General features: G+C 35.9%; 27 protein-coding genes, 1 long non-coding RNA gene and 2 pseudogenes across 30 annotated transcripts in view; 15 read left to right on the forward strand and 15 right to left on the reverse strand.

The window, feature by feature from the left end:
- The first annotated feature begins 2067 nt into the window (after positions 1–2067).
- On the forward strand, positions 2068–9172 carry LOC108857380 (subtilisin-like protease SBT5.3). Its single transcript, XM_018631366.2, has 10 exons — positions 2068–2233; positions 2336–2451; positions 2533–2630; positions 2867–3031; positions 4147–4255; positions 6962–7496; positions 7577–7674; positions 7784–8029; positions 8107–8435; positions 8593–9172. Exons 1-10 carry the CDS (start codon positions 2144–2146, stop codon positions 9129–9131), a joined length of 2325 nt encoding a protein of 774 aa, XP_018486868.1. The 5' UTR covers positions 2068–2143; the 3' UTR covers positions 9132–9172.
- Positions 9173–11047: 1875 nt separating this feature from the next.
- LOC108839093 (protein DETOXIFICATION 1) lies at positions 11048–13533 on the forward strand. The gene is given in 7 exon segments (XM_057011095.1): positions 11048–11323; positions 11407–11719; positions 11722–11950; positions 12502–12588; positions 12660–12716; positions 12825–13269; positions 13369–13533. Coding segments are annotated over 7 exon segments (1428 nt in total). The 5' UTR covers positions 11048–11077; the 3' UTR covers positions 13420–13533.
- Positions 13534–13964: 431 nt separating this feature from the next.
- LOC108856261 (60S ribosomal protein L5-1) lies at positions 13965–15922 on the forward strand. Its single transcript, XM_056986792.1, has 7 exons — positions 13965–14059; positions 14414–14483; positions 14569–14787; positions 14878–14957; positions 15040–15156; positions 15249–15553; positions 15640–15922. Exons 1-7 carry the CDS (start codon positions 14057–14059, stop codon positions 15752–15754), a joined length of 909 nt encoding a protein of 302 aa, XP_056842772.1. The 5' UTR covers positions 13965–14056; the 3' UTR covers positions 15755–15922.
- A 580-nt stretch (positions 15923–16502) lies between these two features.
- LOC108859965 (uncharacterized) lies at positions 16503–18494 on the reverse strand. Its single transcript, XM_018633866.2, has 10 exons — positions 18470–18494; positions 18135–18240; positions 17949–18057; positions 17779–17860; positions 17609–17694; positions 17411–17514; positions 17183–17313; positions 17000–17093; positions 16859–16914; positions 16503–16789 (listed from the first exon to the last, which is right to left on the reverse strand). Exons 2-10 carry the CDS (start codon positions 18177–18179, stop codon positions 16684–16686), a joined length of 813 nt encoding a protein of 270 aa, XP_018489368.1. The 5' UTR covers positions 18180–18240; positions 18470–18494; the 3' UTR covers positions 16503–16683.
- Positions 18495–22038: 3544 nt separating this feature from the next.
- LOC130494979 (uncharacterized mitochondrial protein AtMg00810-like) lies at positions 22039–22710 on the reverse strand. The gene has a single exon (XM_056985866.1). The coding sequence runs from the start codon at positions 22708–22710 to the stop codon at positions 22039–22041; it is 672 nt and encodes a 223-aa protein (XP_056841846.1).
- An 8848-nt stretch (positions 22711–31558) lies between these two features.
- LOC108862020 (formin-like protein 1) lies at positions 31559–35548 on the forward strand. Its single transcript, XM_018636029.2, has 4 exons — positions 31559–33811; positions 33898–34103; positions 34227–34471; positions 34567–35548. The coding sequence occupies exons 1-4, from the start codon at positions 31830–31832 to the stop codon at positions 35380–35382; spliced, it is 3249 nt and encodes a 1082-aa protein (XP_018491531.2). The 5' UTR covers positions 31559–31829; the 3' UTR covers positions 35383–35548.
- Positions 35549–35726: 178 nt separating this feature from the next.
- Positions 35727–37087, forward strand: LOC108856467 (rhodanese-like domain-containing protein 4A, chloroplastic). Its single transcript, XM_018630271.2, has 4 exons — positions 35727–36399; positions 36493–36595; positions 36698–36830; positions 36918–37087. Exons 1-3 carry the CDS (start codon positions 35801–35803, stop codon positions 36800–36802), a joined length of 807 nt encoding a protein of 268 aa, XP_018485773.1. The 5' UTR covers positions 35727–35800; the 3' UTR covers positions 36803–36830; positions 36918–37087.
- Positions 37088–37275: 188 nt separating this feature from the next.
- Positions 37276–39522, reverse strand: LOC108856465 (uncharacterized). Its single transcript, XM_018630270.2, has 9 exons — positions 39266–39522; positions 38868–38934; positions 38706–38788; positions 38475–38577; positions 38219–38375; positions 38000–38128; positions 37829–37915; positions 37672–37716; positions 37276–37575 (listed from the first exon to the last, which is right to left on the reverse strand). Exons 1-9 carry the CDS (start codon positions 39360–39362, stop codon positions 37426–37428), a joined length of 918 nt encoding a protein of 305 aa, XP_018485772.1. The 5' UTR covers positions 39363–39522; the 3' UTR covers positions 37276–37425.
- Positions 39523–41892: 2370 nt separating this feature from the next.
- Positions 41893–44335, reverse strand: LOC108860297 (protein NRT1/ PTR FAMILY 4.1). Its single transcript, XM_018634195.2, has 4 exons — positions 44166–44335; positions 43865–44082; positions 43290–43798; positions 41893–42827 (listed from the first exon to the last, which is right to left on the reverse strand). Exons 1-4 carry the CDS (start codon positions 44260–44262, stop codon positions 42101–42103), a joined length of 1551 nt encoding a protein of 516 aa, XP_018489697.1. The 5' UTR covers positions 44263–44335; the 3' UTR covers positions 41893–42100.
- A 2177-nt stretch (positions 44336–46512) lies between these two features.
- LOC108863275 (uncharacterized) lies at positions 46513–47917 on the reverse strand. Its single transcript, XM_018637650.2, has one exon. It carries the CDS (start codon positions 47576–47578, stop codon positions 46718–46720), a length of 861 nt encoding a protein of 286 aa, XP_018493152.1. The 5' UTR covers positions 47579–47917; the 3' UTR covers positions 46513–46717.
- A 134-nt stretch (positions 47918–48051) lies between these two features.
- Positions 48052–51082, reverse strand: LOC108863274 (peptidyl-prolyl cis-trans isomerase FKBP62). The gene is made up of 13 exons (XM_018637649.2): positions 50818–51082; positions 50642–50728; positions 50223–50483; positions 50061–50135; positions 49890–49970; positions 49601–49795; positions 49424–49516; positions 49160–49335; positions 48956–49078; positions 48725–48871; positions 48506–48633; positions 48316–48412; positions 48052–48228 (listed from the first exon to the last, which is right to left on the reverse strand). Exons 1-13 carry the CDS (start codon positions 51002–51004, stop codon positions 48223–48225), a joined length of 1656 nt encoding a protein of 551 aa, XP_018493151.1. The 5' UTR covers positions 51005–51082; the 3' UTR covers positions 48052–48222.
- Positions 51083–52738: 1656 nt separating this feature from the next.
- LOC130512481 (uncharacterized) lies at positions 52739–60828 on the forward strand. Its single transcript, XR_008946022.1, has 6 exons — positions 52739–52875; positions 53000–53114; positions 53186–53768; positions 56057–56134; positions 57472–57535; positions 60651–60828. It is a non-coding gene; the product is annotated as an uncharacterized LOC130512481 (long non-coding RNA).
- A 346-nt stretch (positions 60829–61174) lies between these two features.
- LOC108857218 (peptidyl-prolyl cis-trans isomerase FKBP15-1) lies at positions 61175–62728 on the reverse strand. Its single transcript, XM_018631170.2, has 6 exons — positions 62557–62728; positions 62320–62369; positions 62179–62241; positions 61890–61980; positions 61700–61804; positions 61175–61443 (listed from the first exon to the last, which is right to left on the reverse strand). The coding sequence occupies exons 1-6, from the start codon at positions 62621–62623 to the stop codon at positions 61358–61360; spliced, it is 462 nt and encodes a 153-aa protein (XP_018486672.1). The 5' UTR covers positions 62624–62728; the 3' UTR covers positions 61175–61357.
- Positions 62729–65064: 2336 nt separating this feature from the next.
- Positions 65065–66431, reverse strand: LOC130512346 (vacuolar iron transporter homolog 2.1). Its single transcript, XM_057010224.1, has 2 exons — positions 66021–66431; positions 65065–65546 (listed from the first exon to the last, which is right to left on the reverse strand). The coding sequence occupies exons 1-2, from the start codon at positions 66375–66377 to the stop codon at positions 65244–65246; spliced, it is 660 nt and encodes a 219-aa protein (XP_056866204.1). The 5' UTR covers positions 66378–66431; the 3' UTR covers positions 65065–65243.
- Positions 66432–76495: 10064 nt separating this feature from the next.
- Positions 76496–78921, forward strand: LOC130512364 (dimethylnonatriene synthase). Its single transcript, XM_057010274.1, has 3 exons — positions 76496–77443; positions 78061–78280; positions 78380–78921. The coding sequence occupies exons 1-3, from the start codon at positions 76523–76525 to the stop codon at positions 78781–78783; spliced, it is 1545 nt and encodes a 514-aa protein (XP_056866254.1). The 5' UTR covers positions 76496–76522; the 3' UTR covers positions 78784–78921.
- Positions 78922–80775: 1854 nt separating this feature from the next.
- On the forward strand, positions 80776–82855 carry LOC108860711 (uncharacterized). Its single transcript, XM_018634564.2, has 6 exons — positions 80776–81079; positions 81224–81423; positions 81552–81692; positions 81926–82006; positions 82106–82233; positions 82338–82855. The coding sequence occupies exons 1-6, from the start codon at positions 80851–80853 to the stop codon at positions 82375–82377; spliced, it is 819 nt and encodes a 272-aa protein (XP_018490066.1). The 5' UTR covers positions 80776–80850; the 3' UTR covers positions 82378–82855.
- Positions 82716–84776, reverse strand: LOC130495047 (galacturonosyltransferase 8-like). Its single transcript, XM_056986007.1, has 3 exons — positions 84542–84776; positions 83230–84474; positions 82716–83146 (listed from the first exon to the last, which is right to left on the reverse strand). The coding sequence occupies exons 1-3, from the start codon at positions 84692–84694 to the stop codon at positions 82871–82873; spliced, it is 1674 nt and encodes a 557-aa protein (XP_056841987.1). The 5' UTR covers positions 84695–84776; the 3' UTR covers positions 82716–82870.
- A 488-nt stretch (positions 84777–85264) lies between these two features.
- LOC108862650 (oleoyl-acyl carrier protein thioesterase 1, chloroplastic) lies at positions 85265–87434 on the forward strand. Of its 2 annotated transcripts, XR_008934300.1 has the most exons (8): positions 85265–85619; positions 85710–85843; positions 85922–86035; positions 86155–86250; positions 86361–86451; positions 86529–86597; positions 86673–86965; positions 87052–87434. XR_008934300.1 is itself a non-coding variant. In XM_018636855.2 (7 exons), exons 1-7 carry the CDS (start codon positions 85284–85286, stop codon positions 86907–86909), a joined length of 1077 nt encoding a protein of 358 aa, XP_018492357.2. In that variant the 5' UTR covers positions 85265–85283; the 3' UTR covers positions 86910–87043. The 2 variants fall into 2 exon arrangements, 1 of the variants encoding a protein (XP_018492357.2); XM_018636855.2 differs by lacking the exon at positions 87052–87434 and having other exon boundaries at positions 86673–87043.
- On the forward strand, positions 87231–91406 carry LOC108858832 (oleoyl-acyl carrier protein thioesterase 1, chloroplastic-like; annotated as a pseudogene).
- Positions 91407–97154: 5748 nt separating this feature from the next.
- LOC130495193 (receptor-like protein 35) lies at positions 97155–100440 on the forward strand. The gene has a single exon (XM_056986491.1). It carries the CDS (start codon positions 97391–97393, stop codon positions 100085–100087), a length of 2697 nt encoding a protein of 898 aa, XP_056842471.1. The 5' UTR covers positions 97155–97390; the 3' UTR covers positions 100088–100440.
- A 454-nt stretch (positions 100441–100894) lies between these two features.
- Positions 100895–103131, reverse strand: LOC108863433 (uncharacterized). The gene has a single exon (XM_018637855.2). The coding sequence runs from the start codon at positions 102858–102860 to the stop codon at positions 101064–101066; it is 1797 nt and encodes a 598-aa protein (XP_018493357.1). The 5' UTR covers positions 102861–103131; the 3' UTR covers positions 100895–101063.
- A 1691-nt stretch (positions 103132–104822) lies between these two features.
- Positions 104823–107143, forward strand: LOC108862606 (receptor-like protein 11). The gene has a single exon (XM_018636793.2). The coding sequence runs from the start codon at positions 104837–104839 to the stop codon at positions 107012–107014; it is 2178 nt and encodes a 725-aa protein (XP_018492295.1). The 5' UTR covers positions 104823–104836; the 3' UTR covers positions 107015–107143.
- A 631-nt stretch (positions 107144–107774) lies between these two features.
- LOC130512931 (RPM1-interacting protein 4-like) lies at positions 107775–109310 on the reverse strand. The gene is made up of 4 exons (XM_057011434.1): positions 109144–109310; positions 108515–108916; positions 108143–108331; positions 107775–108045 (listed from the first exon to the last, which is right to left on the reverse strand). The coding sequence occupies exons 1-4, from the start codon at positions 109147–109149 to the stop codon at positions 108016–108018; spliced, it is 627 nt and encodes a 208-aa protein (XP_056867414.1). The 5' UTR covers positions 109150–109310; the 3' UTR covers positions 107775–108015.
- Positions 109311–110490: 1180 nt separating this feature from the next.
- On the forward strand, positions 110491–113875 carry LOC130512930 (beta-glucosidase 3-like; annotated as a pseudogene).
- LOC108858833 (putative pentatricopeptide repeat-containing protein At3g25060, mitochondrial) lies at positions 113822–115792 on the reverse strand (the record flags this gene model as incomplete). Its single annotated transcript, XM_018632700.2, has 1 exon — positions 113822–115792. A coding segment is annotated over one exon (1941 nt), but the record flags the coding sequence as incomplete, so codon positions are not given.
- A 2065-nt stretch (positions 115793–117857) lies between these two features.
- LOC108860856 (uncharacterized) lies at positions 117858–118398 on the forward strand. The gene has a single exon (XM_018634707.2). It carries the CDS (start codon positions 117932–117934, stop codon positions 118136–118138), a length of 207 nt encoding a protein of 68 aa, XP_018490209.1. The 5' UTR covers positions 117858–117931; the 3' UTR covers positions 118139–118398.
- A 667-nt stretch (positions 118399–119065) lies between these two features.
- LOC108856760 (ER lumen protein-retaining receptor B) lies at positions 119066–120845 on the reverse strand. Its single transcript, XM_018630640.2, has 6 exons — positions 120704–120845; positions 120220–120485; positions 120010–120125; positions 119837–119910; positions 119481–119544; positions 119066–119385 (listed from the first exon to the last, which is right to left on the reverse strand). The coding sequence occupies exons 1-6, from the start codon at positions 120792–120794 to the stop codon at positions 119349–119351; spliced, it is 648 nt and encodes a 215-aa protein (XP_018486142.1). The 5' UTR covers positions 120795–120845; the 3' UTR covers positions 119066–119348.
- Positions 120846–121388: 543 nt separating this feature from the next.
- Positions 121389–131348, forward strand: LOC108862019 (chromatin modification-related protein EAF1 B). 2 transcript variants are annotated; one of them, XM_018636028.2, is made up of 22 exons: positions 121389–121530; positions 121834–122017; positions 122111–122165; positions 122248–122345; positions 122442–123756; positions 123864–123983; positions 124189–124386; positions 124766–124954; positions 125048–125128; positions 125230–125287; positions 125360–125874; positions 125974–126027; positions 126347–126392; positions 126651–126844; positions 126914–126967; positions 127045–127125; positions 127288–127425; positions 127512–127628; positions 128069–128169; positions 128253–128459; positions 128577–128937; positions 129194–131348. In XM_018636028.2, the coding sequence occupies exons 2-22, from the start codon at positions 121929–121931 to the stop codon at positions 130691–130693; spliced, it is 5571 nt and encodes a 1856-aa protein (XP_018491530.1). In that variant the 5' UTR covers positions 121389–121530; positions 121834–121928; the 3' UTR covers positions 130694–131348. The 2 variants fall into 2 exon arrangements, with proteins under 2 accessions (XP_018491530.1, XP_056841942.1); XM_056985962.1 differs by having other exon boundaries at positions 121840–122017.
- Positions 131349–131605: 257 nt separating this feature from the next.
- On the reverse strand, positions 131606–133031 carry LOC108856647 (60S ribosomal protein L13a-2). The gene is made up of 4 exons (XM_018630496.2): positions 132695–133031; positions 132246–132362; positions 132057–132144; positions 131606–131905 (listed from the first exon to the last, which is right to left on the reverse strand). Exons 1-4 carry the CDS (start codon positions 132964–132966, stop codon positions 131762–131764), a joined length of 621 nt encoding a protein of 206 aa, XP_018485998.1. The 5' UTR covers positions 132967–133031; the 3' UTR covers positions 131606–131761.
- A 1763-nt stretch (positions 133032–134794) lies between these two features.
- LOC108857673 (cyclin-dependent kinase inhibitor 5) overlaps positions 134795–135888 on the reverse strand; it is a 1099-nt gene continuing 5 nt past the window's right edge. The window contains 4 exon segments of the mRNA XM_018631684.2: positions 134795–135099; positions 135181–135306; positions 135399–135735; positions 135738–135888. The exon segment at positions 135738–135888 is cut by the window's right edge and continues 5 nt beyond it. Of these exon segments, the coding sequence (XP_018487186.2) occupies positions 135027–135099; positions 135181–135306; positions 135399–135735; positions 135738–135807 (606 nt within the window). The 5' untranslated portion in view covers positions 135808–135888 and the 3' untranslated portion in view covers positions 134795–135026.

The raw sequence follows: 135888 nt of genomic DNA on the forward strand, positions 1-135888 counted from the left end.
TGGAAAAGAAAAAATATGATATGCACTTGCTATCAAACACACGTCATTGCCTCACTGGATATACATACATCTGATTTATGGCAAAACTTTTAAATTTATTACTAATCCCATTTCTCTAAAAACCTAGTGAAAACTTAACTTGTATACTCAAGACAAAAAAAAAACGTTTTATACAACAAAAAACGTTTTCTTATTTTTCTATATTCTGCGTAGATTATTAGCAATACATTCTTGAATCTCACGGATACGGGATACCAATTAACTTCAGAGGATGTTCCAAGAGCTCATCCCTTATTCCAACATGTATATCTTCTTGTTCCATCCAACATCTCATTTTATGTTTCGACAGCTCTGAGGGATTCTATATGGTTTTGCACTCTTCTTCTTTTTTGCCACCTTGTATATCTTCATTTTATGTTCCAACATGCTTTCACACTTTTTAGAAGATATATTTCAAGGTGAAGTTAAAGATTTTCAAATGTACATTGGAATATAATTAGAATGATTAAAAATTAGGAAATAGTTTATTTCCCAGCGTATAAGATGATTTAGTCAAATTTTATCATTATTGAGTAATTTTTTTTGTTAATGTTTTAACTCTTTCACCTCAAAATTTTTAAGTAATGTGTTGTTATTATTCTAACTCTTTCATCTATAATATCGGTTTAACATATTTGTACATTTCGAAACATCCAAAATCACATATATTTTTAAAAATGGAGAGATTATGTTTAAAGGCAATGTGCTTAATGGAAATGTAATTAACTAAACAATAATTCGGCTAAAAACTCTCAACTAAAAAAATTAATGTAATACCCCAATTGTTTGTTAATGTTTTAACCTCTCATTCTATATATCACAAAAGTTTATAAGAATATTAGTAAATGAATTTTACATTCTGAAATATAAAATGATATATGGTTTAAAATTTGTTAGAAAAATACTCAATATGGATCCAAATCCAAAATTCTTCTTTAAAATAAACTTTTTTGTTGCAAGTAAGCTCAAATAAGTAGTAAATGTTGGCTTAAAACTTAAACATATGTTAATCTTGATTTCCCAAATACATTATTTTTTATTAATAATGATCATTTATTTTTAATAAAATTGTAAACTGAGAGATTGCAAAATTAACGAATAACTATTTAAGAAAATTTTACATTAGTTTAAGTTGATAAATTCCAAATAATCTTTATTTAAAAGTATTTTTATTCGTTTGTTTTAAATAAGTAAACATATCATTTTGTAGAGAGAGATACGTATATTTTTTTTAATATTTCAAAATGTACAATTTTGATCTAACGATATTGTATTGTAAAGGTCAAAACATTAACATATAGTTATTTGAATACTTTTTATTGTACTTTTAGTTGAATGATATTCCCTGATATTTATCGGTTGATATTTTCTTTTACTAACTCCCCCCGCCTAAAAAAGTTTGTAATTTGATGTCGTTGTGCTACCTCACTACTTAATTATGCTATTTCTCAAAGGTATCAATCTGTTAATCTAATTACAATTTTGCTTATGGCAAAGATATTTATTTTTGAATACTTTACATCCTTGGAATATAGAGAAAACAATGCATGATTTGACTAGGACCAACCAGTCGGTAAGAAAAATAATAATATTTATCAGTTTTTGCAGCCGAATATAGCATCATTGGAGACTCCATTATTGTGACGCAATGTGACCACTTGAGCATCTTATCATTTTTACTCCAAACCACCTTACTTTTCCAAGCTTTCCTCTTTCTTCAATAAATTAATGCTGCAAATCAATTCCTAAAACAAAAATATAAAACTGGGAAAAATTAACAAAGAATATAGCAATAGTTTACATAGAAAGCCGTATGTTGGTATGTCGTCGAAAATATTTCGTAATCACTTGTTTCAAGAATCAAGATTATATTATTTATGTAGGGCTTTTAGAAGTGAAAAGCATATCGGTCTTATTAAAATGTTAAGTTCTAAAAAACGGTATATTACATTATTAATTTTCATATAAAGCTGATAATATATTAATAAAGTAATTGGACTTCTCTCCGGAATAACATTATAAAGAAGTAACTCACGGCAGGAGCAAAACAAAGAGGTCTAACAAATATACAGAGTAGAGTACCAACAAGAAGAAGAATAGAAGAATGAAGCGTACAAATATCTTATCGTTTCTTCCCTTTATAATTCTTCTTCTTCCACACTTGGGTTCGAAACAAATCCTTGCATCTGAAGATGTACATTCATTACTCCTTTACCATAACCAATATTTCATTTCGCATTCAAAACTCTTCTCTATTAATCATGCTTTTTAATGTTTGATGTGTGTGTGATTTCAGGCGTCCTCATATGTGGTGTACTTTGGAAGTCACTCCCATGTCGGAGAGATAACACCAGATGCTATGGATCGTGTCAGGGAAACACATTACGACTTTCTTGGTTCCTTCATTGGAAGGTCTTTTGAAAAACCCACTATTTTGTTACCATGTTCATCCTCCATTTAATTGACGTGAGTCTTGATTTTTATGGAAAGCAGCCGTGAGAGTGCCACAGACGCCATTTTCTACTCATACACAAAGCACATCAACGGCTTTGCCGCTCATCTCGACCACGACCTCGCATCAGCAATCTCCAGTAAGTATACAAATTACTCTTTCGGAGGTCCCTCACAATATTAAATGTTTGTGTATAGTTTGTATGCTTTTTTATCTTTTGGTAATGTTTCCCTAAACAACGGTCATAAATATCAAAAGTCATAACGTCATTTGCCTATTATCTGTATTTTACCTGAATATACATTACGCGTATGTGCGTGTTTTTATATTTATGATTGAGAGTGACTCCACTACTTTTGTCATGATTTTTTCAAGAACACCCGGAAGTTGTGTCTGTATTTCCAAACAAAGCCTTGAAGCTTCACACGACTCGATCATGGGACTTCATGGGTTTGGAACACAACTCGTACGTTCCTTCCTCTTCCATTTGGAGAAAGGCCAGATTCGGAGAAGATTCCATCATTGCGAATCTCGATACAGGTTTTATATTCCCCTTATAAAAATAATTTTATTTGTCTTAAATCTATTGGTCAACCTTTGCAACTTTGGGAGCTTTGAGATCGGTCTTAGGGAAGATACACACCTTCCTTTAAAATTAAGAATTACACAATTTCAACATGGATTTGACTTGCGTTACAAGAAATATATTATATATATACTGTGTGTATTTACTCATTAGCTGGTGGTCAAGATCTCTAGATGTCAGCAAGAATCAATCCGCAATTTATATTTCACGCATGTGCGCATGTGCATATTCATTAATAGCATATTCTCTTCTCTCAACAAGAATTTTAGCGTCTCTTATCTCTAATATTCTTTATAACTGTATCATATAGTTTGACTTGAATAATACACAACCAAGATTAACCTTATGATTATTTACCAAACTCTAATACATACTTGTTCCATTAATAGTTAGAGATTGGTGAATAGTTCCTCGTACAGGTAACGTGTGTTTGGCATCATGCAATTGTCTTTAACAGAAAGTCGATGCATTTGCTCCCTGTAACTTCATAAGTTCATAGTAGTATAATTTTTTCAAAAGCGTAGTCTAAATATAGTAACTATGAGTTTTCAAATACAGTATATTTCTTGTAGAAGATGAACAGACTTTTAAAACGTGGTGAGCTAGTTAGAGATTTAGAAGAAAAAACGTATTCAGTTGCAGGCTTGCAGCTAGATGATGTCAAGAATTATGTAAAAAAATCACTTTCTATTGGCTTAGCTTAACAGTTACTTATTGTTTGTTTTGAAAAAATAAATTATTTCACAGAATATGAACTAGAAAAATAATGTAAAATGCTGGGATTTAGGAGGAAAAGAGGTTGGTAAAGTTGGGATATGCATATATCAGAACTAGAACCTTTCATACCATTGAATATTTTATAACCGTTTTAAAAGTTAATGTAAGCTACTTTTTATTGTAAAGAAAGTGATACTATCTAAAACGATTGGTTGTGTGATTATCAGACACCGCAAGGAATTATATATTTTTATTCCACTTATAAATAAAAGCTTGGAATCTATAAAAAAAATACTAAGTTACAATTGATTTTAAAACTGATACTTTTGAAATTATTGTGTTTGTAAAAAAGGTGTGTGGCCGGAATCTAAGAGCTTTAGGGATGAAGGCTTGGGACCAATTCCTTCAAGATGGAAGGGAATATGTCAAAACCAGAAAGATGCCACTTTCCATTGCAACAGGTTTCTTTCTCTCTTCTATCTCATATGTTTATCCTTCCAAATTGGTATTTTATCATTTTCACGTTAAGTAACTATATCATTACGATACAACAAAATATGATCTCCCTATTCAAAACATCACTGAGTTGACTACGGCTAGAAATAATATACCTCCTTTTGGGAACTTTTGATGCGTTGCTGTATATTCTTGTGTCACTCGCTTTGCCGACTGTTGTAGAATCTTCCTTTTTTTTTATCTATACACTTGTTCTTAACTTTCTTATACACCTTTTTCTATCTATTTTTATGGGCGAACGATAAACATGCATGGAATCCCAAAAAGAACAAAAATTACTTAGTATCGTTTCTTTTTTAAAGTTTGAAGAGTATCTATGTTATCTTTCACTGATTAACCATAAATAATGTATAGAAAGACACAATTCCAGTTAGTAAAAAAAAATAGACACAATTCCAATGATTGTTTTAGAAAGACCAAGTACATCCAAAGAATTCCAAAGCGTAATTAAACACCCCATTAAATAAAGGGAAAATTGCCAAAAGATAACAAAAATAAGGATATTGTCCTTTTGGTATAAATTTTTTTTTATCCAATTTTTTTTCTTTTCACCCTTTGTATTTCTGAAAACTAATGAAATAAATACTTTTGTGAATCAAAAAAATATTAAAAATATAAAAAATTAATAAAACAACCATATACACAAGCTGATATTTTTTCTTTTTTCAAAAAGTTGATAAATAAAAATTTGAAAATACGTTCTAGTAAAGGTAGAATGTGTCTTCTACGAAAAACGGTATAGTAGAAAACAATTTCTAAAATAAACACGTTCATCTACTTCTTTTAGAACGTACATTCTACTATTTACTAAATCTCTAAATAAGTGGAATGCGCATTCTACTAATCGTAAAGCTATCTACTTTCCGTCCGAATGCATCTTCTACTTTTATTAAATATTCTAAATTTCGGAGAATGTATTTTCTATAATGTACTCTTATGTCTACTAAAAGTAGAAAGTGTGTTCAGGATTTTTGTCAATCTTCTAAACTTTTAGAAGGCGACTTCTACGGATAAGAGTACCTGATTTTTGCGAAATTAATGAAAGTTTCTGTTAAAGAAATATTCTAAAAATATTTTAACTTCCTAAAACGTGTTATTTTCGATTTTACTTGTCACAATTTTTTTAAAAAAATGATTCTCCCTTGTCTTCTTCATTAATCTATGGTTTTTCCATAGTTTTTTCTTTTGATTTTTTCACAAACTCTTGTTCTATATGATACATATCTATACAACATGTGGTGTTTTGAAATTAGGTGCAATTTTTTGTAAAGTTTTATTTTATTTTTATAAAGTTTACAAATTTTAGTTTTATTAAAAGTTTTATTAAAGACATTTTTAAAAGTTTTATTTTTATTACAAAGTTCGATAAAATTAAAAAGGTTACAAACGTTTTTTAACTTTTTATAAAAATAAAACTTTGTAAAATGTTTTTTATAAAGTTAGTTTAAAGTTTTTATTAAAAAAATTTTGTAAAGATTTATTTTTATTTTTATAAATTTTAAAAATTATTTAATTAAAGTTTTATTAAAAACGTTTTAAACATTTTATAAAAATAAAACTTTGTAAATTTTTTAATAATTTATTTAACGTTTTCATTAAAACATTTTGTAAATTATTTTTTATTTTTACAAAGTTATTTTTCTTAAAAAAATATTTTTATTTTCCCTTTTTAAAACCTTTTTAAATTTTTTTTAAAAATTATTTTAGTTTTAATGTGTTTAATAAAAAATTTAAACAAACTTTATAAATTTGTAAACTTTATAAAGATAAAAATATAAACTTTACAAAAAAATTTTAATAAAAAGTTTAAACAAACTTTACAAAAATACATTTTAAATTTTTAAATTTTTTTATATTTATTAAAAATTTTGATAAAATTTAAAAGTTTACAAACATTTTAAACATTTATAAAAAATAAAACTTTGTAAACTGTTTTTATTAGGTTGATTTAACGTTTTTTATTAAAAAAGTTTTGTAATTTATTTTTCTTTTTATTAAGTTTTACAAAGTTTATTTTTATTAAAATATTTTAAAAGTTTTTATTTTTATTTTCCCTTTTTAAACGTTTTTAATTTTTTTTTAATAACTAATATGTTTAATTAGATTAATCAAGAGTTAATTTTGGGATTATGAAAAAAATTATACTAAATGGACAACTAAATAATGGTTTTATACTATAGAAACAATCATGCTGAATTTTTATTCCGTTTCGGCAATTTTTCCTTAAACAAACCACACTGAATTGCAAACAGTTTTTTTGTTGTTGTAATAATTTGGATGAAATGAATAAACAATAAATCAAAGAAATTCTGGTTTCAGATATTTCGCTTGAAAATCCTTTAGCAAAAAAAAAAAATAAATAAATAAATAAATCAAAGAAAATTTACATTTATATGTTTTAGTTAACTTACCTTTTTATATAATCGGTAACCGTTTATTATTAATGAAATTTTTATAATGCATGTTGTAGCCTATTAATTCACCAAGATACACATGTTTAGAAATTAGGGAAAAACTAATCGACTATTATTGTTGTATAATTGCCTATAGAAACCATTTTTTTCTTAAAGTACTGTACTGTAATTGCTTATAGAAAATATTGGATTTTTTTTTAACTAACATGTTCAACTGAATAAAATTGTGCATGAAAGGAAGCTGATCGGAGCAAGGTACTTCCACAAGGGTTATGCAGCAGCTGTGGGACCTCTCAACTCCTCCTTCGACTCTCCACGTGATCTCGACGGCCATGGCTCCCACACTCTCTCCACCGCCGGAGGAGCTTTCGTCCCCGGCGCCAACGTCTTCGGCCAAGGCAACGGCACGGCCAAAGGTGGCTCTCCACGTGCCAGAGTCGCCGCCTACAAAGTCTGCTGGCCACCGGTCAAAGGCAACGAGTGCTACGACGCCGACGTGCTCGCAGCTTTCGACGCCGCCATCCACGACGGTGCAGACGTCATCTCTGTCTCGCTTGGCGGCGAACCATCCTCGTTTTTCAAAGACAGCGTAGCGATCGGTTCGTTTCACGCCGCGAAGAAGGGGATCGTTGTCGTCTGCTCAGCCGGGAACTCCGGACCGGCGGATAGTACGGTTTCGAACGTTGCGCCGTGGCTGATCACCGTTGGAGCTAGCACCATGGATCGCGAGTTTGCTAGTAATCTCATTCTTGGTAACGGAAAGCATTACAAGGTTAGATTAAGTTCTTGATTCATTTTCTTGAAATTTTAGCTTGAATATTTGACATTAATATCATTTCTTGGTTGATTTAGGGACAAAGCTTGGCACCATCATCTATGCCACATGCTAAGTTCTACCCAATAATTGCAGCTTCGGATGCAAAAGCTAAGAACGTTACAGCTTTTGATGCGTGAGTTTTTTTTTTCAGACAAGCTAATGTTGTTTACTCATTCCAGATATTTTTTATTATTTAAATGAATTATGACCATTTATTGACTTTGTGTCATCTCTTTGTGCAGACAATTGTGTAAACTTGGATCGCTTGACCCGCAAAAAGCAAAGGGGAAGATATTAGTGTGTCTTAGAGGAATCAACGGGAGAGTGGAAAAAGGACGAGCCGTGGCTTTAGCTGGTGGTGTAGGAATGGTTCTCGAGAACAGTAATGCCACTGGTAATGATCTAACCGCTGATCCGCATGTCCTCCCTGCCACACAGATCAGTTTCAAGGACAGCCTTTCTCTGTCAAGATATATCAGCCAAACCAAGTAAGAGGATTCTTCAGTCCTGACTTGTCTTAAATAATAAAAGAAACAATAATTGTATAACTGTTTATGTTATGTAGGAAGCCTATTGCCCACATTACTCCTTCAAGAACAGTTTTGGGAACAAAACCAGCACCCGTAATGGCTGCCTTCTCGTCTAAAGGTCCTAGCTCGGTGGCTCCTGAGCTTCTGAAGCCGGATATTACTGCGCCTGGTGTGAGTGTGATCGCCGCCTACACTGGAGCAGTATCTCCAACAAACGAGAAGTTTGATCCTCGACGTCTTCTGTTCAATGCTGTTTCAGGAACCTCCATGTCTTGTCCTCACGTCTCTGGCATTGCCGGTCTTCTCAAAACCCGTTATCCTTCTTGGAGCCCTGCAGCCATCCGCTCTGCCATCATGACCACTGGTAAGAAAGTATTTTGAAAACATTTAACTAATTATTATTTTTTCTTCCATGGCCATGTTTTGTGTTCTTGTTCTTGGGGTGGAAGTAGAATTTGTTTTTTTTAAAGCTTTTGGTTTACCTGTTTATTGTTTTACTTATTATATGTTTGGTTTTGTAGCAACAACAATGGATGACATTCCCGGACCCATACAAAACTCAACCTACATGAAGGCAACACCTTTTAGTTTCGGGGCAGGACACGTCCGACCAAACCTAGCTGTGAATCCTGGTCTGGTTTATGATTCAGGCATCAAGGACTACCTCAACTTTTTATGCTCCCTTGGATACAATGCATCTCAAATCTCTGTATTCTCCGGGAAAAGCTTTATTTGTTCAAGCCGTAAAACCAGTCTTTACAACCTTAACTACCCTTCCATAACAGTTTTAAACTTGTCATCCAGCAAAGTCACCGTGTCGAGAACTGTTAAAAACGTTGGACGGCCTTCGACCTATACCGTCCGGGTGAATAACCCAGAGGGTGTTTATGTTGTGGTGAAGCCGACGAGCTTAAATTTCACCAAGGTTGGAGAGCAACAGACGTTTAAAGTGACCATTGTGAAGCGTAAGGGGAAAGTGGCTAAGGGTTATGTCTTTGGAGATTTGGTTTGGTCAGACAAGAAGCATCACGTGAGGAGTCCCATTGTGGTGAAGCTCTGACTTTTTACCAGATAAAATCTAAAGGTTGTATGTCTACAAAAGGGAATAACATGATTTTTAGTGCCACTGATGTTGTTTGTTTCATGAAATTTAGTTACTTGTGTTTGAATTCTAAGGCTTAGAAAAAGAATGGTGTAATTGTGATTTATCATCATCATTCTTCAGCAGTGTAATGTTGTGCTGATCATCAGAATAATAATGTTGCTTCAACTAATTTATCAAAAAAAAACTGTTCTAACTGTTAGTGCATTTAAGTTTTAACGGATTTTTTTTTGATATTAAAAAGAAAAACTGAGATGTATTTTGACAAGGTGGTAGAGAACAAACCAAACATAGACTGCATAAGATCCTCCCAAAGAGGGGGGAGATAGTCAAAAATCCAAACAAAAGACTTAAACCATAAGAACAGGTTGAAGAAAAGATATAAATAGATACCGGCCGACAACCTAAAACAAAATCTTTTGAAGACAAGAGAGCCCGGAAATCAGTACAAAATGGTTTGAAACAGTACAAATGGTTTATATGAATGTTTCAAAACACTGTCAATCGCTATTACCAGCAAAATCTATATTCGCAGATGGTAATATGAAACCAGTCAGACTTTTATTGCTAACATTTATTTAAGCTATTTACCAAATGTACCATTTGAGTTTTGTAGTATTCTTCAAAAGAAATTATAGAAATTTTGAACATAGTATGAGTTATTTAGCTCAATAACAGTAGATAACATCAAAAACTAAGAAAACGATCAAAAACACCAATTAAAAGATAAAATGACTAAACTACTATAAACTAAAACTTTTATCCCAACTCATCTTATAAATATCAAACTTCAAATCCTAATCAGTAAATCCAAATATAAGTACAAATATATTTTTTCTTTAAAATGATGCTTTTCTTTTTTTTTGTGTGCTAACTTTTGAATAATATTTTTCGTTGTGCTATTGTAGAGATTTCTCTCTCATAAATTAAAACTTTTGGAATATGTAAATTTAAATTCGACAATAGTGGATACAAGATTGAATGTTCAAACTGCCTTGTGATGCAAACTAAGCATAATGACTTTTCAATTGGTAATTCGTCTTGATGTAAATAATAGAATATATAAATGAACGGTGCTCGCTGAAGATAACATATCATTCATTCATCTTATGTCATATATTGGATATTCCGACCACTAGTAGTCATGCTATCAAACAAGTCAAAACGAATATTGCTACACTATCTGTTTCGGCAGCACGTTCGTGACTGTCCACTTGTTTAGCAACTTAGTCGTTGACAAGAAACGTGATCCCCAAGTTATAATATCTTTAACAAAAAATAAGAGAAATTCTTTTTATTTATGCTTATTGTTGGATGAATTTTCGCCAATTATTACCCATGAAATCATCTACTATCAAAATATTTAAACAGCTCAATAAATATTGGGCTAATAGGAGATATAGGCTCCCAAAACTGATGAACTTATAGGAGTTATATGTATAGCAGTATAGCCTCTCAGAACTGATAAACTAAATGGAGTAGAAATCAATATTAGTAATTGCTGATTAACAAAATACCTTGTCGTATAACTCTGGATGCATCTCATGATTCCATGACATTTTAATTGGTTATTTAACTTAATATAGTGTTTAAGCCATATATTTCTTCATTATAGTGATTAGTGTGTATATATATATATTTTAAGCCATACATTTCTTCCTCATTATAGTATATTTTAGTTTCTCCTTATTATATATCATGATATGAAAGTTCACAGCAATTTCCTCTCGGAAAATTTTAAGTGTTCTTTTAACTCAACCAGTCATGTAAATTCAATAATAATAAGCCATGTTTTACAGAAAGAAAAGTCTTCATTGACATTGACATATTGGTTCCTTCTGTCTATAAAGATTCAATTTTATCTTGAAACCAAAGGCAAAGACTTCAACACCTCTAAGACGACAATGGAAGAGCCATTTCTTCCGAGAGACGAGGAGCTAGTCCCCGGTAAAACGACATGGCAAAGAGGTCAGCTCACCGTCGAACTGAAGAAAACAAGCCTCTTAGCCGCTCCTATGGCCATAGTAACCTTTGCTGAATACTTATTGCCTGTCATCTCAGTCATGGTCGCCGGCCACAACGGCGAGCTTCAGCTCTCCGGCGTCGCTCTTGCCACCTCCTTCACAAATGTCTCCGGTTTCAGTATTTTGGTAATAACTCTGCCAAGACTCTCTCTCTCCTCTTTAATTCAAGAATCTAATTGATTCTCAACCCTTGAAAACGTTTTGTGCAGTATGGTTTAGTGGGTGCTTTGGAAACTCTTTGTGGCCAAGCTTTTGGAGCCAAACGTTACGAAATAATCGGAACCTACACATACTCTGCAATCGCCTCTAACATCCCGATCTGTCTCCTCATATCAATTCTCTGGATTTACATCGAAAAGCTTTTGGTCTCCCTCGGACAAGACCCGGACATCTCTAGAGTTGCTGGCTCCTACGCCTTTTGGCTAATACCGGGTTTGTTCGGACAAGCTATTGTTATACCACTCACTAGGTATCTTCAGACACAAGGGTTGGTTATCCCTCTGCTCTATACTGCCGTAGCCACCCTTTGTTCCATATCCCAGTTTGCTGGACTATGGTTTCTGTGTTTGGTCTGGGAAGCAACGGAGCTGCTATGGCTATTAGTGTGTCTTTCTGGTTTTATGCATTGATACTCGCATGCTATGTGAGATTCTCCACCTCTTGCGAGAAGACTCGCGGCTTAGTATCTGGTGACTTTGTGTCTTGCGTCAAACAATTCTTCCAATATGGAATCCCATCAGCAGCAATGGTTTGGTACGTCATTCTTAAGTTCCTTGCTGGTCAGGTTACACAAAATTTTCGATATTTTTATCCAAAAAAAGTTTTTGTTGTAAGAATAGCATACAAAAATGACCAAAATAGCATTTATAATAAAAAATATATATATATATATATATATATATATATATATATATATATATATATATATTCCTGGAGTTAATTGGTTTAAATTAGGTTTAGATTATAGAAGTGGATTAGAGTTTACGGATTTGTGGTATAATTTCTAAATATTTATATTAATTAATGTATTATTCATTAAAAGTAACTTAGTTTTTTAGTATTTAAGAAATGCTGTTTTAATCATTTTTTTTATTGTGTGCTATTTTGTGATATATATATTTTTTGATCATTTACCCTATTTTGATCATTTACCCTATTTTTACGATAAACATGGAAAGGAACACCGTTTTTTCTTCTTCATTCAGACAACTATTATCATTGGACCAGTGCTGCCAGTACTGTGCTTGTTATATACACTATGGCTTCCTCTCATCCCGCTTGCATTATTTTTTGTCTTTTTATAGCCTAGAATGGTGGCTATTTGAGTTAATCGTACTCTGCTCAGGTCTTCTCCCTAATCCAAAACTTGAGACCTCTGTTCTTTCGATATGGTAAGTATTGTACTTTTTCTTCTTACTTTTTCTCTTTACTAGAGTGTATTAATATTTTTATTTTATCTCAGTTTTACAGTAGCAGCTTTGCACTATGTAATTCCAGGTGGAGTGGCCGCGGCTGTGAGGTATGATTTAAACCCTCAGACCAAATCTTCTCTCCTTTTTTTTGTTCAACTAAAACCAGATCTTCTCTGAAATTCCTTTTCTCAACATTTGTGATTGGTTTCTTGCAGCACACGTGTGTCTAACAATTTGGGAGCTGGGAATCATCAAGTTGCTAGGCTATCAGTATTATCAGGGCTTTGTCTCTGGCTTGTAGAGTCAATTCTCTTCACGACACTTCTCTTCACCTGCAAGAATATCGTAGGCTACATGTTTAGCAACAGCAAAGAAGTTGTGGACTATGTGGCTGACCTAGCTCCTTTGCCCTGTCTTTCTTTCATCCTTGATGGCTTTACTGCAATTCTAAATGGTGTTGCTAGGGGAAGTGGTTGGCAAAAAATTGGAGCTTGGAACAATGTGGTGGCTTATTATCTCATAGGAGCTCCGGTTGGAGCTTACTTAGCTTTCTATCGTCACTTTAACGGAAAAGGATTGTGGTCCGGTGTTGTGGTTGGATCCGCTGTGCAAGCCATTATACTTTCTATCATCATAAGTTCAATTAATTGGAAGGAACAGGTTAGTACTTGGAATAGAAGATTAGCCATTTCAGCTTGTTACACTTACATATTCTATTTTGTTTTTTTAATGCTTTGAATTGGACTCTATGATTTGCAGGCTGAGAAAGCTAGGAAGAGAATAGTATCAACTGAGAAGGGGTTGTCATAAACGAAGGGTGTTTCTTAGTTACTCCATTTTGTTTTCTTAACTTTTGATATAGAAATGTAATAGTTTATAGTTATATGATCAAACAAATGAATAAAAAACCTCATTGGTTCCAAAGTGTCTATTATTCATATTGGTAATAATATTATGAATATTGGTAACAGTAATTAGTAATGTCACTCTCAAAATATGAAGGTTATTATCTAGCACATATTTACATCACATAGATAAAATATCAGAAGTCAATACAGATAAACTCCTTTTTGCGTACTATATTTTTTTCAAAAGAAATTATAAAAATCATTTCAGTAAAATATTTTAAATTATTGCTTCTTGTAAACTATCACATGTCCAAGCTAAATCAGCTTATATCATAGTGAGAGAAACCCTCACTGATTACAAAAGACCTCTCAGAATAAGAAATTGGAAAGACAAAAGCCCAAAATATAAAGCATAATGGGCCTCTGTAGAGGATTAACCGATCCAGACCGTTAGAATATTTATCAATCCACATAAATCATGGCCCAAGAAGGAGTCGCCTAGGGTTTTTCATTATAAGACCTCCTCGCAGTTAGGTTATACCGCCTCTTGTCTTCTCGTCACTCATCTCACACCTAAAAGCTTCCCTCAGCTTCAAACAATGGTAAGCCCTAGCTTTCATCTATCTCTGTGTTCTTATTCCGCCATGGTTTCCTTCTTCATTTTCTCTCGTTATCTCTCACTAAACATTCGGATTCTCTTTTTCATTTTATATAGAAATCTCCTGCATTACGTCTTCATCGCTTTATTAGCTTTTTCATATATTTTTCTGAGCTTTAGTAGCGAAGTCAATGGTTGTATGCTTCATAGGTTTTGCTCTTAGCTTATAAAGGATCTACCTTTCTGATGTAACTTATGAAAAATTTCACATAGATCTTTGTTGGCGTGTTAGATCTTAGGGTTTAACTAGGGTTTGATATGATGGACTAATGAAATAAAGATGTTTCTCTGTTGTTAGGTGTTTGTGAAGCCATCCAAGTCGAACGCCTACTTCAAGAGGTACCAAGTCAAGTTCAGGAGAAGGAGAGGTATTGTTATTCTTCATTTACGTTCCTGTTGATTTATACTGTCGGTTTTCAGACCGTTCTGATGGTTTTGTTCATTTTTGTGCAGCTGGTAAGACTGACTACAGGGCGAGGATCCGTCTCATCAACCAGGACAAGAACAAGTACAACACTCCCAAATACCGTTTTGTTGTCAGGTTCACCAACAAGGACATAGTCGCACAGATTGTGTCCGCAAGCATTGCCGGTGACATTGTCAAGGCCTCTGCTTACGCGCATGAGTTGCCTCAGTATGGTCTCTCTGTTGGTCTTACCAACTACGCTGCTGGTACTCTCAACAGCCCCCTATGCTGTACTTTAGTTCTCTGGTTATGTCTTTGTATTTTGCTAAAGTTTACCCTTTTTTGGTTAAAACCAGCTTACTGTACTGGGCTTCTTTTGGCTCGCCGTGTTCTGAAGATGTTGGAGATGGATGCAGAGTACGAGGGAAACCTTGAGGTATGTTGTGACTTTGTTTTATGTTATCTGATTTGAGCTTTTATCTGCGGCCATATCTCTAATCGTATAAAATTATGTACAGGCTACCGGGGAGGACTTCTCCGTTGAGCCAACTGAGTCAAGGAGACCTTTCCGTGCTCTTCTTGATGTTGGTCTCATCAGGACCACAACAGGAAACCGTGTCTTCGGTGCACTCAAGGTAATATAAACAACTCTTGTAATAATCCCTAGTCATTGTTATTTATCTGTTGTATTGTGTGTTTGATGAGTCCGTCTATGGTTTTACTGTAGGGAGCCTTGGACGGAGGACTTGATATCCCCCACAGTGACAAGAGATTCGCTGGTTTCAGCAAGGAGAACAAGAACCTCGATGCTGAGATCCACAGGAACTACATCTATGGTGGTCACGTCTCCAACTACATGAAGATGTTGAACGAGGACGAGCCAGAGAAGTTTCAGACTCACTTCAGTCAGTACTTGAAGAAGGGAGTTGATGCCGAGAAGATGGAGGAGTTGTACAAGAAGGTTCATGCTGCCATCCGTGCTGACCCCAACCCTAAGAAGACTGTGAAACCTGCTCCCAAGGCACACAAGAGGTGATCTTTTCATTCTTTGTTAAGAAATACTATTGGCTCGTTTTGGTGGATGGGTGTCTGATTGTGTGGTTTTGAATGATGAACAGGTACAACTTGAAGAAGTTGACCTATGAGGAGAGGAAGAACAAGTTGATCGAGAGAGTCAAGGCATTGAACGGAGCGGCTGGAGGTGATGATGATGATGAGGACGACGAAGAGTAAAGCACTGGAAAGTTCAGCGTCTCCTGATGATGTCTCTTGTAGGAGCTTTTACTTTTTTTGCAAGACTTGAGCATTAAACTTTTGTTTTCACTTTTTAATTTCGTTTGAGGATTTTGAGTATGAGGATGCTATTTTCTTTGAAGAAGTTAAATCTTTTTGACATTTTCATTAATTTGCAGTTTATAATCTTATGCCTACTTTAATCTTGTGCCTACCTTTGATCTTCACTTCTCAATCATCATAAAAGTCTGATATAGCTCTTATTTGCAAAATGATAACCATCTTAAATAGCTCATTCTATATTCAGATGATAAAATAGAATAATTTAGTAATAGAATTGGTTCACCACAAACTTTATAATACAATTGATTACTCTAATATTATAAAAGTGAAAATAATGTAATACACATTGGAGGGTCTCTAACAGGTCATTATTAAACAACACACTCTATTGTTATAAAATCTTGAATTTGCAATCGTCTTTAACTCGAGTTTTAGCATCAGTTTCTGAAATATAAAAAGGTAAAAGAGTAATGAACAAACACATAATGTCACTACTGACTGACTACCCATTACTCTTCCTTCACAAAGAAGTTAACTTCCAAATAGCTCATTCTATATTTAAGATGAGAGAAAATAGAATAATTTAGTAATAGAATTGGTTCACTACAAACTTTATAATATTATTGAACTCTAATATTATAAAAGTGAAAATAATGTAATACCCATTGGAGGGTCTCTAACAGGTCATTATTAATCAACACACTCTATTGTTATAAAATCTTGAATTTGCAATTGTCTTTATAGTTTTAGCATCAGTTTCTGAAATATAGAAAGTTAAAAGAGAAATGAACAAACACATAATGTCACTACTGACTGACTACCCCATTACTCTTCCTTCACAAAGAAGTTAACTTCCAAATTTCCTTCTAGAGCTCTAGTTGACCCATGTCTTCATCAAGTTCTTTGATCTTGACCTCTGCGTCTTCACCAAACTGAATGCACTTGTCGATTTCAGAGAGAACATATTTTATGCTGTCCACAAGAATTTTTTCAGCAACATCTTCATTTTCAAACTAAAAACTAAAAATGGAAAGTGCTTACCTCCTTTCTTTCCTCAGATCAAGCGGCGTGAATCTCACCATGCTGTACTGTTCCACCTTCAAAACAAACACATCCAAATCAGGGTTCCCATGATCCAACATTCAAACTCAGTTTCACCAACGTATAAGAACAAACCATTACCAATTCAATCAAGGCTTTGTTCAGTTTTGCATATTGAGGAGCCATCCTTTGGTTTAACCCAGCCAGCATGGTGCGAGGCTCCGGATCCAAAAACCTATATATGTTAAAATAACACAAGCAAATGAAATGTTATAAACTACAGGAAGAAGAAAACAAAGAAGAAGAGAGAAAGCAAAGACTCACTCATCAATGTTGCTTTTGTCCTGTAAGAGATCCATCTTAGAGAGGATGTTAACATGAGGCAGTTCAAGCTGGATCATTGCAGAAAGAGAAACCATACATCCGCTGATAAACTTGGTTACATCTGTTACAAACTGGTCCAAAGATATATTCTCTTCTATGTCAAAAAAACAGTGAATGGGTTTCTACTAAAAAACTCCATAATCCAAAAAGGTAAGGGGAAGAAAAAACCTGTGAGTCAAGCAAATACACAGCACAGACATTGAAGCTATTCTTCTTCAAATGCTCCACAAAGTTTTTGAGCACAGGTACATGTGTGAAAATCTCTATCTGGCCTATAATAACCACAACAAAAACAGTTAAAACAACAATCATGAATCAAAAGATGTAGAGAGAAACTCTTTTAAGAGCTATAAGAGAGAGAGAGACCTGGACAGTCAAAGACTAAGTAGTCATCGTCTGTGAAGTTCTCCAATTCTTCATCCAACCAATTATAAAGACTGTCCTCAAGGTGCCTATGAACTAAGGTTAAGGTTTCTTCCAGTTCACAGAACACAAAACCCAAAATAACAGAGTGCTAAAAGGCCTATAAAGGATACTCCATACAACGGATGAGAGCAGCATTGGGACCACATTTGAGCTCCTCCATAATAACATCAACGGAAACAAGCTCTCGGATATCTGCATCCAGACAAGAAGATCATTTAAAAAAAAAAAAAAAGACAGACACTACTGAACACTGAAGAAGTAGAGATTCTCAATTTCTCACCCATTGCCACAGGATAGTTAAAGACTTCTGCAGCAGGATCCAAGTTAACTATGTGCATTGTTCGTCTCATAGTTTCACAGTGTTGGTGTAAAGATGAGCAATAAGTTGACTGCTCCACAAAAAAAAAAACATTAATTCAACCTGCATTCTTGTCACTCTTAAATTATTATAAAAAAAAAAACTAACCTTTCCGCTGCCTGCTGGGCCGATAACAAGCTGTGCATAACGCATTGTAGCAACCTCTCTCTGTCTCACACAAACTCAGATGGAGAATTGATTGGTAAGCAAGCTCCTAATGCAATATGTGACAACTTTATTAGACAAATATAAAAAATATAATCCAACTCCTTTTGGTATCTGATTCTAAAGTGAAATCGTTTTGTATTTACAAAACAAGGGTTAGAATTTAGTTTGCATGGACCCCTAAACAGAGAGCCAGAGTCTAGTAGAGAGTAATAAAGTTGCAAACTTTGAGATCAGAAACGAGATTGCAAAGGGAAAAGATCAAAGCAACTCTTTACCTCTTTCGGCTCGTCGGGTTTTTCTTCTAACGTGGTTCAGAAAATTGAAGAAAGGAACAGAGCTTTATGGGAAGTTTGTGTGTTATTGGGCCTTTTATCTTAAGAAATAAAGTTTTGGGCCAAGTTTATGTTTTATTGGGCCTTTTTCTCTTTTTTTTTCTGTAAACTATTTTTTCATTTTTCAACAAGCTGAATTTTTTTAACTCTTCAGTTTTAATATATAGTAGAATTTTTGGCATTTCTATATAAAATAATATCAAAGCAGTGGTCAACTGGTCATACAACTTGGTATTCAGTTAGAGATAGTGGTTAGTGGCGATTGAGAAGCGATTGCCTTCTTCTCTCAGTTGCTTATGAATAAATGGAATAGTGTTTATGTGTTTTTTGATCTTCACTCTAGTTGAGAAGTTTTTGAGTTTTACTTATGGTAGATTGAAATCGTTCTTTCAGTTTGATGTTACAATCCTGGGCATGTCTTGGCCATGATCGACAATAAAACAACCAATTCAACTGGGTTGAATCCACAATCATCGTGATTGTGTGATGACTTATTTTAACGGATATGTTATGAATTCAAGGTTCACCAACTAGTCAAAAACAAGAAACAAAAACAAGGTTCACCAAATCACCTTGAATTTGACATGCATAAAAGGACTTCGAGATTGAAGAAAATTATATTCGATGTAACAATATTTTGTGTTCTAACATGAATCATATATATAGATCACAATGATACAGTAAAGAGATTTTGTGTTTACAATGCAACTAAGATTTTAAAAAAATCACAATAAAATAAACAATGACTTATTTCATTTGATCTTTTTCTCATCATTTTAATTATGTCATTTGTTTTCCGATCATTGTGATGTATTTGTATAAAATATTTATGATATAGTTACTAAATTTAAGTTGGTAAAAGAATATCAAAGCATGGGCCATTTTCTATGAATTTATTATTGGTTTTGGGTTATTCCACTCTTGTCCTGTCCATTCAGGTTGGTATTGGTAATAGACGAAAGAATTTATCAAAAAATAATAAGAACGAGAAGGTCTCCATTTACGGTATCAAACTGTCGGTATAAAAAGAACGACTTGTAGCATAGATGAACAAGTGCAGCAGGCTACGTGGTATATAAAGACGAGAAGAATTTTTCTAAATTTTTTCTATAGTCGATCATGCAAAACTTAGCTCTATATATACATCCATCGCCTTGGATTCTCTGTACTTGTACTAGAGTCCTTGTTATCGTGGAGATGGAACACTTCCCATGATAGTCTGTCTAATTGACCGGGTGAGGCGAATCAAGACACCCTATTATTGATGTCTTATTTTAGATCGGTTATTCCCTATGGATGCTTGTCGTAGAATGATCCAGCCAACTCAGTCTGAAAATCCAACACTGAGAACACTGGTCTAAGACTTGCCTATCTAGACCCTGGCAATCTTGCAATGAGTTATGTTTATTGCGGATTAGACGAATATCAAAGTGCTCAGAGTTCTTAATAACAAAGTTATTTTGTATATTCCTAAAATTTATAGTAAGAAGATCCGGATTTAGTGAATAATAATAATAATAATAATAATTAATAATAATAATAATAATAATAATAATAATAATAGTGCATATCCGACTAAAACATACAAATTTACTCAAAAAATTATTTATGACCTTTACACGTCCGCCGCTGCTTACAAGATAAAGGAAATGAGCAACCTACTAGTATTACTTAAATCAATCGTTCATTTTTTAAAACTTAAAACTTATGATGTTTTCAGTAATTAATCGTTCTTTATATTACAAGAAAAATTGAAACATAATTACATATGTAATTTCTTAAGAACATACACCATAATGAATAGGATATGATATGATTACAACAATTTCATCATTAGTCCAATCCCTAAAAATATCAAGCATAATAAAGAAGTTACTCTTTGAGATAATTTAGTGCCAAAAGAATGGTATCATTTAAACTACTCTATCAATGCCTCAGGCCAATGACTAAACGTTAGAAAATCTCTCGTAGGAAATTTTCGAGGCTTCATTGACTCTTCTACAGCAGTGGTATACTAACTCCCATGCTGATGCTGCAGAAACCTATTAACTTGAGACGGTTCTCGACAGCTCAGTTGATGAACACTAAATTAGAGTCCTAACTAGTGTAAAATATGGACTCTGACTAGACGATATGATGGGTTGGTACACGACAGATCGTTGAACAACGGAATAGAAAAAGGAATTTGCAGAGTGAAATCAAGTCATGCGATTTCATGCTGGGTTTAAATTTGTCAAGTCAATGAAAATTCGAAAAGAAATTAATTTAAATCACCACTAGTAATATCATAGTCATATATCTCATATTTTAATATAGTATATATCAGAAGTTCAGTGGAATCTCGAGCTTCGAGGCTTGTTCTTTGTTTGCAAGCGCAATTTACAAAACATAAATAAATAGAAAAACTAAACTGCCTACACAATTATTGTTCGATAATACGACCAATGCACACACTCATATGCTTTTAGTAGTGCACAACATATTTTTTTGTTAACTGCAATTATATACTAATCGAATTATTATCACAAAGGGAAGTTCGTCCCTCTTGCATTGCTGAATTCATCAAATGTGGTAACTACAGGTGGCCACATGTTAATATACTCTCATTTTAACTCCAATTGTATAGTGATAGAGCCACTTGGTCAGTTGGTCTTATGTTTGTTAATCATTACTATAATAAGAAAATGTCATCATTATGTTTATGGCATATGCTTTAGAAACCTTCCCGTTGTTTATTTTGTTGTTTTCTTCTAATAACTACTTTAATACTGATATTCATTCAGATTTCAGTGTAGATACTTCTACACTTTAGCTGTTTTGTTTTGATAACACGCTTACTAGTAATATACATCCACCATCTCTTATGTAATAATATAGACAAGAGATGTCTTGAAGGAGAAAACTCTGTTTATTATCTCAACTTAGCTATTACAAAGCGCAGCCAAAGGTTTATATAGACAAGGTGTTGAAACCCTAAAGACACACTGTTACACAATTTTAGTGACAGCTCACGGCTCGCGATCCAAGGACTCCAAAGCTGTTGTGCAGCTGTATTTGGTCTCTCTGCTTTGCCGTACTTTGACTGCATAAGAGAGAGCCGTTGCAGGAAGACGACAGAGCTCGAGTTTTGTCTTGGTTCGTCACTTGGGCTTGGGCCTTCAATATCAAAGCTTCCTGGTCGCCTTTGGGCCTTGCATCCTCAATACACCCCCTCAAACTTGGCGAGGGAGGAGGCTTAACGCCAAGTTTGAAACGAAGATCAGAGAACGATCGTTGAAGTAGTGGCTTTGTAAAGATATCGGCTATCTGAGCAGAAGCATGAACTTGTTTGACAGTCAGAGCACCAAGTGCAACTCTCTCGCGAACGTAGTGAAAGTCTGTATCAAAGCTCTTCGTTCTGTTATGTAAAGCCGGATTTTCAGTAAGATAGCAAGCAGAGAGATTGTCGCAGTAGAGTTCCGGTGTTACAGGCTGAGAGAGCCCCATCTCTCCGAGAAGAAGAGTAATCCACTTCAGCTCTTCAGCAGCATATGACATAGTACGATACTCCGTTTCAGTAGATGAGCGAGATACAGTCGGATGTCTCTTGGCGGACCAGGAGATGATATTACGACCAAGGAAGGTACAAAAACCACCGGTTGAACGTCTAGTGTCTTTGCAGCCTGCCCAGTCGCTGTCGCTATATGCTCGAAGAGTAAGATCGGTGTTACCACAATGGTTGATCCCAAGAGAAAGCGTTCCTTCAAATAACGCAGAATACGTTTGAGGTTCATGAAGTCAGCCTGAGATGGAGCATGCATCTTTTGACAAACAAAGTTCACCGCGTACTGAATGTCTGGACGGGTGAGAGTCATGTACTGCAGTTTACCAGCCAAACTGCGGAAGTAAGAAGGATCAGAGAAGTTGACATCTTGGCCAAGGACTTTATCTGGTCGCAGAGGCAGAGAAGTAGCGATGGGACTGCAGTCTTGCATTCCAGCTGTTACCAAGAGGTCTGTAGCGTATTTTTCTTGACAGAGAAAAACTCCATTGTCGTGGAAATGAGCCTGCAGTCCAAGGAAATACTGCAGAGACCCCATATCCTTCATTCGAAAGACTTCACTGAGTTGAGCAAGCAAAAGATCAATTAACTGAGGGTTACTACCTGTGAGTAGCATATCGTCGACATAAAGAAGCAAGTACATTGTGTCCTTGCCATTTTAGATAGACGAAAAGAGAGGGATCTCGAGTAGTACACTTGAAGCCAAACTCCAACAGAAAGGAACTGAACTTGTCAAACCATGCTCGCGGAGCCTGTTTAAGGCCATAGATGGCTTTGCCCCATGCGGAATTGTTTATATGAGGTCGTCTTTCAGCACGTGTAAATGGAGTGATCGAACATGATCTAAAATTTTAGAAGAGTCCATAATTTTGTTTTTTAGAAATAATTACAAATTTAAAATCATATATTTTCTAAAAAAAAATTCAATAATTATATTTTGAATTTAATTTCGGTATGTATAACCAATTTTCATATTTCGAGTCACGAACAGTTAGCTTGTGTAATACAATTGCATTGCTAATTTAACCACATTGTAATGATTTAATGGTTTTTACTGATTGAAGAGTTGTCATCGATTCTTTTCTAATGCGACATTGTTATTTCTATATATATATATATATATATTATATATATATATATATATATATATATATATATAGCAATGCTAATATAAGTCAATTTTTAACGGTCACTTGAATGTCCAAAAAGAAAGTTAATTTCTCTACACTTCACATTCGAAATTAGTATATACCTTTTTATAAATTGAAATATCCTTTAAGTTAAAGAAAAACACTACTAAATTAAGTGAAAACTAAGAATGAACAAGAAGAGATAGAATTGACTCTGAATAATGCGACTTTACTGAATGAGTTTTACAGAGGAGATTACAGAGCATTATATACAAAACCGTAAAAGCCCTAGGAACACTCTAGATCCTTAGAGCTGTCTTATCTCTAACAGCCTGTAAAGCAGTCAAACTTCAATGGATAAGAACAGCTCAAATCGGTTTTGTTGTGGCAAGTTGTAAACATCCGTACATCTTTGGACTTGAGCTCTGTTTCCAGTCGATGACCGTTGGGGAAGAGACTTGTCTTGAGAGAGAGTCTTCGACTTGGGCTCTGATATGCTTGTTGCGAGGTGGGCCTCTTGTGACACTCGGCCCAGTAGCTTTGTATCTCTATCATTCCCCCTCAAACTTGAGGTGGGAGGAGTCCCAACGCCAAGTTTGTCACGCAATTCCATGAAGGCACGGCGAGGTAAAGACTTGGTAAAGATGTCAGCAATCTGGAGCGTAGCTGGAATGTGCTTAGTCTCAATCAGCCCCAACGCTACTTGTTCTCTGATGTAGTGGAAATCCGTGTCAAAGTGCTTAGAGCGCTTATGCATTGCAGGATTAGCACTAAGATAGACTGCAGACAGGTTGTCGCAGAGTAACATCGTAGCATGAGGCTGACTGATACCAAGATCACGCAGGAGGAAAGAGATCCAAGCTATCTCTTGAGCAGTTGCACCTAAGGCCCTATACTCGGCCTCCGTTGAAGATCTTGAAACAGTCGGCTGCCGTTTTGCTGACCAGGAGAGCAGGTTAGGACCGAGCAGTGTACAGAAGCCAGTTGTGGACCTTCTGGTCTCCTTACAGCCGGCCCAGTCGCTATCACAGTAGGCGGAGAGTTGCAGAGTCGTCAGCTTGTTGACGTGTAGTCCAAGGTACTGAGTTCCTTTGATGTATCGTAGTATTCTCTTCAAGAAACCAAAGTCAGCATCCGTTGGTGCGTGCATTCGCTGGCAACAAAGTTAACTGCATACTGTATATCGGGGCGAGTGATTGTCAGATACTGCAGTTTGCCCGCGATGCTTCTAAAGTATGTAGGTTCTGCAAACAGAGGAGAGTTATCAAACTCAGGGCGAAGCGGAAGAGGAGTTGCAACCGGATTACAGTCTGACATTGCGGTTTGCTGAAGAATATCCTTGACATAAGCAGCCTGATGAAGAAACATACCTCCATCATGTTCAATGATTTCAATTCCCAGAAAGTACTTGGGTTTGCCAAGATTCTTCATCGGAAAACGATTGCTCAACGAGTCAATGAGAGCTTTAATGAGAGACTCATCACTACCAGTCAAAAGAATATCATCTACATAGAGGAGGAGCACAAGTGTCTTCTTGTCACGATGATACGTAAAGAGAGAGGGATCAGACTTGCTGCAGGTGAAGCCGAAGTCAATCAGAAACTCACTGAAGGTATCAAACCAAGCTCGAGGAGCTTGCTTGAGGCCATACAAGGCTTTGGTGAGTTTGCAGACTAGATGAGGCCTGTTTGGATCCTCAAACCCTGGAGGCTGATACATGTAGACCGGCTCCTTTAAGTCGCCATGAAGAAACGCACTCGATACATCTAGTTGTTGGATGGTCCAGTTCTTTGCTGCAGCAACGTTGAGAACAATGCGAATTGTAGCTGTGCGCACACAACTGGACTAAACGTCTCGAGATAGTCCAAGCCTTCTTCCTGCTTATAGCCCTTCGTGACCAGTCTAGCCTTTAGTTCTTTCACTTTACCATCAGGACCAAACTTGATAGTGAAAACCCATCTGCTGCTCAAGATGTTCATATCCGAAGTTGCAGGAACCAGACTCCATGTATCCAACATATGAATGTTGGTCATTTCCTTGCACACTGCTGCATTCCAACCCGGGTGAGCCATGGCTTCCTTAATGTTCTTTGGAATCTCAGGAACAAACTTCGAAGTGAGCATTGCATATCTCGTGTTAGGCTTTTGGATGCCTGATTTGGCTCTTGTGCGCATAGGATGCGCATTTTCTGCAACTACCTGAGGCACAACCACAGCAGGCTCATGTTCTTGTGCATCATCGTTGACAAGGGGAGGGGTTGGAGGAGGGATAACTGCAGGGGGAGGTGCTGGAGGACTTGCAGGAAGGGGTAGGAATCGAACACATCTATCATCAGTCTGTTCCAGTGGTGGTAACGTAGCTTGTTGCCAAGCTTTGAGCAGAGTAGTGTCATAGCGTGGGACCAGAGATTTGTAGTTTTCCTTGAAAGGAAACAAGGCTTCATCAAAAACGACATGTCTGGATAAGTATACCCTTCCAGTTGGAGGATACAAACATCGATAGCCCTTGTAATGTGGGCTGTAACCTAAGAAGACACACTGCAGTGACTTAGGTTCCATCTTGTGATCAGCAACCGGTCTTAGGTATGGATAACAGGCAGCACCAAAGACACGAAGATGAGAGTAGTCCGGTTTCGTCTTCAGTAGCTTCTCAACTGGCGAAATCTCCTTCTTGGTCAGACTAGGAAGCAAATTGGTGATGTAGGAAGCTGTATAGAAAGCTTCTACCCAATGATGCAGAGGTAAGTGGCTATGAAACATCATAGACATTCCAAGCTCCGTTAGATGTCTGTGCTTCCGTTCTGAGATACCATTTTGCTCAGGAGTATACGGACAAGAGACGCGGTGATGAATGCCATGGAGATGAAGATGATCCTTAAACTTGTTACTCATAAACTCACCACCACCATCAGATTGAAACATTTTAATTTTCTTGTTGAGTTGATTTTCTACTAACTTCTGAAACCCAATGAATACTGACAAGAATTCATCTTTATATTTCAAAGGGTAGAACCAAGTAAAACGGGAGTACTCATCCACAAAGACTACATAATAACGGAAACCCTGTTTTGATGCAACAGGGGAGGGTCCCCAAAGATCACTATGGATGCATTCTAAAGTTTCTGAAACAGAAGAACTAGAAGTAGAAAACTGAAGACGACTACTCTTTCCCATTTGGCAAGGCTCACAAATGGAAGAAGTGTTGCTCTTATTGACTTGTATCTCCTTGCAGGCTTGAAGATGCTGAAGAACTCTGAGGTTTGAGTGCCCAAGACGTTGATGCCAAACTGCTTCCGAAGCTGCAACATGACGCGTTGAGTAGAAAGCTGCAAACTCATCACTCTTCAGCACATATAGTCCTTTATTTCGAGGACCCTTCGCCACCACCCTCTGAGTTTTGAGGTCAATCACATACACATGGTTAAGATCAAAGAAGACCCCACACGGAAAGTCCTCACACAACTTTGAGACAGAAAGCAGAGATTTTTTAATCTGGGGGCAAACAAGCACTTCATTTAGAGGGATTGTACCTGAAGGAGAGGTGATGTTTGTAGCTCCAACATGCGTAATGGGCAGATAGGCACCATCACCAACCATTACTGCATCAGCTCCTTGATAGGGATGAGACGTTTGCAGGTTCTGAGCGTTTGAGGTGATGTGTGCCGTAGCTCCAGAGTCAGGGTACCAGTCTCTACCATGTTCATCAGTGTACTTCATGGCATTGAACGCTTCAGCACTCTGGTACGCATTGTCAAAGCGGTTGTAGCACTTCAACGCTGTGTGACCCATACGCCCACAAATCTGACACTTTGGCCGTTCACCAGTGGTATTGGTTGGAGTTTGGTGTTGAGTAAAGCCTCTCCCACGAGTCGAGTAGCCTCCACGTCCTCTGTAATAGCCTCCACGTCCTCTTCCTCGGTGCTGCGGGTTGTAGCTTGGAGCCTCGGGACGCACACCAGGCGAGGGTTGGGACTGTTGCGTATTGAAAGCAAGGTGAGGGGAGACAGTGGAGGTATCATCATAGGACTGGAGCTTAGAGGCAAAGCCTTGAACATCAGAGACCACATCAGTGAAAGAGGGTTGTGGAAACTTGGTGAGAGAGCTTTGGATGACAGTGGTGATAGGATCGAACTCTCTACCAAGCCATTGAGGAAGCCGAATATCTTCATAGACTCTTCGATTGGCTTTCCAATGGAGCTGAGAGCGTCGCAGAGTGACTTGAACTCTCGATAGTAAACCTCCAACGACTTGCCTTTATTTGTAAGCAGTTGAAGGTTCCTACGAAGAGTAAACTCACGGGACAAAGAACTCTTGTTGAAGTTCTCAGCAAGACTCAACCAGATATCACGAGACGTGGTGAGATTGTGAACGTACCCAAGCACCTCTTCGGAGAGAGTGCCAAACAGCCAAGATCTGACCAGTTGGTCAGTGCAGAACCAGGACTCATACAGGGGATTCGGCGTGTCGACGTTGACACCATCTCTGACCTCCGTGACAGTTGGAGCAGGAGCCGTAACACCACCATTGACGAAGCCGATAAGCTTTTGACTAGATAAGAGAGACTCGAATTGCGTCTTCCAGAGTAAGTAGTTCCTATCGTTGAGCTTGAGGGTAACCGAGCTCAAGATGTGAACTTTACTTGGAAACGGGTAAGGATCTGCCATCAGGGACCTGTTAAGGTATTAATGGCTCTGATACCATAAGAATGAACAAGAAGAGATAGAATTGACTCTGAATAATGCGACTTTACTGAATGAGTTTTACAGAGGAGATTACAGAGCATTATATACAAAACCGTAAAAGCCCTAGGAACACTCTAGATCCTTAGAGCTGTCTTATCTCTAACAGCCTGTAAAGCAGTCAAACTTCAATGGATAAGAACAGCTCAAATCGGTTTTGTTGTGGCAAGTTGTGAACATCCGTACATCTTTGGACTTGAGCTCTGTTTCCAGTCGATGACCGTTGGGGAAGAGACTTGTCTTGAGAGAGAGTCTTCGACTTGGGCTCTGATATGCTTGTTGCGAGGTGGGCCTCTTGTGACACTCGGCCCAGTAGCTTTGTATCTCTATCAAAAACAAGGATCGTACAGGTACAAAGATATGTATAAAATCGATGTGCATGCTTCTTGAATTTGTATCATAATAATAAATTCACATATATGATCGATGTGTCAAAAATACAGGTGTGTTTATTCTTGATCCTAATAATTTCGCATCATTGCATTTTGCAACTAAAAGAGGAAAAGGAAAGCTTAATGAACTTTTAAACGTTTTCAAAAGGCAACGTTACTAATTTTCTATACACCCACATCTTTATTGTGAAAAGCTTCCACTGATTCAACTTTTCTTTTTATCTTTTGTCTGTGGCAATGGAGCTGAATCATTAATTTTGAGTGTGTGGATGCGGTTATGATTTTAGTGACCAGAGCAGACCATACACTTATATGCGAATCTAGTTTCGTAATTTTCACTACAATAATAATTGTAAACAACTGTACTCGTTTCCCAGGCACTAACCGCAACGACCAACAATAACAACGGATGACAACGATCAGTGACTAAGTGCAACGATCAGCGATAGGCAAATGACTGTTCAATTATTAAGGATTAAAATTTGTAAACTCAAATTTTCACATTTTAAACGAACTAAGAGTAGTCGCAAAAAACTCTATCATTGCGCAGAAGTGAACAAAATCGTAACGTTGCTAGAACATGCTAGGTTTGATTCACTAAAATCTAAAGCTACACTAACTATTAAATGAATAAGGTTTTAGGTCACATGCCGCTGCCTCCAGTGACCACAAAACATCATTATAATATGTATAGAATGTAGATTGTTGGGTGTTTTAGGCATTGAGTGAATTTTTTTTTTTTTATATTTTGCTTTGTCTTCTATCTTTTTGACTCATCTTTTCCTTAAAAAAAATTAATGATATATTTATTTTAACACTTTAATAGCAAAATAGTATTATATAAACTTAAATATGGAAGTATTAGTTATGTATTGTACATATATTCGACTAAGTATAAATGTATTTGTAACAAGGTTCCCAAGAAAATTATAACATATAAGATACGTCAGATCACAAACCATTATGCGTAACGATACAATAGAAAATGAACCGTTTACTACAGTTTTAATAGTTTTCAACAAAAATACAAATAATGTTGGCAAATAGGCGAAAATGTATATAGAGAGAGATATAATATCTTTTACATTGTGCCAAGTAAAAAAAAAAAATCTTTTACAGGGAGAAACTGACTCTTTTAAGATTCTTTGTTAAAAAGCGTGTTTCCTAGATTTATTAAACAAACTCTAACTTGACTAAGATTTTCTTGATAGGCTAATAGTGAATGCTTACCCTCAAATGATGATTATAACTTCAAAAATTTGTTACACTTTTGGCAAGCTTAGATCTAAACCAAACTTGCCAGTTTGTGAAACTCTTATAACAGCATCCACAAGGGAGAGTTCTACCCTTGGGGTATGTATTTTGAGATCACCAAGGATAAATTCCCAACTGATTAAGCTATAAGGTTCTCTATTAGTTCAAAGAAGAAAGCATCCATCTTAAATACTTACAATTCTCCAAATATAACCATTTTCCTTTTTAAGTGAATTTTACCAATACCCTTAAACACCTATGTGATACAATGTTCTTTGACAAGCATATAACAGTTATCTCGACGGATTCTTGTTTGAACTTTAAACCCAACCCTCTTTGAGTTGATCATTGGCCAAAAAACTTCACAACTTCTAATTGCAATAACCTAATTAGCTTTGTAGTAGATAGAGCTAGTTACTAACTTATTACATTTTCTGAAGGCTACATTTCCCCTTCATTGTGTCATCTATACACAGAGTTTATCTTATTTAATTTGATGCATCTCATTAGTTGCAATAGCTTAAATGTCCACGTTATTATTCCGGCTGCTCTATATACCATATTTGGTGGAACAGGAATAATAAACTTTGGAAAATTCAGTCAAAGCTTCATACATTCCAAAATGATCGTTTAAATCGCGAGGAATAGACTGATCACAATAATCGGAATTTGAGACTATTTGTAAGCGAGTCCACATGAATCTGTAATTTTGTCGATAAAAAAAATAAAGACTACTTGTAAGCAGACCAGAGAATCTAGTTGGTGGTATGAATATACAACCTATAGCAAAGGAATTATTAAAGTACAATCAGCCGCATTCAAAGTAAATTTCGAAATTTTAAGTACTAGCCTTCATTTGATTTTTTAATTTCATATTTACATTAGATGTTATACTTTTTTAGAAATGAATACAGTTTTACCATACAAAGAGTCTTGAACCGATTGATGCGCCTGATGAAATGTGATCGGTTTGTTCCTGGCTTCCTGCCAAGCATGGTGCCTACGTTGCTGTTAGAGTCTAGCAACAAATGATCATATACTCTATTATACTTACTAGTTTCTTTGGTTGCATATTGTGTCGTGGTTTCGTTTGGCGAACAATGAATGTTTCTTTCCTTGAAATCTAACAGTTATTAATAATTAATAGTTGTTTTACTAATAGTTGCAACTCTAACAACTTGTCTAATCAGTTATGTTTACATTACTAAATTATTAGAAACAAATCAAATCACAAATTCGTGGTAGTCAACATTTTAAGAACTTATCAGTTTAATTAGGAAAAATAATGTGGAAAAGTATCTGTAAATAATGAATGCCTTAAAATAATCTGTAAATATATTCAGTGGAATTGACGTTGGTGGCTGAAAGTCATATATTGTACTTGTACATTGGTTACGGGTGTTATAATCTTTAATCCAACATTTGGTATACAGAGCATCTGAGGGAAGCATGAACCGACCATTTAGAGAAGTGTCGGTAAAAGAAAAAAAAAACAATTCGCACAACACACCCACTTCCTCGAACAGTAATACAACATCACTTTATATTTCAATTCATAAGAGCATTATTAATGAGTTTTCATCGGTTTTTCATAATTAAATGAAGAAAACCAATAAATAGAAAAAGAAAAAAGAAACGATTTTCAAATGAAAAGCTTAAAAATGAGAAATTCCTTTTGACATGTATCATTAATGCTTCATTATAGTTAAAATCTAGTCTTTGTAACATATAACGATGCCGTAAGAAATACATAAATTTACAAACATTTTAGAATAAAATAACAAATCAACTTGCATTGCAGTGTGCTCTGTGCAGTGTGTACGCTTACGCGGTAGAAAACCAACGCTATTACAAAGTCCACGTCTTGTACACGTGTCAGAATATAACTAGTCATGGTCAGAGAAAACAGGTCCTACTACGTGTAAGGGAATCATTAACCACTCTCCTTACATCAGCTCTTTTGGCCTCCCTGCTCTTTCCTCTCTTCACACTCTCTCACCATAAGTAAAAAGAAAAAAAAACACACGAACCCAAAAAAAAGAGAGTGAAAATCCTAAGTAAGAAGAAGATCGTTCGTCCATTACCCAGCAGAATCTTAGCTGGATCCACCACTCTCCAAAAAAACTCTCTAATCTTTTCTTGAGAAAATCCTGAAGAAGAAAATAAACATAAAGACAGTGAAAGAGAAAGAGAGAGAGTCCCTACAGTAGTATCAGATCTAGTTCACTGAAAAAAGAAGAAGAACACAATGCTCTTCTTATTGTTCTTCTACTCTCTCTTCTCATCTTCGCTCGCCGACCGCCGAGTCCTCCACGAGCCCTTCTTCCCAGTAGATTCTCCACCACAGTCACCTCCTCAATCTCCTCCGCCGCCGCTACCTAAGCTTCCTTTCTCTTCCACCACTCCTCCAGACGCCACCTCACCTCCTTTCTTCCCTACATACCCTTCACCTCCTCCGCCTCCTTCTCCAGCATCCTTCGCAACCTTCCCCGCCAACATCTCCTCTCTCATCGTCCCTCACGCCACCAAATCGCCGCCTAACTCCAAAAAGCTCCTCATCGTCGCAATCTCCGCCGTTACCTCCGCCGCTTTAGTCGCCGCCCTAATCGCCTTGCTCTATTGGCGACGCAGAACAAGAAGTAGCAGCCAGGAGAGCAACGCGCCCGATGATAGCAAGACGTGGACGACCGACAGCAGCCGCAGAGTCTATCCGCCTCCTCCTTCATCAGCAGCTCCTTCAGCACGTCGCAATGCTGAAGGTAGAGTTAGTAAGCAGAGGACAACGACGACGAGGAGCTCAGCCAACACTAGCTCGGAGTTTCTCTACTTGGGAACGATGGTGAATCCGAGAGGAGTCGAGGATCATCAATCCGAGAGTAGGAGTAACCGTAGCAATAACGGCTCGAGCTCGAGGAAGCTCGAATCTCCAGATCTGCAGCCTCTTCCTCCTCTCATGAAACGAAGCTTCCGCCTGAATCCAGAGGTTGGATCGATAGGAGAGGAAGAGGAGGAAGAGTTTTACTCTCCCCGAGGCTCAGCGAGCGGGCGGGTCGGATCCGAGTCCAGGAGAGTTTTCGCGGCGGTTACGAATCAAAACGCTAGTAGATCTGTGAACAACGACACTATCTCCTGCTCATCATCGAGCTCAGGCTCACCGGGGAGATCCACCTTCATCAGCATTTCTCCCTCGATGAGCCCGAAGAGATCCGAACCTAAAGAAACCGTGATCTCCGCACCGGAGCCGCCACCGAAGACTTCTCCCGGAAGCTCCGAATCATCCCCGGCGAAGATAACCGATTTTCGATTGGTTAGGTCTCCGTCGCTGTCACTAGCTTCTTTATCGCCGAGACTCTGCCCGGCAAAAATCGCCGACGGAGGAGGCGGATTAGGTCAAATCTCGAGATCTCCGACGGTTACATCTCTCACGACTACTTCACCAGAAAGAGAGAACAACAAAAAAGAAGAAAACACTCTCCAGAATCTCAACGACGAAGACGACTCTCCTCGAAGCTCTTCACGATCATCATCCGCTTCAACGTCGCCAGAGAGACGACCTAACGATACTCCAGAAGCTTACTTGCGATCACCGACGCACTCTTCCGCTTCCACATCACCGTATCGATGCTTCCAGAAGTCTCCGGAGGTGTTACCGGCGTTCATGAGCAATCTCCGGCAAGGATTGCAGTCTCAGCTACTCTCTTCTCCGGGACAAGGCTTCCTCAGCGAGTTAGACGCGTTACGTGATGAGAAAGCTTCTCACAAGTCGCCGGAGAAAGCTTCTCACAGTCCACAGTCTGCCTCGTCATCATCTCTGTCATCATCTCCAGATAGAGACTTCAGCCACAGCTTAGATGTATCTCCACGAATCTCCAACATTTCATCTCAGATTCTACAGCCTCCTGTTGCGTCTGCAGCAACTGTAGGAGGTTCGCGAGTGCCACCACCGCCTCCGCCGCCTCCTCCATCGTTTCCAACATGGGCACGCCGGAATAATACTAAGGCCCGACCACCTCCTCTCACTCCGCCTTCGAATCCTTTTGTGATCCCATCCGAAAACCTTCCCAAGAAGACTTCAGCAGAAGAGACTCAAAAAGATACGTTTAGTGATGCCAATGATGAGCCTGCAGAGGAAACTCCTAAACCGAAGCTAAAGGCGTTACATTGGGATAAAGTCAGAGCAAGTTCCGACCGTGAGATGGTCTGGGATCAGCTTCGATCAAGCTCTTTCAAGTGAGTTAATGTCATAGTTTCTTTAGTACAGTATGTTTTTTTTTTTTTTGAGAATATGGTTGTTGAAATGATTGGTGTGGTTGCAGATTAGATGAAGAGATGATTGAAACATTGTTTGTGGCAAAGTCGTTAGACTCCAAACCAAATCAGAGCCAGACAACTCCAAGATGTGTTCTCCCTAGCCCGAACCAAGAGAACAGAGTCTTGGACCCTAAGAAGGCTCAGAATATTGCAATCTTGCTTCGTGCACTTAATGTCACTATTGAAGAAGTTTGCGAAGCTCTGCTTGAAGGTAACATATGCTGTCACATACTTAGTAGTTTCACATTTGATATGTCTTTGTTTAGCTACGATCTAAGAAGTTGATGTCCTGAATGATTGGTGTCATATTCTTGTTCTTTGTTATACTTTTCAGGCAATGCTGAAACACTTGGGACTGAACTTCTTGAGAGCTTACTCAAGATGGCGCCAACGAAAGATGAAGAGCGCAGGTTAAAAGAGTACAAGGATGATTCGCCTGTAAAGCTTGGACATGCTGAGAAGTTCCTCAAGGCAATGCTAGACATCCCTTTTGCCTTTAAAAGAGTTGACGCAATGCTCTATGTTGCTAACTTTGATTCCGAGGTTGAATACCTGAAGAACTCTTTCCAGACTCTTGAGGTATGTATAAAGCAAAAGCTATCTTCTCTCTCTCTCTCTATTTGTTACCATTGTGTTTGTAACGAATCACGACTTGATACACTTTTTTTGGGTAGGCTGCTTGTGAGGAGCTGAGGAACAGCAGGATGTTCTTAAAGCTTTTAGAAGCGGTTCTAAAGACAGGAAACCGCATGAACGTTGGGACGAACCGAGGCGATGCACATGCGTTCAAGCTCGACACGCTCCTCAAGCTGGTCGATGTCAAAGGCGCTGATGGGAAAACAACTCTCTTGCATTTCGTTGTTCAAGAGATCATCCGAGCAGAAGGCACACGTCTCTCAGGTGACAATACACAAACGGATGACATCAAATGCAGGAAACTCGGCCTCCAAGTAGTATCAAGTCTAAGTTCGGAGCTTAGCAACGTCAAGAAAGCTGCTGCAATGGACTCAGAAGTACTAAGCAGCTACGTCTCCAAGCTTTCCCAAGGCATTACCAAGATCAACGAAGCAATCCAAATCCAATCAACAATCACAGAAGAAAGCAGCAGCAATAGCGAGAGATTCTTGGAATCTATGAACACGTTTCTGAAAAGAGCTGAAGAAGATATCATCAGAGTACAAGCTCAAGAGAGCGTAGCGTTGTCTCTTGTGAAAGAGATCACAGAGTATTTCCATGGGAACTCGGCTAAAGAAGAAGCGCATCCGTTTAGGATATTTTTGGTGGTTCGAGACTTCCTCGGGGTAGTGGACAGAGTCTGCAAAGAAGTAGGGATGATAAACGAAAGAACAATGGTTAGTTCTGCTCACAAGTTTCCAGTTCCAGTGAACCCAATGCTGCCACAGCCTCTGCCTGGACTGTTCGGACGAAAGCAGTCTTCGTCTTCTTCTTCCTCTTCATCTTCAGACGATGAACATAACTCATCTCATTAGTTTATTTAAGGTGGGATCAGCTTTGTTTGTGTAAGTTGTAAAATGTAATCCAGTTTGTTTTTGCCATAAAAAAATATAACATATATAGAGAGCGGAGGGAAACAGAGACACAAGTATTTATTTTTTCTACATTTCTTGTAAAATAATATAGGTTTTATGTTTAAAATTTGATCATGTTAAGTTTTAAGAATAAATCAAAATTCATGCTGTTAGAGAAATATCAATACAGTCCTATGTTCTTTCTACAAGATAATAACTGACAAAATAGACATTTTACAGCTTTGCCGTCACATTTTATATTGTTGATCCAATTTTATAAGATAACTTTAATTACGCAAACAAATGAGACCTTTAATTTTTCTTATCCTCTTCTTGGCGCTTCCTTCCACACTCATCGAACTCTCGTCGCCATTTAGTGATGACCTCTCTTCCGACAATCCTCGCATCTTCTCCTCCTCCGCGAAACCAATGCAAACCCTCCACTCCTCAAACCCCAAACCCCGACCAAACTCCACTCAACAACACATCTTCTTCATTACAGCTTCTGTCCAAAACCCATCTATCCATAACTCTTTCTCAGACCACCATCCTCTGTTCCCCTGTCCTCGCATCATCAACAGCCCCCTTCACCTCGATCTCCGACCAATCCACCGGGAAAATCGATCTGGAGTCGATTCTGATCACAATCGACAACTTTTTCAACAAGTACCCGTTCTTCGTGGCGGGATGCACGTTCATGTACCTCGTGGTTTACCCGGCTGTGATCTTCTACCTGAGGAAGTATAAACCGATATCCGCCATCAACGCGTTTCGGAAGCTCAAGAGCCAGCCTGATTCGCAGCTTCTGGATATCAGAGACGAGAAGACTTTGGCTTCGTTGGCGTCGCCGAGTCTCAAGTTTCTGGGTAAGAGCTCGGTTCAGGTTCCGTATAGTGAAGAAGATGAGTCCGGGTTCTTGAAGAGAGTTAAAGGAAGCTTCTCTGATCCGGAGAATACTGTTGTTTGTGTACTTGACAAGTAAGGATTCAGGACCAAAAGCTTCAAACTTTTTTTTTTAAACATTGCTTCGTGTTGTCTCTTACATGTTTGTAACTTTGTTGTGGAAGGCAGTTTTGATGGTAACTCCATGAAAGTGGCTGAATTGCTTGTTGAGAATGGATTTAAAGAGGCTTATTACATCAAAGGCGGTGCGAGAGGGAAGAATGGTTGGTTGGTATGTTGTCTATTGATGTTTTGGCTTTTGGTAGAGAGATTACATTGGTTGTTTATGTTTTGATCCTGATGGTTTTTTGGTCTTTGGTTTTGCTGTTTCCAGGCCATTCAAGAGGAGCTTTTGCCTCCACCTGTGCATATGTATACTGCGAAAAACGCAAAGTCTACAAATAAAAATGAAGCTTCCGTTGTTGGAACTGAAAACTGATTCAAGAATATAGCCTAATGATTGTGTGGTATGCATATTCACGTTCCTCGATTTTGTGCTTTCACAAAAGATCTATTTTTTTCTCCCATTTTAATGTTTGCCCTCTATTTTGCAGTGGTGGCAAGACTTGATGATGATACTACAAGACCATTAAAAGACATGTTTTAGACTTGGTAGTAAAAGACTTGTAATACATTGAAAGACATGTGTTAGATCTCAAGAGCTGTCTTTGCTTTGTAAAAAGCTAACCTTTTCAAGATTCAGTTGCGTCACTTCTTTTCGACAGACTGAATCCTCAGACTTGTTGTTGCGGAATTATTGTGCTTGCTGTTATTTTTTATATTGCAGTCCAGGATGATATAGACAACGGGTTTATAGTGACAAGACGAAAAAAATGACGCAGACACTCCGAATAGTATTTTTCCTTTGCACTGTATGATAAGTTTCAACCATCAAATGAAGAAGTTCATGTATAAGACCAAAATACTCTTCTTAAGATCTTTTGAAATGATTAACTTGCAATTAATGATATCACCAAAACAAAATAATAGTTGTAAAATGAGGAGTGACAAGAAACAATAGCATTTCCCCAGCAACGACAATATATAAAGTCTAGGATAGGACTACTCTTCTTCTTCGGGTTTTTTAACCGTCCCTCGGTCGAAGCGAACCAAGAACTCTATGTTTCCATCGGCGCCCTTGATTGGAGATTCGATAAACCCTTTGTTGGTGAATCCACAGCTCTCAACACCATTTATTATCCTCTCAAGGACCTTCTCAAGACATCAAAAGATTGTAACTACTACTACGTTAGAAAGAACATACAAAGAATCCATTGTCGCAAAGACTAAACGGAAATACAAACATACCTCCTGATGTACTTCAGGGTCTCTCACTATCCCACCCTTCCCAACCTTGAAGAGAAACAACAAAAAATGTTGAAGAACAAATTGTAACAAATTACAAAGATGATTTGAATGCTTTCTCAGAGTTTACTGTGTAAAATAATCAAATAGTTTTGATTACCTGTGATCGCCGAGCTTCAAATTGGGGTTTAACAAGGGTAACTAAAGTTGCATCTTCATTCATCACATTCATAACAGCTGGCATCACCTGTTCCATCAGTTTTAAGCATATTAAAACATAACAGTCAATTATCATAGTTTCTGCAAACAAAATGAACAGAACCAAACTTACCTTGAGAATGGAAATGAAGGAGAGATCTAGCGTCACTACATCGACTTTTTGAGGGAGACCTGGGAGGTATCTCACATTTGTCCTTTCCATAACAGTCACTCTCTTGTCATTACGAATTTTATCCGCAACCTGTTACAATACACTGACTATTTAGTAATTAGGAGACTCTGACTGCAGGAGAGAAAATCAAACAATCTGTTTTGAACAAAAACTTAGCACCTGACCATAACCAACATCTACACCATACACATGAGCAGCACCATAACGAAGCAAACAATCTGTAAACCCTCCTGTAGAAAGTCCAGAATCAAGAACCACTTTCTCAGAAACATCAACATCTAGCTTCTCTATTGCAGCTTCCAGCTTCAGCCCACCTCTGCAAGTTGAGGACAACAGAGATAGAACAGTCTGACAAAAGAAAAATGATCTCAAAGCACTACGGAAACCGTATAAATATAAGGGTTGGAATAATCACCTACATACGTATTTGGGAACCTCAGCTGTAATCTTAATGGATACACCATTGGCTACAGGCATCCCAGCTTTGCTAGCTCTTTTCCCATCTACAAGCACTTTGCCTAAATAACATACACACTAGAGTTAAGCCTTTGTAGCATAGTTAACACTAAAGCTTAAGCTACACCAAGAACTTCTCTTTTTTTTAAAGACGAATAACATAAACTACTATGTGTTTTGTTGTATGTACCTTGTAGAATCCATGATTGTATTAGTGTGCGGCTGTATTCCTGATACCTTTCGAGACATGCCTCATCAAGTCTCTGTTTCTTGCTGTTATAGAACAATAAGAGTTTCATTACAGAAAGATGTAAAGCTTCCTGATTTTGATATTAGAAGAAAAGACGCTTACTTCTTTCCACGTATAGCAGAAGTAAGACATCTGACGGAACTGACTTCTCCTGCTTTAACCCATCTCGCTGGACAGATAAATCACAAATCATGAGTGAAGAAAAGTAAGAAGATAAAAAAAAAACAAAGCTGTCAACATTTCATAATAACTTGGACGCTGAATCCAAAAATGAACAACATTTCATCACAAAGATTGTCTCTTTCCTCTAGAATTTTACAATTAGGACTATAAAATTTGGGTTTTTCCCATCCATGAAACTGAGAATGCACTCTAAGTGTTTGTGGAAATTACTCAACGAAGAAAACTCCAGAAATGAAGAAAAAAAAGTCTCCAGAATCAGAATAAACCCAAAGTATATACATTGAATTGCGAAGAAACCAGTAAGTTAGAGAAAATACCAGAGAGAAGAGGATTAGGAGATTTGGAGAAGAAGCCAACGAGGGAGCTGCTGTAAGAGCGCAAGGTAATGGGAGACCTAAGAACATGAGAACCCATCTTTCTCTTTCTCCTTGGGGGTGGAAGAAGATCGATCAAAGTATTGATCTTCCTCTTTAACTTTTTCAAAGTGCAGACTGAGAATTTGACGAAGCCACCCACACCAAAACTTTTGGATACTTGTTTTAGTTGCGAGGATCGAAGCCTCTTTCCTAGGTGAAAGGTTCTGTTTTTTCATCTTTCATCTTTTTTTTTACTTGTCCATCAAACCAACGTTACTTGAAATAATTAAAAAGACCCTTAAGGTTTGTTTTCTCGACAAATATAACCCCTGAAAATTAAACAACTATAGTTAGCCACCAGCAATACTTTTTTCCCTCTTCAGAGGTCTTTTGTTAGAGGAGATACCATGCCCCGTTCCACCTGCATTTTTTAATCTATTGTAGATGAATTACAACCTTCAATAAATTCTATCAAATACATCACATTCCATCGATTTAACAAAGAGATGGTCAAAAGATATAAACCTATTTATTGGAAAATAAGTATTTCTCAAGAAAACAAAAAGCAAAGGTATACAATTGCCTTTTTCTAATCTTTGAACATCTAGGTTAAACTCTTTCGTTGTTCTCCAGAAAGAAAGAGTTTGACCGGAAACAAAAGAAGCTTACTTCAACGATATCACTGACTTCAGTGCAAACTACTCTCCTAATTCCAAAGTAAGCACTCTTAGGTTATAGCAGACAATAATATCAAACTTCTTGAAAAAACACAACAATCTAGCCTTTGAAACGCCTGACATGCCTGATAAGAAACTCTAACTGGCCATGATAATTTTGATTTCCACAGATAAAATTTGATGGGATCATCATAGACAAGAAGTGGTACTATACCTAGATGAGGAAAATGTTAGACCTCTTTTGAGTTCAACAAGTACAATATAATAATTGAGAAGGTCAGTGAGTACAATTGTGGAATAATTATGCAAAGTTGACATATTAGATAACATGTAAACACTAAACTCTTATTGTGAAGAAATTAACCTTTATATTCTTACTTTTTGTTGACCTAATTTTGGCTCTTACATTTGCATAGATACTCTTTCAACCAATATACATTTATTCATATATGTGGAAACTGTAACTCTCTATATCTCCTTTTCTACCTGCTCTTTTTTGTTCTTTTGGGAGTTTTCAAAATTTGTCAAAATGATTCTAAAAATGAATTTTTACTAATGGTATAAGAAATCAAATGTTTTATCCTTGAAGTTGTGTTGTGTGTTTCTTCATGTTGGAATACTCCAGCCAAATGTTTTTGTTGACCTCTTGCTCTTTAGCTTAGAGAATCTAAAGAAAAGAAGAGATTTACATGGATGTATTCATCAATACAACAATTATCAGTCTGAGAAACTTGGATAGAGCTTGTGACATCTTTGGATTCTTTTTCTTTTTCTCCAGATCTTGCAACCTTTACTCTAGGTGACACATCAGTATTAATGATGTTCTGGCGAACTTGGTTCTTCTTTATCCCACGTCAGTATAAACAATTATCATGTTTTGCTAAGTCTCTTTTACTGAAAAAATAATGCATATTGCATATGGAGTATGCATCAGCAACTTTGGATTCCTTTTCTACATATCTTGCAACCTCAACTCTTGTTGTTCTTGGTTTCCTCACAGCTTGATTAAAGATGTTCTGGCACATTTGTTTCTTTTATATCTCACGACAAGTCTTCTCATGTTTCACTAAGTTTCTTTGACTGAAAAAATCATGTCTATTGCATATGAACATGCACTTGTGGATATTTACCGAGAGACAAGGTTTGACATACATACATTTAAAGAGAGTTAGAAAAGAAAAGATACAAAAAAGCAAGGAGTTCTCAAACAAACAAAGCTAAGATACCATAGTGGATGATCGTCTCTAATTTGAATAAGAAACTATTTGTGAGTATCTGTTTATAAATTTTATTCCTTGGAAAGGTTGAGTAGGACGTCGTTTCTTTTCTTTTGAAGAAGATGAAGGCATAAGCATAATATATATGAACAAATCAATGTACTAAAGATGAAAGCTCCAAAAATAATGTTTACTTTGGATATAGAAGAAGACTTTGCATTGACAGTAGTGAGAGTGTAAAGCAATGAAAGTGCATCTTGGATACGGCTGGATACAAGATGAATACTCGCTATATTATGTATACTTGATACTGAACTTGCATTGCACAAATACTCACATGTACAGTGGGCATTCATCTAGTTACCATAATGGGAGAACTTGCTTCTTCAAATTGATTTCCCCTCGCAAAGTTCCTTCTTCAACATTCAGTAAGCCTCCTTATAGTTAGTTGAGTATGACTAATTGAGAAAACTAGGAATCAATTCCATCTTTTAATAATAGTTTAGTTTTCAATTTTTTTTTTGATCAATGAAAAAACAACAGATGTGTATACTTCATTTTCAAAGTATCTTAAAAGCCATAATTTTAAATACTTGTAACTTTTTATTTCCTTCTTTTTATTATTTTTATTTTTTTAAACAGTTTACAAAATGTCAATATACAGCTGTTGCGACTGTTCTTACTATTTCGTCACTTTACTACAGTGACATCTCAACCATCTTGCGAACCACCACAAGAAACAAGTACACAAGTGACTTGATATAGACTTCCGCTATATGACGAGAGCACACACACACATTATGCTTAGCATTTACACTGAAAGATTATGCCAATCATTAACAAAACTAAAGAGTACTTTTGAAAAAAAACAAGCACATACTTTGTTTTCTTGTTTTTTTTGCTTAATATCTTTTCGCCCAGAAAATATAATTAAAAAGATTAAGGGTGTTAAGAACACACAGGACCGCATAAAACAGCTCGAGTCTGGATCCGTTAACATCTTTTCCATCGAGCCACCCCGTGACAGCTTTAATAACATCCACAAGAACCGTACTTAGGAAGAAACCTAACGCGGTGGAAAACCACCCCAACGCCGTGCTGATGCTCTTCATACTCGCAGGAGATTCTCTATAGAAGAACTCTAACATTCCTCCAAGAGTCAACACATCCGAGAAACTCAGCAAAACATACTGAAACTCTAACCAGAACACGGAGATTTTGATGTTGTTGTGAACCAACTTCTGTTTTCTCTTGGCCTCCACGATGGCTGCTATGGCCATTGCAACAGAGGTGAGAGCTAGGCCTGCTCCTATGCGTTTCAAATTGAAGCTCGACGACCTTTCGTTATTGTTTGATGAGATTCTTTTTCCAAAGAGTTCGTAGAACGCTATAGAAGAGAGCATAAATAAGAGAGCAATAGTGTTGAGAGAAGCGGGAGGAAACTCTAAGGACTGCGTGATTTTTCTGTTCATCAACATGCCTTGTTGTACGGAGTAGGTTGAGAGCTGTGCTAAGCAACAGTTCATTACAATTGTGCTCGCAAAGATTGGTAGGAGAGCTAGAAATGTTCTTGTTTCTTCAACTTCTGTTGCTGAGATATTATTGTTGAGCTTTGCTTTATTTAAAAACCTGAAAATCAAATACCAATACCGGTCTTGAAGCTCTGTTTTGTACTGAATCATTATTACGTTATAACGCATTTGAATCATATAAATCATAAATCGTTAGATAAAATGAACTTTAATACATACAATAAGAACCGATGGCTTTTTAATATATAAACTATGGCTTTTGAAATAACCATTTTTATTAATTATACCCACGTCTTTCAAATTTAGTCAGGAGAGTCTAATTATCTATCTCAATCATTTTTATTGGAAAATATATTTTATTTTTCAAAAAAAAATGAAATTCTAAAAGGTAAAAATACTAGTTGAAATGCATGGAATCAAAATTATGAAAGCTTCTTTATTAATTTCTAAGGGAACCATTTTTAGTTTTAGGACGTAACTAGGACTTAGGACAAAGCTTAATTATGTTAGTGCAGATATTTTAAAAACAAAAGACGAAAAAGTACGTGTTTAGCATTACTTGAATTTGTTGTGATGAATGCTTTTGTCGGTAGAGTTATGATTCTGCGTCATCTCTGCATCCGTTGCAAACCTATTTCGGTTTCTTGCGGCAGAAACAAACACGTTCACAATTCTGGTCAAAGAGCTTCCTGTTGGACGCTTGAACCGATACATAGGAAATCCCACGGTGAAAAGAAAGAGTGCAGAGGCTAAAACCACGGTGCAGATATCGAAGCTGGAGCTCCATCCTTTGTTTTCTTCAATCCAAACCATAATTGTTACGGCCAAGACGCCTCCAAAGCAGATAGAGAAGAAATACCAATTGAAGAATCCTGAGATAAGTTTCTGGTTTCGACTATCAAGCTGGTCGCCTCCGTGAGCAGGCAAAGAGGCTTTGACACCTCCAACACCTGTAGCTACTGCATAAAGTCCTGTGAATAGAACCACTGATTGAAGAGTCGAAGGAGTGTTATCTCCTTGTGGTTGTAACTTAGGGATATGAGCTTGGATGGTCAACAAGATTAATCCCTATAAAAAGGAGCTTTTAAGTAATTTTGATTATTTTAAGTAATTTAATGGATTTTTTCTTGTTACCAGGAGTTCAATTGAACAAAAGATGACGAAAGCGGTGAAGCGAGTGAGAAAAGAGTCAGCGATAAAACCACCAAAGATAGTGAGCAAAAACGAAGTTCCTGTGAAGTTGGTCACCATGTTTGATGCTTTGGCTGATGAGTAATGCCATGATTTCGTGAAGTATGTGATGAAGTTGGTTGAACATGCTAAGAACACCATATTCTCCATTATCTCCACAACTACATTAGCACACACCAAATATCCATATATAATAAAAGTGCAATATTTATAAGGTTATTTTTGTTGGGTTATTGAAATTTACCACAAGCGATGGAAGCAGCTCTAATTCCACCATGCTTGCCAGGGATTGCCTCTCTACCCCTCCAATCTTCAAATTTCTCTTCCATCTCATTCTGCATCTCTACGATCCTTTAGAAACAAGGATGATTTAATAGATATTTTTTTTGTAAAGTGATAGTATTAGGTGTTACTTTGACATTACCGATGGTGTGGTTGCTTTTGGGTTTTTGTTTATATAAGAAACTAAGAACAAGTTGCGTGAGAATGTAAAAACAAAGTAATTAAGAGCTGAAACGGAAAGCAATTACTATTATTTGACCTGTTTTACAAGTGTCTACTGATTAGTTTTGTTTGGACATTTGCAAGTAACGACACTATCTTTCAACTTTTTATATAATTAGTAAAATTGTCATATATTTCTTGATATGTATTGATAAATGCAAGAGTAATATGTATCTCTATATTGATTAAATCAGTTTATTTTGTATTCATGTATCCAAAATTTTAGCTAACATGCCATAGTGTAGTCACTGAATGATATCCATGTATGATGTATCAATTACAGAATATTCCAAATCTTATTTTAAAAATGCTCTAAGGTAACTTTTAAAGTAATATCGGATATCATGCAGTGAAGTCAAAAGGTTCATGCATCTACCATTTCTTTCCTTTCTTATATTCAAACCCAAAATATGCAAAAAAGAAAAGAAATTTCTACTTTCTTAGACTTGCATGGAAAAGGAAAACATTTACAAAACTAATTTTTTTGTTTAGTTAGCACAAGTTTTTGTAGTGGCAAAGGAAAAGAATTGTTGTTTGGTTCGTAATACACGACAAACGTCACTGAAAAAGCGAAGATACATGCTTTCAAAAAAGAAAAAACGAAGATACATAAGAGTTTTTATTACGTAGGACAGTTGTGTGAACTATATTCCATGGTCATTGTGCCAAAAAAAAAAAAAACTATTCCAAGGTCTTGAACGCTCAGGTTACAATTTTAACCATATGATTTAGTGGAAAACAAAATAAAGAATCGAAAAAACGCTCAGGTTCGTCCTACGTTGGCTGGCAAAGATGGTCCACATCGCATTTTATGCTATTTATGACCTCCGTTCAAGTGAAAGCAAGGTAAGTACTTGACTTTGCAAGAAGAAACAGTTTGAAAATGTTAAACGAATATCGAGTCAATGATCAGACCAGGCAACTCCTAAAGTTTCTATGGGTTTTCCAGCACGTCAGTCTATTTTGTGTCAGTTAGTTGTTTGGAAGAGGTCCGTATACATCATATAAGCAGAACCGGCCTATAAATCATGCATTCAAGTCAAAAGGTTCATGCATCTACCATTTCTTTCCTTTCTTATATTCAAACCCAAATATGCAAAAAAGAAAAGAAATTTCTACTTTCTTAGACTTGCATGGAAAAGGAAAACATTTACAAAACTATTTTTTGTTTAGCTAGCATAAGTTTTCGTAGTGGCAAAGGAAAAGAATTGTTGTTTGGTTCGTAATAGACGACAAAAGTCTCTGAAAAAGAGAAGATACATAAGAGTTTTTATTACATAGGACAGTTGTGTGAACTATTCCATGGTCTGTTACAGAAAAAAAGAACTATACCATGGTCATTGTGCCAAAAAAAAAGAAAAAGAACTATTCCAAGGTCTTGAACACTCAGATTACAATTTTAACCATACGATTTGGTGGAAAACAAAACAAAGAATCGAAAAACGCTCAGGTTCCTCCTACGTTGGCTGGTAAAAGATGGTTCACGTCCCATTTTATGCTATTTATGACCTCCGTTCAAGTGAAAGCAAAGTAAGTATTTGACACTGAAAGCAGAAACAAATGTTAGAAAATGTTCAACGAATATCAAGTCAATGATCAGACCAGCAACTCCTAAAGTTTCTATGGGTTTCCCAGCATGTCAGTCTATTTTGTGTCAGTTAGTTGTTTGGAAGAGGTCCGTATACATCATATAAGCAGAACCGGCCTATAAACCAAGCAAACAAAACATGGACTTGTGGCTGCTATGTTTTGTAAAAGTTGAATTGATCTGGTTGTAGAGTAACATGTCCCAAAGAGTGTCAAAATATTTTTGGTTTTGCTTAAAAGATTAATCGGAAATGACTCCGTTGGATATCAGTTTCCGCGCTCTCTATTGGATGATCGCTTTCTGTTTCCGTTGATCATACAGGATCTGACCCTTGTGTAAAATTGTAGCGGGGTAAAACTATTTGAAAGTTCTGCGCAAAATGTTTGTTACAAATATAACTGAAGAGTTTAAGAAACATTTGATACTGGAACCTTTCAAGAATGTCGCATGGAGAAATATTAGGCATATGATTATTATTATTTGTTAAAAAAGCATATGATTATTTTTTTCTGGTCGAGAAAAGCATATGATTATTAATGCCACTTAACCCAGTGGTACAACATTAACCTTGACATCATGGCCTTAATTTTAAGATTCTAATAAATATTTTAGTCTCCTTAAAATCGATGGGAAAAAAGTGTAGAAATACCTACTTAACTATTCATTTAATACTACTACTACACGCTGCATGGATGCGCGGATCATCACGTCCTGATGAACAAACGTGCAGTGACGGCGTCATCAAACCCCACGGAACGACAGCTAACGGCGTCTTTATTCAACGGCGCCACTTCGAAACTAGATCCGACCACCCTTCTCGTGCACGGACCGAACCACTTGCGTTGCAAGTAAGAGAATCTCCGCCACGGAGGGAGAGACAATCCGCGGCTCTTCAACGACCTCTTCGCCGCGTCGCAAGACTCTCTCACAACCGTCCTAAGATTCTCTTCCTTTCCTACGAAAACACGAGGCAGCAGCTGTAACACGCCGAGCGCGTATTGGCTCGTCGGCCTCGCGATCTCGAACTCGGAAGCGAAGTCTAGATCGACGAAGTAGCGAACGGATGCTGTACGATGATGATCATCACCACCAGCGGGGTGGTTGTAAACGACGTCGATGAAGTCGTAGCTCCCGGCGGTGAGTTTAGGTGATGAGTTCCATTTGGTGACGCAAACGGCGGCGTCGTGTCCGAGCTCTCGTAGAAACGATGCAACCTTGTCTTTGAAAAGGTGCTTCCGCTGGGATCTGAAACCGGAGTATGCTTCCGCTGCTTTCGAAACGTGAGCTAGCAATGTGTTCCGATAAGGATCATAGTCGGAGAAGTTTAAGGCCATCTTCAAGATCTTCTCACTAGCTTCACCGGAACGTTCCCTTGGAGAATTCTCAGACAGATCGGAGTCAGAGTCGTAGAATGTTTGTACTTCGTCTTCGGGACCATCGTCGAGAAACTCGAGTTCAGGAGAGTCGTCTTGGTGTAGTGTGCTGCTGTGGTTGCTGAAGATTCGAGCCTTGGCCTCATCGTCCAGTGGTTCGGTGACACGTTTGGTTTTAGAGAAGATCGCCATAGATGAGTGTGTTTTAGTGACAAGTAAGAAGTGAAAAGGTGAGAGACTCGAATATAAAGTGAGCGTTTGAGTGAGTTGTTGTGGTGGAGCATTTATCTGAGAATATTCCTTGTTTCTTTTTATTTTCTATGTTAATTTTTATATTTTTGCCTTTTGCAAATTTGTTATATATTATCTAATCTGACGCAAGACCAGTGCTTAGGAAGGATATCCGATGGTACCTGAAGGATTTTTTCCAAGTCCTATGGACGGACAAGAATTCGAGCAGCTAGTATATTCCTTTTGAGTATTCTTATAAGATTATATATCCCAAAGAAAAGTTCTATGCATCGTTCGTGTTTAATGTTATCCTCGGTTGATCTTCTGTAGTAAGAGCATGTTGATGAGTTTAGCCTTAAGACATTTTTGATAGAACGTAGCAAAATCCTCACAAAAACATTTGCTTTTGATGAATTCTAATCAATTCACACAAGGGACGATAAGTATCTCGATTATAAATTATCAAAGCTAACATTTAATAAAGAACAACAATGTCTTGAAGGTCTCATCTAAAAACACAACTTAAATGGAAATTAAGCAAAGATACATAAACGAGAAAAACATCCAAAGCTATTCCCCATGACGCTGCTGCTGCTGCTGCTGCTTCACTTCTGCATATTCTCACCCAAAGAATAAAGTTTGGTCAATTACGTTTACAATCAACAAACGTTTTGGTAAAAGATTAGAGAGATACTTACAGATAGTTTTGCAAACATGTTTCCGTAAAACTTGGCCTCCTTTTTGTTGAACTCCTTCATTTTCTCCTTCAACCTTCTCTGCTCCACCTTCACTTCCCTATCATTTCGATAATAAAAAAAGCAAAAAATGAGAGTGTAGATTTAACTTTACGATCCATAATGTTCACTCCGGCATATGAAGAAAACAAACCTGTTATCGGGATCAATTTCAAGGGCCTTCTTGACATCAAACTCGGCCAAGTCCAAATCAGCCAACTCCATGTAGGCCTGCGCTCTCCTGTAAAGAGCTTTCACATTGGTGCTTTCCAGCTCTAGCACCTAAACATATAATCCAAAAGCACACCTTTGTTGGCTCTGAAGGTATAAAAAAAAGAGAGGATATGCAAGTCTTATCCACCAATTAGTTTACCTTTGTGCATAGCTTTTCAGCCTGCCTGTATTCTTTCAGCTTCAGTTTGCATGCTGCGTCGTTCAGGTTGCACGCCACTTTCAATGCTTTTGCTTGCTTCTTCTCCTCCTCACTGAAGGATGAGTCGTATTCAATGAATTTGACAGCCTGAAAAGAAACCAAAACCATGTTAGAAGATGATGGTTTCAACGTAAGAAACGTACAAATCATCGAACGCTTCATATTTATTACCTTCTCGTATCTCTTGGAAGCGAGTGCATATTTGCCTGCTTTGAACTTGGCATTTCCTTCTTCCTTCTTCTTACCGGCAGCTTCAATCTTCTCCTCAGTGTTCATGTCCCACGATTCCCTTTCCTGAAAATACAGTGACAAACAAGTGTTAGACACACCTATATTCTGCTTTACTCCCTGAAGTAGGGGCTAAACTGCACTAACCTTGTCGAAAGACACAAGGTCAACCTCATAATAGACGGTTGAGTTTGGCGGCACCACAGCTAATTCCTGCTTTGACTCAGTTGAACCAAAAGCATACTCTGGGTCTATGGTCACCAATGCCACTTCACCCTTCTTCATCTTCATCACGGCTTTATCAAGTCCATCGATCACTTGCTCTGTTAAGAGCATACATCAAAATCTATTAAAACGATGAAGTCCAGAACATCAAATTTATTAATAGGAAATTTTCAAAACTGTAGTTACCTTCATCAGTTTTGAACTCAAAGAGCTCTTCACCTTCACCGTGACCTTTCTTTAGGAATACAGTACCGTCTCCAAGTTTCCCTATCAGTTTCACTGCCAGAAAGTAACAAATAAAACACTTGTAAGTAACTGTTACTGGAGAAGAGACGCATACGCTCAAAATCTGAGATAGCAAACCTTTCACGACCGCTCCGTCGTTGGGACGCTCATATCCTTCCCCTTCTTTCAGGATTTTCTTGATGACCTTGTTATCATCTGTCACTTCAGAAACTGTCTTCCAGGAAACCAACTCCAGCTCGATCTCAAGTGTCGCGTTTGGAGGAACCGCAGCTTCACCACCAGAGGCTGGCTTGCCCTTCTCCCCGAAACCATCTGTCAAATTTATAAGCACGTTGGAATAAGAGATGATGTGCACACTATCACCACAATCACTGAAGAAAACACACTCGAAGCCAAACTATCTTACATTGTGGTTTAACTGTCAGGAGGACCTTCTCTGCCTTCTTCATGGTTTTCACAGCCTTAGCAAGCGCAGGACAGAAGCAACCTATATAATGACATAGACCACAAAGATTGTCAGAGACAGAACATACTATCCTACACCCCCATGATTTGTCATAAGAAACAAAGCACTAACCATCTTTAACAGTGAACTCAACACCATCAGATCTCCCAACAACTGTACCATCCTCAAGCTTAGCTTCATACTTAACTGAAACATACAAATACACCGGAAAACACATCAGAAAAATATCAAAAGGTGCACAAATTTATAAAGTAAGTGACAAAGATCACTGACCAAGAACTTCATCGAGATCCTTTGGTGTCTCCCACTTCTCCCCCGCAGCAACAATCTTCTTAAACACACCACCGTCCTTGCATATGTCCTTAACACTAGACCAGGAAAGCAACTCCACATCAAACTGAAGCGTGGCATTGGCAGGAATAGTCGGCGGAGAACCAGATTCACCATACGCCAGCGCCGAAGGGATAGTGAACACAGCGTTTTCGCCTTTCTTCATAGTCTTAATACCAATATCCCATCCCTTAATAACCTGACCTGCAAACACACTCATTGCCAAGATAGAAAGAATAAACAACAATCTCAACTTAATTCACACAGATCTTCCCAAATTTAACCTAATTAGATTAATGAGTTGCTAATGATAGATACTAAAGCTAAACAATCATAATCAAGGAGAGATTGAATCCACTGACCTTGACCGAGAGTGAATTTGAAAGGCGTTCCTCTGTCACGGCTCGAATCGAACTTGGTCCCATCGAGCAAAGTACCAGTGTAATGCACTGTAGAAAAGATCGATCGAAGTCTCAGCTAAGTCAAATCGAAATAACATCACAAAAATTGGAGATTTTCGAATCTGATGTTTTTTTACCTTCAACTTCGTCGCCGTTCTCAGGAGTCTCGAATCCTTCGCCTTCCTTGACGAGTTTCTTCTTCAAACCTTGCTGGATCTCCTTCTCCTCTCCGACTTTGAGGAACGCCGCGTCGTCGCCGAAATCCATGTCGTCGTCTCCGCCGTTGATTCCACCGACGGGAGGCATCTCGAAATCTTCATCCATCTCGAATTTGAAAGTAGCGTTGAGGTAAGACGAATCGCGAGAGAACAGTTCAGTTTTGTGAGGAGAGCTGAGGTTGGTATTAATGTGGGGTTTATATATTCGGGTGAAAAAAAGGGTTCTAGAGACTTCCTTTGGTATACGAGAAGGATGAGAGAAGATTGACGGTGTTAAGACTGTTCCAGAATATGTACCTACAAATGTTGTTTCACTCGTGACGCCGTTAAGAAAGAAGATGCGTACTTTGATTACGTGTCTTGGTTGCGTCAGCTATATGTGCTGGGCTTTAACTATTTTCGGTAAACTCTTTTATTAGATTGGCAAAAGTGTAGAATAGTACGGACTCTTGATTGGGCCCAATAAGGTTTGGTTCAGATAAAAGGTAATTTAAACCTGAATTTTGACGTGGAAATGTAGTACTACTAGTAGTGTTTCTACACGATAAAAGAGACCTGTCAATATTTATTCCATTTCTATGTTCCATCTTTCATAACAAATGAGTTACATGGGGATTATGTACAATCATTTCAAAATTAATAAAATCAAGTGTTATAAAAAAAGAGACCTATAATTCAAAGTTTAGAAATATATAATTTCTTGTTGACAAAAATAATATATATGGTTTTTCTCTTTTGTATATATTAATTAAAATAAATTATAAAAAGGATGTGTGAAATCTTTAAACAGAAATCCACAATAACAATTTAATTAGTGTAGTGCTAATAAACTGTGCGTAAATCTTCATAAAATAATAAAATTAACTGCTGCAAAAAAATTATTTCCATAAGTGTAAAACTTTTACAAATATATATATATATATATATATTCTGTTTTTGTAATTTTTATTTCATAATATTAAATTTAAGTTATTTGAGTTTATTAAATTGGTTTTAGTTTAGTTTTATTTAAAATTTATAATTCTACCTTTAAATATAAATTTAATGTGGTTTAGTATGGTAATGCATAAACATTATTTTTGTGGAACAAAATGAATAATTGAATAAATATTTTTTTAGAAACGTCATCTTTATTTTGCTTACGAACCGGCTTTGGTCTGGAAGTGGCTAAATCATGCTAATTTTAAAACCTTTATGGTAAGTGGTTGAATTTTTAATTCCACGATTGTACGACTTATACAATTAAACACTAACTAGATCTTGACCCGCCCGACTGGGCGGGTGTTTGTTTTAATGTGTAAAATAATTATCGACTTATCTGCAATAGAAAATGATTGGGTTGAATAAGGTATGTTGCATGCTATTCGCTATCGTATGATTCATATTTATTATCTTTAATGTATTTATAACATTCAAAAATACAAATACATTGGTATATATATATATATATATTTTATTTTCTTTGCATTGTTTATTTTCTATTGTAATAATAGAAAATTGTTAATTATTTTAATTTTGTATAAAATTACATTATGTCGAACAAATGTTATTCTTGTATTTGAAAAATATTATTTCATATTAGAAATATATAGTATTTAATTTTTTTAGATAACAATATAATTACCTATATATTTTATAAAAAATTTAAATGTCAATAAGTATAATATCACAAACAACAAAAATACTGGTGGCCCAACACAGTAAATAATTGACTAATCTTAATGGATCTATGAAGTTAAAAATGGCCCAATTGTGTGATAACAGAATTTTTTTTCCGGGAAAAAAAATCGTTAAACCTAAGAAACTAAAGTTATCGCTATCTCTCTCTCTCTGTCGGCAAGATTATTTTTCATCTTCTCACCTTCCTCGGCTCGAAAATTCCTCACCTTTCATCTGTCGGATCGAAAATTCCATCGCTGAAGATGATTCTGTTTAATCAACATTCAGCTTCGCTTTTAAGATGGTTTAAGTTAGCAGGTTAGATCTTCTTTCTCCTCTGTTCTTTGTGATAGTCATGTTTATTTTTAGGACTTTTTCTTTCAATTGGTCTCGTAACCAAAGATTCAATGTAAATTAACTATAGATTTTCTATTTTTCGTAGATTGAGAAACTATATCAAGTACTATAGATTTTCCAATCTCGTCCATCAATTCTGATCTTCTTCAGAACGTTCTCCATGACAATCAATACAGTGTTGGTTCAGACAATCAACAAAGGTACAGATCGTAAAAATAGTGACTCTATGCATCTGAAGAGATCAGCCGGATGATCAATTATTTATCCACAGGACCCTGATATGTCGACAGAGAAGGGGACAGCAGCTCGAAGATGCGCCAAGGGGAGTATTCTACAAATCTCGATGACCTTACATTGCTCAAACTCCTTGTACAGAATCACGGTGGTTTAAGTGACCTGAAACCTGAAGAATACTATGATTCGGCTCCGAGATTGTGTAAGTAAACCTTCTATAGTTTAACAATCAACCTTTTAGAAAAAGTTTGTATCAGTTTTTTAGTTGTGAAGACGATTTGATTACAAATACTGTTGCAGTTCGTTTCTTTGGGGTTTATCAATTTATAAATTTTTGCTGCTGACACTTGATTTGAGTTATCATCGCATTGGAAATTTGTTTGTGTAAACTCCTGAGATTTTTCATCTACTTTATTATGGTTATATACCTTTATAATAGTTACCTTTTCTCTGCAATGTACTAATATAAATTCGTTCACTTATTCAAATGTTGCATGTGAGACGTACTAAGGAGGAACATGTGCCTGCGACTGAGGAAGAGAGTATGGTGTGAGGCTTCAGAAAAAAAGTAAAGGTGGCAGAGAACAAAGGACGGATCAAGTCTTTACCAAAAAGTGAAGGTTAGTAATATACTGTCTTTCTTTCCGTAATCGTTTGTCACATTGATATGCAAAGATTATTAGTTATCTAAATCATATATTTAGATTTTAATTCAAATTAGAGTTGAGATTAAACTCCGCTATATCAATATTGTTTAGGGTATGGCCGCTTCTAGTATATCTTAGTTTTCGTTGAAAACTTGTGATCAATAGTCTTTTCTAAGCAGTTATCTCGCCATCTTAAAACTTGTGATTGCAATTGAAAATACCAATTCTATTGAATAGAATCAGATGATTTATTATAGGAATGAAGTCGTTTGGGAAAAATTACAATGTGCCTAAAAACAGGAAATGATTTAAGTCTACGTAACTTCTGAAAGAATAGTCCATATCATTGCTTCGATAAAATCTGCAACGATCAAAAAATTTCTTAGACAACAGCAAAATGCATTTTACGAATATAAGCTACTCCAAACTATAGTTGCATCCACAATATAGTATTATTACAAATTAAATAGTTCAGGGGAAGTTAATATTGAAAATACATACCTCATCACTCCCGTTGTTCAAGATTGTTGAAAATATTTTTAAACGAAAAGCATAATGTTGCCTCATACTAATAGTCTTTTTCTTCATCTTTTTAGTAGCCTCTGTTACTCCTTTCTGAATACCAAGCCTAAATCCATCTTCTCCATATGTAAATAATAGAGGATACTGCAGTGCTAGATATGAAGGATGTATCTCATTAATCCTCATTAGTTTCCCAGAATGTTTCTGAAGTACTATATCCCTTTTATCCATATCAAGATTAAAATCTCCAGGAATCAAAGCTGCAACTTCCGATGCTGTTGGTGTGTTATATGTTCTGCCATCCGTTAAACGATCACTAATGATCCTCATATGAAAAGCCTCTTGAGGATTAGTATTAAATCGTTCTCCTGCTGATCTGAACTTCTGAACATATGGATTGACTTCATCTAAGACTTTCATCAAAACTTGAATAATTTCTTTCCTCAAGTTGTCCTTTTGCTTGCCTTTATAACTCCTTTTACCTTGGCTGCATTTGAAACGCTAATTATTATTCAAAAATTCAGAAATATAACATATCGATGATGAAACAGATTATAATTTAGAACATATGCGAAAATTATACCTTAAGCAATTAGCTCTGTTCTCAGCTTCATTTTCCGTATCACAGATGTACATCTGTCCAAATTTGGCATCTTTACCGTCTGTTGGTTTTAAACTACCCAGAAGATGGTAATTTTCTCCTTGCATTTGAAACATCTCTGGCCCAACTCCTTTTCTTAGAGATTTTTCTACCTTCCCACCAAGCGAAGTAAATGAGAAGATCATGTTATAGGCTCTGATATTTTTCTGAAAATGCTTGCAAACGTTATCATCTCCTTCAAACAATCTTTTAAGTTCTGTTGGCGGGTCTTTTAATAGAGGCAAAACAACCTGCCCTTGTCCACAACAGAGTGAAAAAGAAGGATTTGTGCTATTTTTACGCTTGTTGATCCTTTCGCCATACCACATAATAGCACCACAGTGAGAACATGTATATGTTGGATCACCTTCATCAATGTAATCTGTATATTGAAAAAAAATATTAAAACGTATAATGATTCTGAGTACTAAAGTTGCAAAACGTCAATGAAAAATAAAATTATGTTAACATAAAGTCAATTTTTACCATCATCCTTTCTACCAGTTTTGTTTTTAAACACACGTTTTGTTGGACGTGTACTTGTCTTTGCATCAATGAATGATTCTTTATGGAATTCAGTGTGAGGAGCACATTTTTCCGGCTCAACAGATTCATCAAAGTGGGTATCCTCACTTTCTGTGTCTGAACTCTCCTCGGAACTACAGTCAAACTCTAGAGAATCATCAATTTCTTCAATTACTCCTGCATAATATAACATGATCAAAAATATGTGTGTAAGCCATAAGTAATAAAAAGAAACTTAATAATTTATTCCACCTCTTATATCGATATTGCAGTCATCGTCAGCATCGTCATCATCACTGTCATGATCTTCGCATGTATCATCTCCTCTGTTAGATTTTATATTTCCCTTGTCGTTTCCTAAGGTCTTTGATATATTGGTAATGTCTTTTAATACTGCTGGGGAATTCTTTCTTCGTTTCTTTGAGATTATAACATGAGAATCATTGTCTCCTGCATTGATTCTATCTCTTGCTACCGTTGGAAAGGAATAGAAAATAATTAGTCATAACTTAGGATGGTGTTTCTATGTAAATATCATATATTTGACAATATATGTTTAATATGTTTCTTACAGGTTATTGAAGTGACAGAACTTCTCTTTTCCGGAAGAATGGTAGCTGCAGTATAGATGTAAAACACACTTCTGATATAAGTAAGTAATATCTTACAATTTACTTTGACACCTTCATATTAAAGACATAATAACTTTGAAGTATAGAACAACAGTTACCTATCTTCCTCTTGTTCTTGTTAGCTGGGGTTTTTGGAGTGGTTGAAGTTTGCTGTTCGATAGATCCAAATAAACCAATAGGTCGACTGATAGAATTGGGTTGTTGAGTTGTCCTGTGTTTCTGATCTTTTTTTACACGATCTCCATTTTCTTCACCTCTGTTTACATCTCTTGCTATGAAAACATAAAAAAAATTCGAAGGTGTTCTTTTCAATTAGGTGTAAACACTGATTAATATGTTGATCGAAAATACAATATCACTGCATAGTAATATTTACTTACATGATAAGGCAGTGAGACAGCTCCTCTGTTCTGGAGTATAGGTAGAACCATTTGAGGAAAAACCCAAAACTTGCAAGAGAAAGTTACAACCCAAGATTTCAATAAGAAAACTTATAAATAGAAATGAAGAAAATGCATACATTAGAGAATTATATAAATTACCACTAAATCCATTCGGTTTGTTTCTTGCTGTCTTAGGAGTGCTATAGCTTTGTTCATCTATTTTCTTCATAGATATGGTGGTTTGATGCTTAGAAACACCTTCATAAAGCCTCTTAAAAATAGATGATAATGGAACTGAATCATTTTCCCTTGGCACTCTTGCTGTTCGATCTTTTCTATGTTCGTCTCGTATACCGGCAGTTGTGATGTTTTGATATGGATGAAGAGGCTGTTTCTCTTTGTTAGAGACACCTTTGTCAAGATGACGTTTTCGTTTCATAGATGCTTGCAATGAGAAACTTTTGTTTTTTTCCGGCTTGAGACTAATAGAACTTGACTTTTCAGTTATCACTTACAAAGTTTGACAAAGATCTTTGAAAAGCTTTCTAATGGTGGTTCTCTGCTACAATACTCGTTTGAATAGCAGATATGGTATTTTCTAAATATTCTTAGATACAGTCTCGAAAATTTGAGGACTTTAATTGATTTTGAAATATAAATAGAAACTATATATTTTCGAATTAGATATTCTTATCAATATTGGTAAGATATGAAAGCATGAAATCTTTATTTTCGATATGGTGCTTAAATCATTTAAACATTTGTTATTCAGTTGGTAAGTTGTAAACCTCTGCTATCACGATTACTTGAGGATCTTCTAAACTGTATTAGATTTTTTTTTTAAATTGTGCTCAAACTCTTTATTGGTATAATAACTTTTAAAGTGAATTAAGATATTCTTGCCAACTGTTTATAAGAATATATACTTGGTTACTTTGGTATCTTACTAACCTCATTTTATCATATTTTTTTAGGTCAATCACAGAAGCTTGGGAAATAAGAGTAATCTTCCAACTTCCTCAAAAACACACAGCTCATGTAAGTTGTCGAATTTTTCGTAAGTAGATTTGCTAAGTTGTATGGTAGAATAGGACGTAAATTATAGGTTTTGCATCAGTGAAATATGATAGTTTAGGTTAATGAATCTTTACGATCAATTTGATCAGATATAAAAAAAAATATAAAAGGATATTAATGAAATTCGAAAATCTTATCAAAGGAAAGGCACATATATAAAAAAAACACATGAATCATATTATTAAAATGCAAAACGTTCTTAATTAATAAAACAAAGCCATAGAATTTTAAAACAAAAGAAATAAATCTTGGAATAAAACAGAAATGCAAACTCCAGTTCAGCAAGCAACTAATGCCACAATCACTTAGTCTCTAGTCAACCTTATTCTTCTCCAACTTCACCGTCTTAGTGCACAACTTCTTAGAGGTAGAGGTAATGTCTTTTAGATCAACATCATCTTCTTTGCGCTTGACAGTTGGTGTTGTAAATCCTTCAGATGAACTCGCAGAATTTTGCTTCAGCATCAGAACCTTGTATTAATAAATAAAAAAAAATATATGAGATAAGTATATTAACTTGTACATCAGATTTAGGTTATTAATAAATACAAACACATAATATATTAGATGGTTATATGAGATAAAAAAAGAAAAACCTCTCCACTGGACAGTGTGCTCGAATTAGTGTCTATAGCAGAGACAGGTTCAGATTGAGTCTCGAGTGTAGGTGTATTATCACCGGTCCAGACTTGTGAAACAAAGAAAGTGTTGGATCCACTATCTAAATTTACTGAGGTTATTGAAATACCAAAACAAAAAGACTTTCCAACTACAGCTTGCAGGGCTTCGGGGATTACTTCAGGATCTTCAATCTAAAAATAAAATCATACTTGAAATATAACAATTTTGAAAAGAAAAACACTGATTCATTTATAAATTTATTCTATAACATATACTTGCCTCCTCATATGAACCATCCCAAAGATGAACTGCCTCACTACCAATGATGGCACTGGCTAACGTGTCAAGCAACATCAATTTGCATGAACCACTGTCATCTTTCACATTCAAATGCAGCTTATACCTGTTTTATATCAACAAATGGATTAGTGAAAACCAAAATCATATAGACATTTGAATTACATTTCATAACATAAAAGAGGCACTTACTTCGGCTCAACCTTTGTGACATTTGATCTACATTTATCACAATACCATATTGGTATCTCGTTTTGAGCCAACTCATTACGACGTATCTTAGTGACACGTCTACTGCAGGGTTTACATCCAAAGTAGAACCAACCCCAATCTGTATCAACAGATTCAATGGAACAAATGATTTTGCAACTCTGAACCTGCAATACACATTTAAATGTATTAAAAGAATGCTTTAAAATCGGTAAATAAAATACTAATTTAACCTGAAGTGCCACCAATATCTCAGCAATGGATCTAAATTGAACTTCCTCCCAATGTGTTTTTTCCTGCTTAATCACTTGATTGTCACTATTTTTACCCACAATAGCAAGAGGAAGATCATCTTGCAACAGTCTGCTCATCGCCAAAAAAAAAGATTAAAACAGAACATCAATTAGATTTGCTTAAACAACCAATAATATCGATCATGGTCGCTTACTTTTCTTTAAACTCGATGGCTTCCTTCATGGTTGGGTTGAGGATCACAAGTGAAGCATCAAATGCATTGGTGATTTGTATATCACCTACAAAAACATTAACATAGATTTGAATTAGAAATAGAGCAGATTTGATCATATTATTTTATTTAGAGCATGTATATACCTTGATAAAAGCTGATTTTAGCAAACCTAATCAAGCAGATTAGATTTTCGACATTGTTATCTTCGATAAAGGGCTCAAATTGTTCCGCATACTTCCCCCACAAGCAACACCTCACGTCATGACCACTGCAACCAAAAGAGACTAATATCACCAAATGTTTTAAGTAGAAAAATTTATTAGGTTCCACAAAATGTATGAAGCTTACTTGGTGTTGCGTAAACGAAAGTGAAGTCTCTTTCGTGCGTTACCATGAATATCCAATACTTGTATTCCGCCAAGATTGTAAACTTCACCAATGATATCTGAGTAAAAACGACATCTATTAAAAATATGATTATATTAGAGTAATATATTAAATAAAAGACAAAGAAACTATCATACCGATGAGGACATTTGGATCTGAACCTGGTCCACCAATATCTTCATAACTCACAAGATTAAGATAAGGATCATCGTCCTCAAACACTGACCTCCCTATGACTGTGTCACTGGTGAATGTTATCTTGTAAGGCAGGGGAGTTGGGCGATATTTACCACCAGAAGCTGAAACCTTGAAGTTTTCAATGAATCTCCATTCACCAAGAGGGAGACTTCGTTGAAGACGAAACATCTGAGTTCTTTTGCAACTTGCGTGAATTTTTCCGCCCTATAAAAAAAACAATAGAAATGATCTATATTGTACGCACAGATAAAACAGGATAGAAATAAAAGATCAATTGTACGCAGAGATAAAACAATCGCGAAGATGAATATTTATAAACAATTTTCTCTTACTGTTTGATCAGCAAGAACACATTCTAGAGTTTCCCCTCCATAACTTGTGTTTTGATTCCATGAATGGAGTAGCTTGACGTGCACTTTCCAAGAATCCTTGTGCGGTTTCACTTTGTTAACCATCACAGAAGCTTGATTGGTAGCCATCGTTTTTTGTGTGAACTTTGAGTGTTTGTGTAGAAAAGAAACGTATGAGGTACTCTATATATAAGGTGCAGTTGGTTTGTGTATCCAATAATATCTAGTCTAGGTAAAATACGCCAGAGTATCTAGGGATTATAGGTATAATTTGAGTTATGGAAATTTATATATTTTCGTGGTTAATTAGTTTGTGATCTAATGAGAAGATATCTTCCAAAATAGGTAAATAAATTACTTGCTACATAAGTAGACGGTTATTTCGAAAATATTCTAATTTAATAACATTACCTAAAAAGAAGGCAATGTAGTTAATTAGTTAGATTTTAACTTGCACCGGAAGTCCGGCATTTATTAGTTGGGATATTATGAGTAGAGAATTATTCTAACTGATCCAGTTGTTACGGTTTAATTGTTTCTGCAGGGCTTTTATTGGATCATTGGAGAAGGATTCATGTCATATTATTTTGGCCCAAGACGTTGAAGACTGATGTTTATGATTAGTCGATTTTTTTTATCCTTGTGTCCAAACGTCTGTTTTTTTTTAATTCTCCTATCACAGTTGCCAAACATATTGAAGTAGTACTTCTACTTTAATAAGATAGATATAGAGAGGAGTGCTCTTCCAATGTTACGGTCGTTAGCATTACTAGTCTAGAATCCAGTTATATGGATGATGAAAACCGATTATGGGGTGTCAAATGACACATGTAAAAAAGCAGAAAATCTATAACTATATCCAAAAAAAAAGTCTCAATCATTAACTCAAAAACAACCAAAAAGTAACTAAATCCTACAGCTTCTTCCAAGCATATACCTACCTATCTGTTTTCCTTCTCTTGTTTTGCCAGTTAAGTCATAACAAATGTTGTGAATATCTTCTCTTTTGCCATGATTAAAAAATGTATATTGTATCTACACAGATTTATCTTCGACTAGCCAGGTAAATTGATTATAGAAAGTTCTCCTACTCTGGGATTCCACCTTGTTATTTTTGAACTGCAACCATAACATTAGTTATTGTCCTCAACTAGCAAAAAGTAAACGACTCTAGTCTCTAGCATGTTTGAGATTCAAATGCTGACGACATAACATGGTTTCGTAAGGAAATTAAGAAGAAGACGGTTGCATTCAAAGCTCGCTCTTTGCTTTTCCTTCGCTGGATGGTTTCCCGTTCACAGCAACTAGCTCGGTGTCGAATATCAATGTCGCCCCACCTGCAATTCACCGCCACATTTACTTTATTTCTCTTTTTTTTTATGCAGATTCAAAAACCTCAAAAGCTACTATAAACCATAGACTAGTTCACCATCTGAGTCTCAATATAGTTTATGATGCACTTGTGTACACATCCGTTGTTATTTTTTACAGGTTTCGAATGTGCAGCATTTTTCTTTGGATATAGAATTTAATAATCATATGTTCTATCTAGCCTCATCATTAGATAAAAGGATGGAACATGAGATAACATACCGGGAATTTTTGGTGGTGAGCCGTTATCACCATAACCAAGCTTGGAAGGGATTTTCAGCTTTCTCTTCTCACCTACACAAGCTCCAAGTAGACCCTGGTCCCATCCTGCATCATTCAAATGCATTGCATTACATTCAGTTAACAATAATGGAAAAACAAAAGAAGGCTGCGAAGCAACTGCATGACACACCTGGAATGACTTGACCACTTCCAAGCTCAAACTCAATAGGGTCACCTCTCTCAAAACTTGAATCAAACACAGTTCCATCTGTTAACTTTCCCTGCATAGAGAAGATGACTACGTTTATTAATCTCCGATCACTTTAAAAAAAAAAATCAGATTCATTATCTAAATTTATGTTCAAGATAATCCGATATCAACAGTTTACTATATAGTTAATGAGATGAATTCAACACTATAAGCAAATCATCATGTTTCTTCTGACTGACAAATTAGTACAAGATTCGAGAAGACATACCCGATAGTGGACCTTGATCTTGTCCCCTTTGTGAGCCTGGACATCACATGTCTGAGGCTTGAACTGTAGTACAAATGAACAAATGTAAGCAAAATTACCAAAAGAAGCAAGGAAGCTGTGTGAAAGAGCTCTTTAGCTAACCTTAACCCCAATCTGCAACTCTGTCACATCAGCTGACTTCTTCGCATAAGCTGAAGATCATCATCATGAGATCAACGAGAAACAACAGCAAAAATCAAAGGACATCAGATCGAATATCAATCAAACACAATGGTGTACATTTCTGATGGGAAAACATTATCAGATCGAGTGCGGAGATAAGACCGATGGCATGATCAATCAACAGTGGAAGAAATCGCAAAGACGATAGATTTTTACCTGATGCTAAAACGGCAAGCAGAACCAAAAGTCCAGCAGCTTTCATGGCGGATGCAGAGCTCCTCATCGTCTTCGATCTATCTATCTTACTCACTTCTCTCTGGATCTGTTTTGAGTTATTGACTTTTTTTTTAACTATGACTAGGGCTGGGCACGGATACTCGTTACTTGCCTTATACCCGTTACTTGACTTGTACTCGCTTCGTTTTTCCAAGTACTCGTCGTTGCCAAGTCAAGTATCAAGTCGTTGAGTTTTGATACTCGCAAGTACAAGGCAAGTAACAAGTAGCACGGAAAATTTAAAGACTCGCCTTGCTATTACTCGTTACTTGTTTAACGATTGAAAAAATGATAACTAAGCTATAAAAACCAAAGTCTTAAACTATTATTTTATGTCGTAAGAAGTAAACAATACTTTCATATCAAAATATTTGTATTATATTCATTTTTTATACTAGGTATAAATATTTTATTTAAAATAACTATCGTTTACCAAGTCGAGTAAGCAAAACTAAATTTTAAAACCTTCTCTCACACAATATTATCTATCAAGTAATTCTTAGAAACTTGGAAATATATCCAAATAATTCATAAGTATTTGTAAGTAGTAAGTAATCGAACAAGGTAAGTAACTTGCAAGTAACATATTTTTGGACAAGTACTCAAAATAACAAGTACTCGTTACGGACAAGGCAAGTACAAGTCCAAAAATCCATTACTCGTTCAAATCAAGACAAATGTCAAATATATATATAAAAATGCAAGTATTCGCCTTGCGTCCACCCCTAACTATGACCAAGTGAATTTAATGGGCCTTATATAGCCCAATAAACCAATTATACAAATCCACACAGATTTGCTCTTCACGTGATTATCGTGATTTTAGGCGGCGGATCACAGATATTGAGAGCAGATCACGAGGCTTTTTTTTTTTTTTTTTTTTCAAAATAGTAAGGGAGCTATTTAATTCTTCTTGCAATTTTCCACATTTTTTTTTAATTTTTAGACAATTGTCGATGTCCTTAACGTTAACTGTTTATTTGTAAATCAAATTAATATACAAAAATTATATACATAAGTATTTCTTCTTTAAAGCTGACTTTTTTGAGTGTCCATTTGTTCTTTAATTACTAAAGGTGTGTGATTCACGTTAATTATACAGGAGCCCTGAATTGAGTTTGTTTCTGTTACACAAACTTCATGGTTCGTTCACCGATTGAGAGAGAGAGTCAGTCATTGCATCACTATTCATTTTAGCCATAAATCATTGACAAAAGGAGTAAAGAGTACCCTTAATTCGGCCAACCACCCCTCGACGACCTTGCATCGTGTAATCAGCAGAATTTAAACTTATAACACAAAAGTTAGAGCAAAGCTCTGCTCGCTTATGGTTCCATAACTCCCCATCATAATCAGCTCTGCTCGCTTCTCTTATCGTCTGAAATATTGTTGGTTGCACATGTGTTTTTATGTTGTTTTCTCTTGCTTGTTTATGGTTGTTCTCTTATGATCTTTTTCGAAACGATGTCTCTTTTGGAGGTGGAGAAGAAAGAATGAATAAAGGTTAATTTAAAAAAAAAAAAAAAAAAGTTAGAGCAAAGCAAGCAAACAACTAAAAGTTGTATATTTTTGGAGCCCCTCCTGACCTGCATCTTGAGTTTAGCATAAAGAAAGGTGTTAAAACGGAAGAGAATATATATACGCTCGGTATGTGAACATACATGTTGCCAAATGTAACTCTCTCAATGTTCCACTTTCATCCAAAGACACAAAAAATGCATGAAGTATGTTCCATCTAAAGACACAGAAAGTGCAGTAAAGAAAAAAAAAATATATCATCCCAAATCTCCAAAATCACCCCATTCTTGAGGATGGCCCAAAGTTTTCGACGGATTTATTGTAGAGTATCGACCGGGTTTAGTGGGTTGTGGAACAATTACAAGGGTGGTTTGAATTATGTCTACCGAAAGTTACTATAGTTGATGTAAACCTATGCATTCCAACATTATTGGAGAGTTAATAAGTCTTAATTAGAGTAGTATAACTTTTAGATATGGAGTACTAAACCAACACTCTTTTAATAGTTAAACAGTTGTTCCACTCCCGTTTTGGATAAATTCAAAAGTTGGTTGCTTGCATGAGTGATCAATTTTTTTTTAAAGTATAATTTTAAAGTTATTTTTTACTTGTTATAGGTCCGTGACCATTATATTACGTACTACTTGCATAATTTTTTCTTTCAAAAAGGCTCCCAATGGAAGACTGTGTGGGGTTAGATCGAACAATATCAGAATTCATGGAAATTGTTACTATTTTACCCCACCTCACACCCATCTTACACTAGTCTCGAGTTTAGATATGCTAGCACTTTAAATAACACTCTTTTTCTCTAACCAGTAACCAGTTCTTATAGTAGAGTTTGGATACTTTTTCAGTGCTTTAATGAGTACACTGACTAGTAAAGGAGACGTTGCTGACGTCTAGGTATTAACACTTAAAATAATTACAACTCTCAAATGAAAGATCGATTAACAAGACCATTTATTTAACCTTTTTGGTGTTTGTTGTGCACTTGATGTATTAATTTCCATACATAGTTGAGGTGAGATAGTGGGCTTATATGATACAAACACAACAAACATTATTAATTGAGATGCATGAAAACAAGATGATCACCGAAAGAGTGTCTAGATTTGCATGGCTTCGGAACCAATGAACTTGGTAAGACCAAAGGTAAGAGCCATAGCCATCCAGCCACCAATGACCACCCTAACGCTTGACTTGAACACACTTGTCTTTCCCAGAACCGCACCGGTCACTCCAAACACCAACAATGCCAGGGTGGCCACGATCGCTACCACCGCCATTCTTACCTTATGATTCTCTATGAATACAGCTGCAAGAAGCGGCATTGCTGCTCCCACTGAAAATGCTAACGCTGATGCCAACGCTGCTTGTCCTGGATTTGGTAGCCGCTCTTTCTTCTCCTCCTGCCATTAAGTTTACATATGTCATGTCATTAAGGTCCCAGTATCATCCAGAACCTATTGGTATATAGCTCTTATATATATAGAATGTTAGAATTTCAAGTGTTTAAAAATGCCACTTTATATGTTAGCATTCATATGTCAAAAAATTATATACTTTTTGCCAACACAAATATTTTTCAGAAAGACAGTGAAAATTCAAACGCAAACATATTTGTTTAACATAATGCTGCGGTCGGCTTGAAAATAAACAACAAATTTATATCAATCTTACACATATGGAAGCAAGTTTTATGCTATATATTGGGATGCATTAATTTTTCAGATACAAAAAATAGTGACGAATTACCAATCTTTCACTAAACCGTGGCAATTATATTTCTATGGGAATTGCGTAATGTCATTTGTTTTTATTTATGTGAGTAATTAAAGTTTAGTGTTTAGACACCACATGGTTACTGTGTATATACGCTTTACCTCATCTTGTTCGTCGATTGCTGATAGTGATGTCTTAGTCTCAATAGCTCTCTTCATCTGAGCAGTTTCAATATCCCTTTGTGTGCAGACAGACACAAACTCTCCAATGGCCATACTGCACGCACCTGCTACAAGGCCGGCAAAACCAACAAGCAACATTGCTTTAACGTCTTCTTTGATAGAACCAACACCCATCATGAGCGACGCGACTGTGACCAGACCATCGTTGGCTCCGAGCAAGGCAGCTCTTAGCCACTGAGCTCTCTGCATGTAGTCCACTTCCTCCTTCTCTGCTCTTGGACTGATTCTTTGTTGTTTTGGGCTGCTTCTTTCTGAAAGCTCAAAGTTGGAAGCCATGGTGTGGAATTCTTACTTACTAAGTAGTACTTAAACTTTGTTCTATGAGAAGGCTTGTGGAGAACTCACGCCTTATATAGAAAATTAGAGTGGGAATATTTGTTTATTAATTAGTTGGTACTCTTACCTAATAATATACGTATATAAGAGAAGTGAGAGAATGGTGGTAGCAGTGGTGGAAACGGTAACGTTGGACACTATGCTGCTTGAGAGTGGAAATAGAATCGGATGGATTTGAATAGCCACCCAAAAGTGCCATTGCCAATTCGTGATAAACAATATTATTGGTGAAATGAGTGAATGTGGTGTATCTTTTTTTTCATAGAAGTGGTGTGGTGTATGTTTTCAATAGTGTGATAGTTACTATTTGAATTAATTTTCACCTGATCCGCTGATCGTAGTGATTAAGTGTCACTGGGGTTTTGTTTGTTTGTTAACTTGGCACTGGTTTTCCATTGACAGAGTAACCATAATGGTTTAAACGTGACATATTTGCTATCTTGCTAGATAATCCCATTATTCCTTTCGTAGGACTCAGAAGGCGTCTGAGGATTAATAATATACTAGATTTTGACCCGCGCTTTCAAAAGCGCGGGTTTATGTTTGGTGAAAATTTTATATAATCACATTTATATAATCCGTCTTGTATATGTATTTATATAATCCGTCTCATATATGTATTTTATATCCAGATTTATGTTCGGTAAAACTATATTATACATGTATTTTTAGGTTTATAATTTTGAATTAGATATTTTAAATATAAATCAATATAACAGTTTTATAGTTTTGATCGGTGTTTTGAAATTCGATTGAGACCTGCGGTTGAACGGATTACCGGTTGATCAAAGATAAATTCAGTTCGGGTTTGAAAAAAAAAAAAAAATTAAAAATCTAATAAAAACTACTAAAATCGAAATCAAGTTACCGGTTGAACCACTGGTTGAACCAATAAACAATTTTATTTTTTATAAATAATTTTTGTTAGATAGTTGGGATTATATTTAGGAAAAAGCGGTTTAAAACCAAACCATTAAATAGTTTGAGAAAAAACGATGCAGTTTCAAACATGTCCGATTGGAAAAATATTAAAATGATGCAGTATCAAGCACGGAATAATCACATACCAAAATTGAATTAGGAAACCGATGGTTAATGACAAACCAAAAACAATTAAAAAGAAACCAATGCAAAATGTCCAAAATGTCATTAATGAATACAAAAGAAAGTCTCTTTAATAGGGGTAAACAGAGTAAAAATCCAAATGTGCTTGTACTTTAATAGTATAGATTACACGAACTATTTAAATATTTTATAATTAATATACTAATTTATATGTTTTTGTTAACAATTATGAAATAAAAGGAATATTTTATCTAGTAAAAATCTGTACACTAAACGTCTGAGATAAATCTTAATACGATTTATCACGTAACTATCCATGTCTTTTTTTGTTAACAAAGTTAAACTCTCTAGGATTAGAAATTTAATATCTCGTGATAAAGAAAGCAAAAGGAACAGAACAACATTCTGTATTTTGTTTATGTTTTACCTTTATATTAAAAATGTAGAAAAATAATATTTATTTTCATGTGCCATGTCATTGCTAACATCATTCCGAGTGCTATGTCATTGCAAACATCATCTCATGATCCATTTGTATTTATATTTTGACCTAATCTCATGAGCTAAAACCTTTTCTTTTCTTAAATCTTGCACGCATTTCGCTCTATATGCGTTATGTATGCATGCGAATTTAACATTTTATGATGACAAATTGACTACCCATAAATTCCTATGAATAGTACTACATTAGGTGATAACCCGCACCCTGTGTAGGGTGAAAATTTTTTATTTTAATCTAACGATATTAGAAATTTTCAAAATTATAAGCACAAATATTAGATATAATGGTACATATCAAACGAAATTGTGAATGTATATATAATGTACGAATAATTTTTTATAGAAAAAACTTGTGTAATTGGTTATGTGTTAACTAGATTTAATTTATGTTAAAATATATAATAGTATGCAATAATTTCAACCTATTTATTTCGAATTTAATTCAAAACAAAACATATAAAATAGATTTATTGTTTGAATAATAAAAAGTATGATTATAATATTGAAAGAAACATAGGTAGTAGTAAAATAAATTACGCAAGAAACAAATTATAAGCAAAAAATGATAAAACCAAAATGCCACGAAAAAAATCTTTAGAATTTCTGATTTGCAATCATATACAGAGAAATGACTAAGAATTAGTTTACCAAACTAAACATAGATGCTTACCAAATTAATTTAGAAAATATAAAACTAATTAAATGCATAACTTTTAATTTCAAATGTGAAATACTTACTCCATGTTTACTACAAAGAACCAGATCTTATGGTCAATGAAATCATTGTTCCCATTCGTAGGTTTTATCATATATTCTTCAAGAAATCATATTCCTACTACAACCCCATAAATATTTGGTTCATATTTTCAGACAAAAAAAACAACTTTAGACAGTCGCACTCAAAATAATAGCATATTTATGAACACTTGACTATAAAATAAAATACGGACATGAATTTAAAAAAAGCCATGAGTTTGCTTGTGAAATTGTTTGTATTAATCGTTTGAGTTGAGGAGAAGGGTGTGGTGATTTTGATTTTATTATAAAAACCACATATTTATACTAAGAAGTGAAATACATGTGGGGCAATAGTAATTATCTCCAAATCGTTGTAGTTAAAGATAATATTACCTATTTAATTTCACATAACTTGTGCGATAATTATACTAAGACTAACCTAAATTAGATAGGCACCATAATGAAACTTCCTTTTATGTGAAAAAATTAAAGTTCAAAAAAATCATTCGATTATTAATTGATTACAAAAATTTGAATCCATAATATAACTTCCTTATATAAAACAATCACATTTTTGTTAAAAGAGTATAACCATAATCAACTCCCTAATAATATACAGAAATTAAGCCAATTAATGGCACCGCAGATTATTGAGGGTTTAATCAGCAAATTTAGTTACCAAAATCGTAAAAAAAAATATCAAACTTATTAGAAGTTTCCTTTTAACAAACACGATATCATTTGTCTTTGCAAATCACATTTTATTTAATGCCACCCAGATTTGTAGGTTAGACATTTTAAAATTATTTAAGTTAACATAATAAATTTGGTAGGTTATATGAATTCTGTATATGTCCAATTACAGATTTCTTTTGTTTTTTTATTATTATTTGATACTTGATATATAGACTACATTATAGTTAGACATTACACTATCTATGTAAACACTATAGTTAGACATCCTTATTATAACACGTTTATATATATATATATATATATATATATATATATATATATATATATATATATATATATATATATATTGTCTAACTATATATAAAACTTCTTGATGGTTACATTTTATATATAGTTAGACATTTTATATCAGAACCCATGTTATAGTTTGGTTTTAATTATTTCTCTTTATAAAAAAAACTGCAAATAATTTCATAACAGACTCATAAATATAATAAATTCATATACTATATGTTATAATCCCAACTAACAAAAGAATGTGAAGTATATGTATAATGTGTAAAAATCAAGATAAATTGGATGAATATATAATAGAATTTTCTAACATTGTGAATATACTACATAGGATTGAGACTTTGCACATAATTTTTATTTTTGTCTAGGGGTCAACGTTTAATATACAATCCTCTTGACGTGTATATAAAAAAATAATTCATCTGTAGATCATAAAATCATTCATCTTCAAGATAGGAAAATAATAAAGTCATAGCATTAAACGTTTACGTTTTAATTTGTTTGGTTAGTCGATAACAAAGTAGCTTATACTATATTAGTAAAGTTATAAAATATTGATCAATGGCAATTTCTGTAATTATTCTAGTTAGCAAAGGGTCTTTAAATTTAAAGGGTGATAGTGCTTATGGAGCTGCCACGTGTAAATGGCACATATGTAAATCACACATCAACATAAGGTTATTTTCAATGAATGCTCCTCAAATAATATATAAGGGATGGTGTTAATAGTTAGTATAATTTATCCTTTTTGTTTTCTTAACTAAATCTCGAAAATTTAGTCCCCAACTACATTTAGTACTACTATGAATAGTCCTTTTGTTTTTATAAATGCATAGAACACAATCGGCCGGAACATTTAGGGTGAGAATGGAAGGGCAGGAGAAGAGCAGGACGTACACCGAAGCAGATGTACTGCTTTTTGATTGCCATTCACCATATGTTTGTAATTAAAAGGCAGTTCATTTTAAAAATTAATAAAATATATATGATCTGCTAGCAGTTCAAAAATACAAACAATAGTAGTGATCCACTATTTACAGTAATATCTCTGTCTTTTTGGTGTGTTTCAAGTGGATCTCCAGCCTTTCTTTTTTTTTGCTGCTTTTTAATATAATAATAATCAACTTATATTCATTAAATATTAATGTATTTTTCATATACTTCGATTACAACACATAAAATATAATCATTTTGTTTTAAAATGATTCATATTTTAAAGCTCTCACATATATTAATAAATCATATTAAACTTTAATTCTAAACTATAATTTTCTGACTGTTTTCCTCATAATTCTAAACAAATAAAATTTTAATATGTGCAGTTAAGTTTGTTTTTAAGTTTGGAATTAATCATTATTACTTGATAAAATTGTATTGAAAATACAAAAATATATCTTTGTGAAACAAAAGACAATATATATATATTGAAGAAAAAACAGAATGTATCTGTAAAATGTTTTTAAAATAATCTAAAATTTGATCTAATATATTTTAAGTTATAGTTTAAACAATAAAAACTATCATCAAAAATTGCAGTAATTGCACTTAACATTATTGCAGATATGTTATGTCCAAATCAAATATTTTTTCATTAAATTATTTTTATTTTTGTTTATATATTGTATATATATTATGTGTTCTGATATTTTAGTATAATTTTTATTGTTTAAATATATGACATGGATTTTTAAACTATTTTTGCCATTCACAACTTATAAAATTATTTGATCCGCTTGATCTGCATCTCTCCTGCATGATCCGTTTGATCTGCACTTCTCCTGCTTGTTATGCATGATCTGCTTGATCTGCACCGCTTGATCTGCTTTTTCCATTCGGAACCTTAGTCCCCAACTACATTAATCCACTCAAGCGATTTTTATGAGTGGTACATCGGTTAGAAATTGGTTCATTTACGGCATATTTATTACTGATTGATTATGATATATTAGAGTAATTTAATAAAAAATTATTAATATTAATATATTATAACATTATAAAATATTAAAAATATTATTATGATAAAATATAATAATTATTTATATGATATAACTATTAATGATACATTTATTTATTTATTTAATGTAGATAAAATTTATAATTTCAATAGAATTTGTTTGGAAGATTTATATACGACGTTTTGAAAGAATATTTTGTTTCATTTATATATATATATATATATTAATCTTATAAATTATAGTGAATATTTTAAGTTAAAGTTTCTATAAAAAATTGATGCTATTAATGAATTTAAGTTAATATATAAAATATATATATATATATGTTTTATTTATAATATTTAAAATTAAATTTATTTATCCATACGTAACTGTACGCAGTCGCAAAAGCTAAATTGAACCATCTTTTGATTTTAAGAGACATGTAGCGGTTTGAAACGATTTATAGCGTATTTATGATTGTTTTAAAATGCCAGCAACTATTACCAATAACAAAATTTTTGTTTGGCGGGTGGTAGTGGAAAAACCAGTCGGATCCTAAGTTATTTCTTTTAAATAACTGTAATTTCTTTGTTTTATTTATTACTCATTTTGTTTCATAATAAGTGTTATTTTAACATTTTTTGTTACACAAAAAGTTTCACTTTACAATTACAATGCAAATTATACTTAATTTCAACTAAAAAACTAATTGTAAACTGTATTAATTTTATAAATAATTTTATTTATTTCAATTACTACTGGTCAGATAGGTGTAAGTAATAATAATTTACATATATTTCAGTTATTTTCTTAATCTATGTGAAAAATATCAAAGTTACAATTATTTAGAAACGGAGAGAATAATAAATACCTTTTGACAAAAAAATAATGTAAAATGATACTCCCTCCGTTTCATATTATTTGTCGTTCTAAGCTTATGCACACATATTAAAAAAAATACTATTTAATTTAATTTTACATATTTCCAAAATAAAAACACAATTACCAATACACTTAATCATATATCAACCAATAGAAAAATAGAATAGAGAATATTGTCAATAAATTTTTCATTGAAAATTGAAAACGACACTTATTTTGAAACAAAAAATTTTTTCTATTACGATAAATAATTCGAAACGGATTGAGTACATAGTATGTATGTGTACAGACTACGAAGAGTCGTTGGTGTTAAACAGTCCACTATACGGTGATCCGTTCGTCGGGATAACATAAGACTACATGTATCACGTTTTTTTGTAGCCCAATGAAACTCTAACGACTTTTACACCATGTTGCTTCCTTTTGTGGTTTGTTCCGTGAGACTTTCGTGCGGCCAATATGCATGGAAATTGATATTTATGAAAGTCCTTCCACATGTGAAACCTGCGACATTTAAGGATAGCCACATGAAGATAATTATACGATTTGATCCAAAAAAAAGAAAGAAATTTATACGACAAATAGTACTGCTCCAAATTTTAGCAAAAAAAAAAAAAAAGACAAATAGTACTGCAGCTCATGTCGCTTTTGCTTGTAATGTATGGTGCGATTTACTACAGACGTTTATTAAATAGGGACATCAACAACAAATCAAAATATAGATTTATAATAATATTAGTGGTTCTGTTACTAGCTGGCCCAAACCAATCCCCACACAACTGATGGTGGCGTTAGATCTTTATCAAGGACTAATTCACAATTGAAAGATCTTGAGCATTTTCTCAAAATTAAATAAATAAAAATAAGAAAATAGGAAAAAGATGAGAGTGATGCTCTTGTTTGAGAGCTTTTTTTGAAAGAATGCTCTCACATATGTCAACTTACTAATAGTTATATTTATTAAAAATAAATACAGAATTAAAATGTTAATATTTTATATTTGTTAAGGACTTATATTTGTTCTATTGTTACTGGTACTCTAAGTTCCATAGATAAAAAATCTTCGTTAAAATGTGACACTAAATTTAATGCCTAAAAAGTTCGTAAAAGCTGTTATAAATATCGGATAATTTGAGTTGTCGTAATAAAAAATATCACCTAATTGAGTAATCCGAATAAAATATCAGATAACTAAAATACTTTCATATATGTGGACAAAATTTACAGACAATTCAACTGTTTTCTAATTGACTTTTGGATAATTTTTTAGATTTTTACTAGACAGTTTACAAATTATATTCTTAGATATTTGGTTATTCCTAAATTAAATATAACAAGTATTTTAGATACATTAATAAAATCAAATATTTCTATTTAATTTTCGTTTTGGTTTTGGCTTGGTTAGGATTCTTTAGATATATAAAATAAAAACTGTTTTCTATCATAAACATAAAGAGATTCATATAAACTATGCAAATCAAATTAGAAACTAAGAATCTATATAAACGACAAATAACAATTGCTTCCTTACACTGCATACGAGACTGTACACCTTTAAATCATGTGTTTTGGGTATACAAATGATCTTCAAATTGTGAAAAAAAATTATGTCTTGATATTTTCCAAATAAATGTAAATGTTGGTCATTTTTTGGTTCTGAAATCATTTTTACCAATTGGAAATAATTTGTTATAAATGTGATCTGAAACTGACGTAAATTCATCATACATTATATTGATCATATGAGAGCTTCTATTTTCCAATGAAGCGGTGATAGACTAACTACTTACGTATATAAATTTTTTGGTTTGATTTTGGGTTCGATTCATTCGGTTTTTGATTTTGTCTAATTCTTTGGTTTCTGATAAAAACCTTTGCTTATACTAGGGCTGGGCAAAAAATCCGAACCCGAAAAACCGAACCGAACCCGATCCGAAAAAGTAGCACCGAACCCGAACCGAAATTGATTAAATATCCGAACGGGTTCAAAATTTCGGTATTTAAAGAACCGAAACCGAACCCGATCCGAACCGAAGTATTTTGGGTACCCAAATGTATCCGAAATAAATTTATAGACTTAAATATATACATTATTTTATGTATAATGTATATTAAAAATATTAAAAATATATAAGATACCTTTAAGTTTTCCAAAATACTCGAAAATATATGCAAATAGTCAAAAGTAAATATTTAAAATAGCTAAAGTATAATGAAAACACTAAAAATAGTTAAATATCTATTGATTCTTTATCCTAATATTCAAAGAAAACCAATTTATATGTTAAATTAAGGTATTTTGACATATATGTTATGAAAATTTATATGTAATATATTATCTTTCTTATAGATTTTGAAAATTTAAAGTATATAATGAATTTTGAAAATTTAAAAAATTTTAAATGGGTTATCCGAACCCGAACCGAACCCGCAAAGATCCGAACCGAACCCGAACCGAAATTTAGAAATATCCGAATAGGGCTGAAATCTTTGACCCAAAAACCCGAAACCCGAATGGACTGAACCGAAACCCGAATGGGTACGTACCCGAACGCCCAGCCCTAGCTTATACTAAATCTGGTTAAGAGCCAAGAACCGCTATTGAATACTTATACCAGAAATAACTATTAAAACAAAAGTTAACCTTTTGGTTTATATACTGTAAATTTTGAATTATATTTTTTCCGTATGAGATATTATTAATTTATTATAAATTATAGAAATAACTACAAAACAACCTTACATACAATTTGACTAGCTTTACAAAAAAGTCGATCTATATAATTTAATTGCATTACTACTGCGATGGACAGATGTTATCATTGTCTTACTATATTAACCCTACGACAATTTTAGATTTTTACAAACTGACAGCTTTCCAGTATTAATGTCTTACTGTTGATTAATTGAAATGAGTAATTCTTGGATTCACTCCCTAAGGTGAACCTTTAGGTTCACCAACCAATAGTGTTCAATTATTTGATATTTGATATCTTTTAAAAAAGGAAACATAATTTAATTTCCAAACTATAATACATTTTGAAAATAAAAAATAAAAATACATAAAAATAGTAATAGTTACAAAAAATAAATAAATTAATATAGTTAAGCTGTCAACAAAATACTAAACCCTATACCCTAAATCCTAAACCCTAAACCCTAAAATCTTAGGTAAATCTTAAACTGTACATTTTTAGGTATACCCTAAACCTTTTAATAAATCTTAAACCCTAAATCATAAATATTAAAAATTAAATTTTAATAACACTAAACCCTAAATCCTAATCACTAAACCCTAAACCCTTGGAAAAATTCTGAACCTTTGGATAAATCATAAACTCAAACAATATATATTGGTCGGTGAACTTACAGGTATGATTTATCCAAGGGTTCGGGGTTTACCCAAGGGTTCGGGGTTCACCCAAAGGTTTAGGGTTTAGCGATTAGGATTTAGGGTTTAGTGTTATTATGATTTAGTTTTTAATATTTATGATTTAGGGTTTAAGATTTATCAAAAAGTTTAGGGTTTACTTAAATTTTTTGGGTTTAGGATTTAGAGTATATGGTTTAGTATTTTAGTGAAAACTTAATAATATTAATTTATTTATTTTTTGTAACTATTACTATTTTTATGTATTTATATTTTTATTTTTATCTAATTAGAAATTCAATTAAGTTTCACTTTTTAAAAGATATCAAATATCAAATACTCAAACACTATTGGTTGGTGAACCTAGAGGTTCACCTTAGGAAGTGAACCCAAGAATAACTCAATTGAAATTAACCTTTCGCGATATATTTTGAAAATAAACTCCATAATGTTTTTTTAAATATTGATCCTAATTCCTAAAGCAACATATATAACGTCATTTATTTTTCTCAAATGTCATAGTGGAATCCTGCCTTAGCCTGTGTACTATATATAAGCGTGGAAGAAAGCTATGTTCTCATATCTCAAACACACTATTAACCATGGTTATTCTCTTTAGTAGTCTTCAATTTTTTCTCTTCTCTTTGGTCCTTGCAATCTCCAGTTACATTTTTCTCAGGAAACCGAGTAAATGCGAAGTTAACAGCTCAACCATCCCTGAGCCACTGGGAGCTTTGCCTTTGTTAGGCCACCTCCATCTTCTGCGTGGTAGAGAGCTCGTTTGCAAAAAACTAGCTGCCATGTCCGACAAGCTTGGTCCTATCTTCTCCCTCAAGTTAGGGTTTTACAGGCTAGTTGTAACCAACGACCCTGAGATCCTCAAAGATTGTTTCACCACCAACGACTTAGTTCTAGCCACCAGACCCAATACAGCCTTTGGTCGGTATGTAGGTTATAACAACGCAGTCCTCGCGCTGGCTCCCTACGGAGACTATTGGCGTGAGTTACGTAAAATCGCCACCGTCCATCTCTTCTCAAACCAGAGTGTAGAGATGCTTGGTCACATTCGTTATTCGGAAGTAAACGAGTTTCTTAAACACCTATACGGAAGGAGTGGTGGTACTTCGATGGTGAAAATTGACATGTTATTCGAGTTTTTGACCTTCAATATATTCCTTAGGAAGATGGTCGGGAAGACGATTGGATTCGGCAAAGTGAAGAGCGAGGAGTGGCGTTATAAGGAGGCGCTGAAGCGTAGCGAGTACTTGGCTGGGGTTTTCATGATAGGCGACGTGATTCCATGGTTGGGATGGTTGGATTTCGCCAAAATTGGTCAAATGAAAAGAGTGTTTAAAGAGCTTGACTCCCTCATTACTAAGTGGCTCCAAGAACATCTTGAGAAAAGATTGAGAAAAGAGAAGAATCAAGAGAAGACTATCGTGGATCTATTGCTTGACATCTTACCAGAAGATGTTGTGGTCTGTGGACATGTACGCGATGTTATTGTCAAGGCAACTATTTTGGTATGGCAGTTTTAATACTTACTTTAATTGGATATATATATATATATATATATATATGAAACACAACATTGGTAATAAGTTGAATAATAAAGTAACTTTCTAAAACTAAAATATTAGGACTATAAAATTATATTAATTTAAAGGGAATTTTTAAAAACTATATTTAAAATTTTATATTTAAGATATTTATTTGATTTCACTGTATCATATATTTAAACCTCATAAATTTTAATTTCATCTATTTTGTTAGATTATTAGATATATTTTTATGTATTGGGAGTATATAAGTATATTTTATATGTAGTTTGATAAGTCATTAAAAATAATTTAAAGAAAATAGAGCTGAACTTCACTTTGATGAAAAAATTAAAATTAAAATGTTTTGTTAAAGCTCATTTGAAATTTATATAAATTATAAATATGATCATTATTAATTTGTGATTTTAATGGACCATATATTATGTAAAGAGTATTCTGAATTTTATTATCTTATTCTTTTATACAATTATGTTTACACTTGAGAACGAAAAAGATATTAATTTATTGCGGTAAGTACGTACTAGTAGACCAAGATGAATGTCCGGTTACTTGTTGTAATGTCTGGTTACTTGTTGTAGGTTCTTACACTAACGGGATCAGACAGCACATCTATCACCCTGACATGGGCGATATCACTGCTACTTGACAATCCGACCACTTTAAAAGCAGCACAAGAAGAGATTGACAATACTGTAGGGAAAGGGAGGTGGGTTGAAGAATCCGACATTCGAAGCCTCAAGTACCTACAAGCTATTGTCAAGGAGACTCACCGGCTTTACCCACCGGCTCCTCTTACAGGTCACATATCAAAAGCTCACGTAATTTGTTGTTTTGTCAAATATCCTTTATCAATCTAGTAAATGTTATCTTGGTTGTGAAAAAATGATGGATGATCAGGAATCCGAGAAGCAAGGGAAGATTGTTCACTTGGAGGATACCATGTTAAGAGAGGCTCACGCTTTCTCGTCAATATCTGGAAACTTCACAGAGATCCTAAGATCTGGCCTGACCCCGAAATTTTCAAGCCTGAGAGGTTCATGGAGGAGAAATCGCTATGTGAAAAGAGCGACTTCGAGTACATCCCGTTTAGTTCAGGAAGAAGGTCGTGTCCAGGGATGAATCTTGGCCTAAGAGTTGTTCACTTAGTGTTGGCTAGGTTGATTCAGGGATTTGAGTTGCATAAAGCGTCTGATGGACCTTTGGATATGGCTGAAGGGCCTGGTGTAGCCTTGCCAAAGATCAACCCAGTGGAAGTCGTGGCTATGCCCCGGCTTGAACCTGAGTTGTATCATTTACTGTAAACAGTGTTAATGTACTGTTAATTATTAGGGGGTGCTCTTTAAGTCATGCCTTTCTTATGCTAGATACCTGTGTATGGCATCGGAGACAAGAGAAGTATGGTCTTAACTCTCCCAACTCAAATAAATTTACTATTTTCATACCAAATTTCTTTTTTACTATTAATATATATCTTCACTAGTTCACTCATTCCATATACTATTTAACTTTTGCAAAAAAAAAAAGGTTACTTAAACATTCTGTCCAACATTTCTAAACAACTAGGAAATTATCAGATAACTACTTAAAAATAGCAAGTTATAAGAAGATACTAAACATAATATTACGAGTTTACCACTTTTCTAGAAACTAAACATACTAACAACATTTGTAATATACGGTTTGGTTTTATGCAACTTTCAGTTTGAAGTTAGTAGGATAATATTTATGTAATGTCATTACATCCATTTTCATTAATTAACTATTCGTGACAAATTTTAGCAAAAAAAAAAAGAAAAAAAAAACTATTCGTGACAAAAAAAGAGAACGACTTGCTGTTCGTGACAAAAAAAAAGAACGACTTACTGTAACCGACGAGTAATGGACCCATTTAAAAAGTTGGCCTCAAGATAAGAAAACAAAAAATATATGCTCTTATAATCTTGACCAAGGAACGGTTGAGGTTGATATAAGATTAGGCTCCACAAGCAAAACTCTGTAGAGTATGGGCTCCAAAGCATTAATTAACTATGACATGGAAGCCTTTTCATCTTAGGATTCAGAACAATACGTTTTTTCAGTGATAGTATACATTTGTGTTGAAATTAAAACGTTTTTAATGTTTTTAAAATAAACGTCCAAGATTTTTGTTCAAATTAAGGTGTAGGAAAAAAAGGATTCATTTGATTAGAAGTTCGAGCTACCGGAAGCTACAATTTCATAGTCGCTTCGACTGACTTATCACTCCGCTGCTGCTTGATCTCTCATTCAACGGGGAATAATTTCTTCACTAGTATTTTTTAAGTGGACATACTTAATAGAAGCAGCCCTGAATAGAAGTTGGGTGAAAGTTCCCATTTGGAAGATAAGTTGATATGATGCATTTGAGGTTATGTATGGCGGTTCTATGGACATGTTCTTGATAAACATCGGTTTTGTAATAATGTAAATGAAAGATTTTTTTTTTTTTTGAAACACACTTGCATTAAAACCATTCAAACAGAGTTTTGATAATGTCGTATAAAACTCAGCGGCAGCACTGAAAAAAAAGGTTTATCGGCATCATTTTAATTATTTGAGTGGACTTGTTCCAAAAGATTTTTTTAATGGACTATATCTATTATAATTATTTTAAATCAAGTTTTTCTTATCAGTTGGATCGCGACCCAGTCTCTACAATGCGGAGAAACTTGACTTAATAGAATCGAACTAGACATTTCACAATTTCACTTGTTAAACAATTGAGTATAACGATTTCACTTGAATTAACCACGAGGAGGTGGTCTCGAGCTTGCTTTAAAATTGCTAAGCAACCGGGTTCGAAAGTATTCTATTACACTTTATTTTATCTTACGGCTGTCCATCCATAGACTACACCACTTTTTTTGAGATTAGTCTGAGCTTCTCTATGTTCTAGAATATTCCATAATTAAAAAAAAAAACAATTTCGCTTGAAAAACTTCTTCATTTTAAATCAAGTTATAAGTGATATAAAGTAGAATTTTATACAGCAGGATCTATATAGATCTCTTATAAATAAAATATCTGTATAGATCTTGTGAATATTTTAATTAATAGAAGAGAAATGGATATAAAAATAGTCAAAAGTCATAAATTTATTTCCTAATAAAAGGTGTAAAAAGTAAAAAACCAAGGATCCATTAGTCCTACATGTCCTCATACTATTCGTTAGTCAGATCAAAAAATAAAATGTCCACGTCACCAGCCGCATGCCCTCGTCGTGTCTCCCCTCACTCAACAAAACGTATCCTTCAAATTCACCAACGTCGCCTAAAATCTCTGAAACACACACAAAATAACACACAGAGAGACAGACAGAGAGACATTTGGTTATCAGATAAAACCAAAAAATGGGGAAGAGAAGAGGAGTCTCCGCCGTGAACGTGGTTTTCGGGTGGCTGAGAAAGCAATCGAACAAGGTTAAGATACCTTTAGGGATCATCCTCGCTCTGCTCCTCGTCGTGTTTCTTAAATGCACGGTTAAGAATTACAATCACTTCTTTATCGCTTCCGAGCTCATCCATGCAGCCGGAATCATAATCCTCATCTACAAACTCACCCGACAAAAGACCTGCTCCGGTAATAAACAGCTTACGTTACATAATAAGCGCTGACTTATTAATACAAGTGAATATTTTTTTTTATGTTGTGTAATAATATAATAAGCTCTTAATTAATTTGGTTTTATCTGATGAAAATGTGAAATGGTGTAAATCGTACAAGGTCTTTCTTTAAAGTCTCAAGAAGTGACAGCAGTGTTTCTCGCTGTGAGACTGATCTGCAGCATAAGCATGGAAGGTGATATCCATACAGTTCTCGATTTCGCCACTTTGGTTTCGACTCTATGGGTCATTTATATGATCCGGTTCAAGCTGAAAGCATCTTATATAAAGACTCTGGACACCTGCCACAATTACTATGTGGTAATATGGTTTTGGATTGAAAGCCTTTAAGTTCAAAAAAAAAAAAATATGGTTTTGGATTTAAAGAATGTGATAATTTGTTTCTTCTGTCAAGATGATTAAGTAAAATGTTTTTTTTAATCCATCAGCTAGTGCCATCTGTTATCCTTGCGTTGTTTATCCACCCGAACACGAGTTATAGTTACATCCACCGTGTCATGTGGGCGTTTTGCGTTTACTCTGAATCTGTCTCTGTTCTGCCTCAGCTTCGATTAATGCAGAATGCTCAAGTAAGTCGCGTTTGACGTATCTTTTGATTATTCATGCCAATGTAGAGTTGGCATTTTGAACTAGTACCATGGATAAGTCTCATCCACTACATATTCATGTTAGCCATTGCAGACGTTTTAGTTGACATATCTACAGAGTTTCATGATTAGTGTAGACTTAACTCTATAATTAACCCAATTATCAATAAAATAACAATTACGTTTAACAATTTTTTCTGGAACAATAAACGCAGATCATAGAGCCTTTCACAGCTCATTACGTGTTTGCACTGGGAATCGCTAGATTCTTAGCATGCGCTCATTGGCTTATCCAGGTAAAGTTATAAGATTCTTCCGCACGTAATCATTAAGCTTCCATGATCATTAAGTTAAAAAGAATAATGGTCCGAAAATATATATATATATATATATAGGTCTTTGAGACTCGTGGACATTACCTATGGCTGATCGGCGCTGGTTACTTTTGGTTCCCGGTGGCTCTAGTTGCCGAGCTCGTTCAAACCTTCATCCTTGCCGACTTCTGCTACTACTATGTCAAAAGGTAATCGCAGATTTTGTGAACCTTAGGCATAAAAGATTTGAATATATGTTTGTAACGATTCGGGACTTGGCAACGTTGTTGATGTGATTTATTATATGTTTCAGTGTTATGGAGGGTCAGCTCGTACTGAAGATGCCGGTTTAGATCGGCACACATGAATACATTTTGTTTTGTATTTTCGTCAAAGTAGAATGGTAAAACAATCTAGACATGTTTCTTTCTTTCTGCCTTTTCCTGCTTTCTTGTCTAAGAATGATTAGAGAAGTTTTAGGAGTATCAATATACCCAAGAATAGTCTTCTTTTCCTTTTAACTATTTGTATTGTGATATGAAAGCTTCAACTTGAAACTTCAGCGTGACACAACAGAGATCATCACTTCTCTTTCTAAGTTTCTAATTGAAAGTCTAAGCATAATAGGACTGTTGAATTAGCTATTAGCTAGGCTCACAATTAAATTGCATAATGAGGTAACCATAATATATATAGTATAAAAGCTTTGATTATAGGTTGCCATAGAATTACGACAGCTCTGAACAAAAATACAATTATTCTAATTCCCCCTCAAAAATATATAAATAAACAGACAGAACAAACTAAGTTACAAATTTCATAGAGAGAAAATTAATCCACCATAGTTCAGTGGCCGAAATTGCAAGCCTGGACAAACTCCAAGTCGTAGTCAACGTGTTTGGTCCAAAGCGGCCTAAACTGGTTCATAGCTATGTCCAGCCACGGCTTCATATTACCGTTGAAGTGTACCACCGCAGCGTTACGGATCTCCTCCATACTAATGCTCGGGTTGTAACCAAGTCCAAGCACATGCCACGATTTGTCCAGCGGCTTCGTGGTCGAGTAAAACGTGATCAGCCCCGGTGGTAACGTCCCCAGCTTCCACAGAGCCCTGTTCTCGTTCTGCAGTTTCATACAAAAACAAAGTCAATAACTACAGTCTCGTCAAAACGTCAAACCGTATCACAATTTTTTTTTTGTTTTACCAGGTTTTGCCAGTAGTGATACTCTTCAGTGCACTTCTCTCTTCTCCAAGCATCGAGATCAAAGAAGTTCATCCCATAAGCCCACGCGCATGCCTTGGGATTAAACTTCTCTTTGATCAAAGGATGGGAGAAGTTCATGTACTGAGCATACCGATGGAACGAGCCGAAACAAGTCTCCACAGCTCCGTTCACTTTCCCATCCATATCAATCTCCCAAAGCCCCGTTAAATCCTTCTGCACAACCACGTCGTCGTCCAAGAAAAGTATCCTATGCAGCTTCGGGTACATCTCAGGCAGATAAAACCTCAAGTGGTTCAATATAGACAGATACTTCGGGTTCCTAAACTTCATGTTGGTAGTATCCTTCGTCGCGTTCTCGAGCTTATTCTCGAAATAGAACTTCTGAAGATTCGAAGACTCAAGCTGCTTCAAGACGGGAACGTAAGAAGAGTTCAAGAACGTGTAGTCCTCCACGGCTTTCACTTCCACGTGAGCTCCTTTGTACTCCTTGAGCTTAAACATAACCTGCATCGCTCCTAGGTTCATCTTATCAGTCACCACGTGGAACACGTGCTTCCACGGCTCCTTGGCGTTCTTCACAGCGGAGTTCACCACCACCGAAGCTGCAATCACGTTATCCGAGAAGATCGCGTAATGGTAAAGACTCGGATCCTCCAGCTCCGCCCGTTTATCTTTGTCGGTGTACTTCTCCGGATGAGCGATCCTCTCCTCCATCAGCCTCATGGCGAGGCAGTGCAATCCTTTAGGGATCGATTTCGCGGCGATCAGGCTGGAGAAGGCGCCTTGCTTCTTGGCGCTGGTGAGCTGCTCGTTGACGCCGAAGATGGTGTCCTTGAGCTTCTGGATCTTGAGCTGATTATCGAAGGATTCCTTGGCCTCGGCGATCACCTGGCGAGTCATCTTGATCCGCTCTTTCACCTCTTTCTCGAACTGGCGGAGCGTGGATTCGTCGATGGAGGATCCGTCGGAGGAGGAGTCGTGGAGGGATCGGTAGGACGGTTTGTTGATCAGATCTGTGTAGTTTCTCGAGAGATCCGCGAAGATCCTCACGAGCTTCGAGTTCTCGAGCTTGAGCTTCCGAGCGTACGAGGCGTAGGCTAGGGCTAAGGATCTGTGGTCGTCGGCTTGTTTCCGGATCTGGAGGAGGCGTGGCTTGAGAGGATCCGATTTGATATCTAAAATGGATCTTCTAACGGATCCGACTCCGTTTGAGTATCCGACACCCTATAGTTCCACAAAAAAATGGTCACAAATCGGAGGTGGAAACAGGATTGAATCTGAGAGAACTTACGGGAAGGCGGAGATCAGGTGAGTCGTTAGAGTCTGAAGCGAAGAGGAACGAGAGAGCGAAGAGGGAGAGTGCAATAGTGGCGAAGAAAGCTGTGAGTCTGAGTCTAATCGACGGAGATCCGCCGCCGCGTAAGAGTCGGTGGTGATTAGCCATTTTGAGCGAGAGAGTGCGCTTGTGCCTTACTTACAGTTACATTCAAATTGTTGCTATTAATGGAGTGTGTCTGGATCGTGTACGCGGCCGAATAAATCTCAAATGATTCGTTAATGGTGGAAACAGTAATGTCGGTAACCATTTTTTCCAAAATTTTAATGTTAAACTAAATACGATAGTCAAACTAAAATGAGTTTGGATAGAAAATTTTATCCAACTTTTCATTCACATTGCCACTTGCCAGTTAGTGTTTATGTACCAGATCTGAAATTTTTAATAGAACATGTAAACTTTTATCCCGGCTAAAATTATTTCCAACGACGTTTAAATTTTACCCTCCAAAATAGAGTTTGCAATAAAATTAAAATTTATCCAGTTTTACTACATTTTCTATTCTACAATAGAATAAAAATAAGAAATTTTTTTTGTTGTTTTTTTACTAAAAATGAAATTAGATGGAAGTGAAACTAAATGTCGTTATAAAACTACTGTACTTTGGAAAAAAAAATGGAATAATATATTAAAATTGTTTTTTTTTAGCTCATTGTACTGTACTTCTGCTCTGTTTCATTTCCTTCTATTGCAAAACATGTTGAAGCTCTCGTGTAACTTACACGCGACTGATAAGTTACAGAGCTTCTCCTCGCATTATCATCAATCGGATCCGGTTCATGGGAGAACCGTCTCCTCCGTCTCTTGTTCTGAGGATAGGAAAACGGGTTTGAATCCTCTGCGGGCGGCTGTATCTGCTGATCAAGAAAGTGTGATTCGAGCAGAACAAGGTTTAGGCACACTCGCGGGTCGGCTCCGGTTGGGTAGCTTGACGGAGGATGGTTTGTCGTACAAGGAGAAGTTCATAGTCAGATCCCACGAAGTGCAGAGTAACAAAACCGCTACGGTCCAAACCATTGCCAATCTTTTGCAGGTTCGATTGTAGATAGTTTGAAACTATCAATATGTATGAATCTTGATTGGTCAATATTTTAAAAACAAGATGTTGGTTTAATGTATTTAGGAGGTGGGATGTAATCAGTTTCAGAGCATTGGGTTTTCGACTGATGGGTTTGCGACAACACCAACCATGAGGAAACTGAATCTCATTTGGGTCACTTCCAGAATGCACATTGAGATCTACAAATATCCAGCTTGGTATTGTTTTTTTTTCTTTTCTGTCTATGTTTTGATGACACAACAAATGAGCGTACTTATTGAAAATTTTGGTTGCAGGGGTGATGTGGTTGAGATAGAGACATGGTGTCAGAGTGAAGGAAGGATCGGGACAAGGCGTGATTGGATTCTTAAGGAGGTTGCTACTGGTGAAGTCACTGGCCGTGCTACAAGGTTTCCTTTTCATCATTGTTAGCTTTCTCCATTGGTTTGTGCAATGAAATTAAAGTTTCAGTTTACTTGAATTTATGGGACTGTCCTGATTTGTTATGTTGTATGTATTACCGTTTCAGCAAGTGGGTGACGATGAACCGAGTCACAAGAAGGCTTCAGAAAATTTCAGATGATGTTCGGGACGAGCACTTGATGTTCTGTCCTAAAGAACCCAGGTAAAAGGAACTTTGTGTCCAGGTGACCAGGTCAATGAAATGGTTGCTAGTCAATCATATCGTTATATTCATGAAATGCCAACTACTCTGTTTTATGTATATCTTTGTAGATTAGCATTTCCTGAGGAGGAAAATAACCGAAGCTTGAAGAAAATCCCCAAACTCGAAGATCAGGCCCAATACTCAATCATTGGACTTAAGGTATAAAATAGAAGAATAAGATTCTTTGTAGGACTCAACACTCCTAAAGGACTTTATAATCATGTTTTTCTTTGTAGCCAAGACGAGCTGATCTCGACATGAACCATCATGTCAATAATGTCACATATATTGGATGGCTTCTTGAGGTTAGTGTCATTGGGTTCTTTTTTTAATAAGAACTTCATTAATAATCGTATGACTTTGTTTCCTGGTATTGTCAGAGCATACCTCAAGAGATTGTAGACACGCACGAACTTCAGGTCATAACTCTGGATTACAGACGAGAATGTCAGCAAGACGATGTGGTGGATTCACTCACCACCTCAAAGAGTGGCCCTGCAACATCAGGCACACAAAGCCACAACGATAGCCAGTTCTTACATCTCCTAAGGTTGTCTGGAGATGGTCAGGAGATCAACCGTGGGACAACCATGTGGAGAAAGAAGCCCTTCAGATAGACAATCTCTATGCCATTTTAATAACACCTTACGAGCCAAGGGACCAACCATTTCACGTAAACCTCTTTGGTTATTTGATTAAACAAGTTACATGATTGATAACAGATTATGCCGATTACAAAGTCTCATGAATTTCAAACAGATTGAAAAATAGCGAAGAATGGACGAGATATCGTATGAGTGAGATCAATACACGGACACATATCATATGGTGATTGCATAGTCGACAAATAACACTTTCAAGTCTCCAAAAAATCAACATAACATCCGTCAGAATAGGATCCATGGACCAAATGAGCAGGTGTGAAAGACTAACTAGCCATGGATGGTCAGAGCATATTTCATAATGCTCCATGGTATATGTGATACAATAGATTTACGTGCGGAAAGATCTGCACAACAATTACTTGATATGTTATTGAAGTTGAAAGAAATCTGAGAATAATGACTATGCCAGCAACCAGGGCCGACTTAATGGGGGCAAACTTTACAATCACCCCGGATCTAATTCGATGTCTCCCTATTGTTTTAGTAGTTGGAAGTTTAATTTTAAAAATATATGTAATTTTATATTATATATATATATATAAAAGGCGTAAAATATTTTATATAAATTTCTATTTTATCACAAATTTTAGAAAACATTACTTATAATATTTTTTTTTTTTTTAAATTATTAAAAAATTTAAGTCAAGGTCCAAAATTGTAAAAAAAAAAAAAGAAGAAGGGTCCAAAATTGTTTTTTGCACTAAAACCCATAAATCTCTTGAGCTGGCCCTGCCAGGACCGTATCGTATATAAACTGACTATATGTTGTTGGTTGTTTCATTGTCCACTACAGATAACACTTTAGTATGCTTGCATAGCCCATACAAAAGCTGTCAATTTTGCTTGTGCTGCAGTTTCTCTTCCCTGAAATTCTCCCATTCCACACTCCATGAACGCACCATTACTATTAGGAATGATCAAACCCACGCCTGAATCGTTGATTCCTTGATGGTGGGATGCATCATAATTGCATATGACCCACACAGCCACACTGTTGGAGGCTGTTGGAGGACGTTTTCATTTTCCAGAGCTTTGGACTTCTCGTTGTATATGTTTTTTGCTCCGGTGTTGATGTAATCCATTCTTACGCATCTTTTTTTCTTGTCAGCATTCTTTCGCATCTTTTGTGCCTCTATTTATCTAATAACCCTCCTTTAGTAGGAACAAGGATTACCGGCGGATTGAACAAATAAAAAAAGAATAAAATAATATTTTAATTGTAATATATATACTTTTAAAAGATAAGTTACTTGCAATTAAAAATATTAAGCTTCAGTATTTAATTTTCGTTGTTCTTGTTAAATTAGTACATGCTTGTAATGTTTCTTTTAAATTAATGTAATTATCTTATATTTTCATTTTATGTTCTACTTTTGTTATAAAGGTAAGTAAAATAAAAATTCTTGAAATTACTGTTTAAATTCAATACATAAATCAAGGATTATTTTTCCATCTTATATATTGGTTTTTGAATCTGTTAGTATTTTTCTCTCTAATAGTTGGTCTACGATTCACGCAGAGAAATTTATTCTAGTAGATATTTTGTTAATACTTGTTTTATTTTGAAATGTTTCATTATATATTATGTGTGAGTTGTTTTTTATTTTTTTATTTTCTTATTTTCTGTTGAATTATTTAATGCTATGATATTTGGTTTTAGTTTTGTTGAGTAAACTAAGTTTTATAATAAGATTATTGATATAGTTTTAAGAGTTTTATTGTGACTATTTTCATTTTGAAGGTGTAGATATTTTGGTATATTTGTCTTATTTTAGAACATATAGTTTCATTTCTACATTTATTACCTTTTTCAGATTATTTTATATTGCGTCTCTTTTAAAACTGTACAAATATTATATTTTTAATTTTCATATCAATGTTGATTTGTGTTTGAAGAGTTTTTTTGGAATTAACGACATAAGATTTTTTTAGTTTTCACATTTATTTATATACAATAATGATTGATGTGAAAAATTTGGTTAAACTGAGAATAGAGTACTAATTATAAAGTATTTATTGGTTATTAAATGTTTTGTTAGATCTGATCTAAACATTAAGGAAATTAATAATATGGGAAATTTTATTCAATTTTAAAAATTTATAACATATATCAAAATTTGGTACATTTTTTGTTGAGTTGGTTATCTAAAAAAGAGAGAAAAAACAACTTTATTATAATAGATTTTCATGTCGTCTTTTACTTTTTCTAGTCTTTATTTGTTTTGTAATATCTGATTTTGTAATATTATTTTATGGATTATACAAACTCCAACGGAATGAAAGATGATATAAAAAATATCTAATAAACTGAAAAATATCTTTCTGTGACACAAATATTTTTGAAATAATTACTTCATAAATTTATTAGTTCCTATAGTAAAAACAATTACATTTAGAATCATATAGACTGGCAATATATTTTAAACCATATATATTAGCATAAAAACTCTCCTCTCTTGTCTATTGGTAAATCTATTTGATTTGTAATGGTGTATTATGGACTGAGAGGTTTTGTATAACAAAAGAAGTCTTCTTGTCTTTACGGTTGACGACAAGGAGGCTTAACAAAACAATTGCAGTCATGATGGTCTTTCTTTTTAATAATATGGTTTGTACACTCGCAACGCTCAAATTTTTGATTTGTGCGTTCTACCTGTACTTCGGCATGGCACTTCATGTTTCCATCAGGGCTGCATTTTCCAGGACGTCGACTGTACCATTTACACAAAGGGTCTAGGCCATTCACTTTAATTATTTTCCCGAGACCAACAAAAATAAACAAAATAAAGTTAGTATTTGATAAAATCATTGGCTAAATAACGATTGATAAGATAATCAAATTGTAATTTGCTCTTTCCGTTCAACGCCAGGAATAATCAATAATTTCACAATTTTCAGATATAGAATCAAATGAAAACAATAAATAATATATTACCTTGGGCTATATTCGAAACGTGAGACATGAGAACGCACAGAACAACAACTGAAATAACATACTTCATGATTTAAGAAATTGATAAAAAAAGATTGTTTTTGTTATGTGTAAAGAACGTGTTTTCTTCGTTTTCCATGCACATCATATATATACTGAACACATACTAAAAATAGATCTTTATGTTAACATACAAGGTTAAAAAACAAACAGATTAAAATCGTACGGTGTGGCCAATTCAAAAAAGTCAATGAAATCGGTAGATTATTTTTGAAAAATACTTATTTTCATTTTTTGTAGGGATTGAGAATACTTAGGCCAATTAAGCTGACACTGTCAACATATATGAAATAAATTAAACTATAGATCATAAAATTTTAGCAAAAAAAACATATATGAAAATAAAAATCAACAGTAGCACTAATATATAATTTGTAGGGAAAGCTATTTTCTTAAGCTAAATTAGAACTTAATTTTCTTACTATATAAAGTAGAGTTCTCTGATTCTGATACGTCAGCCTGTACAAAGGACGTTACTACTGGTGTCAGGGTGAAGGAATGAACGGGACAAGGCGTGATTGAATTCTTAAGGACGTTACTGCTGGTAAAATCACCCGCCGTGCTACAAGGTTTCCTTTTCATCATTGTTAGCTTTCTCCGTTGGTTTGTGCAATGGACTTTTACTTAGACGTGAATATTGGAATGTATTATGTTTAAAAGATGTGAGTTTCGGTTACTTGGATTTATGGGACTGTCAAGATTTGTTTTGTGTATGTGTTAGTTACCGTTTCAGCAAGTGGGTGATGTTGAAGCGAGACACAAGGAGGCTTCAGAAAGTGTCTGATGATGTTAGGGACGAGCACTTGGTGTTCTGTCCTAAAGAAACCAGGTAAAGGGAACTTTGCGATGCAATGCTTGCTGGTCCATGTAAATCGCTATCCCCATGAAACGCCAATTACTCTGTTTTATGTATATCTTTTTGAATTAGCAGTTCCTGAAGAGAAATAACAGAATCTTGAAGAAAATCCCCAAACTCAAAGATCCGGCTCAGTACTCAATCATTGGGCTTCAAAGTAGAAAAACAGTAGAACTATAAGATTCTTAAAGGACTTTGTAAGCATTTTTTTCTGCAGCCAAGACGAGCTGATCTGGACATGAACCAGCATGTCAATAATTGTCACCTATATTGGATGGCTCCTTGAGGTTAGTGTCGTCAGGTTCTTTTTAAAAGTTGGAACTTCAGTAATCATCGTATGAGATATTGTTTCCTGTTAATGGCAGAGCATAACTCAAGATACTGTAGACACGCATGAACACTAGATTACAGAAGAGAATGTCAACAAGACGATGTTGTGGATTCACTCACCACCTCAGAGATTGATGGGACAAATGGCTCTGCAACATCATGCACACATGATTACTACGATAGGCAGTTCTTACATCTCCTGAGGTCATCTGGATTTGGTCAAGAGATCAACCGTGGGACAACCCTGTGGAGAAAGGATCCCTCTAGATAGATGATCTCTAAGCCATTTTGTTTTAAGTTTCTAAGCTTGTCTCATTTTCTAGTAACACCATACGAGTCAGGGGACCAACCATTTTCACATAAACCTCTTAGGTTATTTGATTAAACAAGTTACATGATTTTGATAACAGATTCTGCCTATTACAAAGTCTCGTAAAATTCCAAACAATGTGAGATAAATAAAAAACAGAGAAACAGAGTAAAGAACTTGGTCAAAGCCTGAGGATATCCCAAATACTTAGCATAAAATGAATCCTCAACCTTCACCCATCTGAACTTCCTTCCACTTCTGATGCATCCTGTTTTGGTGATTGCTGCGCTTCCTTGTCTTAGAATCGCTCTTTGAACTTTGATTGCTTGCTGCATCCCGGAACGAAGCTTATCAAGATTGTTCAATGACAAAGCATCATAAGCTCTTCTCCAAACTGTCGTGAAGCAGAGGAGCCACCTGATCCATGAAACGATTCAAGAAGCACTGTGTACACAACATCAGCGGCAGAGACCCTTGAGCTGTATCCAAGTTTGCAATAAGCACTAACTTTTTCAAGAGATCATATAGCCCATCCGTTTCATAACAAATGTCATTCTAACTATTTTTTTATTACACAAAGAATATCACTTTACATTTCTAATACAAATTATATTTATTTTCAGCTAAAAATTATTTACAAACTACATTAATTTTATTTATCTGAAATTCTATTGGTTAAAATGTGATTAATAGCAGTTTACATAAATTTCAACCATTTTTTTAATATGTTTGAAAAATGTCAAAATGACACATATTCAGAAATAGAGAGAATATATTCTTAATGGATATAAGGTCTTATGACCGATTCAAAAATATTAAATGAAGCTTTAACTAGAAGAACAAATAATTTCCAAGTACCAAAAAGTAAGCATATACAATTTATTTATGAACCACATGTCTAAAAATTAGTACAGTAATATTTAAATCATTTAAACTTTTAGGTTATATCTAGTTGATTGCCAATTTGAAAATCAAGTCAATCTTTTTCTCCATTTCATGGTGTTTGATACAATCTACAAGAATTTGCTGGCCAGATACGTGATCGTAACACTGCATCTGAATGTTTAAAATGAGGTTTGCGATTTTAAATAGTCACCTCCATTTTCTTACAAACAAAAAAAAAGTTGGATTAGTATTAGCATGTGCAGCATTGCATAACTTTCTTCATAAAGAATGCTGATCAAATGTTGGTCAATTTCGTACTGAAGTAGACACTCAATAAAATGCAAGACTGCCAATCATGTTGTTTGAGAATAGACTTTAGGAACACAAGAGCTACATAGAGAAAATGCAAAAACTTAGAGAAAACTATGGCAGAAAATATGTGAAAAAGGCTATGGTTAAGACTTAAGACGATCCATAGATTTTATTTATTAGTATTATGCCTTTTAATAAAATTGCTACAATCCATAAACTGTTTTTTTTTTCCATAAAATGTTTTAGTAGCAATTGTTATTTTTCTTTCTGTTTTAGGATTAAAATAATCTTTATTAACTTGTTAAATATACAAAGATTCAAAAATTTCATACAATTTAGAAGAATTGATATTCGATTAGATTTGTGTATATTCCTTTAAAACCCAAAAGAAAACATAAAAATTAGATAAATGCACTAAAATCTCATCAAATCTTTTAAAATATTCTAAAAAAACTTATTTATGAATTCTTTCAAATCAGTTAAATTTTTGAATCCAGTATCACTCCCATAATATAACAACATATATCAGCCAGCCACTGAATACCACGACATATTTACTTTGGTTACGAAACAAACTATATATATATATATATTATCTTTAAAAAAATCCGAATAGTTTTTCAATTTTCCGCTAGTTCGGTAAACACGGATCAGTATACATGTTCTGTCTAGCAAGTTTCTGAACAGAGGTTTTAGTATATCAACCCTAATTTTTATCAAGTTGACTTGATGATTGTATTGTTAAATTATAATTTGATTTGGAAAATGAGATTTCAATAATCAATACAATTAAAACAGCAGATATTTTTCAGACATCCCCTTGATTTTTTAAACTATTTACAAGAGTGCCATTATTATTTAATTTTAATTAATAAGTTATAGAAATTAGTTATAACAACCAAATAAATAGCTGATATATACAAATAAATTACAGACCCCACCTTATTTACAATCGAAAATATATGGTAAGTTATAATATGTTAATTTTTTTTGTATTTACTGTCCACCTCAGAATATATCAATTATTCTCAATATGTAATCCTAATTAAATGAATAATTGAGTACATATTTCTATAAGTATAATAATATTACTATAATAGTATACTTATTTGATATAATATTTACCAAACATTTAAAATAAATTTAATTTATTATTATGTTCTTAGTAATAGTATTTTCCAAATTAAAAAATAAAATCAACACCGGATTAATATTTATAAATATCTAAACAATTCCTATATCTTGGGGACATAAAAACTAAAACCAAATTAAAGCCAAAATAAAAACCAAATGGATATCCAAATAAACAAAATAAAGTTTATATATTTTTAAAATGATAAAATTTAATTTTAAAATGATAAAATACTCTAAAACTACTATCTTTTTTAAACACTTTTTTTTTGAAACACTCTAACTACTATCTATAAACTTAACTACACAGAAAAAGGATTTCCCTACTATTTTTATTCAAAAAATTTGAAATTATTTTTAATTTCTGCTAGAATAGAATCACCTGAATATTTTTCTAGCCAAAGTATCTATTATATGATATAATATTTACCAAACATTTAAAATAAATTTAGTTTATTATTATGTTCTTAGTAATAGTATTTTCCAAATCAAAAATAAAATAAAATCAACACCGGATTAATATTTATAATATCTAAACAAGTCATATATCTTGGGACAGAAAAACTACAACCAAATCAAAACCAAACTAAAAACCAAATGGATATCCAAATATTCAAAATACAGTCTATATATTTTTAAAATATTTATTATATTTAATTTTAAAATGATAAAATATTCTAAAATACTATCTATAAACTGAACTACACAAAAATGGATTTCCCTACTATTTCTATCCAAAATATTTGAAATTATTTTTAATTTTATGCTAAAATAGAATCACCCGAATATTTTTTATCCAAAGTATCTAAATTTATCCGACTTATCCATTATTTTTTCTGAAATTTCAAAAAACATCATTTTACCCTAATTACTCTAAGTTATCCAAAAAAGAAGAACCGGGCTATAGTCGAATTGAACTCAAAATTTAATGGTTTTCCAAACCAAACCGGAAACCAAATTAACCAAACCAAAATCAAATACAATTTCATAAATAACCGAACAATTCTTATATTTCTACCCAAAAGATGAATTTTCATACTATTTTTTATCCAAAATATTTAAAATTATTTTAATTTTCTGCTAGAATAGAATCACTCGATTACTCTTTAGCTAAAATATCTATATTTATCTAAATTATCCGTTATTTTCCCAAAAATTCGATCATTTTACCTCAAATACTCTAAATTATCTAAAAACAAGAACCGGACCATAGTCGAATTGAACTCAAAATTTTAACGGGTTCTTAACATTGTTATTCAAACCAAACCGAAAACTAAGTTAACCAAACCAAAATCAAATCCAAATTCATAAATAACCGAACGATTCTTATATTTTTTGAATCGAGAAATGGAAATCAAACTGGAATGAATCTGAAAACAAAAAAAAATACAAATTAGAACCAAACCGGAAACCAAATGCGTACAAACATATTAGTGAGCAAATAAATAAGGTAATAAATATGTCAACAAAAATAATTCCGCGCTTTCTAAGAGCGGATCAAAATCTAGTAACGCATTGAAGCGCTATTCAACACAGACTTTTACAAAAATGAGACTTCAATAATAACGCATAGAAAGCAACTATTAAACACGAAGACTTTTACCAGCCGCCCTCTCTGTCCAACGTCAAGCCGACTTGGTTGAAAGACTAATTAGTGAGTCAAGCTGATTGGATACGACTTATCTTTCTAAAAGTGGGGTATAAAAAGTTTCTTTTCTGTCTTTCTAAACCACTAGATATATAATATATTGTATAATGAAAATGGGTTGCGTACTTGATTTGTTTTATTTTCTTTCATTTGAGTAATGCTAAAGGTTTGGCCACTCGTTTTGTAGATCAAGCAGAAGAAGCTTGGGTAAGAAACTGAAGCAGAGAGACTTCTTTTTTTTTTACTTGAGTGCAGAACTCAAACCTTTGAAGTATACATCAGCTTGGAGAGGAACCAACCAAACTGTACAGACTGATTAACTGGACTGTATAATAAATGGAATATCAATCTATTCTATTAAAATTGAAATATGAAACAATATTTGCTTATTCTTAACTATTTTTTTATGGATTTTCATTCTGTTTAACTAATCTAAATATTTCATTTATTATTTTTAAAGATAATTCACAGCATTTATTACAATGTATGAAACATAACTTATTTATATTAAGTAGTTTATTACATCTTTTACATTCCTTTTTACTTTTCTTAATTATTTTTATTACATCTTTTACATTCTCTTTTCTTAATTATTTCATTATTTTTTTTGTCATAATAATTCAACAACATTTATTTTACTTGGATAAATTTGTTGTATTTGTGACAAAAATTCAAAATAGTTAAAAGAAACTTTTAGTTATTTACATAATCAGTTAGCTATGGGTATTCAGGTATCTGTTGGTACAGATTGTTTCTTCGAGTATCAGTTTTTCGGATTTTGAAATTATATCCTATTTGGGTATTAGAAGTTTTTGCATGGATTTTGAGTTATGTCCTTTTGAATCGGGTAGATTCAGTTATGATATATAGAAATTTAAAGATATCCAAATAATATATATATATATATATATATATATTCAGCAAATAACATATATATTTAGAACTGTCATTAAAATAATTATAAAAATTAAAAATCAACCCTACGGACGATCAAACTCTAATTTCTACTATTAAAATAGGATCTTATTTTAAAAAATTTGGATTCTACCTTTGATTTTAAGTTATTTACAATGTTAAACTATTTTCTTATTTGATATTTTTAATTATTTTCTCCATTATTCTCTCTTTTCCTTTTTTGGTTAAATTGATGCTTCTTTAATAGTTTAGTTAAGTTTGAAAACATATATATTCAGTTAAAAATGTCAACTTTTAACATATATATAATGTCAACATATATACTGAAACTCAAATATTATAATAGAACAATTTTAAAAAAAATTAAACAAACAAAAAAATTTAAAATTGTTATTTTCTAATAAAACATTATAAATTCATGCATATTTTATCCAAAAAAATCAACAGAAAATACCCGTGCTATTTGTATCTATCATAAAAATTCATACTAGGTCCACTTCATCAATTAAACATATTTGATTATTTACATTGATCTATCAAATATATATCATTTGTAAAAAATCTTAATAATTATAAGGATAATAATAGTAAATTTATTTAATTATAAATTTAAATTTAAGTTTAAGCTCTAACTGGTGACTATTTAAATAAGAATATAAATTAGTAGAAAAAAATGAATATGAACAAAATAAAAAAAAATGAAAAGGAATACTTATTATTTTTGTTCCATATCACTTTTGGCAAGCAATGTTTTTGTTCTATATAATAGCCCAACTTGGTAGAAAGACAGTGAGTCAAGCTCATTGGATGTATATAAAGAGATGGGCATGAAATCTTCTTACCATCGCAATCTCCTTTTTCTGCTTTTTCATTACCATCACAATTGATATTCAAGAAAGTTACAATAAGTTTGATATCTATTCACTCTCCAAATTTGTACCTTGATGCAAGTGTAGAGTTTTTCATACCAAAATAAAAAAAAATTGTGAACTCTTTCGTTGGAACTTGGAACTTTTCCCTTCGTTTTATCTTTTACTATTCCTTCTCTATCTCAATGAGTCGTCTCATGCTTATTACTCTTTCTTTTCTGTTTTCCCACATTTCTAATTTTGGAGATACTCATGCTAAACAGTTATGTCGTCCTAAACAAAGGGATGTACTTCTTGAGTTCAAGGATGAGTTTGAGACTCCGAACTCTCATGATAGTTGTTTCGTTAACAATTTAAATCGTCATCCGAGGATGAAGTCATGGATGTATAACAAGGACTGCTGTGATTGGGATGGTATCAAGTGCGATCTCAAATCTGGAGAAGTGATCGAGCTAGACCTTAGCTTCAGCTGCCTCCATGGCCATACTAGTCTTTTTAAGCTGAAAAATCTTCCTTCCCTAAACAGTCTTAGCCTTTCACATAATAACTTGAGCGGTGAAGTCTTGTTCTCAATTGGAAACCTTTCTCATCTCACTTTTCTTGATCTTTCAAATAATCTTTTCAGTGGCGGGATACCTTTATCGATTGGAAACCTATCGCATCTCGCCTCTCTCGACCTTTCTGATAATTATTTTAGTGGTGAAATCTCATCTCTAACTGAAAATCTTCCGCATCTCACCACTCTTGGCCTCTCTAATAACCATTTTGGTGGTAAAATTCCATTTTCGGTCGGAAACCTTTCTCTTCTTACCATTCTCGGCCTTAGTAATAATAATTTTGATGGTGAAATCCCATCTTCTTTTGCTAGTCTAAACCGGTTGAACACCTTAATGTTTAGAGACAATAACCTGAGCGGAAAATTTCCCACGGCGTTACTAAACCTAACAAAGCTGTCAATTTTAGGTATCTCCTATAATCATTTCACAGGCACACTTCCAGCTAATATCAATTCACTCTCCAACTTGCTTTACTTTGATGCATCTGTAAACTCTTTCTCTGGAACCCTCCCTGCTGCTTTCTTTGCAATTTCTTCTCTGAGATATCTTGATATGAGCAATAACCAACTCAATGGCACTCTTGAGTTCGGTAATGTATCTTCATCATCTAATAATCTAGTGTCCTTATTCCTTGGTAATAACAACTTCAGAGGGCCCATCCCAGTATCCATTTCCAAATTGGCCAACCTTGTGATTCTTAATATTTCCAATTACAACGTCCAAGGCGGCCCAGTTGATTTTAGTATTTTCTCGCCTATCAAGGGGCTCACCCAGCTTTACATATCCCATTTGAACACCACCACTACTATTGACTTGAATGCAGTCTTATCCTTGCATCTCAAGTCTATATCTATCTTGGATCTCTCAGGGAATCATGTTTCAACCACAAACAAAAGTTCAGTCGCAAACCAACCTTTGCAACGGTTGAGTAGTTTGTCGCTGTCGGATTGCGGTATCACCGAGTTTCCGGATATTTTAACAAGACTAGAGAATAGAATGACCGAGCTACACATTCCCAACAACAAAATCAAAGGTCAGGTGCCTGGATGGTTATGGACGCTAATACGTTACGTGAATCTTTCCAACAACACTTTCAATGGCTTTGAAACACCAACAACAAAATCACCATCATCAGTGACTTACTTGTTCGCCTCCGATAACAATTTCACGGGCGAGATTCCCTCCTTCATATGTACGCTGGACTCTCTAGACACTCTCGATTTATCCAACAACAACTTCAACGGCCCTATCCCTCGTTGCATTGGAAACCTCAAGAGTAATCTCTCGCGTCTCATCCTTCGTCAAAATCGTCTCAGTGGAAGTCTTCCGGAAAACATATATGGAAATCTAATCTCGCTCGACGTCGGTAATAACCAGCTGGTAGGGAAGCTCCCAAGATCGCTAATCCACTCCTCTACTCTCGAAGTTCTTAACGTGGAAAGCAACATGATCAACGACTCGTTTCCGTTTTGGTTGACTTCTCTCCAAAACCTGCAGATTCTTGTCCTACGGTCCAACGCATTCCACGGATCCATACAACAGCAAACTCGGTTCGCCAAGCTCCGGATCATGGACATATCGCGGAATAACTTCAGCGGAACGCTGCCATCAGTTTTCTTCTCGAGCTGGACTGCAATGTCCACGCTCGACGAAGAACAAGATGAAGAAATGTACATGGGATCAGGATATTACCACGATTCGATGGTTTTGATGAATAAAGGCGTAGCGATGGAGCTGGTGCGTATCCTGAAAATATACACTGCGGTCGATTTCTCCGGAAACAAACTGGAAGGAGAGATCCCAAACTCCATCGGTCTACTGAAAGAGCTTCGTGTGCTAAACTTGTCGAGCAACGCTTTCTCCCGACGCATCCCACCGTCTTTGGGGGACCTGAAAGCGCTCGAGTCGCTCGATGTTTCCAGGAACAAGCTCTCAGGTGGGATTCCGCAAGAGCTAGGAAGTCTCTCGTACCTTTCGCACATGAACTTCTCTCATAACCACCTCGCGGGTTTGGTACCAGGGGGCACTCAGTTTCGGACGCAAGGTTGCTCTTCTTTTGATGACAACGATGGGCTTTTCGGCCCTGCGCTTGATGAAGTTTGCAGACGCACCAATCCGGAACGGGATGAAACGCCGCTGGAGCCAGAGAGAGAGGGAGAACATGAGGAAGAGGTGTTGAGTTGGGTAGCAGCCGGGGTTGGTTTCGTACCTGGTATTATCTTTGGATTTACGATTGGATGCATGCTGATTTCTTACAGACCAGAGTGGTTCGTCAACATTTTTGGCCCAAGCAGACGCAGAAGGGCAAGCACCACAGCTCGTTAAAAAAAGTAATGTTCTGAATATGCGAAAAAATATATTTTAATTAAATAATTCAGATGAATGAATAAACGGGATTAGTACTTGGTAATTGCTTTCTGTTTGTAGAACCTTCATAAACCCAAGTTGAAGAGTCTCAAAGAATAAAATCAAGCAACCAAACATAATGGACTGAAGAGAAAGAAGCTTGGGGAGCAAAAAAAAAATACACTTATAAAATATGCAAAAATATAGCTAGGTAAATATTTTAAATAAATCAAGCAACCATTTCAAAGTTTTTATTTTACTCTCAAGATTTATATTTGCTCATTTTTTGTATGTGTAATCTTGATTCCAATTATATACGCATGTGGTTTTCATATTGATGATTACTACATCGGTAAATAGAATAGTAAGTTGTAATAACAGTAAGCTTGAAGAAAATCCCCAAACTTGAAGATCCGGCTCAGTGCTCAATCACTGGACTTAAGGTAGAGAAACAATATAACTATGACATTTCCTGTTAATGGCAGAGCATACCTTAGACACACGCGAACTTCAGGTCATAACTTTGGATTACAGAAGAGAATGTCAACAAAACAATGTTGTGGATTGACTCACCACCTCAGATATTGATGATACGAATGGCTCTGCACATCAGGCATACAGGATTGTCTGGAGATGCCTGAGAAGATGGTCAGGAGATCAACCGGGGGACAACCCTGTGGAGAAAGAAGCCCTCCAGATAGAAAAAAGCCATTTTGTTCTCAAGTTTCTAAGGTTGTCTCATTTTTTTAGAAACACCAAACGAATCAAGGGACCAATCATTTTCAATTTCACAAAGAACTCTTTGGTTATTTGATTAAAACAAGTTACATGATTGATAACAGATTCTGCCTATTACAAAGTCTCGTAAAATTCCAAACAATTTTGATATAAATAAAATAAACAGAGAACTGGTAAAAGAAAAACAGAGTAAAGATACCTTGAGAGTACTCCTATGTCAAAGCTTCTCAGTTAATCTAATCATGAAAGAGTTAACAGCAGAAGCATCTAAGACGATCCACGAAGACTCAAACAGCTCATGAAAGTAATCAGCTCTACTCTCTTGAGCTGCTTTTCTAAACGCATTACCAAACGCATTCCCTCTTACTGCACCAAGTCTCGGCTTCCCACAAACTCCAACCACAAGTATCTTCCCTAATTGCTGAGATGCGCAGGCACATAGCATCGGTTTCATCCTAGCTCCTTTCTCCCTCAAAGCATCCATTAGAAAGTAACAGAACTTTGTCAAAGCCTGAGGATATCCCAAATACTTAGCGTCAATGGAATCCTCAACCTTCACCCATCTGAACTTCCTTCCACTTCTGATGCATCCGGTCTTGGTGATTGCTGCGCTTCCTTGTCTTAGAATCGCTCTTTGAACCTTGATTGCTTGCTGCATCCCGGAACGAAGCTTATCAAGATTGTTCAACGACAAAGCATCATAAGCCTCTCCAAACTGCTGCGAAGCAGAGGAGCCACCTGAACCAAGAAACGATTCAAGAAGCGCTGTAATCCCGTAGACAACATCAGCGGCAGAGACCCTTGAGCTGTATCCATGAAGCCGCAGGAAACTCCTGTAGTAGAAATCGTTTAGACCATACTCAGGCAAAAACCGATCAAACTCTTGCTTCATTTTCCTCTTCACCTCGTTGTTCATGTAAGGAAACTTCTGCTGGCACTCGATAAGCGCAAACCCCATACGCGCCAGAAGAAGCTTAAGCTTCTTGATCCCGTTATCACTCCACGTCTTGAGCTTCGTCGCGATGTACGAGGAACAGAGCATGGAGTCAAACAAGTTCCACTCTCTCAGCAGCATAAGCCTAGGCTCTTCTTCGTAAGAGATTCTCGAACAGTCCGGTGCTCGAACCTTGGTTCCGTCTTTCAAAGTAACGGAAGTGACCTTGTCTATGTTCCCGGAGCTGTTGATGTGTTGCTCAAGCTCCATCACCGCAGCTTGGTATCTCTCGTCGGTTAGCCTCTCGTGAACGAACTGATCAGTCAAGGAAACACAAGCCAGCCACAGAAGCTCGTTAGTGTTCTTCCTCAACATATGAGACAGCTCAAAAAGCAAACACCCGGATGGCTTCCCGTGGAAAGTCCCCATCTTGTAGTAATCCCTCTTTAGCTTCTTGAAAAGCTTCACACCATCATCATCACCCGTCTTCCTCCTCTTACTTGGCCTATCACCATCTCCATCATCACTCTCTTCCTCCTCCTCCTCCTCTTCCTCTTCATCACTTTCCTCTTCACTTTCACTCCCATCTCCTCTCTCTTGATGCATCTGATAACTCTCGTTAGCCAACTTCAACACATGGAAATCATAAGCGAGATCCGCTTGCCTCTCATCATCATCAGTGTGAAGCACAACAACCCTCTCATTGCCATCGCTGAGGTTATGCAAATGAATAGGCCTATGACTATCCACCACAAAGACACGAGCTTTAGGACCTAGCTTAAGCACTAGCCTCAAATCACGGTGACAGCCCCAGTTAATCAAAAGTATAGTCACGGGAGTCTCGGAGGAAGAACAGAGGCCAGGACCCGCGTACTTGTGGATCTCGAGAAACGACGAGACGGGGAAACAGGAGTACTGGATCGAATCGGATTCGAGGATGTGAGTGATGACCTTGAGGGCGCAGATCGAGTCGACGTCGGATGAGGAAGGGAATATCAGAAGAGGGTTCTGTGAACCGGAGGAAGCGGCTGATTCGCGGAGCTTGGCGTAAAAGGATTCTACTTTCATGATCCTCACCATGTCCGTGAAATTGGGTTTCGCGCAAAACTTGGATTCGGATTGTGAAGGGGAAAAGCCCTAAATCGAACCCTAATTTGTGTGGAATCTACCCAAAGCAGTGCCCAGAATAGGATTAAGAGAGAGGGAGAGAAGAAACCAAAGCTAAAGTACCTGAGATTCGAGTTCTGTTTAAAGACAATCACATCAACAAAATGAACAAAGATGGAGAGAGATAGAGAGAGAGAGAGAGTGTGTGTGTGTGAGGAAGATGAAGATCTGGTAGAGGTATATGTTCTTCTGCTATTGAAATGTTTTTTTTTAGTATTTTTGGGGGTTAAAATCTTTAAATTTCGAAATGTTTTTGATCGACCGCCAAAACTTTGACGTTGGCGCAGGAGGGAAAGATCCAAAAAATTTGGGTATTTTTGTGGATCGCATCTGTAGACTAGGAGTGATCCGGACCATCCGTTTATACAACTTGCCATAAAAGTTAAATGTTCATTTTTTTTCAGACACTTGCGACTAATCAAAAGTTAAAGTAGCAAATACAATTAACCAGCTGTCTTTTTTATAACGTTTTCTTAAAGCACCATGTACAAAAATGTAGAACAAAACCAAAACAATAACACCAAAAAGGAAATTATATCACCAACTCAACCTTAGAGGAAAGGTCTATGATATTTACACATTAAAAATCAACTTACTATCTATGGAATTGGCTCTGCAAAAACTTGTAGAAAAATTGCCAAAACAAAACAAAACAAAAATTAATATGGTTGTCTCTTTGGTATAAAATATTTTTATGAATCAAAAAATTATTAAAAATATAAACAACAAATAAAACACTCATATACACAAGCTGGTTTTTTGGTTGAAAAATTTGATAAATAAAATTTTAAATTACGTTCTACTAAAAGTATATTTCTTTTTCTACGAAAAATGAGTTAGTAGAAAATGAATTCTAAACTAAACAATTTCATCTACTTTTTTTAAATGAACCTTATACATTTAATCAAAATTTTAGATATGGAGAATGTGAATTCTACTAATTGTAAATATAGTAATTTAATTTTAAAATTCAATTAAACTTTTAAATTGTGTTTAATCTGTTTAATTTTATTAATCAAAGATTAGTTTTGAAAATATGAAAAATTAATACTAAAGGAACAACTCAAAATTTGTATTATACTAAAAAGACAACCATACAGTATTTTTGTTTCGTTTTGGAAAATTTTCTAAATTTGTACACTAGAATTCCCCATTTAATAAAAGAACAAATAGTGAATAAATATTTGGAGGACTCGATGAGTTTAGATTTGTCCACATTTATCGGGAACCAAAGAACTGTACTAAATTGAACAAAAAAAACAATATTTGGTTTGAGTTCGGATCCTATCAACTATGGGAGTGGATTTTATTTTTGTAAAATCAAAAATTGAAATGATATTTAAAAATATTAAAAATATTTAGTTTTAAAACAAACTACCCAAAAAATTGAATTTTCAGAGTATTTTTATCTCAAAAATTTTAAAACTACCTGAATTTTCCCAACTTTATCTAAGACCTTGAAAAATCTGATGTTTAATTCAAAAAGATGAATTTCTAATTTTTTAATTCGAACTAACTAAAAACTGAATAGAAAACGAATGAGATCCGAAATTATTTCAGATATTGTTATCTGAACCGAAAACCGAAATAACCGAATTAATAGTGAATCGACTTTTTTAAAAGTGCAGACAGATCTTAAACCTCTTAAAAACCAGAGAATCAGACCAAATAGAGACTCGAATGTCCAGAGTCACATATGAGCCAATGGTTTATGTGGAAATTTCTCGAGACACGCGGCACAATTGATTGACGAAAACGTAGACAAGTCAACAAAAATCCGACAAGTTGACAAGTCAAAGTCGCACCAGCGTTTCTTTCCTCCTCTTCTTAAAGAGAACCACTGGAGAAAACATAACCCATTACTCCCAACACCGACAAAAAAAAAGGATATGATGATCCTAAGCCATTGTTATTGCGTTTCTGGTTTTATCATTATATATTTATCTCTCTTCTTCCAGACGCTCGCGTCTCCTACGTTCCACTTTTGCCGCCACGACCAGAGGGATGCTCTTTTGGAGTTGAAAGACGAGTTTCCAGTTGACGAGTCTACTAATACATGGATAGCTTCGTGGAATAAGAGCAGTGATTGCTGTCAGTGGAAGGATGTCACCTGTGATGGAAAATATGGCCAGGTGATATCACTCGAACTCAATGAGACTTCTCTCAACAGCTCTTTGAAAAGTAGCAGCAGCCTTTTCAGACTTCAATATCTTCGTCACCTAAACCTTAGCAGTTGCAATCTCCATGGAGAGATTTCTTCTTCATTAGGTAACCTTTCTCGTCTCACTTCCGTTGACTTTTCTTATAATAAACTGGTCGGCGCTATTCCAGTTTCATTAGCCAAGTTAACAAAGCTTTCCTATCTTAGCCTCACCTCTAATAACTTCACATCCACGCTTCCACCAGACTTGAGTGGATTCCACAACTTAGAGCATTTTGATGCCAGTAAAAACTCATTTATCGGGCCTTTCCCTAAATCCTTGTTCTCGATTCCTTCGTTACGATCTGTAAATTTGGGAGATAACCAGTTCACAGGACCTATAGAGTTTGTGAATACATCTTCATCTAAGCTTCATTTTCTTGGTCTTTCCCGTAACAAATTTGAAGGCCTAATCCCTGAATCTATATCTAAATTTCTCAACCTCAGACAATTATATATGAGCCGAAACAATATAACAGGGTCAATTCCTAGATCTATATCAAAGTTGGTCCACCTCACAGATTTACATCTTTCCAACAACAAGTTAAAAGGCCAAGTGCCAAGTTTCTTATGGAGACTGACAACGATGACTCTTTCTCACAATCATTTCACCAGTTTTGAAAACTCTTCACAGGAAACACTGATCCAAATACTGGATCTAAGTTATAATTCATTTCAAGGACCGTTTCCTCATTGGATCTGCAACTGCAAGCATAAAGGGTTGAGATATTTAGATTTGTCCAGCAATCTCTTCAATGGCTCGATTCCTCCATGTTTAAGCAACTCTATTGTCTCTCTTACGGAGCTAAGTCTACGTAACAATAGCTTCAGTGGACTTCTTCCAGATATATTCGTCGATGCTACCAAGTTACGATCATTAGACGTTAGTCGCAACCAGTTGGAAGGAAAGTTCCCAAACTCCTTGATACACTGCAAAGCTCTACAACTTTTGAACGTGGAAAGCAACGGAATCAACGACGAGTTTCCGTATTGGTTAGGATCTCTACCGTCGCTAAACGTTCTCATACTCAGATCGAACGAGTTCCACGGGCCGTTGTATCGTCTCCACGTGTCCTCCAGCGGGTTTCAGAGTTTGAGAGTGATCGATGTTTCGCGTAACGACTTCTCCGGAACTCTCCCGCCTCGCTATTTTTCCAGCTGGCGCGCGATGACCACGTTGACCGAAGGAAAAAATTATGACTACGTGGTAAACTTCGTCAAGTATTATTCTAGCTACCTGCTGCTCTATCGCTCGATGGAGATGGTGAACAAAGGAGTGGAGACGAGGTTCGAACGCATCCAAAAAGACTTCAGAGCCATAGACTTTTCTGGAAACAGAATCCACGGCGAGATTCCTGAATCTTTGTCCCTTTTGAAAGGACTGCGTCTACTCAACTTGTCAGGTAACGCCTTCGCAAGTGATATCCCACGGTCATTGGCGAATTTGACGAATCTCGAGGCACTAGACCTCTCGAGAAATAAACTGTCAGGTCAGATCCCTCGAGATTTTGGTGAACTCTCCTTCCTGTCATACGTGAACTTCTCTCATAATCTTCTCCACGGTCCAGTGCCACGAGGCACACAGATTCAGAGGCAGGAATGTTCTTCGTTCTTGGACAACCCTGGACTCTACGGACTTGAAGAGATCTGTCAGCAAACCTATAGCTTGAATCCTACGACAATACAGCAAGTCCAAGAACATTCGGAGACAGAGGAACAAATGTTCAGCTGGTTAGCAGCCGGAACAGCCTATGGACCTGGTGTATTCTGTGGATTGGTAATCGGACATATTTTCCTTTCACACAATCATGCATGGTTCATAAAAACCTTTGGTCGAAGAAAACGAGTCTCTACAAGGACTCGTTGATTCTTCGTGTGTTTTCCAAAGTTCTAGTTTGTGTGTGTGTTGTTTTAATGTAATTCCTGTTTACTGTTTTTGTAGTAAATATATCTTGTAAGTTTTGTGTTCAATAAAAATTTATGCGTTAGTTTTCTAGTTACTGTATTTGGTGTAATATAAACCCTTCAACAAAAAAGAGACATGACGTTATATATGCCAAAGTTATTGCCAAATTGAGTTCACGCTTAGCTCAAGCTTTATAGATACAAGAAGAAAGATTAACAAACAATCAGTGTAAACATAGACAACTTCTTGAAGATCGTAGGAGAGCTAAGTCATCTTAGTATTAAAGTGCCATAGGAACTACAACTAGTGCTACTTTTTAATGCTTTACCAGTGAGGTATGACCAGTTGAAGATGTTATAAGTTTTAAGGAAAAGGAAGTAAAAACAGATTAGGGGATCTACATGTTCCAAGTTGCTCAAAAAAAAAAAAAAAGATCTACATGTTCCAAGTTTTGCCTCCCCCAAAAAGTTTATAAACATTAGAGTATGATCAGTTGAAGATGTTACAAGTTTTAAGGAAAAGGAAGTAAAAACAGACTAGGATCTACATGTTCCAAGTTTTGGCTCGTTGATACTTCAAATACATTTTTGATAATAAACTCAAAAGCTACAGAGCACAACGGAAATACTCCAGCGACCGATCATAATTGCAATTAGAATGAGAATACTCTAGTCTACAATACTCCATTAACCAAATTGGTGAGCCCGTACCTACCAAGATATAATGAAACTGCAAGCAGAAGCAGGTCCAAAACTGGAACGTACGTGCAGAATGAAAACACCAAAAGTAAAATGAAAAATAACAAAACATACATACAAAGGCTATATAGTATATAAGTTTTATGACTGATATGCCTTATTCCATCTAAAGTTACTCGACCGTCTGATAATTAAGATTACAACACACACATATTTCTCGATAACTATACACACAATTATTCCCGAAACAAACGTTTTCCCTTTTCATTTTCCTCCAAAGCCGAAGCAGCAACACTGTCAATTACGGAAAAATAAAAAACAAATTTACAAAAAAAAAAGATATTTTCATGTGAGAAGAAGCAACGAGGTTGAAGGAGCGAGAGTGCCTTACTTTGGAACTGCTGGAAGGGCTATTACGGGAGCTGGCGTGAGTTGGCGTTCTTGAAGACCCACTCACGTTATTAGCTCCAGTGCTTCTCTCTTCACGGACTTTGTTGAAAATGTGTGTATATCCATCAGCTGACGCCGGATTATTCTCATCCCAATCACCGAATTTCGGCACCACCGTCACTTTTTCAGGCTGTAAAAACATTTTGAAACCGTTAAATTCCAGTTTATTATGGAATTCCAACTTAAAATCAATTGGTCATGTAACCTTTATAACCCTTAAATTCTCGACATGAGATATTTTATCCATAATAGATTTTAGATAATTAGACAAATAGTTGTGGAACACAAAAGCCTCAAAAAGGTGAGATCTTACGCTTTCGTCAGGTCTAAGGTTTGGTTTGGGCTTTGATCTTGCAGCGCCGCCATCATATGAGTTCTTATGCAATGGGGACTTATTATCGTAGCTATTGTTCTGAGAAGACTTTCCTTGTCTTTTCTCGTTTGATGAACTCCCACTATCACCACCACCACCACCACCAAACTGCTTCAGCTCGCTCTCTTCTCGGCTTCTCGTCCCTTCGCGCGACTTTCTAACCGGGTGGTCAACAACTTCCTCAGGTTTGGTCCTCGAATCCGAGTTATACTCCGGGTCGTTCGGGTTCGTTACTCTACTCCCTGGGGCGGCGCGTCCTTTACGCGCTTTCTCAAAGTAAGCCGTGTAAGGAACATTCTCCTCTCCTTCCCAGTTCCCAAACTTTGGAACATTCGAACGCTCCTTTGCAATTTTAATTACATAGAAACAAAATTCAAAATCAGCTCTCAACAACAAAACAAAAGGGTATAATCGGAATAACGAACTCTAGAGAACGATTCTTATTACAGAACAAGATTTGCAACAAGACAAACATCTCTTTTGCAGTTTCCTTGTCACTAAGATATTTTCTTATCTAATCTAGCAAAATCAGAATTTGAATCGAATCGTGATTTTTCAGAGAAACTTACTGCCATGAGAGAAGCTAGTCCAGAGAGAGGATACCTTTAGGAAGAAAGAGAGATGATATGTGATAAGGAGAATTGACGAAGAAGAAGAAAGAGAAGAGGTTTATCAAACGTTGACTAGTGTGATACTTGACTTTTCAATTCTATTGTCTTTGCCTCACTTCATTTTCTAATTATTTTTTCAGATGAGAAGAATAATACTAGTAATATATTATTTTCCTGTAAAATAGTTTTTGTGTGAAAAACACTCAACGCCGTTACCGTTAGTGGCGGCTTGATGGCCATGTTATAATGTTTCCTCTTAAAGTTGTAATTAATTATCTATGGTTTATTTGTACGATTTAGATCAGCCGTGGGTCTAAATTTAGTGATAATAGTAGAAATTGGTGGATTTCTTTTTGTTCTGTGTAAACGAGTGTATACATGATGTTGCAAAACTGATTTAGTATAAATTTTGTTATTTTTCATATTTAAACTAGTAATAAGTTTTACAGTTTTAACTGATTCTTGTCAAAAGTTCTGTATTTCCTTTTTTAATTTTATCAGAGGGACTGAGGGAGTTAGGTTTTTTAACACTTTTTCTTTAAACTATATCCACCCGTTTATGTCAAAAATCATAATATATGATAAGTTTGTTTTTCTAGTGGGTTTTCTCTGATTTCTCTTTGTTTGTTGTTGGAAGATTTCTTCAACTTTTTATATATATTTGAAACAGGTGTTTGATTTGGAGTGGGATAGTGTAGTTTTTTGTGGTTGCTGATTATAGAAAAAATTTAATGTCTAAGATTAACAGATTTATGAGTGGTTAATATTTCTAAAGTTGATTGTTTTTTTCAAATGTTTGCAATGGATAAGCGGTAATGGCCATACCATGTCGCCTAAAGAGGATGAACTAGAAAAAAAAAAGAGGATGAACTGTTCGATATGCAAGACTTTTCCCGACTTTTCAGAGTTCTGTTGAAGCGAGAAAAATGTTTGCAGCCTGATAGGAATACATTGCCGACATAAGACTTTGCTTGCTTTATGCGCTTCTAGTTATAAACCACACGTGGTCTCAGTCCACCACACTCCACACAAGTTTTTTTTTGTCCTTTTCTTTTTGTTAATAACCAGCGACAACCACACAAGTGTCACATACTTAAGTAGTAGCACTTTTTTTTCTTCGAGAAAAGTATAGGAAATAAGGTATGGAGTGCAAATAAGATAGATTTTGTGTGTATGGAGTGCAAATATTCTACTAGATTTGAGGGGAAAATACATGATCAAGTGTCAACATGCGATTGTTTTCTTTTCTCACAAAGAAATAAAAAATATCTGAGGGGGAAAATACTATGATCAATCAGCTAATTTAGTTTCACAAATTCTTGAATACTATGTCTTAACAAAAAAAAATTCAAGGAAAATAAACAGAACAAAAATGACAAATTAATTTTTAACTCAAGGTGTATCTTCTGTTTAACATGTTTAACACCAAGAATTTATTAATTAAGTTTAGAAGAATACGATGGAAGATGAGTAGCGTTGATTATTCTAGTAAATCCTTGTTAACCACACTAGCTTGATTGATTCTAACTCATATATGTGGAGCAGTGGAGGTTGATTGAAAATAAGTGGTACAAAATTAAAAAAATCGCATGTATTTATATGGTGGTTAAGAATGGAAGCAGACAGAGAAAAGAGACATTCTAGTTCCTGAACATTTGGTAAACTTCTCTAACATTGCTAACTTTTGTTATATTCTGCCATAGGTACTTTATTCAACAAAAAGAAAGATAGGAAAAGGTATGGACTTGGAAAAGATTGTAACAAATATTATTTCTTCTCCCTCGTGTAGACCCCCCTATTAGAGGAGATGGAACAGGTTTTGGTTCTGATTATCATTTTGTTGAGCTTGGCTTCATCCGGAAGATGCAGCGATGTTTATAGCAGGAACGACTTCCCGAAGGGCTTCGTCTTCGGATCAGCCGTTTCTGCTTTTCAGGTTTGGAACTAGAACTAACTCACATGGATTTTGATAATCTGAATATGGTTTTAAACTCTTAAAAAGTGGGAAGGTGCTGTTGATGAAGACGGAAGAATGCCTAGCATTTGGGATACATACGTTCACTCTAGTACATAAAATCTTTTCACTAAACATTTTAAGGTTAAACACAAAGATATTTTCTGCGGGTTAGTAACAATCAAAGTTCTTAACGTTTGCAGGTGATGGACCTACCGGAGATATAGCATGTGATGGGTATCACAAATATAAGGTTTGCCTACTGATCCAAATTTGATGACTATCATAATAATTTAGCTAGCTATAAATAATATAACATGTTGAAAACGTGACAATGCTGCAGGAGGACGTAAGGCTGATGTATAACATGGGTTTAGATGCATTCCGACTCTCTATCTCGTGGCCGCGGCTTATACCAAGTGTGTGTGTGTGTGTGTGTGTGTTTCTTTGCTACAACTCGAGTTTCTTACCTTCACTTGAGTTTTAAAGGCCTTTGGTTTTTCAGGTGGAAGAGGTCCTGTAAATCCAAAGGGGTTACGCTTCTACAAAGACCTCATAGATGAGCTCATAAGACACGGTAAGAATAAGATTATGCTTCTCATAACCATATTTGGTTTGATTATGGTCTTGGAACGAACATGAATTGATCTGTTTGGTATGAATGGGTGAGTACAGGAATAGAACCGCATGTCACTTTGTTTCACAATGATCTACCTCAGGTTCTTGAAGATGAATACGGAGGATGGATTGACAAGAAAATCATGTAAAACCAAACATTTTCTCGCAACTAAAATTTGTACTCATAAATAACTCCAAGACTGAAGTGTGTGCTATATATCATATCTTAAATGATCTATTTGTGGCAGCGATGACTTCACGGCGTTTGCAGACGTTTGCTTCAGAGAGTTTGGCGACAAAGTGAAATCCTGGTGGACAATTAACGAGCCCAATATGCTAGCTTGGGGAGGTTACGACTTGGGAGTCTTCCCTCCTATGCATTGTTCTCCTCCATTTGGGATAGGCAACTGCTCCAGAGGAAACTCTTCAACTGAGCCATATATTGCACTCCATAACATGTTGCTTGCACATGCATCTACCGCAAGATTGTATAAGCAAACGTATAAGGGTATCATCAGCTTACACACGTATATATCCATAATCTCTTGAATGCTTAATTTTACCTCTATGTTTATCTCGTGAGATGGTGTAGGATAAGCAGCATGGATCTGTAGGTATAACTTTATTTGCATACTGGATGGTTCCCTTCACTAGCTCTGAAGAGGACAAGATCGCAACTCAAAGAGCCAAAGATTTCTTCTTAGCTTGGTTTGTTGAACACAATTTATCATCTCTAATTTCTTTTCGTTTAGTTATATATTCATCCCTTCTTAGGCTGCTCCAGCCTAAAGGGCAAGCTCTGCTCAGCCACTTGAAACATTAGCTTGAAGCCTCTAATTATTTTTTGAATTTTTTTATATAGGAATAAATCTCCAAATTAAGGGGGAAAAATTTGTAATTTTTTTTAAAGAAATGCTTATAGCCTCCAAAACCTCAGATCCAGTCAAGAATATTTTCATCTCTGAATATCCTAGGGTGTTGCACCCGCTGGTGTTTGGGGACTATCCTGATGTGATGAAGAGAACCGCGGGGGAGAGGTTACCAAGCTTTTCGAAAGAAGAATCAGAACTCGTTAAAGGCTCATCCGATTTCTTGGGACTCATTCACTATACAGCAATGTACGCGGCACACTTATCTACTAGTATCCACGCAGGAGATTTTAATTCAGACATGAATGCTTTACTACTACGTATGCTTTTCTTTCATGGGATGTGTGTGTTTATATCTACCATAGTACCATACCATATTCCGTAGCTGATTTTTTTTTGTTCATTTTGCTGGACAGCCTTTGGGAATTCTACACTGTTCAAGGTGTGTTTCCAAAAGACTGCCAATATTCAAAAGCACGTTTCTAAACCCTAACACTCTTTTCATTATTGTCATATATCTACAGTTTGATGTGCTTCCATGGGGTCTTGAAGGAGTGTTGGAATACATAAAGCAGAACTATGGCAATCCTCCTGTCTACATTCTTGAAAATGGTATTCGTCTCTCTCTCACTTGTTCTTTACTTTTATAGTTTCAAAACATTACAAAAATACTGAGAGTTTCTATATATGTAAAAAATACACAATTAGGTACACCAACTAACCAACATTCATCTCTTAACGACATCGGAAGAGTTGAATACCTTCATGCGTATATTGCTGCTGTGCTCAGTTCAGTGAGGTGTGGTGTACTATAATAATATTCTCTTTCAAGAAAAACTTGTCTCTTACGTCACAAGATTGATTTATTATGTAGGAATGGGTCAGATATAAGAGGCTATTTCCAGTGGTCGTTCATGGATTTGTACGAGTTTATCGATCCCAATTACACATATGGATTGTACTATGTGAATTTTAGCGATCCAGAACGTGCAAGATCTCCAAAAACCTCTGCTCTTTGGTATACTGCTCTTCTCCAAGGATCAACCGTTAGTTCACAAAAGCTAAAGAGCCTCTCCGTGTCTTCTTCTCCTGCTCTTTCTTTTCAGTAAAATAGAAAATAGACTCGGATATACGTAGATAAGGCAAAATGTTGCATGTATGATGTACTTATATAGTGTGGGCTTCGTCGCCTAAAGGATGTATAGACTTCCATACCATAATCTTTTCAAGGACTGTAACTTTGTAAACATTCAGAAACGGATGTACATGTATACACATCTCTCATCTCAGAACTCAAGTCCCTCAACACTTGCAACATCTGATGATGCTCATGGTGCCTCAGATCCTCCATGAGAAAAGTTCTAAGCTGTCCATTCACCTCGATCACACTGTACCCTGGTACTTTCTCCATGGCCCCACTTCTCATCATCTTCCTCACTTTGGCCACTTCCTTCCACTTTTTCGCAGTTGCAAAGAAGTTACAAACCAGCGTCTGGACTCCGGTGCTATCCGGATTCAACTCTAGAATCCTATCAGCAGCTCTCTCACCAACCGATAGGTTCCTATGGATAATGCATCCTGAGAGAAGAGCAACCCAAACGGGTAAAGAACTATCAAGTTTCTCGGAGTTTATCACGTCGAGAGCTTCTTCCACTCTCCCTGAACGTGCAAGAAGATCAATCAAACAAACGAAATGCTTTTCGCTCGGTTTGATATTGTATCTGTTTCTCATGGCGCTGAACCAATGCTGGCCTTGTTCCACTAGACCTAAGTGGCTAAACGCAGAGAGAAGAGACGCAAACGTGGCGTGGTCGGGTTCTATGTCTGATTCCGTCATTTTCACGAACATGGATACAACTTCTTCACCGTCTCCGTGGATTCCATAACAAGATATCATCGTGTTCCAACAAACCAAGTCTTTCCTTCTTGTCTGATCGAAAATTTCTCTCGAACTTGCAATAACGCCGCATTTTGAGTACATGTCCATCAGAGCAGTAGCACTTACTCTGTCAAGAAAGTGCCTTTTCAAGATATAACAGTGTATCGATCGACCTGTCTTTAACGATCCGACTTGAGAACAAGCCAAGAGTACTCCAACGAGAGCCACAAGATCCGGTTGAAACCCAACGCTCTGCATCTCCACTACAGCTTCAAAGGCTTTATCAGCTAACCCGTTTTGAGCAAACCCAGAGATCAACGAACCCCACGAGACCGCGGTTTTAAACATCATCCTACTGAACACCCTCGAAGCAAGCTCTATAAACCCAACCTTTACATACATATCAACCAACGTGGTTTCAACCACAACATTCATAGGAAGACCTGTCCTGATCAAATAACCATGCACAGAACAACCCATTCTCTGATCTCCGAGATCAGCAGAAGCTTGCAAGAGACCAATCATCACCACCCCATCTCTACCAAACCCTTCCCTTTGCATTCCTCTGTAGAACTCAACCGCCTTCAACGACTCACCAGCTTGTGCAAACCCTGTCACCATCGTTGTCCAACACACAAGATCCCTTTTCTTCATCTTCCCAAACAGAGCTTCAGCTTCCTCAATCTTCCCGCGCTTCATGTACAGATTCAACACAGATGAACACACAAAGACATCGTTTTCATACCCACATTCCACAGCTTTACACCACACCGCCTCTCCTCTCTCCAACACCATCATAGCATTATTCAAGCACGCCTTGATCGTCATAGTGAACGTCGAGCTATCTGGCCGAACGCCTTCGTCTATCATCTCGTCGTAAAGGCTCAGAACCTCGTCTGGTTTGTTTCCACGGGAATACGCCGCGACCATGGAGTTGTAAACAGATACGTTTCTCTGAGGTAATTTGTCGAACACCTTGCGGGCGTGCGAGATCTCGCAGATTCGTACGAAGGAAGAGACGAGGTCGCGCGCGATGAAGCTTCCATGAAGTAAGTGACCGGCGGTGATTGCGAAGGCGTGGATCTGAGTGATGTGACGCTTGTGTTTGGTAGCTGATAGTAGGAATTTGAGGCGTCTTGGACACAGAAGAGTCCGATGTACTAACATGCAGAAAAGTTTTGTTGTTTTTTTTTGTTCTCTTTCGGACCAAAACCAGTCAGAATCTTCAGACCAATCCGATGGTACTATCAGATCCAACTTTGCTAACCAAAACGAACCGGACTGATTTTACCCCAAAAAGAAACAACTTTTTTTCTTTTTTCTTTTTGATCAAAAGAGTAAACATATTCATGATATAAAAATCATGTGTTAGAAGGTTAGTCATTAGATTCTGGAGCTCTAAGATAATTTAATCAAAAATGATGAAATTTGGATTGAACATTAGTATTTTACGGTTAACTATATATTATTTACATATACTTTTCTGAGCATCAGTGTTTTTTTTTTGTAACTGGCTTCAACAAATAAGGTATAGTGGAAGCATTAATGTTTTACATACACATTAATCATACTTTTTTGGCAAAGTTTCAAGCCCCCAAAATCTTAGCCATAAAATAAATTTGTAAGTTATTGAAATACTATTTCAAGTATAATACTTGAAAACCAAACATATGTGAGCACTGTTGTGAAAAAACAAATCAAAATTGTACAACTTCGAAGCAACACAACACTTCGTTTCATTCATAGAAATTGACCTAACAATTACACTTATTCAAAGTTCCATCTAACACGTCGATGTATATTATATTTAATTAAGATTCGATTTAAACAAAGTTGACTGATATCCTCTCCGGCTCTTGCAATCTTTAAACTTTAAGCGGCCCCAAATCGTCATCTCTCATGCTATTAATTTATTTTTAAAATACACTGATTAATATTCGAATCTACGTCCGAAGATGCATTTCTCTTATATACACGAGATAATTGTCAACTGAATTCAACAATCGCCAACAATTATATTTCAACCTCCTCTATAAATACCACCATCGCCGCAACAAATATCATCATCAATTAATTCAGGTTCTATCAAATCGTTAAAAAGAACCAAAATTATTTAGACAAAAAAAAGAACAAAAATTATTTTAAATAATATAAGTCGATTGTATGGATCATAGATTGATCTATGATCACCTAATCCGATCATAACGTTTTATATTGTAACTAAATTCAAACTAAAAATCAAAAACTAAAAGTATAAATGCTAGTTGATCCAATCTAAAATAATTAAACGGATACCACAAAAATGAACATTTTATCTATTAAATTTGATTTATTATTCATTTTGATTTGATTTGAAAATCTGGATGTCTGTAATTCTTTGAAACAAATCAAATATTTAGAATTAATATCTGTTAAAACGAACCAAACAAATATCAAATCAATATATACCCACAATTAAATATGGATATATGCTATGCTCTTGTTTTATACAATATAGGTATATTTACAATTTAATATATAGTTACATATATAGATTTATTTAATTATTGTTTTAAGATATAATTTTATTTAAAAATTAATTATAAAAGTTTTAAACTAAGAAACAAATATAATTCTTTTTTTTGTTAAAAGGATTGAACAAATATAATTCTTTATATATGAAAAATAGAATTTCTTTAGTTTTGTATTTTATTAAAATAATTAATTTAATTTTTATGAAATAAATAGTTTCAATAATTGTTACTTTAAAATTTATATTATGCAAAGGTATTTTAAAAAATAAACCTATATAGTTTTTTCTAATTTACATGTATTGAACAAAATATATGAGGTATACATAAATATTGGTAAATAGTCATAACTATTTATAAATTTTCAGGATAGCTATATTTTCTGAAAAACGTAAATTAGAAAATTATATATTAATTAAATTATAAATACTAAAAATTATAGTATTATGATCAGCTCCTTACGCACCCCTGGATACCACATTTATTCAAAGTTCTATCTAATACGTCGGTGTATATAATATTTAATTGAGATTTAATTTAAGCAATGTTGACTATGTTCCGCTCCAGTTCGTCCAGTCCTTAAACAAAGTTGACTGATGTTACTAACCGGTTCTTACAAGGTTTTTAAATGACTGGAACCAAATCCTTGTTTTTCCTGCTATTAGTTTATTTGAAAAACATAGCTTAAGAACCGAGTCCACGTAAGAAATGCATTCTATTATTTCTACGAGATAAATGTCAACAAAGTTCAACAGTCGCCACCATTATATTTCAAAATCTTTTTCCACTATAAATACCACCATCGCCACGACAAATATCATCATCAAATAGTTCAGGTTCTAACTTATATGCGTAACTAAGGGTACAAATCCATTTCTTCTATTCAAGTCATACCTCTATTATTCTTCAGATAACCATGAAAACATGTCGTGCATTGATTCTTTCATTAATGTTTCTGCTACTAATCGGGTTCTACCTTCCGGCAAACGAAGCGTTTAGGTTTTTACCAAAAGAACGTCTTGGCAATCTACAGTTTCTACAAAGAGGTGAACTCACTCCTTCCGATCCATCAAGCTGCACACACATCCCCGGAGGCCACGGGCCGCCTTGCCCAATCCAATAACGCCATTTTGCTGGCCACGGGCAGGGTGGTATGGCCAGGACACGGACTTAGTTACGTACTACGACATGTTCACAGTCACGTCTACTCATGAAGAATACTTTTATAATAAGTCATTTTTATGTTTCTTATGATTCAAAGTTTCATACTGTATAGTGTTGTTTTCTATGCTTAACATTCATTTGTTCAATTTCGAAATTGTAAATTAAATTTTCTTTTATTTATTGATTTATACTTATCAGTTGAGACTGAATGAAATGTCACATTTGTATCTCTTAACTATATCAACATACTTATTTTTGTTTATCCTGAATTGATTTCCTTCATTCATCTCTCAATTTTTTTTTTCTAATCAAGTATCCATTTGGATGTAGATTTATCTGAAACTATTTGAAACTTATTTTTATCGTTAAAGGTGAAAAAATTGAAACTAGCTAATACAGAAAGGTTAATTTGACTTTTATATGAAGATGGAGTCGTGCACGTTATTTTCATATAAAATTTTCAACTACTATAAGCTTGTTTAGCCTTTTTTATGGAAACACCTTTGCAATATAAGCTTGTTTTGCCTTCTCTATATACTATTGCTTGTAGAATTGCTTCCGGTTTGACATAAGTTTTTGAAAGTATAGTTAGAAAAGAAAATATTATCATATATATCATCTTGGTTTAATATCTGTTTGAGGTACTATATATATATATATATATGTTGCACATATACAAGCTGGTTCAATATACGAAAGAAAGTTATAAAGGAGACAGAGAGATAAGAATGTCTTTAAATTCTCCTTGCATATCTCACACGTCAATTCTCGTTAACCCCTACCCATCACCATTCTCTGTTTCTTGATTTTTCAAGGTGTAGTTATCAATTAATCTCTCTCATCTACAATAGCTAATATATGCTGATTCGATCAGACTATGGGTAAGAAGTAAGAACATAATGATTTTGTATATGGGAAACGTAGACTAGTCATACTTGCAAGATTTGTCCAGTCGGAATATTTTAGTAACACTTACTCGAACAAAAAGCTGAGACACGAAAAAGTTCAAAAATGTGTAACAACAAGTTAAATTTCTGGAGTTTACATAAAATCTATGCTCGTCTCCTCCATTAACTAACAACAGAGTAAACTGGTAAACTTTCCAGCAGATATTGTATCCAGGCACCAAACTGAATCGGTAGGGTTTCCGAGCATCGAAAATCCAGAGATTAAGCTGGCAACTGGAGCTTTTTGTTGTTCTTCCAGCTGCAAACATAAAAACGAGAAAAGAGCAGTCAAAAGCAGAGGATTAGAGTTAAGGAATAACTAAGTTAGGAACATGAGTAGAAGATCTGTTTTACCTTAGGAAATAATAATAGAAGAAGTCGGCATAGAGCAATGTCTGAACAAACCCCGCGATCCATGCTGCAATCATATGGTTATCACACAGTTCCAGTTGAAATGTCAGAGCATAAAGCATAATTAAATAAAAAAAATACAACAGATATTTTGCAAAAACGTGAATACTGAGAGGGAATGATGCAGCACGCGTTCTACAAGAGTCATGTAAGTAACCAAGAGGCTAAACATATATACTAAATCACTGAAATCCAAATGCTGACTCTACATGACCTTAAGTGCTACACGGAGGGATGGGGATACACATAAAAATGCTCATGAGTATGTAAAATAGGGTGGAGGGTTAAGGTAGTCATACTTATCCAGTGAACGAAGTGTGGCTCAGTGAAGTAACGGTAGATCCAGTTTAAGATGTACAATCCCCTGTACCCACTGCAAGAAGATGACGATAGAACACACAAATGAAGATCAGCCAAAGAAGAAGCAAGAAACACTTTACAAAGAAAGCAAGCTTATGAGATGAGACTGTACCCAAGGAGGAATATGTATTGGCCGGTCAAGTTATCGATATTTCTAGTCCTTTGAAGCAAGACAAGCTGAGGTAATATAGCAACAGCCTCCAAGTACAACGAAAACGTCCACAGTACCTGATACGTTGTAAAGCATATAATAAATAACCCATTACACAAAAAGTAGCAGTTTCTTTAACAAGAGGAGAAACAAACAAACAAACAAAGCAACCTCAAGAAAGGTGAACTTTTCGTGAATGAGAAGAGCCAAGAGAAGGCAAGGAAGGACAAGGAACCAATGACGAAAGGTATCTTGCTCCCTGTCGTAAGTCCTTTGGACGGCCTTGTGATACCTCATGTACCAAACAATGGAGAAGGAGCTTCCTAAGAAGACCAACTTCATGAAGGTGTTGTAGACGGAGACAAAGCTCGTGAAAATATCCAGATAACGCGTCGCGAATACAATGGCGTAGAGCTCTTGAGTCTTCAATGACACACCTGAATTAAACCAAAACGCATTTGCAAAAAATTAATTCATAAACCTAACGAATCGAATCGGATCCGTCATTTCTACAAATTGAAACCGACTGTTTGGATTTTACAGAATCGAACCGAATCGAATCAGAAGGTCAACGTCGAGAGATTCGATTAGGCAAAATGGAACGAAAACTGTGAGAAAATTAAGCCTAAGGATGAAGGAGAATGAAGATAGTTACCAGCGCAGGATTTGATGGTGTGGATCTTGAGGAGCAAGACGAGGACACTGGCCAGGTGAGTCATATCACCTGCTAATCTGAAAATGTTCATCTTTCTTCTTCTTCGATCGATCCGTGAAAGTGCTAGATCTCGTTCGTCAGTGCCGTTTCCACGAACTTCTCCTCTGGTAAGAAAAGGGTCCCGTAAGAAAATGAAGGAAACTTCTCGTTGTTGGGCCTACTTTTGGGTAATACTACTATCTTGTTATCGGTTTGATACATAACCGATTTTAACTAAAAGTAAAATAACTTTCTTTACAGAATTGATTACTGATTTACCCATGCATTTAATTATGCTGACTTTAGTGTTACTCAGATGGAAAAGAGTGATTTCTTTTTGGAACATGGCAAGTTATTTATTGTTGCATGAGACTGAGACTGTCAAAGGCCCGAAAAACAGAGCGCGAAACAAAATTAAAACGAAGGGCCTTGTTTCGTCTTCGCAGAGAACAGAAAAAAACTCAGGCCCATAACTCCAAGTTGAGAGAGAGAGAGAGAGAGTCGCTGCATACTGGCGTCGAGGAGAGAGAGAGAGAACGAGAAAAAAAACATTACCAAGAACAACCCCCCAAAAAAAAAAAAAAATTCTCCCGAGAGGGAAACCAAAATTGAAAAGAAGAAATTCTTGTGTGTCCCTGAGAAATTGGGTTGCTTCTTCGAATTGAAGCTTAAAGCAAAGGGGTTTGTTCATTCTTCAGGGAAACCCTAGGAGGGAGGGAGAGAGAGAGAAGAACCTAATTTGATTGCCCGAGTTCTGTGCCCTAGCTTTGCCTTGCCTCAAAATTCAGGTCCTTCACTCTTCTTCTTCTCAAACCCTAAAGTCCTGCTTTGCTGGAGTCTCTTTCTGATTAGGGCAAATGTTGATTGAGTCGTCTTTGTAACTCTTTACCTCCTTTTTTAGCTTCTAAAATGTGCAACAGTGTTCCTAGGCACGACATTAACTAGCTTAGCTGATCATCTCAAGTGTTCAACTTTGGTAGCTCTAGCTCTTTATGCGTTATGCTGCTTTTCTTCATGTGTTGTTAGAATGGTAGCGACGTTAGAATAATAGTGATGATTCTCTGAAAGCATCTTTATGTGTTTTTTCTCAGTTTAAGGTGTTAGAATTAAATGGGACATCCAAGCTGGTGACGCATGGAAGCGTTTCGGGATATCTTCTAGTAAATGCTGAGGTTGATTCCATTCCATGGGAGGAGTTATCGATAGTGGAGGTGGTATTGGTCTCAAAACGTCTCCGTGCCCAACGGCTATTGAGAAGGCTCAAGCTGAGCTAAGGTATTTTCGAGAGTGAGACACTCTACTTCTTCTTCTGCCATGTGCTTAATCATCACTCTAAAATTTGTTAACGAATATGCTTGGTTCTAACAGGCAAGAGTATGATGTCCGTGAGGAAAGGAGGAGAGAATTGGAGTTTCTCGAGAAAGTAATGATTTACATATTTTGCTATTTCCCTCTTCTCTTTCCTTTTCGGGAAAACTTATTTCTTACTCTTCTATCTTCTTCAGGGAGGTAATCCCTTGGATTTCAAGTTTGGTATTGCAACTTCACTTAGCTTCCAGTCTACATCACTCACAGATCAGCAAGCTGAGCATTTTGTCAACAGGTATACTTGGTTTCTTTTTTTCTTTTTTCTTTTTTTTGTAGTTTCCCATTCAGTGTCATGGATTAACGTATCATTCTTTACCTATAAACCCCACAGTGAAGTCAAGGGTAGTTTTGCTCTGACTCCCTCACCACGTGGAGACTCTGCGGAGAGTAGTGGTAGACCTGTAGTTCCTACACTTTCTGAACCCAATACAGCGGATAATCTTCTACTGTTTGATTCTGGAAATAAGTCAGTTGAGGGAGAAAACAATTCGAAATATCCTAATACGCAAAACAGAACGTCCGAGTCAGAACGTAACCAGAATACCAAAGAAACAGAGGATTCCGCCATCTTTCGACCGTATGCTCGTAGGAACAGAACAAAAATAAATCGGGATCCAGCACGGTCAAGCTCTATGGATTTAATGCAGAACCGTGGTGGTCTTGCAACCTCTACTCGCAGAGGATCAGTGGACGGAAAGGGTTGTATTCCTGACGCAGCCAATCAAAAGGATAAGCAAACAACCTCTGTATCTTGTCCACTATTTGCAAATTCAAATGGTACTATCGTTCCAAAAAATGTAGTTCCTAGCAATCTACTGAATACCAAGGTGGATGGTGGACCTGTCATACGAGAGGATGCTGCTGGATCCAGATCTAGTCTATTGATAGATGAAGCAGACACAGCATGTAGAAAAAGCTCCGCAGATGGCCTGGCTGAGAAGAAGGCATGCCTAGTTTTGAATAATACAGAGATTGGTTCGCCTAAAGCTGCAGCAGTAGCTGGCCAGAAAAATAATTATACCCAATTCAATGAGCTAGGAGATTCTACTGGCGAAAAGGAAAGTTTAACAGATAGAGGAGTTGCAGGGACAAAAGGGTTAGAGTCTTCTCATGCTAACAACGTAGAAGTAGATGTAGATACTGGAAGAGATCTTTATAAAGTGGACAAACTCGACTCAGATGAAATCTCTATGCAGAAGGCTTCCAGAGTAGAAGGGTTGCTTAATCAAACAGTTGATGAACTGACGATTGAGGATGAGAAAGGCCGATCTACCACCATTACTGGTGAATGCAGTCCTACGCGTGAATTGCAGACAGTCAAAATTGAAAATGAAACCTACAGAAGTACACCTGAGCTGCAAAATGAAGAGAAATGTTCTGACACTGAGAGAAAGCTTCAACATGGGTTGGTTGTACACGAAAATGACAAGAAAGTTGGTAGTGTTTTAGCTAACAACCCTAGCAGCTCTTTGAACCCTGCAATCCCTCAGGCATCTGTAAATGCAAATTCCAGCGTGGTTGGTAATAACGTATTGTCAGGAACTGACGTTGAAGCATTAAAACATCAGCCTTGCTCAGATGGGGGCTCAAAAGTGTTAGATAGTGTGAAGGAAGACTCTATTCTTGAGGAGGCACGAATTATACAGGTTATCTTTTTCAACTTGGCTTGATGATCATGATCTTAAGCTGTTGGGGTTTTCAGTTACTTATATACCTATTCATCTTTTTATGTCTGACATAATACACTTAACAGTTAAAGAGAAGAAGAATTGCCGAGTTATCTTGTGGTACTGCACCTGTGGAGGTTCGTGAGAAATGTCAATGGGATTTTGTCCTTGAAGAAATGGCATGGCTGGCGAATGATTTTGCGCAGGTCTGTTTTAGTTGAATCAGCTTTCTGATTTAAATTCTGCATAGCTGCATGGAAATCGCTGCATTCTGTGGATTGTTGTTCTGTTTGTTTCCAATAGCATATGGAGGCTCCTATGCATAAATGAGCTTTTGCCCACATGTTAGCCGAACATTTTTCGTTGATAGTGCTTGTTCTTTATTCTCACCTTTTTCTTTTCGTCTTTTAGGAGCGCCTTTGGAAAATGACTGCTGCTGCACAAATTTGCCATCGAGTTGCTTTGACTTCTCAGCTGAGATTGGAGAAACAAATTCAGTACAGAAAGCTGAAAAATATAGCTTCAATCCTATCTAATGCTATCTTGGAATTCTGGAGTTCTGTGGAGGTTCCTGGGGAGCTGGAGGAGACAAACTTGGGAATTAATAAGGTATTTGACTGCAGACCTCTTTTGTGGTTTTTGATGGCAATGGTGATCATGTGGCTCTTCCCTTTTCTTTAAAGATCAGAATTATGCATATATGAACACATACATACACGTAGCTCCAAAAAAAACACACGTACATACACAGTTGTTAAATTAAAGTACTGACAACATCGATGTCCTGAAACCATAGTGTTAAGTTTCTGTGTACACTGTAAGCAATCTACTGATAAATCCTTTGTTTAATTTATTAGCCGGATCTTTCTTATCTGCTTGAATTGTCTTCCATTTTTTACCTCCAGGAATCTCTGGTTCTTTTGCTTCCTATGTTTTTGTTTTGTAAACTTAATGGTATCTTGCGTTGTAATACCGTGCACATCTGCAGGAGACGTGCCAAGAATCTAATTGTGATAGTGGCAGAAAATCTTCTGCGGGTGTCAGGGAGTATGCAAGTAGATTCTTGAAGTATAACAATTCTTCTGTTCCCTATCATTCAGCTGCACCATCGACACCCGACTACATGTGTGACGCAGAAATATTGGATGTATCTCTTGTTGACCATCAGCTAACAGAAGTATGAAATTTTGTTAACTTTTTCTGCAGTCTCAGTTGAATATTATCGCTGTTGATAGCTCTATAATGCTGATTGAGCTTTGTTACTGTGCAGGAAAGCCTATTTTATTCAGTTCCATCGGGTGCAATGAAGGTGTACCAAATATCTATTGAGACCCATCTCGCACACTGTGAGGTATGTTATAGACTCTCATATTGTAATCTTGATTACACCTATTTTCCTGAAAATTTAAATCTGGTATCCGAAGATGTTTAACAGTATTTATTTGTTCCCAGGAGTATGGAAACAGCATGAAGGAGGAGGTTGATACATCAGCCTATGATGCTGCTGGAGGTATGAACAATAATTGGTTGGTTAAGCTTCACCTGCTAGTAATAATTTACTGACATTTTTTCTCCATTGTAGATATAGAATACGATGTCACAGCGTTTGATGAGGATGAAGGAGAAACGAGTGCCTATTATCTTCCTAGAGCTTTCGAATGCAGCAAATCATTTAATTTAAGCCACAAAAAAAGGAAGAATTTGATGAAGTCACATTCTGCCCGGTCTTATGATCTTGGAGCTGATTTACCCTACGTTAACTACACAGGTGGGTCTAACTCATCAAATTTGAGGGCGAAAAGGCCTGCTAGTAATATAAATGTCGGCTCAGTTCCGACGCGCGTGCGCACTGCTTCCAGGCCGAGGATTGTGGGTTCTTTTGGATATGCTACTGCTGGGAGCTTACCAGTGCCGTCAAAGACAGATGCATCTAGTGGGGATACTAGTTCTTTTCAGGATGAGCAAAGTAGTCTGCCTGGTGGATCAACATTTCAAAAATGCACAGAGGTTGAATCAAGTGGTACCTTTGAGAAGCAGTTACCTTATGACATGGCTGAAACGTCAGGAAAACCTAAAAAGAAGAAGAAGATTCATCTGGTAGTTTGCTATATGAGCATCTCTTGCTTTTTTGCTAAGAAATAGTTGCTATCTGTTTTACTCTACATTGCATTGTAATTTATGTTTCATTTGTTGCAGGGGTCTGCTTATGACCAAACCTGGCATCACGATTCATCAGTCCATGCTGAACAGGTGATTTCATTGGTAAAATCTTGTGAACAAATGTTTAGGAAAAGTATGCCGGAAGTTTACGTGGTGTGTTCTACTCAATGTTTGCTTGCTAAAATGAAAAGTTTGCTACCAGCTGGATTGGTTCGATGTTTGTAATCTATTCTTAGGATTGAACTGTTTATTATTTGCTTCCGTTTTTCATCTTGTAGAGGTGGCTGCTTGTGTTGACAGTTTCATATTTCTTGTAATGAGAACTTTAAGCTAGATAGTTGGCAAATATGTACGCTGTACTAGTAATTGACTTCCCGTAAAAAGTTCTAACGTGTCCTTATTTTGGCAGAAGGACCACTGGAAGAAGCGACCAGAGAATCATTTTGATACGAATGGTATTATTTGCAAATTTCTTTTTACTCTCTGATGCATTGTAATTATAAAAATAAAATGTGGGATACTGTTTAGTTTACTAGTTATAGACCTAGAATTGAAGATTTGACCCAAAAAAAAAAAACTAGAGTAGAAGGTTGTAGTTTGGATTAATTCAACTGATTTTGGAAACTAGCATATGGTTTGTCGACGTGTTCCCTTTTTATGTCTCAAATGCGTGAGTTCTAATTCGTTGACATATTTTGATTGTATCTTATAAGGTCTGTACGGTCCTCATGCAAAGAAGCGAAAGACCACCAAGCAATTGGTGGAGAACAATTTTGATGGGGTCATGGGTCTCACTGGATCAATTCCTTCTCCGGCAGCTTCCCAGATGAGCAATATGTCCAACTCCAACAAATCTATCAAATTTATTGGAGGGCGTGATAGGGCCAGAAAAATAAAAGGCCTTAAGGTATGTGCTGTTGAAGTTTTGTTAACTCCTCCAGTCGCTTTTTTGAACTTGAAATTTTGATTTACGCAGATTTCTTCTGGCCAGCATGGTTCTGGAACTACGTGGTCACTATTTGAGGATCAGGTGTTCTATTTTTCATCTTCTTTAACATCAATATACTGTTAGGTTGTACGAATATCTAATTACTTCCCACCATTTAGGCGCTTGTTGTCTTGGTGCATGACATGGGCCCTAACTGGGAGCTAATTAGTGATGCAGTGAATAGCACTCTTAAAATCAAGGTAAGTTCATTTTGGGATTCTTTCCTTGGTACATTTCCAATTGAGTGGCAGAACTATACTTCAGTTGATTTACTGTTTGTTTCTATTCTAGTGAACATTTGGGCTTCGTTACTGGCTGATTGATTTGAGTATTGTTACCCGCATTCTTAATTGATTTTACAGTGTATATATCGTAATCCGACTGAGTGCAAGGAGCGGCATAAGATTCTGATGGACAAGACTGCCAGTGATGGGGCTGATAGTGCTGAAGACTCGGGGACTTCACAGTCTTATCCATCCACTTTACCTGGCATACCGAAGGTTTTTCTTTAGCTCTGAGACGCTGAATAAAGTTTCCACTATGTTAAGACTAATTCAAATACCCATAATATGTTTGTTATATTCAGGGAAGTGCAAGACAGTTGTTTCAGCGACTGCAAGGGCCAATGGAGGAAGATACCCTGAAGTCCCATTTTGAGAAAATTTGTTTAATTGGGAAGAAGTTACACTGTAGAAAGACACAGGTTGGTTCACCTAGTACTTTGTTACTGTTTGCAAGCTTATTACCTGAAACTAGTGAACTTTCTTTCTGCATTTGTTTCTCCGTTCTTATTTCAAACGTTGTGATAGTTCAAGTTTTAGTTTCTGAGTCCCTGTTGGAAATGACTCATAGTTTCGGAGTCTTCTCAAGGTTTCCACGAAATTAAGTTTTTAAACTGCACTGGAATTGGTAAACGCTTTTGCTTCTAGAAATCCGAGATATGGAATTCCAGAAGATAGACTGTCTTGTCGTTTTATAGTCAGATTTTATGGTGTAGAAGGCATGTTTCAAAGCATATCTGCAAACTTGGCCAATAGTTGCTAATGTCATTAAGAACCATTACGTTGTAGTTTGAAGTTTAAATCTCCTAAGGTCCTATATTGTTTCTTGTTGCTAATTCTGTCTGTTTCATCGACCTTCAAGAATGATGGTCGTGATCCGAAGCAGATAGTACCAGTTCACAATTCACAAGTCATGGCTCTTTCTCAAGTATTCCCGAATAATTTGAATGGAGGTGTTCTAACGTAAGTTTTGGTGTTTCCGTATATATACATATTTACTGACAACTACTTCCGCGATTCTGATATTTGCTACTCTCTGGATGAAGGCCCCTTGATCTCTGTGATGCGTCAACTTCAGGTCAAGATTTATTTTCACTTGAAAGTCCAGGTTCACATCCGGGTCTTCCAATGTCGAATCAAGGGACGCCAGTGCTCCCTACTTCTGGAGCCACTCCATCCACTTCGGGATCATCTGGTGTGGTTCCGGGTAACAATTTACCAACCACACCTGGTCTACACAGTACTTCTGCAAGGTAGACATGTAATGAATAGTTTGTTTGGGTGAATGCACACGTTTCTGCATCTCCGCTCAATGTACTCGAGGATTGTTACTTCTTTTGGTTTGTTTATATAGTTTTTTCTTTTTTTAGGGATGGTAGATTCAACGTTCCTAGAGGGTCTTTACCACTTGATGAACAACACCGACTCCAACGACATAATCAGATGTCATCGGGTAAAAACCTGCAGCAGAATTCTATATCAACTCATGGAGCTGTCTCAGGATTGGGACATCGCGTGGTTCCTGGTGTAAACAACACCACGGGCGTAAGTGGAACGAACAGGGGCACACCCGTGTCGAGTGGCTTTCAAGGGATGGGCTCACCAGCAATGCCAAATAATGTTAGCATGCTGTCCTCTGGTATGGTGGGAATTCCAAACTCTGGAAGAGGAGCTTCTCAAGGAAACTCCATGCTCAGGCCTCCTCGTGAAGCCGTTCAGCATATGATGCGGGTGAGCAACCTGGCTTTTATTTACTGCTATGCTAACTGTTACAGTAAAATTTATGATTACTTGCATGAGGGAACGTAGCATTTACTTCCCCACCCGGAAAATTTTATCTGACACCTTGGTTTAGTTTGTATACGTTCAGTTTCAGCGCTTCTGATTTTTTTTTCCTACCGCTGCTAGATTGACTTTTGAAACTTTTTGACACTATTACGAACAATCCAGAGATGATTAAACTGATATGCCTGAGTTTCTGATGCAGGCTGCTCAAGGGAACAGTCAAGGGATCCCAGCTTTTGGTAGTTTGAGTTCTGGATTTACCAACAACCAGACAACTTCTGTTCAGTCGTTCCCAGGCCATGTTTCCCAGCAGCATCAGATGCCACAGCAGTCGCATGTACTTGGCAACTCGCATAATCCTCAGCTCCAGAGCCCAAACCTAAGTCATGCCACTGGGGCACAGCAAGACGGATTTGCCCTCCGTCAAAGGCAAATGCACCAGAGGTATATACAGCAACAGCAGCAGCTCGCAGCATCTAACACCACTGTGCCACATGGACAACAACCTCAGGGAACTTCTGTTTCTCCTCCTCCACAAAAAAGTCCTCAGCCTCAACCACCTGTTTCGTCTCAGCCCTTACCAGTGCCCTTAATGTCGACCTCTCCTAATATTAGTGCTATGGCACAACAGAACCCTCAAAAGTCTCAGTTGCTTCTTCATGGTCTTGGTAGGAATCCTCACTCTGCTGCTCCTGGAGTGAACAATCAAGCTGGAAGACAACGGCAGCGGCAACTCCAGCAGCAATCTGGAAGACAACATCCACACCAGCGACAGCCAACGCAAGGTCAGCAGCCGAGTAAACAATCAAAGGGGATGGGTAGAGGAAACATGATCCATCAGAACATCACTGTTGAGCAGTCACACCTGAATGGTCTCACCATGCCCCCAGCAAATCAGGCTACCGAAAAAGGAGAGGCAGTGGTTCCAGTTAGGCCTGATCAGCAACGGCCCAAAGCATTTCCTGGAGCTACATCTCCGTCCCAACAACAACAACAGGTACAGTTACCTTCAGACGATTGCATTCAAGGCCAGAGCTCATCTGCGGCCTCATGTAACGTCTTATCGACGTCTAGCCCGTCAGTTTCACCAGCAGTTGCACCTTCCAACCATCAGCATTTATTACTACACCAAAAGCAGCGCAATCAGGTGCAGCCAACAGCTCAGCGAATTGTTCATCAGAATCATCTAGGTAAGTCTGAATTAGCAACGAAGTCCCAAGCTGAATTTGTGGCACGTGTTCCGCAGTCTGTCACCAGTACCACACAAACAGCTAGTGGAATAAGTACGAGCAAGGGTATGCCTCAAGTGAGTAATGATTCGAAAAAAGTTAAAGCAGTTGGTTCTATTGCTATGCCTTCTCCAATTGCATCGGATCCTCCATCAAATGCCGCCTCTGTGCAAAGCGCTGCTCCTAAAGTAGCAAACAGTTCTAATACAGATTCAGCTTGTAGTAATCCGGTAACAACACCAAACGAAGGACTAGCGCAGAAGCATTTGCCTGCTGGCGTACCTTGTCAGGAGCTCAAGGGCGTGATACAGAGACAACCATCCCTACCTTCAGTGGAACAGAGACGACCAAAGTTGCCAGAGCAGCTGACTGTACAACATCAGAAACATCTTGCTTCTGATCATCAGCCTCCTCAACTGGAAGAAGCACAAAAACTACCATCTCCCAAGCCCCCTGACACAAAAGTGGAATGAGAGGCACATCAGATGAAACCTAGAACCTCTGAGTAGTTGTAAATCCTGCAAAGGGTTATGCTGGCCCTGTGCAGTTACTCAAAAACTGGTTTGTACAGAGTCGGGGTCTTCGCTTTGTGGCATTAAACATCATCAAGTGGGTGGTCTTTGGATATGGCTGAGATGGTGTATAACTTAAACATTGGTTTTTTTCCAGCCAAAGTAAATTGTAAACTCTGCAGGTTTGAGTTTGCATATTGGATGGGGGCAGAGGAAGATAAACGGAGAAAGAAGGTGGATAGATAGATTCATGATGGTCTTTTTGACATCTATGTAAATTACCGCTGCATCATAGAGAGAAGTCATCTCATGGTTTGGGAGAGTAGAAACAGTTTATAATGTTTTGTATAGAAGTCTGCTCTTCCACTCCTTTTTCTTTGTTTCCTCATCATGTGGCATATATTTAGGGCCCTTAGTAGCCTTTTCTTTTTGTTTGTTCCTTTCTAATTTCGACTCTTGTGAGGGCTAGGTTAGTTTAATTTAAATGTATTATTGTTTTTACTTTCCTCTTATGGCTGGTTATAAATGGGAAAACAAGCAAAAGAGAGACCATATGCTTCCATGCTCCCATGACACTGGATTTCATATGCATATCTATTATTAGACCAGCACAATCTTTTGTTTTGTTGAAGAAATAAAATGTATTATTTCGATCTCTCATTTTGTCTTTATTGCAACAATTCTCCACCAGTTTTAACGAATCTGTCTCTTGGGGCTGGATTGATGAAGTCGATCCGATAGTTCGATGAGTAGAAGCACAACATAACACGCGGCCAGGGTTGTGATAAAGATACCATACAAGACTATAGAATTCAGAGGTATATATTTTAGCATTTTTCTTTTAAACACTTGCCCATTGATCTTAGAGAAAAATAGTAAGAACCATAGCAGATTGTTCATTCAAAAAACCAAAATGTCTCATTCCAATATTTTAAGTTTACAAGCTACCAAAAGCACAAACAAAATTCAAAAGGTAGAATAGAGACGAGCACCAAAGCAAGTATTAAACCAAATAATAGATGCCAATTCTCAGTACTTGATGGGTGCAAGAACATCAAGCTGGGATCCAAGCTTCTCCTCTGCAACCTTCTCAGCCTTAGTCCTGAGCTTGATGAGCTGCTTCTTACGCTCATACATAGCCTGTGACCTCTCCTTTCTTTTGACCTCAAGCTCCTGCAAATCATCATACCAGATGTAAAATCCACTAAAATGATTGCCTCACAAGTAAAATGATTGTACAATGATATGATCCAAATTTGTGAGTTAAAACATAAGTAGGATTCAAACACTACTTTTTACTACAGGGGACTAGTTCTGATTGTACCTTAATGGTATCGTAATGGTTCCAGCCAACCTCAGAAGACAGACGGCCCAACAAGCAGTACTTGTGACCAGCCTGGAGCCTCAAAACCCTACGCAAAAACAAAAAGGGGAATAATTAGAAAACCAGTTGGAAGACACTAGACATTTTCAATAGCTATGAGCAAACAGAAGAGTTGAAAAGGATATTTACTTGAGAGCATCAGGAATAACCATTCTCTTGACCTTGTCGTAAGGTGGTGGGACTCCTTCAAAGACCTTCAAGCGTGCAAGAGCAGCAGCTCCACGCTTGGTCTTGTGTGGAATCATACTGCCACAACAACCAAATATAATCAAAAACATATTATCACAAAACTTCCAAACTACAGCAATACATTTCCAAACAAATGTCTGAGTAATACAAACTACACAAAGCATGAAAGCCAAACACTTTCTGTAACCTAATACAATCACTAATGACCCCATGTAATTGCAACTACTGATACAAGCACCCTACAGTATAATTTTCATTTTCATTTTCAAGAAAAAAATTCACATAATGATGAAAAGGCCGACACTTTCTGTAACCTAAGCCATTGATACAAACACCCAACACTCCAACACGTGTACAAGTTCAAAAAGTGAAGAGATTAGACAACGAACCCACGAACGGTACGCCAGAAGATCTTAGAGGGAGCCCTGAAGTGAATGGGACCGTGAGAAGGTTTAGTGTTCATGCGTTTCCTCATAAACCTCATGTACTTCATCTTCTGTCGAACCAATCCACCTGACAGGCATATCTCCTCGCATCTGACGACAACGACTCTCTGCCCGTTGAGCAGCTCCTTGGCGATGATCGAAGCAAGACGGCCCAGCATGTGGTGCCTTGCGTCGACCACGACGCGCTTCGCGCATATCCCTGACCCGGACACCATTTTTTCTTCCTCTCGATTCGACTGGTTCTCTCTCTCTCACTGCTGCTCTTCGGAGAAAGGTTGCCACTTGAAAAAAATGGCGGCTTTATATGAGCGCTCCCCTATTGAATTAGGGTTTCTCTTAAACCTAATGTGATTGGGCTTTTAGTGTGATAGTTTAGGCCCAATAAAGGGTCTTCTTAGCTTTCTTTCGACTTTTGTTTTGGATATTGGGGGACTAATGACATGCACCATTTAAGTTTGATCAAAAGCTTTCTCTCTTCCTGTTCTTGATTTGCTTGTAATCTCGTCGCGAGGTTATGTTTCTGGAAAATGGCTGACGTCCTCTTCTTCTACAATTCATAAGTTACTTCATTGATTTTTGACTGTTTTGTAAATTTGTTGTATGGTCAATCTTGATTAGCTAAATGAATTAAAATGGTAGCTGTAGGGTTCTTGGTCCACTGGTAACACTTTAATCAAACTCAGATCAATGAGTATGTGTCAATGAGTATAGAGAATATTTCAAAGCTGCTCTCCTCCACTGTGTGTTACTAACAATGGCTAGCTTGCCCATGTGTTTAATGTTCCACTGATAACGCTTGATCGGTAAATAGTATTATTTCCATGTGTTTAAGGGTGACAAAACCAAGAATGCTACACTTCCTTTAGAGCTGTAAAATGATCATGTGATATTATTATCAGACAAGATGCACAGTGGTGTTAAACGCTTGTGTAGGGAACTAGTAATAGGAATCGACATCATTATTTAATGTGTTGGTTCATCCGATGAACAAATGATCCAAAGAGGGCACATACTTACATAAACCAAGAAACAAAACTCAGCTGCTAACTTGGACTTTTGATGAAAAAAAGGTCCAGAAAGCGAGACAGTGATTGCAGTACCAATAAAGAAGAGAGAGAGAGCGATGGAAGCATATTGCTGCAAGCCTTGTCCAGTTTGCATATAATTGTGAAGTATTATTGAGTTGTGTTTCAAAAGAACAAAAAAAGTATTGTTGAGTTTATTTAACTAAATAGTAAATTTATAATGTACAACTTTTTTTTTGCTAAAAACAACTATATATTTATTCGAATAGGATAGTTATTTAGATAGTTGTCTACATATCTAAGATAGTTATTTAGATAGCTTGTCTACATATCTAAGATAGTTATATAGATATTTAGATAGATATCTAATTATCTAAGTTCACTACTTTTTTAGTTATCAATTTAGAAAGCTGTCTATATAGTTAGGTAGTCTTCTATTTAATTAATTTAGATAGTTACTTAACTATAGTTTGGATAATTGTCCATTGAAGATATCAGCGAACATATGCAAGTGTTGAAAAGCAATACTCGTTGGTTACTGTATAATAAGATAAGAGGAGCGAATTTCAGAGATGATTTACTAAAATAAAATGTGGCCCTAGATGTAATTTTTCTGTGATATAGTTGGTTACTTTAAGATATATTACACATATTTATATCGCATTTATTATTTGGAAAAATAAAACAGCTTTGTAGCAATATATGATTGATTTGCTCCTACAATTTCATTAACAAGCCTGCAACCTTCTGTGAGTTGGTACAATTACACGCGTGTGAAACGCCAAACTTTCAGACTCGTATAATACGGAGAGGACAGTAGCAATAAAGAAGAGAGATCGAAAAGCCTGTGAGTGACGAACGTTTTTGTTCAGAAGAGTTTGCCACTTTTGCAACTTGAATCCAAAGTTTTATGACTTGTAAAGTAAAATCAGATGGCAGAGGAGAACCACAAACTCAGACAAATAACAAGCTTGAGAAGACTATGATGAAATGATTGAAGAATATGTAGCCAGTAAAAAACATTTAGAACTATTTTTTTATTTTATTGCAAATTAGAGAGATTAAAACATTACATTATTACCTTAACTAACAAGTTAACCCCCAACCCCTCAAAAACCCCTAACATAAGGGGTTTTTATTAAGGCTAGTCTTTGTTAGTCTGTGTGCAATTTTGCATTGCCTCTGTTCCAACACAGATCTTCCTAATAAATCACACAACTTTACAGCATAATGTTACATCAAACACACATTCATGGTACCACCACTTTGATCCATTCGTAACGTCCTGGCAATGGATTCTCCGACACAATATCAAAGTTGTACCTGCAAAACCATTAAACTTCATCAAAATCAGGCAAGAAACTCTCAAACTCACGATCACAGTGTCTGAGTGAGGATTTTTACTTTTCAGCGAAGCATCTCTGTTGCTGCTGCTCTGCGAATGCAAAGAAGTCTTCAATCTCATTAGACGAAGGAACACTTTGTGTAGCTTCTTCTGAGCCTCTTCTTAAGCTACACGGCGTCGTTTCTCTGAGTCAAGAACAAAAATGCATATTAAAGAACTCAAACTATCATCTCTCTGTCTGTAAACAGAGTAATATATAGATTTTCACTAAAGTTACCTGTCTCCTGATTCGAGCTCGGAACCTTTCTCTCCAAGACTACAACCAGACTCCGATTTCACCAAGTTGCTACCACAATCTTCTTCCAGATTCGTGGTCGGCTCTTCTGACGACACGGAGGTGGCTCTAGGGTTCGTCGTTTGTCGTTTACCGACACTGTTTATAAGCTGTTTCTGCTGTTGTTTCTTTGTCTCGGCGAGTAACGGAAGCTTGACGAGACGGCGGCTCCGGAGCTGGAGGTAACGAAATGAGTCAGCGTCGACGGACGGCGGAGTTGAGTGAGATCGGAGACGATGCAGGGCGAGGTTCTTGGCGGCTCTGGTGCGAAAACGGAAGCGGTTTGGTGAGAGATGTCTTTTATGGAAAGGGCTCCGCTGGCGATCTTTGACTTCTTTATGTATTTTCCCATCTCTGAATCGGGGAAGATGATCGAAGGAATCTCTGGTGGAGAGTGAAAGGAGGGAAACGATGAAGAAGAAAGAAAGAAAGT

Source organism: Raphanus sativus, chromosome 5 (genome assembly GCF_000801105.2).
Source record: "Raphanus sativus cultivar WK10039 chromosome 5, ASM80110v3, whole genome shotgun sequence".
In the NCBI taxonomy this organism is placed as follows: Eukaryota; Viridiplantae; Streptophyta; class Magnoliopsida; order Brassicales; family Brassicaceae; genus Raphanus; species Raphanus sativus.

Excerpts from the sequence above, each read along its gene's own strand:
- LOC130495193 (XM_056986491.1), top strand. The coding sequence starts at position 97,391 with ATGAGTCGTCTCATGCTTATTACTCTTTCTTTTCTGTTTTCCCACATT.
- LOC130512931 (XM_057011434.1), bottom strand. Across the intron at positions 108,332-108,514 it reads ACCTTAGACCTGACGAAAGC|CCTGAAAAAGTGACGGTGGT; the intron begins GTAAGATCTCAC and ends ATGTTTTTACAG. Across the intron at positions 108,046-108,142 it reads GCCCTTCCAGCAGTTCCAAA|TGTTGCTGCTTCGGCTTTGG; the intron begins GTAAGGCACTCT and ends CGTAATTGACAG.
- LOC108857380 (XM_018631366.2), top strand. The coding sequence starts at position 2,144 with ATGAAGCGTACAAATATCTTATCGTTTCTTCCCTTTATAATTCTTCTT. Across the intron at positions 2,452-2,532 it reads CTTGGTTCCTTCATTGGAAG|CCGTGAGAGTGCCACAGACG; the intron begins GTCTTTTGAAAA and ends TATGGAAAGCAG. Across the intron at positions 4,256-6,961 it reads GCCACTTTCCATTGCAACAG|GAAGCTGATCGGAGCAAGGT; the intron begins GTTTCTTTCTCT and ends TGTGCATGAAAG.
- LOC108856467 (XM_018630271.2), top strand. The coding sequence starts at position 35,801 with ATGACCTCTCTTCCGACAATCCTCGCATCTTCTCCTCCTCCGCGAAAC. Across the intron at positions 36,400-36,492 it reads GTTGTTTGTGTACTTGACAA|TTTTGATGGTAACTCCATGA; the intron begins GTAAGGATTCAG and ends TGTGGAAGGCAG. Across the intron at positions 36,596-36,697 it reads GAGGGAAGAATGGTTGGTTG|GCCATTCAAGAGGAGCTTTT; the intron begins GTATGTTGTCTA and ends TGCTGTTTCCAG.
- LOC108862606 (XM_018636793.2), top strand. The coding sequence starts at position 104,837 with ATGATGATCCTAAGCCATTGTTATTGCGTTTCTGGTTTTATCATTATA.
- LOC130495047 (XM_056986007.1), bottom strand. The coding sequence starts at position 84,694 with ATGGCTAATCACCACCGACTCTTACGCGGCGGCGGATCTCCGTCGATT. Across the intron at positions 84,475-84,541 it reads CACCTGATCTCCGCCTTCCC|GGTGTCGGATACTCAAACGG; the intron begins GTAAGTTCTCTC and ends GTGGAACTATAG. Across the intron at positions 83,147-83,229 it reads ATCACTACTGGCAAAACCTG|AACGAGAACAGGGCTCTGTG; the intron begins GTAAAACAAAAA and ends ATGAAACTGCAG.
- LOC108860856 (XM_018634707.2), top strand. The coding sequence starts at position 117,932 with ATGAAAACATGTCGTGCATTGATTCTTTCATTAATGTTTCTGCTACTA.
- LOC108863275 (XM_018637650.2), bottom strand. The coding sequence starts at position 47,578 with ATGGCGATCTTCTCTAAAACCAAACGTGTCACCGAACCACTGGACGAT.
- LOC108863433 (XM_018637855.2), bottom strand. The coding sequence starts at position 102,860 with ATGGTGAGGATCATGAAAGTAGAATCCTTTTACGCCAAGCTCCGCGAA.
- LOC108856261 (XM_056986792.1), top strand. Across the intron at positions 14,484-14,568 it reads CAAGTTCAGGAGAAGGAGAG|CTGGTAAGACTGACTACAGG; the intron begins GTATTGTTATTC and ends ATTTTTGTGCAG. Across the intron at positions 14,958-15,039 it reads AGTACGAGGGAAACCTTGAG|GCTACCGGGGAGGACTTCTC; the intron begins GTATGTTGTGAC and ends AATTATGTACAG.
- LOC130512346 (XM_057010224.1), bottom strand. The coding sequence starts at position 66,377 with ATGGCTTCCAACTTTGAGCTTTCAGAAAGAAGCAGCCCAAAACAACAA. Across the intron at positions 65,547-66,020 it reads CAATCGACGAACAAGATGAG|GAGGAGAAGAAAGAGCGGCT; the intron begins GTAAAGCGTATA and ends ACTTAATGGCAG.
- LOC108862019 (XM_018636028.2), top strand. The coding sequence starts at position 121,929 with ATGGGAGGAGTTATCGATAGTGGAGGTGGTATTGGTCTCAAAACGTCT. Across the intron at positions 123,984-124,188 it reads TGGCGAATGATTTTGCGCAG|GAGCGCCTTTGGAAAATGAC; the intron begins GTCTGTTTTAGT and ends TTCGTCTTTTAG. Across the intron at positions 124,387-124,765 it reads CAAACTTGGGAATTAATAAG|GAGACGTGCCAAGAATCTAA; the intron begins GTATTTGACTGC and ends GCACATCTGCAG.
- LOC108862650 (XM_018636855.2), top strand. The coding sequence starts at position 85,284 with ATGTTGAAGCTCTCGTGTAACTTACACGCGACTGATAAGTTACAGAGC. Across the intron at positions 86,036-86,154 it reads GTCACTGGCCGTGCTACAAG|CAAGTGGGTGACGATGAACC; the intron begins GTTTCCTTTTCA and ends TTACCGTTTCAG. Across the intron at positions 86,251-86,360 it reads TTCTGTCCTAAAGAACCCAG|ATTAGCATTTCCTGAGGAGG; the intron begins GTAAAAGGAACT and ends ATATCTTTGTAG.
- LOC130494979 (XM_056985866.1), bottom strand. The coding sequence starts at position 22,710 with ATGTACTTGCTTCTTTATGTCGACGATATGCTACTCACAGGTAGTAAC.
- LOC108860297 (XM_018634195.2), bottom strand. The coding sequence starts at position 44,262 with ATGCAGAATGAGATGGAAGAGAAATTTGAAGATTGGAGGGGTAGAGAG. Across the intron at positions 44,083-44,165 it reads AGCTGCTTCCATCGCTTGTG|TTGTGGAGATAATGGAGAAT; the intron begins GTAAATTTCAAT and ends GTGCTAATGTAG. Across the intron at positions 42,828-43,289 it reads ATTCATCACAACAAATTCAA|GTTTTTAAATAAAGCAAAGC; the intron begins GTAATGCTAAAC and ends TTTGATTTTCAG.
- LOC108863274 (XM_018637649.2), bottom strand. The coding sequence starts at position 51,004 with ATGGATGAAGATTTCGAGATGCCTCCCGTCGGTGGAATCAACGGCGGA. Across the intron at positions 50,136-50,222 it reads GGATCTCGATGAAGTTCTTG|TTAAGTATGAAGCTAAGCTT; the intron begins GTCAGTGATCTT and ends TGTATGTTTCAG. Across the intron at positions 48,872-48,955 it reads CTTCCAAGAGATACGAGAAG|GCTGTCAAATTCATTGAATA; the intron begins GTAATAAATATG and ends GTTTCTTTTCAG.
- LOC108856647 (XM_018630496.2), bottom strand. The coding sequence starts at position 132,966 with ATGGTGTCCGGGTCAGGGATATGCGCGAAGCGCGTCGTGGTCGACGCA. Across the intron at positions 132,363-132,694 it reads TTCTGGCGTACCGTTCGTGG|TATGATTCCACACAAGACCA; the intron begins GTTCGTTGTCTA and ends TTGTTGTGGCAG. Across the intron at positions 132,145-132,245 it reads GTTATTCCTGATGCTCTCAA|GGTTTTGAGGCTCCAGGCTG; the intron begins GTAAATATCCTT and ends GTTTTTGCGTAG.
- LOC108860711 (XM_018634564.2), top strand. The coding sequence starts at position 80,851 with ATGGGGAAGAGAAGAGGAGTCTCCGCCGTGAACGTGGTTTTCGGGTGG. Across the intron at positions 81,424-81,551 it reads CCTGCCACAATTACTATGTG|CTAGTGCCATCTGTTATCCT; the intron begins GTAATATGGTTT and ends TTAATCCATCAG. Across the intron at positions 81,693-81,925 it reads GATTAATGCAGAATGCTCAA|ATCATAGAGCCTTTCACAGC; the intron begins GTAAGTCGCGTT and ends CAATAAACGCAG.
- LOC108857218 (XM_018631170.2), bottom strand. The coding sequence starts at position 62,623 with ATGAGGAGCTCTGCATCCGCCATGAAAGCTGCTGGACTTTTGGTTCTG. Across the intron at positions 61,805-61,889 it reads AAGTGGTCAAGTCATTCCAG|GATGGGACCAGGGTCTACTT; the intron begins GTGTGTCATGCA and ends TGAATGATGCAG. Across the intron at positions 61,444-61,699 it reads CTCACCACCAAAAATTCCCG|GTGGGGCGACATTGATATTC; the intron begins GTATGTTATCTC and ends GGTGAATTGCAG.
- LOC108859965 (XM_018633866.2), bottom strand. The coding sequence starts at position 18,179 with ATGCGTTATGCACAGCTTGTTATCGGCCCAGCAGGCAGCGGAAAG. Across the intron at positions 17,314-17,410 it reads TGTATTTGCTTGACTCACAG|TTTGTAACAGATGTAACCAA; the intron begins GTTTTTTCTTCC and ends TCTTTGGACCAG. Across the intron at positions 16,790-16,858 it reads GATCTGAGGAAAGAAAGGAG|CATAAAATATGTTCTCTCTG; the intron begins GTAAGCACTTTC and ends TCTTGTGGACAG.
- LOC130512364 (XM_057010274.1), top strand. The coding sequence starts at position 76,523 with ATGGTTATTCTCTTTAGTAGTCTTCAATTTTTTCTCTTCTCTTTGGTC. Across the intron at positions 77,444-78,060 it reads TTGTCAAGGCAACTATTTTG|GTTCTTACACTAACGGGATC; the intron begins GTATGGCAGTTT and ends TACTTGTTGTAG. Across the intron at positions 78,281-78,379 it reads CCCACCGGCTCCTCTTACAG|GAATCCGAGAAGCAAGGGAA; the intron begins GTCACATATCAA and ends ATGGATGATCAG.
- LOC108862020 (XM_018636029.2), top strand. The coding sequence starts at position 31,830 with ATGCTCTTCTTATTGTTCTTCTACTCTCTCTTCTCATCTTCGCTCGCC. Across the intron at positions 34,104-34,226 it reads TTGCGAAGCTCTGCTTGAAG|GCAATGCTGAAACACTTGGG; the intron begins GTAACATATGCT and ends TATACTTTTCAG. Across the intron at positions 34,472-34,566 it reads ACTCTTTCCAGACTCTTGAG|GCTGCTTGTGAGGAGCTGAG; the intron begins GTATGTATAAAG and ends TTTTTTGGGTAG.
- LOC108856760 (XM_018630640.2), bottom strand. The coding sequence starts at position 120,794 with ATGAACATTTTCAGATTAGCAGGTGATATGACTCACCTGGCCAGTGTC. Across the intron at positions 120,126-120,219 it reads AAAAGTTCACCTTTCTTGAG|GTACTGTGGACGTTTTCGTT; the intron begins GTTGCTTTGTTT and ends ACAACGTATCAG. Across the intron at positions 119,386-119,480 it reads TTCTATTATTATTTCCTAAG|CTGGAAGAACAACAAAAAGC; the intron begins GTAAAACAGATC and ends TTATGTTTGCAG.
- LOC108856465 (XM_018630270.2), bottom strand. The coding sequence starts at position 39,362 with ATGGGTTCTCATGTTCTTAGGTCTCCCATTACCTTGCGCTCTTACAGC. Across the intron at positions 38,578-38,705 it reads ACAATCATGGATTCTACAAG|GCAAAGTGCTTGTAGATGGG; the intron begins GTACATACAACA and ends TATGTTATTTAG. Across the intron at positions 37,916-37,999 it reads CCTTCATTTCCATTCTCAAG|GTGATGCCAGCTGTTATGAA; the intron begins GTAAGTTTGGTT and ends CTGATGGAACAG.